This window comes from Gossypium arboreum, chromosome 12 (genome assembly GCF_025698485.1).
Source record: "Gossypium arboreum isolate Shixiya-1 chromosome 12, ASM2569848v2, whole genome shotgun sequence".
Classification (NCBI taxonomy): domain Eukaryota; kingdom Viridiplantae; phylum Streptophyta; class Magnoliopsida; order Malvales; family Malvaceae; genus Gossypium; species Gossypium arboreum.
The window spans coordinates 3,144,766-3,288,944 of NC_069081.1; the positions used below are offsets into that span (position 1 = coordinate 3,144,766).

The following is a 144,179-nucleotide window of genomic DNA, read 5'->3' on the forward strand; positions in this document are numbered from 1 at the left end:
CCCCTGTTCTGCTGTCTGACAATTCCGACCCTTCTTCACTAAAAATTAATTATCTCTTCGTACAGAATTCGGATGATGTCCATGTTTGTTTCTATTGAAAATAGACTCATTAAGGATTTTAAAAATATAAATTTAAGCCCCTAATTATTTTTCTCCAATTTTTTATGATTTTTCAAAGTCAGAACAGGGATCCCGAAATCATTCTGACATTGTCTCACAAAATCTATTATATATCATGATCTACAATTCCGTTGCTTACACCGTTTCTTCTATGAGAAACTAGACTCAATAAGCTTTAATTTCATATTTTTTTCATCTTCTAATTCGATTTCTAAAATTTATGGTGATTTTTCAAAGTTAGACTACTGCTACTGTCCAAAACTGTTTTAGTGCAAATGTTGATTTCGATTTTTGCCCCAAATTTCACAGTTCATACAATTCAGTCCTTGATCAATTAATCCCTCAATGAAGCTAATTATTCCCAATTAATGCTTTACCTTAACATTATAAGTTATTTCACAATTATTTAAATTCAGAATTTCCACATAAAACCCTAACTTCAAACTTTTTCACCTTTAGATCCCAAACATTCACTTTCTATTCAATTCTTTCAATAAAATCAGCATATAAACAATTTAAAACTCTAATTCCATGCTAAATCATCATATAATTCCAGCACATATTCATATCAACTTTCAATTTCTTTCATAGAATCAAAACTAATGAATTCAACAAGTGGACCTAGTTGTAAAAGTCATAAAAACACAAAATTTCAAGAAATAATCAAGAATTGAACTTACTTGCAGTAAAAATATGAAAAACCAGCTTAAGAAAACCCTTCTATGGTGTTTTTTCTGATGAGAATGCAGAAAAATAATGAGAATTCTAGATAATTCCACTTTAGTCCTAGTTTATTAAGTAAATTTTTGCAATATTCCAATTTTGCCCTTAATTCATCAATTTTCCTGCTGATTTCATGCACCTTGCCGTCCAGCCCAAATAGGCCTGGGGTCTATTTGCCTTTTAAACCCTCTTTCTTTTATCATTTAAGCTATTTAATCATTTCCCATAATTTTACATTTGTTATAATTTAATCCTTTTTATTCAATTAACTATCAAAACTATAAAAATATTTATGGCTCGTTTTAAAAATTTTCAAATTCTCGATATCTCGTTTCCGATTCTAATTTAATTTTTTTTTCAAGTACACTATTCGCTATTTCAAAAATTTTCCTAACTTCACACTTAACTTATATTCACTAAATTATTAATATTTTCTACTCATTTGTCGGATTTAGTGATCTCGAATCACTATTTCGACACCACTGAAAATTCAGGCTATTACAATTCTCCCCCTCTTAAGAAATTTCGTCCTCGAAATTTGTTACCTGAAAATAGGTTCGGATATTGTGATCTCATTGATTCCTCTGTTTCCCAGGTTGCCTCCTCCACACCATGTCGATGCCACAACACTTTTACTAACGGTACCCGTTTGTTCCTTAACTCTTTAATTTCCCAAGCTAGAATTTTCACCGGTTCCTCTGAATAAGTCATGTCGGGTTGGACCTCTATTTCCGTATGAGGAATTACATGTGATGGATCTGATCTATACCGTCTCAACATAGACACATGAAACACGTTATGAATCTTTTCAAGTTCCGGGGGCAAAGCCAATCTATAAGCTACCGGACCGATTCTTTCAATGATTTCATACGGCCCAATAAATCGTGGGCTGAGTTTTCCCTTTCTACCGAACCGCAAAACTTTCTTCCACGGTGACACTTTCAAGAATACACGATCACCCACATTAAACTCTATATCTCTTCTCTTTAAATCGCATATGATTTTTGTCGATCGAGGCGCTTTTAAACAATCTCGAATAATCTGAACTTTTCTTCGGTTTCCCGAATCAAGTCCACTTCCATTAGTTTCCGTTCACTTAATTCAGACCAACATAATGGAGTTCTAAACTTTCTTCCATACAGAGCTTCAAATGGTGCCATTTTAATACTAGTTTGATAACTATTATTATAAGCAAATTCGACTAAAGGTAAATACCTTTCCCAGCTGCCGCCCAACTCAAGTACACAACACTTTAACATATCTTCTAAAATCAATCACTCGCTTTCGATCGCCACCATTCGAGGATGAAAAGTCTTTGAAATTTAATTTAGTGCCCAAAGCCTCCTGTAATTTATTCCAAAATCTCAAGTAAATCTCGGATCCCTATCCAAAATAATAGATCTTGGAACTCCATGTAATCTCACAATCTCGAAATATACAATTCGCTTAACTTTTCCAATGAAAAATTTGATCACCGGAATAAAATGTGTCGACTTTGTCAATCTATCAACGATAACCCAGATTGAATCTTTCTTTTTGAGTCACAGCAATCTCGATACAAAATCCATCGTAATGTGTTCCCACTTCCATTCGGGAATCATAATAGGTTGTAATAAACCCGTTGGTACTTGATGCTCGCTTTCACTTGTCGATGATTAGACATTTTGCAACAAATTCACAAATCTCTTGTTTCATACCGAGCCACCAAGACATTCTTTTTAAATCGCAATACATTTTGTACTACCGGATGAATAGAATACTTACTATTATGAGCTTCAGAAGAATATCATTTTCAATTCAATTATTCGAACACAAATTCTATTACGATAACGCAACATACCACCATCATCAACGCTATATTCTGAACTCAAATTATCCTGAACCGTTTGTCGTTTCAGCACTAGTTTCGGATTATCACTCTGTAATTCACGGATCCGTTGAAGGAATGTAGATTTTGCTTTCAATTCTGCTAATACTGAACCATCTTCATTAACAGACAAATGAACATTCATTGCTCGAAGTGCAAACAATGATGATTTTCGGCTAAGTGCATCAGCGACCACATTAGCTTTCCCTGGGTGATAATCAATAACAAGATCATAATCTTTCAATAGTTCGAGCCACCGTCTCTGTCTCAAGTTTAGCACTTTCTGTGACATCAAATATTTCAGACTTTTGTGATCGATATACACATAACATTTTTCCCCATATAAATAATGTCTCCAGATTTTTAAAGCAAACACAATCGCGGCCAACTCCAAATCATGGGTAGGGTAATTTTTCTCGTGTGGTTTTAATTGCCGAGAAGCATATGCCACTACTTTCCCTGACTGTATTAAAACACAACCCAAACTATTTAAAGATGCATCACTATACACAACATATGGTATACCTGATTCTGGTTGAGTTAACACGGGAGCTTCTGTCAACATTTTCTTCAACCGGTCAAAACTTTGTTGGCACTTTTCGCACCATACAAATTCAACATTCTTCGAAGTAGTCGAGTCATCGGCAAGGCAATCATTGAAAAATTTTAACAAATCGGCGGTAGTATCCGCTAATCCCAAGAAACTCCGCATTACATTACGTTCTTTGGTGTTTTCCAATTCACCACTGCTGACACTTTACTTGGATCTACTCGAATTCCTTCAACTGAAACAATATGACCTAGAAATCCAACCTCCTGTAGTCAAAATTCACACTTGCTGAACTTTGCATGCAACTGCTTTTCTCTCAAGGTCTGCAACACACTTCTCAAGTGTTGTGCATGATCAGGCTCGGTCTTCGAATAGATCAGTATATCATCAATAAATACAACCACGAATCTATCCAAATAAGGTTGAAAAATTCGATTCATCAAGTCCATAAATGCAGCAGGAGCATTAGTTAAACCAAATGGCATTACCAGAAACTCGTAATGACCATACCGAGTTCTGAAGGCAGTTTTTGGCACGTCACATTCTTTAACTTTCACCGATAATACCCGGATCGAAGATCTATTTTTGAAAACACAGCAGCACCTTTCAACTGATCGAACAAATCATCAATGCGGGGCAAAGGATATTTGTTCTTGATTGTAACCTTATTTAACTGTCTGTAATCTATACAAAATCTCAAGGAGCCATCTTTCTTTTTCACAAACAAAACAGGTGCACCCCAAGGAGATGTACTCGGTCTAATAAACCCCTTATCTAACAATTCTTGTAACTGAGTCTTTTCAACTCTTTTAATTCTATCGGTGCCATTCTGTATGGTGTTACGGATATTGGAGCTGTTCCCGGGATCACATCAATCACAAACTCAACTTCACGATCTGGTGGTAAACCCGACAATTCCTCAGGAAACACATCAGTAAATTTATTAACAACTGGCAACTGTTTCAACTGTGATTTAGAATCCCAAATATCAAGAATGTAAGCTAAATATGCTTCATTACCATTCCGTATTAGCTTCTGAGCTGAAAAGGCTGAAATAATTCGGACATTATCTTTCATATTTCCAAACTCAGCCGAAATCATTTCTCCTGTCTGATTTTTCAAATCAATCCGTTTCTCTCGACAGTTCACTACAGCGTCATGTTTTGTTAACCAATCCATTCCCAGAATAATATCAAATTCCCGAAAGGGTAACAACATCAAATCAGCAGGGAATTCACAGCCTTTCACTTTCAGTGGACAATTGCGACATATTAAATTAGTGGACTCAACAGATAATTTCTTTTCAGATGCTAGCATAGTGTAAATATATGAATGAGTAGACCCAGGGTCTATTAATGCATAAACAGTAACATCATAAAGATAGAAAATACCAGCAATTACATCGAGTCAGTAGCCTCTTCCCTTGCTCGAATGGCATAGGTACGTGCTGGTGCTCTATTCTCTGATTGACTAACTGGTTCTCTTATACTCGAACGGGTAGCCCAGAGTAGCATCGCTTCCGGCCCGAACATCTACTTCTTTGGGGAGTGGTTCTCAGATCTCTTTCGATCCACTTCATCTTTTTGCGGTGGGGCAATCTCGAATAAGATGATCGAGAGCCCACATTTATAACAAGCCCCCATCTTAGTCTTGCATTCACCGAAATGATGTCTTCCACAATATTGACACTTAGGCCGGGGAGTATTCTGAACACTGCTCACACTTGCTGCAGGTCTATCAAATACCTTGAAATCAGATTGTCTTGATCTACCTCTACCCAATCTTCCCGGAACGGATGTAGTTCGACTAATTTCTTCTCTAGATTTCTTCACCGGCAAATCTGAAAATGACTTAGAAGCACCTCTTTTAAATGACTCTTTATTTTTCCGATCTCTTTGCATTTTTCTGTTATATACTTCTTCAAGCTTTTGAGCACGGTCTGACAGAACAACGAACTCTCGTATTTCATTAGCCCCAATCATCATTCTAATCTCATCATTTAACCCTTCTTCAAATCGATACACATTTCTTCTTCCAGTAGGTACAATGTCTCGAGCATATTTGCTGAGGTAGACAAATTCTCTTTCGTATTCGGCCACTGACTTATTTCCCTGCCGTAGATCAAGAAATTCTCTCTTTTTCTTATCTAGATATCTTTTCCCCACATATTTCTTTTTAAACTCGTTCTGGAAAAATTCCCAAGTAAGCTTTTCTGCAGGTACTACAGCTTCCACAGTTTCCCACCAATTATATGCTTCTTCTTTTAACAATGAAACGGCACATCGTAGATAATCTTCCGGAGAACAAGTCATCTGTTTAAAAATTCTTACCAAACTTTGTAGCCAATACTCAGCTTTTACAGGGTCATCATCTGATCTCCCTCGAAATTCTTCAGCTCCAAACTTCCTAAGCTTTTCGATCGGAGAACGTTTACAAGTTTCAATTATTGAAGGAGGTGGAGGAGCAACCGGAGGTACCATAGGTGGCGTAGTAGGGGGAGGAGGTGGTTGAGACTGACTTCTTTCTTGTATCATCTCCTTATACCACTGATTCATAACTCCATAAATCATATTTTTAAGTTCTTGCTCTCGCATCATAGAAATTGGAATATCACTACTTTTCCTTGTTCTGGAGTCTGCACCTTACTGTTAGCTTCCTCCTGTTCAGTACGTTCAGGTCTATCTGACATCTTTATAATCGGAGAGTATCTATAAAAATGACAAAGATTAGATCGGATCATACACATCACACTATCACAGATTTATATGGCATGTATTTCTAAACATACACATAACACATGTTTCGAGAACCGGCTAAACTGGGCTCTGATACCACTAAATGTAACACCCCTTACCCGTATTCATCGCCGGAATAGTGTAGGAGGCATTACCGGAGTTTACCAAATTAATTTTCTGTTAATACGAGTTAAATACTATTTATTTACTAAAACATGTCATGGTGTCCTTTAGATGGGCCTCCAAAGCCCAAAACATACTTCGAGACCAAACTAGAATTAAATCAAAACCATAGGGAATTTTTCGCAAAATCTCAAAGTGTTTTTTTTTTTTTGCTCAATATAACCCTTTTATAAATATCTAACCTTCCCTGCAATTTTTAAAACCGAGACCAATCCAACCAACCAATTCATTTCAATCAATTTAATACAAAATTATACTTCTATTATAATTATACTATTTAACATACTCATCATTCTTTACTTTAATGTATATTCATTAAACAAGTCTTAATATTTATATAATCACCAAGCCTTATACATGCCATATAAATCAAAAAGGAAATTTACAAAAGCTATCGGAGATAATCTGGATAGTGTGATCCTCTGTGTTGATCCGATCCTCCATATACTTCCACGTCAATCTACAAGAGACATTGAATACACTCAAATAAGCTTATAAAAGCTTAGTAAGTTCATAGGCATAAAACATAAATCTTACCAAATATTTATACACTTATACTATATACACAATTATTAAGTTCACTGTCAATCACAGGTCATTGGTGAGTTCCTATATAAACTCACTACCACTTATCCATTTCCATTAATTCTTTTGGGCCCATTTGTCATATATCATTCTTTAACCAAATTAGGGAATGGTAAAGGAAAATTGAGTACTTCACTTTCACTTTGCCATAGTATAACTATGGTCTTGCATATGATCACTTATCACTTTTTAAAATCATAGCCACCTTGCGGTTTTACATCGATCACATTTATCACTTGTCATCGATCGATAAGTGTAGCTAAAGCTACCACTTATCACTTATCACTTGTCACTTGATCGATAAGAGTAGCTAAGCTACCACTTATCATTTGTCACTTATCACTGATCAGATAAGTGTAGCTGAGGCTACCACTTATCACTTATCACTTGTCACTGATCAGAAGTACTCAAATTCAACATTCCACTCAATTTGATCATTTATTCGATTTTCAGGTTGTTATTTTATTTTCTATTCATCAATAAATATATTTCATCATACATTATATAATTCATAAAATTAACATATAATCATTAAACTTCAACCATATGAACTTACCTGGGTCGATTTGTAAAATTTGTGAAAATTCAGGAACTAATCAGCTAATTTTTCTTTTCCTCGACTTGCTTCGGGTTCTCGATCTATCATTGTAAAATCATTCATTTATCAGTATTGACTTCATCTTCAACCCGCTTATAAGTAATATTATCTATAATTTAATTGTTTACTTATGTATATTCCAATGTTGTCCATCGGTGTCATAGTCACTAAATTATTTTTATCTTTAGCTACAGAACTCCAAATTAGGATCCGCTAATTTTATCTGAAACTAGACTGATATATCTTCTTATCATAAAATTTTTAGAATTTTTGGTTTAGCCAATAAGTACAGTTTATTCTTTAAATTCACCCCTGTTCTGCTGTCTGACAATTCCGACCCTTTTTCACTAAAAATTAATTATCTCTTCGTACAGAATTCGGATGATGTCCATGTTTGTTTCTATTGAAAATAGACTCATTAAGGATTTTAAAAATATAAATTTAAGCCCCTAATTATTTTTCTCCAATTTTTTATGATTTTTCAAAGTCAGAACAGGGGATCCCGAAATCATTCTGACATTGTCTCACAAAATCTATTATATCTCATGATCTACAATTCCGTTGCTTACACCGTTTCTTCTATGAGAAACTAGACTCAATAAGCTTTAATTTCATATTTTTTTCATCTTCTAATTCGATTTATACAGTTTATGGTGATTTTTCAAAGTTAGATTACTGCTATTGTCCAAAACTGTTTTAGTGCAAATGTTGATTTCGATTTTTGCCCCAAATTTCACAGTTCATACAATTCAATCCTTGCTCAATTAATCCCTCAATGAAGCTAATTATTCCCAATTAATGCTTTACCTTAACATTATAAGTTATTTCACAATTATTTAAATTCAGAATTTCCACATAAAACCCTAACTTCAAACTTTTTCACCTTTAGATCCCAAACATTCACTTTCTATTCAATTCTTTCAATAAAATCAGCATATAAACAATTTAAAACTCTAATTCCATGCTAAATCATCATATAATTCCAGCACATATTCATATCAACTTTCAATTTCTTTCATAGAATCAAAAACTAATGAATTCAACAAGTGGACCTAGTTGTAAAAGTCATAAAAACACAAAAATTTCAAGAAATAATCAAGAATTGAACTTACTTGCAGTAAAAATATGAAAAACCAGCTTAAGAAAACCCTTCTATGGTGTTTTTTCTGATGAGAATGCAGAAAAATAATGAGAATTCTAGATAATTCCACTTTAGTCCTAGTTTATTAAGTAAATTTTTACAATATTCCAATTTTGCCCTTAATTCATCAATTTTCCTGCTGATTTCATGCACCTTGCCGTCCAGCCCAAATAGGCCTGAGGTCTATTTGCCTTTTAAACCCTCTTTCTTTTATCATTTAAGCTATTTAATCATTTCCCATAATTTTACATTTGTTACAATTTAATCCTTTTTATTCAATTAACTATCAAAACTTTAAAATTTCTTGACGAAACTTTAATACTAACTTATTAACACTCCATAAATATTTATAAAAATATTTATGGCTCGTTTTAAAAATTTTCAAATTCTCGATATCTCGTTTCCGATTCTAATTTAATTTTTTTTTTCAAGTACACTATTCGCTATTTCAAAAATTTTCCTAACTTCACACTTAACTTATATTCACTAAATTATTAATATTTTCTACTCATTTGTCGGACTTAGTGATCTCGAATCACTATTCCGACACCACTAAAAATTCAGGCTATTACAAGGGAGCTGCCTCAGGTATTACTCGAACAATCATTGTATCTCAAATTTAAACTCTTCTTGTACCCCTTCTCGAAGTTCATTGATCCTACTATCAAACTTGGCATCCAACCCCTATATCTCAACTTCGAGTCGTACTTAGAGCTAAACAAATTCTTGTTGCAGTTGCCCAACATCCCTCTACAATCTAGTGGTGGTTCTGTCGTCGGCCATGAAGGAACGATCGCTCTGATACCTTTAATACGGGCATTACAAAAAAGATAAGAAATAGGAGAGCAACAGGAGAGAAACATAAATTGAAAGAGAGAATAGGGAGAGAGACGTGTGATTTAACAACCAAGAATAACCTTCCTTTTTTTGTGCACTGTTACTGCATGTACATAAGCAGATAGCCTAGCAGCCTTAGATATTGCAATAGTTGTCATGGCAGCTCATAGTATGTAAAATAAAAACAAGGCAAAATGCTTTGTATCACTAAAGTCCAAACTCATTGTTTTGGTCCATGCAAAAACAACGTAAAAAGGAAATAAAACAAGTAAAACAGACTGAAACTTTTATTCCATATCAGTAGGGAAATAAAAAACCATATCTTGGTACCACTATCAAGAGTATTTGTTTTACATAGTCTTGAATATAGATCTCATTTACCCAAAATTTCAGGCACAAAAGTTAAAATTTTATAAATTAGGACTTAATAATTAGATGGAAATTTGGATTCCAAACAGAACTAGTTGAAGAAGCACTTATAAATGCTCTGTTCAACTTGACCAATTTACATGCCTTTGAAGGATCCAAATACACAATAATTGATGTCACACGACTTTTTGGTAAATCTCTCAAAGAGGGTGATGATGATGACAATGAAAAACAGATAACAAACCAACTTGGTTGGTGAACAAAGCAGAGAAATTGACACCCACCAAGAAAAAAAATGAGAACTAGAAAGTTCTAAGGCAAACTATTGATTTACAAATCATAAAGTAGGGAAGTAAATAAACAGACCAAAGAGGGAAGAAAAGAAAGAGAGCTAAAAAAATAGAGAGGTGACAAAGATGGATGTGTGCTTGATTTTTGAGGGTTTATTATTATTATTCTCTGTTTTGTCTGTTATATCTATTGATAAAAAAGGACAACAATAGAACATGAAAGACTTAATCTATTGAGGAAAGGAACGCTGTTGGGTTTCGATTTCACTATTCATTATTACTATATTAATGAAAATCTACATCAATTTATCTTATTATTACTAAATTTAGGCTCCATTTGTTTGCCAATAAAATATTTTCTAGAAAATAATTTCTTTTTCCGGAAATGACTTACTTTTCTGGTGTTTGGAAGAATCTGTGTAAAATATTTTATGCTGTTTGGCAGATTTCCTGAAAATATTTTCCGAGAAAGTTGTTTTTACATATATTAATAAATTTATATATATATTAATAAATTTATATTTTAAATTGTTTTTACATATATTGTAATGATTTATTTATAAATAAATAAATCAAATTAAATATGTAATAAATTAAAAACAACTAGCTTATGGAAACGGAGACTAAGAGCAGCAAACCCCATAACTCAAATGCATCCAAAAAAGCAAAAGAAATCTTTATCCTGTCCTTTTTGCCCATTAGAAAAACACTTTTTTGATTATCATCCATCCACAATCATCCATCCATACCTCTCTATCTCCCTTTAGTCCTTATTTTGCAACCTCAATTCCCATATTTCATATCCTAGAAAAAAATCAACTGCCCCATTTGTTTCTAAATTATGGGATTGTTTAGTTTCCACTTAACAGATCCCTCACCTTGCCTTTCCTCAATCAACCTCTCACCTTCCTCATCAGCCTATCCAACTTTCTTCTCTGCTTCTTTAGCCTTCAAAGCCTGTAACTTGGCATGGTTATAGTAAGCAATACCCAAAAATGTGCAACCCCATAACCAAATAAGTTGATGGGTGTGACGGTATCCTTAATGACAGACCATGAGAATGCAATTAATAACCAGTCCTTAACAACCCTAGCTACATTCATGGTCAAAGCAGATGTTTTTGCAACGAGAAGGAAACCAGATAGATTCAGAGCAAAAGCGCAGAAAGGAAGTTGTCTGGAATAATTATCCAAAAAGTTAAAAGAAGTTAGAGAAGACAGTATTCACACCTGATAAACATAGGCTTATAATGTGGAAGAATATAAGTTAATCAATAGGAAGAATTTTTTTTTTAAGTTAGGTCAAGTGGAAGAGTGAATTGAGAGAGAAACGCTTCTTCCACACTTGAGAAGAACTGAAATTATATTGATTTAGTAACGATTGTAAGCTTTCCCAAAATCTTCACGCCTCTGACGTTGAAACTCACCATAAGAGTCATAAAGCCTAGAGGAATAATTTTCCATAAGATTTGAGTACCTCACACACTCATCTCTAACATTCAACCCACACTCATCTCTAACATTCAACCCACACCATAAGAAGCCCATAAACAATCTAAATGATGTATGGCTTTCCATAAACAGAGATAGTCTAAGGGTATACAGATTAGCCCTATAAGGATGAGCAAGAGGGAAAAAGTCTACACAGCACTCCAGGAATATGTTCTAGTAAGAAACAAAGTAAGAACAAAAACCTCTGTTTCCGGCTTTAGAGTTTTGAACTTCGTGGTGTTCATTGTAGTTAATTAACAGTACAGAAAGTTACAATCCAACATTGATAACTAAGTTATAAAAAATTTTACCTTATCTGAGAAGGATATAGGCTTGTCAAATAAACCATTTAGCACCAAAAGCACACACGATAGTCAAACAAGATAAACATCTTACCTTTCGATACTTATAATTCTCTCATCTTCTTCCTTATCACGAATTCTTCCAAGTTCCATTGCCTCTATCTTAAATTCCAACTCCAACTCATCTAACGTTTGAGGGAAGGCATGGTATTCAAACTGATTGCCAGATTGCAAATCAGATCCCCGTCTCTCAGTATCCCATCCCTCAGTTCTATAAGCTCCCATGTTTCGATTATGACCATCATAGGAATTAAATGAGTTGCCACCATAAGGTAAACAGCCTGGGGATTTAGAGTGGCTCGAGCGACTTTTAGCTCAATCATTACCATAAGCTTCATGGAATGAAGAGTATGGTAAGCACTTGATTCAAATGCACAAAGATCAGCTTTTAACTAGACACAATATCTTATATTCACAAAGTGCACCCATCCGTTGCAATCCACAAATGCTTTCAGTAAATAAATTTTAAAGTAACAATAAGCACTGTGATCGAATCTGTAATGAAGAAAAATGGGTTCATCAGAAAAGAAAAACCAAAGTTAAACATCAGAAAAGACAACACCCTTTCCCCATAACAATTTTTTTTGTTCTTACCTTCGAGAGAAGAAGATGAATGCCAGTGCAGATTTTGACAACGAAAGGCGAAGATGGGTAAAAGCTTTGATGAACTCCGGTGTCTGGTGTTGAGAATCAGTGTTGGCTGACGGCAAGCAGAAGATCAGGTGTCAAGGATGGGGGAAGGGGAAGGGGAAGCAGAAAATCAGTGTTGGCTTCTAATTTTCCTGAAAATGTCTTACCGAATTAGAAACTGTAAGACATTTTCCAAGATTAAGGGGTTCTTTTCCCATATTTTGTAATTGATTTTCTCTTGGGAAAATATTTTCAGCCAAACAAACAATGGAAAAGGCTGAAAAACTTTTCCAGAAACTGTTCTACTTCCAAACAAACAGACCCTTAGTAATATCAATTCAATTATAAATTTCTTTCAAAGATATTACTATATGGTGTTGACTTTTTTTATACCAATTCAAGAAGGTATTATAACCACAAGGGAGAAAGAAAAGTGGGATTGTTATTTCTTTCAAGGTTAGTGAAGTAAAACAAAAAAAGAAAATAAGGCTTTTTCTTGGAAAACTATCATCTGAATAAGAAATAAAGAAAACCCAAATTAGATAATATGGTGGAAGTTAAATGGAGACATCGACAAAGAAAATAAGTTTCTGAAAAAGCTTAAATCAATGTGTGGTGATTAAATTAACGTAATCAAAATAAAAATAACATATATTTAGAATGACTAACAAAATAGTTTACTTTTCAAAATATAATAATAATGCACAGTAATAAAATGGTTAAAATCATATTACATAATGATTTTTTAAATGATAAACAATCAAGATTTATTATTATATTAACTTAAAAAATATTTATCATCAAGACTTGTTCGGGGTAGTTTAGAGTAATGATTAAAGCTTTTGTTAATTGAATGACAAGAATTTAAACATTCTTATTTTTTCTCTCTCTACATAATAATGATAAAAGAAAAATTATCATCATATAAATTTTAATTTTGTACAATTTTATACATAAAATTTTAATTTGATCCAATTTTAATTTAATATCATTTTATGCTTATATATTACATACGTACATAATTATATTTATCCAATATAAAAATAAATTAATATATTTATTTTTTAAATATGTATAATTAAATCAAAATTAAAATTTCAAGTATATATTTAAACCATAATTAAAGTTTTATATATATAATTACACCAAATTAAAATTCATGTAAAATTTTAAAATTTTTCCTTTTTATATAAAATATATATGCAATGAGACTCAAATCCAAAAGAATTTTATTACATAATTTTTAACTGAGGTAAAGGAGATGGGAAGGTAAAAGGGTAGAAATAAGATTGATATACAAGCCTTGGGTGCGGGAGAGAGAGGCCGCCAGGTAGGAAAAAGGAAAACCTAGGTTTGGGGTTTTGACAAAAAAAGTAAATATTTACATAAGAATTAAATGCTAATAATAACATAAATACTATAAATTATTCAAATTAAATATTTATGATACTCAAACTAAACTATAGTTCAAGCTTGAGCTCAATTATTGGAACCATCATCTCGATAATGATCGAACTGAATTCATTTTTCTTTTCAAATCTAACAAGAGCCAACTTGCAATTACAAATATTTTATTAAAGTCCCTATTCCTTCAGTCACATACCCCGACCATGAACTGTAAAAACGGATATGAGAAGTAAAATAAAAAATCCCTATTCTCTGCTAAACTAATACACAAACCATTTGCACATATACAGCGCATCACCAATGACGGAAAACTTGGCCTGAAATTGGTTACATCCTAAGCTGACAGAAAGATACATCGAACTCACTTCCACAAGCAAGCAATATTTTAAAGGAGCTCGTCAATAATTGGCACAATGAAGCAAATGGCAAACTTATAATCCTATGCACATCCCACAGGCATTATAAATACTGAAAAAATGCAGAATCCATATGCTAGGATTTTTTTTTCCAAATAGAACACAAATATATATTAATAAGAAACACGGGGTCAAAATCATTACATTTCAAATAGCTCCATTTGATCAATCAATCTTGAACATTGAAAAAATCCTTTTTCTAACCTAACTTCGTTCGGTTCTGATTTCTGTTCCTGATGGTAAGAAAAAAAAACCATGAAGAAGGTCGAGGTTACCTTTTTTTCTTCCTCTTTCTCATTTTTTGCTGCATTTCTTCTTCTTTTTTTACATGTATGCAAATCATCAAGCATTCTAACATTGATGCAGCCTCCAAAGCAGTCACTAATCTCACAATCTGCGCATCATATCCTTTGGCTAAAATACATATTCATAAAATATCTTGAAGGATTGAAGCCACTTAAAATCACTGCACATCAAAGGACGAAGTTTAGTTTCACCTTAGCTATGATTCCCATGCAAAAACAAAACTAGATATAAAGTCCGAAAACTTACAGATAGGGGATAGAACAATTATGACACCAATTGGGTAGAGGAAAAAGGTTGTTCTCTCCAAAAAGGGAAGTACTGCAGCATAATTGATATGTCAGTTAGCAAAGGTAACAGTTAGCCACATCTTCGAGAAGTTACATACCCCCCAAAATATAATGATAGGCCAGTCACCAGACACATAAATGAAAAAGAGCAAGCAAATAAGCTTACCGTCATAACCTAAAAAGTTAAGGTAGTGATAGTAAGAAGCTGCCACCATGAACAGCAGATTGGACAGAAGTTCAGGTATAAAACCATGGGCTACCAGAAGCGGTGACACAAAATAATGTATTACTGCCAAAAAACAATAATGTTAGTCACGTCTAGATCCCTTTCTATTACTGAAATTATAAACGAAGGGTCAAACAGGCATTAACCATAAAATTACCGTAAAGCATTACAAACATCGGGAAGAAAGAATTGCAGTGCACATCAAATGCATACAGCCTTCGAAAACAAAGGAAAACCACAGTCAGCACCACACAACTATTTTACATGCTAATATTCATAAGCTATTATGCAGCTGGCTGAAAACATAAAGCATTGATGATCCAGATCTGTCAATTAACAATTAAGCCAGTACAAACAGCTCACACAGAGAGATTAAATTTCTTGAAAGATAGAAAGAAGTCTTCGGACTTGCCATTCAACCCGTTGTTCAACAACATGACTATTTGGAGCCTCTTCCCGAAGGTAAGCATTTGTCAAGAACCTGCATGGAGTCAGGGAATGCAATTCAGCATAAAGAAAGTGCACTTGTGCCTGCTATACTACTGTGAATACACTAAAAGATACACCTGCAGCTTTTATCTTGTTCAAGTTAATAATAAAGCTATAGAAACAACTCAGCACAGTACTCCAGTTCTTTCAACCAGTTCAGGATGTTCAACTACTATAGCATAAATATTTATTTGCACAAAGATGGTAGTGTTAGGGAACCTTGTATCTGCTTAGTTAGAACAGGTGCCTAAAGTTTTGCTATTTTTGCATCTTTACATTTGTACCAGAAGCTTCAGCATCTCATATACATTCTTACTGTTGCATTGGAGTTCTTAAAAAGATTTCTGATTGGAATAATGTTATGCAACAAGCTTAAAATATAAAGACTATAGCCACCATATCAAGATAAATCAATTTAGAATTTCAGCCACCAATTCATTAGGATTATCTCAAGCAGTCAGAGTAATTCCGAGTAAAATGTAATGGCAAGCTTGATCTCCATCCTTTGGTAAGAATAATGTCTTCTAGACAACAAACCACTACAGCCTATTGGACAACCGTAACTATACCCTGTTATAAATACAGTGAGACAATTATAGCATTCTTCTCCAGCCTCAGACCTACTTAAAAGAATCAAAACACACAGAACAGATATATGTCTATTTAGGTCGAGTTTTCAAAAAGAATGAGAGGCATTAGCTAACTTACACAGCTTCTCAATTTATATATACTATCAGCATATATGCTACACATCAATCCTGAGCTAACAGTAAGATACAGTTTTTAAGAGATACTAACTCCAGTTCAGATACTAAACTCTTACCAACAACATGTAGCCAGAAATACTCCAGTAAGTAAAAAATGGAAAAGCAATACTGAAATAACTACAAAAACAGCATGTGCAGCACTGTGATCATACCTGCATTAGATAGAAGACAACAAAATATTACAATGGCTGGGTCAGCAAAATATCAAGCAGCTCAGAGGAAAAGGCAAAAGTATAAGTAAGAGAACATTAACATTCTTATACAAGAATCCAAAAATGTTAGAACATCACTGGGGCCACGATCTTAACATACTTGGAAAACTTAGCACTCTCATGATGCAGCCCTAATCATGATGCTTATGACTAGAAAAAACCTAAGACTTACTAGTGCTACATAAGAGAACTTGCAACAAAGATAACACATAAACTATAAACACCATAAGCATGCCAATCTGAGATCAGTAAAATTTGAATCTAAGGCCAATTCAAATCCAGCGAATGCCCCCACCAATCTAAAGGCAAGGACCACTTTTAAAGTCTCACTGCTTAGTAATCTATTTTCTTTATATGCAGCCATGTTTGAAAAGGAAAAAAGGAACTTACGCAGCACAATAAGCTATTGTTGCAACTGCCAAAAGAAGGCTACAGATTACAACAAAAGCAGGGTCGTCACGTGCCCACTGGTTCTTGGTTTCTGAACCAAAAAACAAATAAACAAATTTAATATTTCATTAGATGTTGAAAGAACTTAATTACATCAGACATTTAGCGAGCTAGTGAAACATGAAACTTAAAAACCAAAAGGAAAACAGAGAAAACTAGTTTTACCCATTAATTCTAAAGCTAAATGAATTATCTAGTACTATAACTCTTAGTGGCTTGTGTGTGCTTCCAATATGTTGCTAGTTTCTTTTATATGGGGTGGGGAGATGAAAAGGCACAGAAAAGTCCCCTAAGGGCTGAAAGCATATCCTAATTCCACTTAGTAAACCACTTGATAGAGTACAACCCACTTGAATATGTAGAATGCAATTTATTGTAGCACATACAACCGTATAGGCCAAAGGATGATGGCACTTATCATAAAAAGTACAATGTAGAAAATGATTTACACAATTGAGAGGTAATTATCAATAGCATAAGCGTTAACAGCGAGATAGTGTGCAAGTCACTTGAAACACAACTAATTTGCAGTCACTTATATCTAGGAACAAAAGTAGCATGCCGTGATTAAAAACATTGTAGCTAGAACTTAAGTAGCTAACATAAACATATTTTTAAGAAAAGTAAATTAAACAGAAACGAACTTACGTTTGTGATATTTTGTGTGCTGATAGCTGCATCCGCCATGGTAATTCATATGCACAACAGAACTAAAATAATTAGAAAAGCATATTTCAACACTCAAAAGAGTTTCCTTCTGCAAATAACCCATCATTCCCCAATAAAAGTCCCCCCTCCCAGAAAACAAAAAAAAAAAAACAACCCTCAATAGGCACAGACAAGCAATAACAAGTTCCCCATACCGGATACAACAGGCAGCCTTCTGTCAAAATCCTGTGACCTCTACCCAGACCAAAAACATAATCAACATTCAATAATACTAATTTCTGGACCAAAAACTAATTGATGGTAAACACTCAAAAGTCTTCTATGATAGAGTAGATTACTAGCTCAAATTTCATTTCAAGACTCCGAAAACGTATCTAATGGAGACAATGAGAATTTAAAATCAGTCAGCAGAAAATGGAGGGTCAGCAACATAGGTACATTTCATCTACTCCTGGAATTATATGGATTTAGCACTCAGTAACTAGTTGATGATAATATGGGATGATAGAAATCAAGTAGAATGATGGTAAGGGGTCGATACTTACACAACCTTTGGTGCAGTACATAGGTGAAGCATTTGCCAGAAAGTATATTCAATATCCATTTGTTGCCACTACACAAACCAACAAAGGAAAGAGGAGCACCATGAGATGAAGCAGCCATATACAGCAATGATGATAATGAGGAAATGTAACAGTAATAGCACCATTCATTCTACAAGTTAATTGCATATATTGTTCAATTGCAATTCAACATCTATGACTGATACATTTGAGCATAACACTTCAAATATAAAAAGAGAAAATTCCCACACGCAGCTATAACAGAGGCCTACATCCAAATCTAAGTTAAATAAATAACAAACATATAAGAAAAAGACAAGTAAGAAAATACATTAGACACAAAATTACTAGGGAGGATTAAACCATTCAAAACTTAGCAAAACAATGCAATATTGCTCAAATCAGCAAAGACATACATCAAAGTCAAATTACTAATTTTATTATAAGATTAACCCTGATTGGTAGGGATTCAATTTAAAATGGTCCAGGTTATTGTTACCTTGGCATATTTCCAGGAAGAAATTCGTGAATCACATAAAGATCCAAAGTCTTATTACGCCAAAATCACCTTACTCTCTCATCACTACTTCTCCCACATTGAAATTAGAATTTACTTCTAGATTGGATTTCACACTAATGACTTCTCTTCTATTACATCCCAACCTTTTTAATCTACTTTCTAACGCCAGATATTACCCGCCACTAAGTCCTAAGATTGGAATTAATTACAATAATAAATAAAAATTAGAATGTAAAATCTGTAAATTTCATTCAATCAAGAACTTGAGCAAAGATGCAACGTGAAGTGAGGAAAAAAAAGGACAAAGGAAGCAACACCGACAAGTCTTATTCCTAATTGCAACAAGATTCGAACTCTGGGATAGAAATTAGATGAAATGGAAGATCAGATCCAGAGAGAGGGAAAGAGAATGGACCTTGACAATTCGACGTAGGTACTGAGGGAACATGGAGTTAGGTCGAGATGTGGAGGGCGTGGAACGCGTTTTGCTCACCGTTGGTAACATCTTCCCTTTTCTCTGACTTTGAGTTAGTTCGATTTGGTTGTTTGATCCGAGATCTGTAGGGATCTCTTCCTTGTTTTCTTTTTACACCTCTTGGTTTGTGTCTACGGATGGAAGCGTAAAAACGACGACGACTCTGTTTTTCTCTCCGTCCCAGGCTCGCTCTCACTCTGACTAGGCACCTGCCTTCCTCAAATGCCGATTCATTTAAACTCTTTCTCATAGATGGGCTACAAAATTGGGCTGACCTGACAGAACCAAAACCAAGATTTGACCAGAGTTACATTACATAATCAGGCTAGAGATAGCTCAATAATCAACCGGCCCGATGAGCCCATCTTAAGGGAGAGGCTTCAAGCCCATTTTAATGAGGACATGATCCGACCTGTTCTGGCTGTTCTTCGGACTGTACACTTTCTCCCTTCCTTCGTTTTTGTTTCTCCCTCTCCTTCTCCCTTTTTTCTCCTTTCTCCCTGATATCAAATTGCAGAAGAAACGAAATTCAGCATTCGCCCGTCCCATGGGAGATTCCAGCCTTGCACTTGGTACATCAGTTCATAAAGCGCTTGGTGGCGGCTCAGGTTTCCTTCTCTTTCTATATATTTCCAGCAGCCTCTTCATTTCATTTCTCAATAGATCTGTTTCGCTTCCACGATCATTTCTATAATTGGGTGTTCTCGAGGATTTTTTCTTTTCCGAATACGAACTAATATTCCGTAGGCTGATTATATTATTCAGCAACATGTCATCTGGTTTACATGATTCTGATTTATTTTGGGATTGTTAATTGTTTTATTTTTTTTATTTTTGAGGTCTGGGTTTAATCTTGTTCATGTATTTCCGGTAGTTGCTGATGTGCTATTGTGGAGAAAATGGCGTGGCGGAGCTGTGATGCTAGTCTCGGCAACGACGATGTGGTACTTATTCGAAGTAGCCGGTTATAATTTCTTAACTTTCGTGGCCAACGTGTTGTTGCTTCTTATTGTTATTCTCTTCTTGTGGGCCAAATCTGCTTCACTTCTCAACAGGTTTTTCCATTGCTAAACTCTTTAATCTCTCCTTTACTAACTGCTTATCCTATTGCATGCTTTGATGGAAAATACTCGCACCCAGAAAAAAGACAGTTGTTTCCTTCTTTTTTTATGAGAACAATGCATGATGATTTCTTAGAAGAAAATAGAAGTGATTCTGCTTTCATATGCAGACCTTTGCCGCCAATTCCTAATATGGAAATTTCTGAGAGAACGATCGGGATTGTTGCGGATGAGTTACAAATATGGCTTAATTGTGTATTGTCAATTGCACATGACATTACCATCGGCAGAAATTTGAAAGTTTTTCTTAAGGTTAAGCTTTTCCTTTATATAATATCATTTAATTGATATAAAACCTTAAAATGCCCTTGACTTGCAAAGTTTTTAATATGTCTGTTGATCAGGTTGCCCTTAGCTTGTGGTTTGTATCATTCATTGGTAGTCTCTTCAACTTCCTCACTCTGGTCTATATTGGTAAGTTATGTGACCCCAGTCCTATAACTGTGATGATTCCATTGACTTTATTCATTTATGTTTATTTGTTTGGATGTGTTCCACAGGAGTTATTCTTATTTTATCAGTCCCTTTGGTATATGAAAAGTACCAGCCTCACATTGATGAGAAGCTGTCTGTAGCGCACGGAGTCTTTCAAGAGCAGTGCAGGAAACTTGATGAAACGGTCTTAAGTAAGCTTCCATTGCCCTCAAACAAGGAAAAGAAGATGCAGTAGGTAAGTTTGGTATATTCTCTCTGCCTATGCTTGCTTGACTCTAGTCGAAATAACTAAGAAGCTAGCTCCTTTTACGTTGTTTCTATTGCATTAATTTAGATTATGCAACTGTTTTATTATACTCTGTTGAAAGTGACACCGATTTGCTCATACCACATTGCAAGTATAATTCCAGTAAATGCACATCTTGTGATTGTGACCAATGTACCTGCCCTGGAAAAGTTATGTAATGCTAAATCATAGAATTAAAATATTAAGGATTTAAGAGCCCAACATTTCATCCCTCAAGCATGGCTTACTGTCTAAATTCGTTTCTTTTGGGAAGATGTTGTTCTGTTAGATTTAAGACTATAACTATTGCTCTGTTAATTGTGATTGCTCATGATATGCCTGGAGTTCACCCTTTTTGGTGCATGATCTTAATATCAACAATTCTCTACATGTGATTTCAATTCTGCTTTTTTTCTGTGAAGCCCTATTTTTAAAATGCATTTATTTTACTAGTTCGGCATTTGTCTCTCCAATTGGATTTTGCTCTAACAAGTAAATGAATTCCTTTTTACACCTTACTAAATGAGATCTGCTAATGTATAAAACAGTCTCTAATGCCTAATTGAATGTTTTGGATTTAGGGAATAAAGTATGAGCAAGGAATAAACTTAGGCTTTGGATAATAGGTCATTATCCAAATATCACAAGACATATGTCTTTCTCAAACTAGAAGTTCTTAGGTGTCAAATCTATTACTCTTGTCTTCTAAATTTTCCTTGTTATTGATGTTATTCGGGATGTGATCCCTATATGATAAAACTTTAATGTCACCTTGAGCAAACCTATAGCCTAGATGTCAGTTTACCCATTTGGAAAACCTATTCAAGAGAGGTTTCATGAAAATATGACTTAATAATATAAAAATGTAGATTAGATGCCTCTTACAGGTCCTGTTTGAAGGCCACATGAGTTGAGGTTACAAAATTAATGCGACGAATAACATGTAACTCATAAATGATAAGTTTTTGAATGGTCGTTTCCATCCAACATATGTTGCTTTTGTAGTCCTACAAAATTAATGCAACAAATAACATATAACTCGTAAATGATAAGTTCTGAATGGTCTTTTCCATCCAACATATGTTGCTTTTGTAATCCGGGTACCAAGTGAGAATCCCGTATTCTCATTGTCTCAAATTGAATAATTAGCAACAATTCATCTAGAGGGGTGTGATGTCTAGATCGATTAATCGTCAAAGCCAATTGTCTTGTTTGAACTCACTTGTTGGCTCCACTTGCATCTCTCTTTGTTTATCAATCTCTCCCTCTCTTTCCCTCTCTCTCTCACTTACTTTATGCAGGGAATTCAGGTGGTTTAGTGAGACAAGAGGCATAGAATTGGGTTTTGAAGATGTGAAGCATTTGATTTCTTTTTGCTCGATGCCATCGATATTCCTTATACTAGTTGAGTTTCTTTAGGAGCTGCTGGACTAACCTTGATAACTTATATTGTTGGGAGAAGATTCAACTTTTCTTTTTTTTTCTTTCTTTTACCCACTTATGGGAACCTTATATTCTTGATTTTTAAGTCTTGACCTGCAGTTTATACGTTTGTGGTTATATTTTTTTGTTTTTTTCATATTCATTTGTGGATTGGGGACAGATATCCTCCAGGGGCGGAGGAAGCTTGTTTGTGGCAATGAAATCCAAGCTTATACATTTTTCTTATGGTGGTTGTTGTCTTTATGTATGCACGGATGTATGCAGATATATATAGGAATTTGAGACATATGATTGGGGGAATGGCTATTTAAAGCTAGATTTTTACTAAGCACTGCAATTCTAATCGTTTATCATATATTACTTTAATCCTGGTTTACGGTTTAATCCAATGTATGTCTTGAAGAATGAGTTGCAGTGAACGGTGAATCTTATTGGCCAAAGAAAGAAAAAAGAGCAGTGAATGTTGAGGTTTGTCATTGCCGGTGCGTTCCAAACAAATTTGTCCAGACTCCAAATTCAGCAGCGGCTTCCATCACTATGAAAGCAGTTTAGCTTAATATTGTCATGTTTTCGCACCTTTTGGTCAATGAAAGTAATATAAAATCAGTAGCACAAGAACCCCTTCGTTTTGGGGCAGATGTGAATGTTTGGGTTCTTATTGAAAGAATGCCAAACTAGGCTTGCATTTTAACATGAGCGAATCATTGTCTTTAGCAATTATCCACCTTCTGATTGGATTTGGCATCACTCCCTGTAAGAGTGTCATATTTCATTGAATCCAGATGCACTACACAACACAAGCAGTATTTCATGTAAGCCATAGACCATTCCAGATGCCTACTTGCTCTTAAATATCCACAAACTTATCTACTCATGGATAACATTTTCTTCCACTTTATCCCTTCTAATTCTCAGGTACCATGCAAATCCCACCGTACCTCCATAGCTTACATTCTCCCAATTAATAACCTATGCCCTTTAATAATTTAAGCCAAATGATTCCTAATCTAGGTGTAATAACTCATAGTATCCAGTGTTGTTTGAATCAGATTGGATTGGTTGAATTGGGAATTGATAGAGGTATCAATCTCGAGATTAACTTTGAACTATTTAGACTTGGTGGTTGAATTGATTTTTTTTGAATTTTTTAATAATTTGTTATTGGACGAGTTGGATCAATCAAACCGACAAACCAATGACCTTGATTGGTTCAACTATCGATTTGATTTTAAAAAAACATTAAGATTATTTCAAGATACAAATTATCTAAATTAGTATAAAGCTTACAAATTCTTAATTATACCTTCTGAGGTGGTGTATATCTTATTAGTTATAATCTAACTTTAGTAGTTAATATGTAGCTTAACTGAATTAGATAACTACATGATTTTATCATTAAGATCAACTCCTGTATTTTTGTAATAATAATTATTAACCCATCCTCACTCAAATTAATAATAATTATGAATAAAATAATTAATTCAATTATTAATCTAAAACAGAATTTACACTATTTTTTTAACCAATTAAATCTCTAACCACTATAAACAAATTAGCTTCATGTAACTATTCTGAACGACATAATTGAATGCAAGATAAAAGAAGATAGAAAGGGAACGAAAATTTCTTAATGGAAATGAACAGAAAATGATGCACAACTTTTATTGAAATCTGCAAACCTTGATAAGCATTCACAACAACAACAGAAAATCCTTCGAGATTGATTATAAAGGTAAAAATAACTGAAATTAAAATAAAGGTTCAAGTGTTGGGAGGATTTCTTTTAAAAATATTTTAATTTTTTTCCGAAAACAACACACTATTTGAGTCTTTAAAAATTAGATTTTTTATTAATTAAGTTAATTCACCAACAATTTCCATAATTGATTGTTACTTGGTTGACATGGTTGTTAACAAAGTCATTCATAATGTCATGGCCCACATCAACATAGTTTATATTGAATTTTGAGTTTTGAATTTATGTTTATATAAATTCTTCGTGATGAGATGTCGTGTCGTTGTTTATTCATGGTGCACACTAAAAGTGCATTAAATATTCGCCCTTTAATTAATAAGATTTTGATTGTATTGACAATTAAGCTCATATCTTTAAAGTGCGTGATTTTTTATTTTATTTTGAAAAATAAATTACTTAAATAATTCTACTAATATATTACTTTTATTATATAAATTTGATTTATTTTTTCAACTTAATTGATATATGTTTAACTTATAATACTAACTCAATTAAGTACCGAAAGAAAAAAAGGCAAAACAATATTTTTCATGAACTATCATATAAATTATAATCTAACGTAGAAAACAAATAAATTATGAAAAAAAGGACGAACAATATAAGACAAAAAACCAATTTAAGCCAAGTAAATGTAGAATTTAAAGGCTGATTTACTTAAAAGTATGAAATTGTGGAAATGAATAAAAAAACAATAATTAGAAGTGAATATTATAGAATAAAATAAAGTGTCTCAAATTGAGGGCTCGTCATCTTTGCAATTAGACGGAGCTTTATGTTATATGTGGTTGGGGCATTGAACCCTAGTCGGCCGTCCAAACCCAACAAAGTGATAATAGGTTTAAGTCTCCGAAACTCAATCAAACATTCACCACAGCCTTGTGGTGGTCTTACTCATTAGAAAGAGAGTATCAAATATTATTAATGCAATAAATCATAAAAGGCAAGATGGTGTAGCATGTGAAATGAGAGAGCGACAAAAGAAAGAAAAAGATGGCAAAAGAAACAAGAGTTTCAGGTTTTTTAACGTACACTCTGTCGGGGCATTCCCTGTAATCTCTTTGACAAAGTGAAAAAACAAATTTTATAAAAAGGAGCGCCAGACAGACAGACAAACAGGTGGGTTAACTAAGTTGGACTATGCTTTCACACTACATGCTGTACTGATAGTATCTCCTTAAGTTTGCATTCACAAACATGCCCCCAAATAACACATTGGGATAATTTCCCGTGCTTATTAAAATGTGATTGCCACCCCCATCCACTGTTGTGGGATGATGTACTGCCACCCCCAATGACATGAGCATCCCACGGATTTGATGAGTTTCTTTGCTCATATCACATGAAATTTTAGACCTCCAGCTACCTTTGCTATTTTGCTTAGCCCCTACCAATGCTACAAGTTGATTGCTTAGCTAACAAGACAAATTCCAAAACACCAGCTTCCCCTGTGATCAAAAGTACATTGAGAGATTCGAATTTCTAATCAAATAAATGGGGGATATTGTTTTTTTTTTTTTCTCATTACGAAAAGTAAGATTGGTTGAAACGTTATTTTCCTAAAAATATGTCTATTTAATTTAAAAATATTTAAAAATCTAAATTATTTTTAGGTAATTTAAAAATACGAACCCATTACATTAGATAATAGTTCAATATGATTACAAGATATGATAAATTTTAAATAATTACAATAAAAATAAGAACCAGACATATTATACGATGGGTTGAACCTACTTAGAATAAGTGATAATTTTGAGAAAAAATAAAGAATTATAAATTAATTTTAATTTAATATGTGATATTATTTTATATGTGTATAATTACATTAAAATTAAAATTTTATATATATACTTGAATCACAAATAAAATTTTATATGTAAAATTATATCAAATCAAATTAAAATTGTATGTAAATTTGAGATATATAAAAAGAAATAAGTGATAATATTTCCTGAAAAGAGAAAAAGAAAAAAGGAAGAAAAAGCTTGGAGATCTGACTTCTTTTCAATATACAATTTTATGATGTAATCTTTTCAAAGATTTTCATTTTAGAATAAAGAATAATGAAAGGAAAATAAGGAAACCCTTCAATGATTCACTGTGAATCAAGTAGTAATAAGAAATCTTTACCGTTGATATTTGTATGTAACGTGATGTGATTGGGAAAAATTAGTATCCAACGGTTGAGATTTTGCTTTTATATGTAACGATGAGAAATTATTTTATAAATTTCTTTTATCATATCATTTATAGCTTCGCTTAATTAAAAAAATAAATTATCTTTAATTTGTAAGTTTAATCTAATTATATATATGTGATGTGAAAAGAATAAATATTTTTTAATTAAATGGAACAATGAATAATACAATAAAATAATCAATAAAATAATTTTCCTCCGTCCTGAGTTGTAAGAAAGCAAGTTAAAAGCCATTATCTAATATCACAAGGCTACAATTTTTATTTTTTGAAAAATTAAAATGATTATCACATGTCGCACTTTGATTGAACCCATCCCATGTGACAGATTTACCGGACCTAATTTTCTTAAGTTTAAAAATAATGTTTTATTTGTAAAAGAAGCTTACGGAAGGAAGATGGCAGAGTGAGTTGATAGGCTAAGGATGTTACAAAATTTCTACTGTGAATAAAGATTGGTTGTAGGCTGATTGAAAATAGAGCATTACGGTTAAGAGTTGTTCGGCACACCAGACCCATACTTGCTACCCTTTGATTTCTTAAAGCTTTTTTCTTTGATTCAATGTCTTGTCTCGTCCGTGACAGATGTGGGATAGCCTTTTTTTTTTTTTTTGCTTTTTGACAAATGGCAGCTTCCATCTGGAGACAAGACACTAGTAAGGGTCGAATTTTGATCTTTCCCTTTCCCTCTTTTTGCACTTTAGTTCCCAAGTATTTTACCTTCCCTTACCTCTTTACCCTTATCACCTGTATTCTGTTTCCCTCTTTTTCTCCTTTGTAGATTTTACAACTGTTAGAATAGTATACTTTTGCAAGCATCCTAAGCTAGGTGTTTAACTTAAGTAAAATTGGGAATGTGTTGTTGAACTGAATACAATCTCCAAATCTTCTTCACCGGGGAAACACAGGAAACAGAAACAGACTTTTTAAGAGCCTAAGAAAAACGAAAATGGTGAGTGGGGCAGCCTCAGCATGCTATTCTGACAAAGAGAGAGAGAGAGAGGGACCAATGTGAATAAAATCAATACACTGCAAACTTATGGACCTTAAACTCAATAGGCCAGATAGGCGATTCCTCTGTCTCTGACTCTGCTTCTATCTTGTTTTCCTCCCCTAATTATACACTGCAAACAGCTCTGTTTACTTAAAGTTGAGATAGTACAACGTCAGTCTTTTTTTCTCATCTTATACCTTGATAAGCTAAGCTCCCTTCATCATTATATCAACTTCACTTCTGGTAAGAAACAGCCTCTTTCTTTTCTCTGTGAACCTCTGCATTGCTCTCTGAAATAAATAACAGCTTTTCCTTTAATTTAGTGCTGAATTATTATCAAGTCTGCTTGTGTTGTGTTTGGTTTCCTTCAAATCAGTGCCATACTTTTGTTCTCTACCCATTTCTTATCTTTTATTAGCAGATCCACCTTCGGTTCTAAATACTTTTGCTTCAATGAATGTGTAGCCTGAGACTCAAAATCAGCTCAAGATTTACAAGAAGAATCCATGGGCTTCAAGAGGAGCAATTCCCACTGCTTCAGCTTTCTCCTCCTTGTTTTCCTTATGGTTCCTACACTAGCTCTCAACACTGATGGGGTCCTCTTGCTTTCTTTCAAACATGCCATCCTCAGTGACCCATTGTCAGTCTTGCAAAGCTGGAACCGTGATGATAAAACGCCATGCGCATGGACAGGAGTAACCTGCACTGAAATTGGGCTTCCAGGAACACCAGATAGGTTAAGGGTGACCAGCTTGGTTCTCCCTAATAGCCATCTTCATGGTTCAATATCGGAAGACCTTGGCCATATTCAACACCTTCGCCACTTGGATCTATCAAGCAACAATTTTAATGGAATTTTGCCAAGCTCCATCTTTAACTCAACTGAGCTTCAGGTACTCTCTTTGTCCGCTAATCTCATCTCTGGTTCGTTGCCCGAAACTATTGGTGCCCTGGCTAGTCTTCAGCTTTTGAATCTCTCTCATAATGCCTTGGCTGGGAAGGTACCTGAAAATTTGACAGCTTTGCAGAACTTAAGTGTTGTGTCTTTAAAGGGCAACTATTTGTCAGGTAATATACCTAGCGGTTTCGATTCAGTTGAGGTTCTGGATCTGTCATCGAATCTTCTTAACGGGTCTCTCCCTTTGGATCTTGGTGGTGTTCATTTAAATTATTTGAACTTGTCTTACAACAAGATTTCAGGGTCAATATCACCAGAGTTTGCAAAGAAACTTCCTCAGAATGCCACCATTGATCTTTCATTCAATAATTTAAGTGGGGCAATTCCAGAGTCTGTAGCTTTGCTTAATCAGAAAATGGAGTTCTTTTCAGGTAATATTGATCTATGTGGGAAGCCATTGAAAACCCTTTGCGCAGTTCCTTCAACACTTTCTACTCCTCCAAATATGTCCCAATCCATATCACCAGCAATTGCAGTGATACCAAATACAGTAGTCTCAACCCCAGTAACAAGCTCATCACCGAACAACATTCAAAACCAAGCACGAGGCAGTCTAAAACCAGGCACCATAGCAGCCATAGCTGTTGCAGACTTAGCTGGTATATCCATTCTCGGCATGATCATTCTTTACGTTTATCAACTCAAGAAGCGAAAAGATCATCTCGACGATCCAAGCACCGCAGCAACAAGCTGCAACGTCTTAAAACAACCGAAAGTCATTGTCTCGAAAACAAATGTGGAATTAAGAACAAAAATGCCACCATCACCACCATCATCATCATCATCATCACCATCATGTTCATGTTCATGTTCATGCATGAAGTTAAAACTGATAGAGGCATCGGAGACTAACAGTTCTGATAGTGACCTGGAAGAGAAAAACCAAGTCATAAACGTAAACCAAAGACCAGGGAAGCTGGTGACAGTGGATGGGGAAACAGAGCTGGAGTTAGAGACATTGTTGAAGGCATCGGCTTATATATTGGGGACGAGTGGGTGGAGCATTGTTTACAAGGCAGTGCTGGAGAATGGGACTGCATTCGCAGTAAGAAGGATAGGGGAGAGTTCAGTGGAGAGGTTGAAGGATTTTGAAAGCCGTGTTAGGATGATAGCCAAGTTGAGGCACCCAAACTTGGTAAAGATTCGAGGGTTTTACTGGGGAGATACTGAGAAGCTTGTTATCTATGACTACGTCTCCAATGGCAGCCTCGCCTGCACCACAACCGCTTACAGTAAGTTCCATTCCCTTTCTCATCATATGCACGTTAGCAGTAACCTATTTCTATTCACTAGAATGCGCTTTCTCTCTCCGTCTTCATCTTTCTAAGCATGCGTTCACGTGCACGATAGGCAATTTTTATACTCTTTCTGCTAAAATGCGCTTGTGCATTTTAAGCCGTTAGATTTCAGTTGTGCGGGATACGTGCGGCTTATCCAACGGTATAGGACCCGCAATAATGATGCATAGGACGTCTCATTCACTCTTCTTTCAATTAGTTTGACAACTTTGTTGCTTTTGATTGGATGATAGCAGTAGAAGAGTGACCCAAGCTTACAAAATGTTTCTCAATATAAATAAAAATTCGTTTTTAATAACGAAAACATATATAATACTTATTTTTCCAAAATGTATAATTTTTTTTTCAACATTTTTATAAGAAAAAATAATCAAACTTCACTGGGAATGTGGGATTTGTGTGGTTTAAGTTTGTTTCAAACTACGAACGATTTGCTCTGTCTTTTTCCTTCTTTTTGTGGAACTTACTAACTGTTTCTGGTTAAAGATGAAAATACCTTTTTGGGTATTTTCTAAGTGAAGAGAGCAATCAAACATAACTTAAGACAGAATTTGGTCCCCCCCACCACCTTGAATTGACCCCATTCTCCACTCTTCCTCTGTTCTTTTAATTCTTAAGCTTTCTAAAATATCCTATTTCAATATTGTTTTACACATATACTGAATTCTAACCATGAAAATATATGGACCTGTTATCAATTATATTTACTTGCATATGATATGATGTTTTGAACTCAAAAACAGGAAGATCAGGCTCATCATCGGTTTGGCATTTACCTCTTGAAGCCCGTCTTAAAATAGCAAGAGGAGTGGCTCGGGGACTGGCCTACATTCATGAAAAGAAACAAGTTCATGGCAATATCAAACCAACCAACATCCTTTTGGATTCCAATATGGAGCCCATAATAAGTGATCTGGGTCTAGACCGCCTTCTCTCTCGCAACGGCGCTACCTACAAACCAAACAATTCTTCATCAATCAGGTTTTTAAGCAGCCAACGGTCCACAGCTTCTCGTGATGCTCCATCTGACCACCCCACAACCCCAACCAATCCTAGCCCCCATGCGGCTGCCACTTGTTCCACGCCCTATCAAGCACTAGAATCATTGAAGAACCTCAAACCAAATCCCAAATGGGATGTCTACTCATTTGGCATGATTTTGCTTGAGCTCCTCAGTGGGAGGGTGTTGTCGACGGGAGAGCTGGAGCAATGGGCGGTGGCAGCTGCTTCAATCGAGGAAGAAAAGAACCGGGCGGTTCGTTTGGGTGACATGGCGATAAAAGGTGACATGGAAGGCAAGGAAGAAGCCATTCTAACATTTTTCAGGTTAGGGTTTAGTTGCGTATCAGTTGTGCCACAGAAGAGACCGTCCATGAAGGAAGCAGTTCAAATCCTAGAGAAAATCACTTGGTGCTGATAAAATGGTGCAACAGCTTCAGGCTGCTTTCGACTCTTTATTAAACCCTTTTGTTGACTTAAAATGCTTTGGGCATAAGGAGACCAGATAGATATTTTGTTGAATGTTGATAGTAGTCAATGCAAGAACAAATGTACTTGTTTAACCCATTAATCTAATGCATAACCACCACATACTACTACTATATATGTTTTGTTATTTCTTATGATGTTAAATGGGTTCGTTTTTGTTTGAGGTAGAGCATTCAAATATGGATTGCTTGATTTCAGCAAACATATATAACAAAATTAATTTTTTGAAGTTATATAAAACATTTTCAAGTTGGGGAAAAATGTGTTTGAGAGTAAGACAGGATTGCATGAGATTGTTATTAACACGTCACTCTTTATCTCTTTCCGATGAGTGAAAGACAAATTAGATTTTTTCTTCTGATTTTCAGCATTTTTTTCTTGAAAAAATTCATATCCAACTAAAAATGCTTAAAATCAGTAATAAAAATATGATTTGTCATTCTACCATTGGAAAAGGGTAAGGATGACGTGGAATTACAGTTTCATACAATCACTTCTCATGTGAGAGTAATACAAAAACACAAATTGAAGGATGTAATAACATTTGTATTCGGTGAAAAATGGTATAGATTTAATTAAAATTTTATAACTATGTATTTTAATAAACTAACTGTTTTATTGGGGAAACACCAAAGTAATTATATAATTGCGAGTAATAATTTGGCAAATGACAAATACAATTTTAAAACTCGACTGAATGATGATGATTATCCATAGAATTCGTGTGGAGGTTAATGATATGCAAATTTGAATATTTATGGATATTCGATTTTTAGATAATATTTAATTATTTAATTATTATTTTATGTTGATATTAATTCTTTAATATTTATTATTTTAGTTTTGTGGATAATAGATGCAAATTTGAGTTATAAATATTTAAATTTATTTTATTTTTATAGATAACAATTTGGATTTGACTATCGAATTTTTTTTCAAATTTCTATGCAATTTTTTATAGAGTATATTTAGTGGATTTAAATACTTGGATCTAATAAAGGCAATAAACATATTTAAAATTTAAAGTAAATTTGAATACTTGGATTTAGTGGATAACCTTTCATCAAATCAACTGCTCATTGACCATGACTTTACGAGGGTGAAGACTTTTAAGGCTTTAGTGTTCCATCAGGTGAAGCCTCTTAAGATCTAATACCGCTTTCAACGTTGGCTTTTCGCCATAATGACGTTTTCAACGAAGCCTCTTAAGAATCAATTGTCCTATTTGCCAAGGTCTCTTAATGCTCGAACTCACTAAAAAGCACTACCAATGAAGGAATTACCCAACAATAATAGTCTTCCAAAGACCCTAATGTTGTTTTTGGTAAAGCCTTTTAAGGCTCTAGTGCTCCGCCAAGTAAGGCCTCTCAAGGCCCTAGAGTGACTTCTGGCGTATGCCTTTCGAGTGCCTGAATATTGTTTTCAACAAAGCCTCTTTAGGCCCCAACTAGCTAAAAAGTGACTACCAACGAAGCAATTATCTAACAACAATAACCTACCAAGGCCCTAGTGTGATTTTTGGTGAAGCCTTTTAAAGCTCTAGTGCCTCATCAAGCAAGGCCTCTTAAGGCCTTAGTGCCATTTCCAATGTAGGCCTTTTGAGGGCCCCAATTCCATTTTCAGTGAAGCCTTTTAAAGCTCCAATGCCCCATTAGGTGTGGCCTCTTAAATTTAACTTTTTAAAACGTGACTACTAGTACTATTGGGGATAGCCTTTTAAGGATTCAATGGCTAACATTACAACACATTAGGTAAGATAGGAGTATTTTAAACAAATCATAGGATTACAATAAGTTTATCTATGTAGGTAGGAGCAATGGTAAATAAGTAAAAACAAAATAAATAAATAAATAAAGACAACATTGGAGAGTTCATTGTATATCTACCCTTATGGAGTTCACTCACTGATACAAACTGTAACAGCCTAAATTTCAGTGGTGTCGGGAACAGTGATTCGAGATCAATAAATTCGATGAGTAAGTTTGAAAATTTAATAGATTGATATTAATGAGTCAAGTGTGAATTTAGAAATGTTTTTTATTTAGAGAATTATATGAATTTAAAAGAATTTATTAGGTCAAATGGGTCAAACACGAGGTATCGGGACCTTTAATCTATAAACCGAGCCATAAATATTTTTAGAAATTTTTATGGAGTGTTATTGAGTTAGTATTAAAGTTTCGTTAGAAAATTTTAATGTTTTAATAGTTAATTAATTAAAAAGGACTAAATTGTAAAAGGTGTAAAACTTGCAAAAGTGATTAAATAGCTTAAGTGTCTAATGAGGAAGGATTTAAAAAGCAATTAGACCCAAATCATTTTATCAGGACGCTATGGGTATAGAAATGGACAAGAAAACAATGTGAACTAAAGACAAAATGGTAATTTGGTTAAAATTAAATATAAAACAAGTGACTAAATTGAAAATTTTAGAGATCTCTTCATAATTCATCAGCCAAAACACCATAGAAGGTCTGAAACAAGTTGGTTTTTCATATTTTTGCACCATGTGAGTTTAATTCTTGCTTTTTCTTTGTAATTTTTATGTTTTTGTGACTTTTACAATTAGGACCAACTATTGAATTCATTAGTTTTTGATTTTATGGGTGAAATTGAAAGTTCCCATGGATAAGTTATGAATATTTATGATAAATTACCATGGATTTGAAACTTTTATTTCATTATATGATGATTTTATTAAGTGATGTTAATAGAAAATGACTTTTAGGACCTAATTGTGAAAAATTTTATAATTAGGATTTGATGTTGAAATTCTTATTACCAAAGGGTATGTAGTAGTTTTAATGATGGACTAAAGTTTTAATTGAGAAAATTAGCTCAAATGATGAGTTAATTGATCAGGGACTAAATTGTAAAAATTGTAAAAATTGTAAATTTTAGGGTAAAAGTGTAATTTAAAAAAATAAAGGGCATAAATTGTGAAGTATAGAAGTGAAATGAATGCTAATGAATGGAAAAAATTCTATATTATAGATCAAGAATCCAAAAACGAACGTGGAAAGGAGAAAATTGTTGAATAGTCCCTGAATTGCTTTAACTTCAACGATATTAGCCAAGTAAGTTCATATGGTTGAACTTTTATGATTAATTGTTAATATATAAATGATATAATGTTTTATTTATATAAATTTGCTATTGGATTATGAAAATTGTGATAGTGTGAAAGTTGAAGTGGAAATTCAAATTAAAGGAAACGCAGAATTGAGTACATTCAATCAGTGATCAGTGACAAATTGAAGGATAAGACCATGGTTAAATCATGGCAAAGTGTGAAATGTAAGACCATAATGGATCTATGGCATAGTGTGAAAGACCATAACTGAGATATGGCACAGTGAAAGTGAACGTAAGACCATGATTAAATCATAACAGTTATATAAGTGTGTGCAAGTGTAAGACCATAGCTAAGCTATGGCAAAGTGATAAAGTATGCAATCATGGCAAGACCATGATTGAAAGTGTGCAATATCAAAGTGAAATGAAGCATCAAGTGAACAACATACTCAATTCCATAAGACATTTCCTAAATTTGATAATAAATGGTAAGTGATAAATGAATTAAAGTGATAGAAATTAATTAGTTTTGATATTGAGCTTAATCAAGTGAGCTAATCATTTGAGATTGTGATTGGCAGGAAATATTAGTGAAATTTTCTATTATATTTTTGAAATATATCATATTTGGTAAGATTTACTTTAGACTTATGAACTGACTAAGCTTTTGTAAGCTTACTTGTGTGTGTTAATGTCTTTTGTAGATTGAAGTGCATTTGGAAGATCGGATCATCACAATGAGGCATACTATCCAGATCATCTCCGGTAGACCTTGTTATGTATTTAAAGTTTTATATGGCATGTATAGGAATTGAAAGAGTTAAATTTTGAAACAAGGTTATAAATGATACATAAGTATATGTTTTATGCATATAAGAACTAGTAGTTTATAATAATTAATGAATAAAGTTAAAATAGTTAATTTATGCAAATTGAATTTTGTGATTACTTATGATAGTTATAAAACTTGATTTTGGCTTGAATTGATTGTTTGGTGAGATATATTATTGTATGAATGTGTTTGATGCAGGTTGGTTGCGTAAGGGTGAGAAAAGTGGCCTTAAAATAGCCTATTTTCGTCTACACAGGTAGACACACGGGCGTGTGTCTAGGCCGTGTGTCCCCTACACCTTAAAAATGAGAAACAGAATGCTCAAAATTGAGTACATGAGCAGAGACACAGACGTGTGTCTTAGCCGTGTGGGTGACACGGCCTTGGACACGAGCGTGTTACATGACCGTGTGAAAATTGTACCTAATTTATGAAAATTAAATTAACCACACAGCCTAGCACACGGGCGTGTGATTTGGCCGTTTGACCTAAATTTCTTCATGCTTTATAAGTTAGAGAGTTACACGGGTTAGGGACACGGTCGTGTGAGCCATACCACCTAATCACACGGGCGTGCCTCTAGACCAAATGGGTGTGTGGACATTGTATATAAGGAAAATTTTGTAAATTTGCGAAAAATTCTTAGGGTTTTCGATTTAGTCCTGAATCGTTTCTACTGTTCATATTGGACTTCGAGGGTCCATTTAAGGGACTATATGATTATTATCAAATGTGAATACTAATTTTTGGCTCGATTTATCTGTAAACTCCGGTAATACTCTATAGCCCTGTTTCGACGACGAATATGGGTTAGGGGTGTTACATGAACCCCTTCATTAGAGAGTTTATTATATATCTATTATTACGGAGTTAACTCACTCAGGTGAACCCCTTCATTGAAGAGTTCATTATATATCTATCTCATTTATTCAAGCATTCCTTTCTAAAGGAGAATATCATTATATTTCCACATTATCTACTTAAACGCACCCTTCTAATTTGCCAAATTTGCTTCTCATGTATTTCTTAAGCATAATACTATTGCATATTATCACCAAAATGACAGGTGTGATTCACCAAACTCGCCCCTAAAGCCTATGAATATCTTCCACAACAATAAAATAACCTAAACACCTTACTAAAAAGCATCGCCCAAAGAAAATCACTTTATGATCTCACTCTCAAGTGGGGCATAATTGTTATACTCATTCCACACACTACCTTCACATCCTAATGAAATGACCATGCTCTTATAGCCACCGTATATATAGTAGAGCATCATTTCAGCAAGACCCACGTCAAAGCTTCCCCTGTTCTATAAAAACCCTTTCCATTACAAGAACAAAAGGAGCTCCAGGAGGCCTACTTAAGCTTTGCCAAATCTCTCCCAAGTAACTATCTAAGTTCATGAGACTCCTTGTAACCTCCAAGTTTAGGGACTCTCCACACCTTTCATAGTGTAAACCACCTTTATACGTGTAACTCGTCGAACTCCTACGATGTGAATCGCGATAACAAACCACCCCCTATTTCATGTTTTAACAAACTTTAATTATTATTATAGCTATAAAGTATAGGTTTTGTAAGATTTATGTGGCTCGAACTATTTTTTATATTAAAAACTTAATTTTATAACCACAACGACTAATTTTTTAAAGAATTTATAAATAAAATTATAATAAATATAATTCAATAACTATAATCAAGATGAACTATCTTACAATAACCGAATACATTAGATTAAATCAAAATAAATGTGAAAATTAATTATTTTTAAACTGGACCAATTGAATCAGAAATCGACTAAGGTATTTGTCCGGAGAATGGTATTGAAGTAGTACGAAATGATTAAACTAACAATTGAATTGATTTTTATTTTTAAAATTTTAATATATTTTTAATTTAACTGATTCAACTAATAACCTCAAATTCAATGAAGTTCATATAATTTGAACCTAGAAGCTCAAATTTTCACAATCATAATCATAAAACCATTGTTGAGCCTTTTATTTTCATTTTCTGATTTTAAATTTATATTTATATGATTGTTGTTTATAAACAAAAATATATTATATTTTAAAAGGTAAATTAAAATTGAATTATTATTTTTTCTGAGCACCATGTGCACATACCACATGTGGGCCTACATATAGATATTCTTTTATGATTATGTTTATTTACGATTTCGATATATGTTGAATTTTTTTAAAGAGTCATTAAGTATTTCTTTTTATAAATATGTTTATGAATATATATACTAAAATTTAATCATAAATTTATTTTATGAAAAATTAAAGGGTGAAAAACTAGAATGGTGAAAATATAAATCTTTTTCATAAGCGTACTTTTTAAGAGAGAGAAAAAATAGAAGAAATTTATATTCTCTTTCTATTCATTGCTTGATAGAAAACATTTGAAGATTATATAATTTTGAACTAACATGCATATCTCTCTTATTTTATCATTTTAACTTGGAATGGTTAATTTTTATGTATTATGATAGAAAATAGTCATCCCTCCTATTTTTTTCCTCACTTTTTTTCCCAACCAAACAAACTTAAAATTTATTTTCTTTTTATTTTTTCATTTTTTCATGCAACCAAACACACCACTAATATGGGGGAATAAAGCATTTAGAATATAGTGCTAATAATTTGAAGTTACCATCCGCTCATTCTATACTATTGCCCTTCGAGCTAAACTCGTTATTAAACCATCTCAATTATCTCTTTCTAGGCAAAGAAAAACAGTGAAAGCTGTAACTTCAAGAATCTAACATGAACTGAACCAATGGGCAATGTGAGCCAACGTCACCAAACAAAGACGCTTATGGGAGGCAATGCATGAGTAAGACATTTTCATGCCATATCTTTTACCAAATTTATTTTATTTTATTACTAGTTGCTCCTGGCACCTTGATTCCATTAACCCAATGTGTTTTTCCGAATGAACACAACCCCCAAGACGTTGGCAATTACGGTAGAGTCCCATCATCGCATGTGCCGAACTTCTTTACCTTTCTTTCCTTTTATTTCTCTTTGTTTTTGCAATTTTCATCACATGTAGATAATGTGAGATTAAGCGGGGGAGATCTAAAATTAAGATTTGTTGCACAATTGTTCCTGCTTGTGATGAAGTTTGTTAATTATGTCGATAATTTTCTTTTTCTTCTGGTTGGGCTGAGTGGTGCCCAAGGCTTAGTAAAGGTCAATAAACTTGTCTTGTCCTTAATGCATAATTTGTATTTTCGCCTTCCTTGCATGCTTTTGTTGTCTGATAATAGTTCAAAATTTTCTTTCTCGGCACTTTAAGTATTTAGACATTAGGTAGAAAGTATTCTATAATTTAGTCCTTGCAAAAAACACTTTATCCTCATGATAGTTTGTGTTTTGCTAAAACTATTTAGACACTTTATTTAAAATAAATAAGTTGTTTGCTTCCACAAATAATTCCCTTAAAAAAAAAGAAAAAGAAGAAAAATAAAGCTACATATACTCTGCTATTTATTTAAATCATGAGTAAAGTTTAGAAATGTGATTGATTGAGTAATCGAGGTCAGTTACTTGAGTTGTAATCTATCTTTGTGTTAATAGTTCGAGTGGCATTCTAAGTAATTCAATTACTTTGTTGATTATTATATTTATGATTAGAGCTAGTAGTTATTTAGAGTAGTAATTGAAGTGAAATACTTGGGTCGTCATCTCTCTTCTTCGCGTTAAAAGATTTAATGACACTTTAGACGAGTCAATAAGATACGTAAGTTGAGAAGAAGAAGAAAGAAAGAAAGAAAAGGAATAAAAGATTATTTATGGTTGTGAGCTATATTTGATTATGGTGTCTTGATAGGTTTGGTACAAAGTCAACTTTGCCGAACTTAATTATAAATAAGTGGTTATTTTATTAATATTTTTCCTTAAAATATATTTTATTATTAGGTGATTTAGTTAATTTAGGATTTTATTTTATTTTTGTTGAATATTTTATTTTGTATTATCTCTATAGAGGGCAAGTCTTCTACTTGGTATTTTAGTTTGGGTAATATTAGTCATTTTATTTTTAGATTCGGTCAATTTTAGTCTTTTTATTTTTAAAATTTTGAAATTTCAATACTGATCCAAATGGTAGTACTTAAATTCATTTGGTTAAAGTTTGTTACTAGTTTTGTACTATCCATCAAATTGCAAATTTAATTCATGTTTTCCAATTGGATCATTCTTGGTCCTTATATTTTTCAATTTTCAAAATTTTAGTCTTCACATAAACGATGGCCATCCAATTCATCAATTGATCTTTTTAGTAATATGCTGAAATATCAAGCTGACATGATATTACACATGTGATAATATGTTTGATGTATCAATTTTTTAGAGTAACAGAACCTAATGAATTTAACAACTACCATTCGGTTAGGATTAAAATTCAAAAAGTATAGGGACTAAAATGACTAAATTAAAACATAAGGACTAAATATACAACTTATACATAGCACATGGACTAATAGTAGAATTTATTTATTTTATTAATTTTTGTCAAAACCAGACTAAATTGATTGATGAAATGCAAAATTGAAGATCCCATTGGTTCAGTTAGTACCATAAAATTGAAGAAATAAAATATCTATTAAAAAATTAAAGAATTGAATTAAATCAATTTTCATAATTTATGTTTGTTGTTGTAATTTATACTTATGTTTCTATTATTATTTATTTGGGATTATTGTTTTTTTATTTTTATGAAATTTTTATACTTGAACAAATGGTTAAATTTGTTGGACAGATTAAAATGAAACTTGTTATATGATTGTTGAAGGGGTCAATTCTTTCAGGAGAAACCTTTGAAGTGCCGTCTATTGGACAATTGATCCATCCCCCAACAACTAAAGGTATTATTCCTTGTTGGGAGTTTTGTCTCTTATACTCTACCGAGAGCCAATGTGCCTTAAGAGGCTATCGGGTGGGCTTGATTCATAGATCTGCCTCAATTGGTGGATGTACAAAAGTTTAAGGGAGAGGTCAATATTAGCAAAGGCAAATTTAGGGGGCTGGCATGGGTCCCGGTCCCGTTAAAATGGAAAATTGTTATTTAGGCCCTCTAAATTTTTTAAAAAATTTTAAATTAGTAAAGGTAAAATTATATTTTGACCCCCTAAAATTATAAAAATTCGATTTAGTCTTTTAAAAAATTATAGACATATAGACTATAAAAAATTTAAAATTTCATTCGACCCCATAAAAAATTGTTCTAGCTTCGCCCCTAAATATAATACATAATTCTTCCCACGCCCTATCCCGACTCCTTTCTCTTGAGATTTGTAGGTCCAATTAAGGCACTCTAACTTTGTGAGCAGGCCTATGAGGTGCCCTCTCAAGGTACGCTAGCTCTTGGTAGAGTATAAGAGACAAAACCCCTACCAAATGATAACACCTTTAATTGTTGAAAGATCGATTGATTAGCTTGCAAACAATATTTTAGAGACTTCTCTCAAAAGAATCGACCTCCTCAATAAGGCAATTTTTTTAATTAAAACTTAATATTTGACTTATTAAATTTGTTAAATCATCGATCCGACTATTACAACATCATGCATTTTGTTTCTCCTTTGGCATTACGTTGGATAAGAAGAAAAGAAGAGGTTAAATAAATTGGATACTTGTTTGGAAGGAAAAATACTTAGAAAATTAAAAAAAAAAAAAATAGGTTGAGCAAATACCATTGTTAGTGTGTTTTAAGTTTTTGATTTATTATTAGTTAATACTCTGTTCTTTTTTCTTTTTTTTTTTTGCATTTCTAAAAAAAACAAAGACCAAACTCTTTTCAGTAGTTTGTTTTATACAGCAGGGATCTTTCCTTGATTTGCTTATGCGGCGATAAGAATCATTTTCACGTGCATCTCATACTGTACCTTCTTTTTTCGCAATAAAGCACTGAATTGTCAATGAAGTTTTAATTGTGTCGGTTTGGTTGAATTTTTAGATACTTTTTTAGTGTTGAGATTTCAATCTATTTTTTTATTTATATTTAAATATTTTATTGATACGGTGTATAATATTTTTATTTTTCATATTTTTATATTATCTTTCACATCGTCTCACTTTTTTAAATTATAATTAATATCAAGATAAATTATAAAAATAGTTACTTATATATAATTTGAATTATATTTTGATGATTTGGTCATTAACATTATTAATTTGTAACATTTTAGCCACTATGTTATTATCATAGACCTGATCATGGGTCAAGTTAAGTTTGAGCTAGGTTGATGTAAAATTTTAAGTCCTCTTTATAAGCCTAGACTCGATCTGAAAAATAAGCTTAAAATTTGCTCAAGCCCGACCTATATAAAAAAAATGTTAAACCCAAACTTGACTTGGTCTGCCCGTATTAAATTTTTTATATTATTTTTATATAAAAATAAATTTAAAAAATATAATACATTAAATGCACTAAAAGCATTAAAATAAATGCTTTCCAACAAATTGAAAATACATTAAAAATATTTATACTTAAATAACACTAAGATATGTGCAATTTAACAATTAAATGTTTCTAAAATAGTAGCAAAATTAACAATAAAATAAGAGTTATATAATATCCAAACAATAACAATAAAATAGTAGCAATATGATAGCAAAGTGGCAGCAAAACAACAATAGAAATATTATTTTAGCTAGATTCAGGTTGGACCAAGCCGAGTCAAAAAATCTTACCCAATACCCGACCCATTTTAAAAAATAAACTTTAGTTTTTGTCCAAGGCCATTTTGTGACAGCCCAAAATAGACCCTAGCCGGAATGTGGTTTCGGGACCACTAAACCGAGTCATAAAAATAATTAATTGTTATATTCTATGCTTACTATGTGTGTGCATGCATATGTGGAAATTTCATTCTCTAATTTTACCCATTTGTATGAGAAAGTATTAAATAGGGATCAAAGTGAAACATGGTGAAATATGATAGGCTAATTTTAAATGGCTTGTTAGTACATGTTAACAAAAGGTGGAGTTGCATGTCAAATAATCCCTTCCTAAGGAGGAGTGGCCGCCATGACAAGGTTATGGGCAAGGAACATGTTTCCTAACATGTTTTGCTAGTGGTGTATGTAGGAAGTCATAAAATAAAAACTAGCATTAAAGAAAAAAAAATTGTTCATCCATTCTAAACACTTTGGCGAATGTCCTAAAGAAAGAAAAGAAAAATTTGTTCATCCTTTCTCATCTTCTTGGCGAAAATACTAAGGGAAAAGGGGAGGATTTTTGCTTCATGCTTGGGTTGGAAGAGACCTAGAAGGAGATTTGGCTAAGTTTGCATCAAGATTAAGGTATGTATGAGGTTGTGTTGGGAGTTTCATGCATGGTTTGGTTGCTAATTTGATGTGCATGTTAGCCATGGCTCAAATCCTTGTTATGCCATGGAAATGGTATTTGGCCAAAGTTGTTATGGTGATAAAGCCATTGCATGCTAAGTGTGAAGCTTGATGATGATGCATGCAATGATGGATTGTCTACTCTTGAGTAAGATTTTGAGTTTTCTTTTGTGTTTAACCATGATTGAAGTTGAATGGAGCATGATTGTCATATTCGCCATGATGCATTCATGAGCATGGTTCATGCTTCTTGCATGTTAGTTAAAATTTGTATTTTGGATGGCTATGGACACCTTGAAATTCGCCATGCTCATATTGTATATATATGTTTGCACATGATGTTTTGGCTATGAAGTAAGTGATGAATATATTGGTTTAAAGAAGAAGATGTGGAAGAATGCTTGTGAAATTGCAAGCACAATTGCCTAGCACACATATAAGTGCTTGATGCTATATTATAAGTTTTGGGCCACAATGTGCAAAGCATTAACTAGTAAAATGCATGCTGTTTTTGTGAGGTATTAAGTGCAAAATTGACCTCAACATGTACATGAATATTCGCCTTGGGTAGCCTATTGAAGGCCTTAGCTTTTCCTTGATGCTCAAATAAATTGTATTGAATTGCTTGATGTAGTATAAAATGTGCATGACCATTGTGTATTCAAGCTAAAGAGTGGCCATATAACCATTTAAACTCCTTGTCATATTCGACCATAAGCAAGCACAATGAGGTTTTAATAAATTGAATTTGTTTGAATTAGCTCAAGAGCTAAGAGGGCCACAATTGGACAAGGGGAAGGAAAAGGTGATCGAATAGCCGAAAAAGCCGTTCGACAACATCCGAGGTAAGTCCTCAAGAAGTGACCTTACTTGAATTATGTGAGATGAAGTATGGATGTGTATGATTATTGATTTATGTGTGTATGAGAAATTGAATGATACCGGGCTAAGTCCCAAGGCGAACATGCTTGTGAATATATGTGCGTTTGAGCCTTAGTAACTAAAATGAAATATGTATGTCCAATGATTATTGATGTATGTGTACATGAGAAATTGAATGATATCCGGCTAAGCCCGAAGACAATTATGCTGGAAATTATATCCGGTTAAGACCGAAGGCAATTGTACTAGTGGCTATATCCGGCTAAGACCGAAGGCATTCGTGCGAAGTTATTCTATCCGGCTAAGACCGAAGGCATTTGTGCACGTGATTATATCCGGTTATATTCAAGAATCTTGGGCTGGAGGTGAGTGTTGGTTGCTGTAATGAATTCAATTAGTACACTCGAAAAGTCCAAAGGATAAGGTACGTTATATGTGCATTGGAAAGTCGACATGTTTGAGCAACATTCGCTCAATCGACTAATGAATTTCAGTTATTGAATTGATTGATACTTTGTGAAAGTATATAATGATGAAGTGTGAAGTAAGAATGTGTATTAATAAAATGATGCATTTGGCTATGTGAATGTATTGCTGTAATTAGAGTTGATTATATTCCTTGAGACTTACTAAGCATAAAAAATGCTTACCCGTTACTTTGGCTCTCTTTTTATAGATTTCGCTCGATAGCAATCGGATTCGGGATCAATAAAGTCGAAGTCATCCACACTATCCACGCCTCTATTTTGGTATAAATTTTGGTTGAACTTTGAAATGGCATGTATAGGACTACCCTTGTTGGTTGAATATGTTGTGATGTATATATGTACGGCCATGCGAAAATGACTCGTAAAAGTGAAGTATCGACTTAGACTAATTGTGGTTTGTATGTATATATTTGGTGTCATGATGTGGCTATGGCTTGGAAATGGGAATGTTGGTCATATGATCAGCCATTGGCATGGTTAAAATGATCATATATGAACCTATGTATGGCAAGACTAGTTGGTTCATGGAGACTACCAAATAGGTAAGACCTACCTTAAAAACAGATGCTGCCAGCTGCAGTGACGTGAATGTGAAAAATCACCAAAATTCGTAGGAATGGAATTAAATAGTGAATAAGCTATGTAAATGAACCTTGATGAGTCTATTTTCATATGGAAGAAACGAAATGGTCATAGGAGTTACATGTTAAGAGATATTAAAGCTATTGTGAGACAGGGCCAGAACGGTTTCTGGGTTCCCTGTCGCAACTTTAAAATTTTACTATAAATTATCCAAAAATAATTAGGAGACATACCTTATATGTACAGATTCCATTTTGAGTCTAGTTTCATTAGAAACAAACGGCACCAGCATTAAAGCCCTGTACAGAGAGATATTCAAGTTATACCGCGCGAAGGTCAGAGCAGTCGATCCCTGTAACATGGGTGACTTTAACTAATAAACTGTACCAATTGGCCTGACCAAAAATTCTAGAAATAAATCCATGGATGGATATATGAGTCTAAATTCAGGGAAAATTTACGAAACCAGTTTCCGAGTTTTGAAACTCGAGATATGATTTTTAAGGCGACAGTGACGCAGTTTTCCAGCCTGACTGGAAATGTCAAATGGATGGGCAAAACAAGTGAACTTGGCTTGTTAACCCCTCGTGTCCGACACCGGCGATGGTCTCGGGTTCGGGGTGTTACACATTTTTTGAGCCTCTCACTTTTCAGGCGAACCTTCTGGCCTGAGCAGGTTGCTCGGTCCATAATGAGGTCTACCTGACATTATAAATGTAACGAAAGTTTGACATAGCACAAATTGTCTAGTTAAATACTAACTTTAGGGATTGAAGGCGCAATTTGCCCTTATCCTTTTCTTTCTTTTTGTACATGCGATTAGATGGCTTATATTTGGTTTAAATGTTCAATTTGGCACTTGAGTTTTTCTTTTGTCCCAATTAAGTACCTATGTTTTTTTATTAGAGCATACTAGACCTGTTCATGGGTTGGGCTGGGTGGCCAGACCTGAAAGCTTGCCCAAAAAGTGGGGATTGAGTAAAAATATAGGCCCGAAAAATGGGCTTGAGCAAAAAATTAGGCCCGTTTAGAAAACGGGTTGGGCTTCGAGTAAGGCTTTGTTTTGCCCTAGCTCGGCCTGAATATGCAAAAAAAATAATTTTTTTACTGTTTTCTTATTGTTGTTTTTGCTATTTTCTTGTTGTTTTCACTATTATATTGCTACTATGTTGTTGTTATTGTTTGGATATTGTATAACTCTTGTTTTATTGTTAATTTTATTACTATTTTAGAGGTATTTACTTGTTAAGTTGCACCTATGTTAGTGTTATTTTAAGTATACATATTTTTAAAAAAATTATTTTCAATTTGTTAAGAAACATTTATTTTATTTTTTTTATTTTTTAAGTATTATATTTTTAAAAAATTATATAAAAATAATAATATTAAAAATTTAACACGGTAGGGCCTAGCCCGGGTTTTAGCATTTTTATCAGGCCATGCTTAGACAAAATTTTAGGCCCATTTTTTGAGCTAGGCTCCGGCCTAACAAACGGGCCTAAAATTTTAGTTAGGCCCAACTCGACCAAGCCCATGAACATCTCTATAGCATACATGTTAAATATTTATTAGACTACATGATGTTGTTTAGTTTAGGTACCGAATTAAACAATAAAGCTAAACTTATGTACTAAATTAAAAAAAATAAGTATTGAATCGAATAATGCAGATAATATATTAAACCTAATAAAAATAAAAATTCTTGATCGAGGACGGAGCGGACCGATTCACCATGTCACTCAGCAACTCAACTGGCAAACGGACTGGAGTGGGGGACTCATCAAACCGGCCCTAGATTCTGCCACGTTTGTTCTTTTTTTACTAAAAAGAGATCTACCATAGCAATAGCCAATAGCATCATCAGCGAATATTCTAGCAAGTTTGAAAGGTTGCAAGTTTTTCCACACGCGACTTTAAAGAGCGTCCTCAACCTCGTTCTTTTTCTTTCGCTTTCTCGCTATTTTTCTTCACCAACCTTTCTGTTGGGTAATTGGGTTATATTAATTAACTTTTGTTTGAATACTGAAATGTAATATTTTATCTTATGAAGTATTAGATTAACTTACTGGATGTGTTTCATATTTAAATTAGATTAGGGCAAACTCATGAGATGATGAGTGCAATATATATAACAAATGTGTTTATAAAAAATTAATAATATTAATAAATAATTTTTTGGTTAAAATAGTAAAATCACGATATTAAAATTTTGATATTTTATGTTCGAATTCCATCAAGTTTATTTTTCTAAATTTTACATAATTAGTAACTATACTTTTTTATGGATTTATATTGCTATCTAAACTTTGAAATAAAAAAATTCAAAAATTCAATTTTGAAATAAATAGTTCAATTATTCGAGTTAATTGAGTTATTCGGATCAATTCAAATAAAAAAATCAAGTTTTTTGATTTAACTCGAATATGAATTACACAATTTAAGTTATCTGAAAATCTGAATAAGAAAAGGCAAAACTATGTCGTTTTGATAAATGTTTACCATTTCTAAAGTTAAAAGTCAAAATCATTAAGTTAAAAGGCAAAACTACGTCGTTTTGATAAATGTTTACTCATCAACATTACCTATGTAGTTAAATAATCTTATAATTCGTCTACCAGTTAAATAATCACTTCATGTAAATGCAACATTGAGTATAAATAATAAGATTCGTTAACTTCACTCAACTTAACTCAAAATTTTTTGACTCAATTCGTAAAAATTTCAAATTGAGTTTAGTTGTTAAAATAGGATACTTGATTAACACAAAATTTTTTAACTTGATTCAATTCGACTCGACTCGACTCGATCAAATGCTCACCCTAAAAAAACTAAACCCTTATTAACAAGTGGCACATTCAAAGTGAAAACCCCGTGATTAGTAAAAGACTCAACACCGAGTGTAATTAATGGTAAAGTAGGATATTCATGAGTGTTCACTAAATTTTTGAACTTAACAAATTAATAGCTCTAAACACGTAAATGAAAATCGTTTCTAAGAAGGTTGAATTAGTGATTTGGTGGCATCACATCACCACTCCAAAATAGAAAAAGGTTGAACTTATAATATTGTATTAGAATATGTAGCAAAATGAGAGTACATAAATACTTAGTCCCATATAAAGAGTTGTGATTATTTGATTCATGTTGATATGTGGCCATAAATTTAATTTTGATGATGTGTAAGTTTTCCTCTAATTCTTGTTGAGTATATTTTATAAATGAATATAAGTTTTATGAGTTATTTTATTGTGTTCTAAATGATTTGGGATTTAGTTGTACATATGGGTTGCTTGAAGGTGCTTTTAAGTGTTTTGTGATCATTTTTCAGTTTTACGGGCCTAGATTTTGGTATCATGCCATGCGTATCGATATCCAACTTGGTAGAATGTAAAATTCAATAGTACAAAGACTAAGTTCTGATACCTAAGGCCCTAGGTATCGATACATAGGTCTCTAAATAGTGCCACTGCACTATTTTGGAGTTTTTGAGCCTTCGGAGATTTGTATTTGATCCCAAACACCTATAAATTGATTCTAACTGGTTCTAACATGATTTTACAGCCTTCAAAATGATTTCATCTTATGTCTATAATTTTATTTAAATTGTTTTAAGTTATTGTAAAACTTCTATCTATCTCAACCCGAAAGACCTCAATTTAAGTTAAACAACTTCAAACACTTGATTTATGATTTGGACATAAGGGTATTTAATGACTCAAATTAGTTTCCAATCATATTTGTATCTTTCTAAACTTTGTTAAATCGATTTAAAGAATATTAAAATGTTGCAAAACGATATATTTTATGATTTTTTTGTAAAAGTTAAGAAAGTGATCTAATGGCACCTCCCACTCATGTCATACATCGAGATGAGTAAGGGATGTTACAAATAAAGGACAAGGCAAACCTATTCAAAAGGTTTTCATATTTGACAAACTTTATATTTAAATTTTAAATAAAGGGTAAACTACATTGTTGGCCACCTAATTATTATTAACTCTTTATTTTGATCACCTAACTATAAAAAATTCTAAAATGATCTTCATATTATCTACTTCTAACATTTTGGTCACTTGGTTGTTGATTCAATGGCTAACTGATGATGTGGCATGTTAACTGATAGGCTTAATAGTTAATTTGGTCTTTAAATTAAATATCAATTTAGTTCTTTTAGAATTTTTTTAATGGTTAAATTCAAGAAAAAAATATATCATAAACTTATAACAAAACTTAAAAGTTAATAATTTATTTTTGAAATTATAAAAATATTTTTAAAAATTATAATCATGCAAGAAATTTTGAAAAAGTAACAAAATTATAAAAGATAATTTAAAATGCCTAAACTTCAAAAAAATCTAAAAATGATTATTTTTTTTGAAATAGTGGCTTTTAAAAAAAACTCTAAAAAAATCCGCAATTTTTTATGATAAAGGAAATTCTCAAATCTCATTGGTGAAGCTACCACCTATTAGTTACTCAATTTTTAGTATGATTTTATCTTGGTCACCTAATTATCATAATTTTCAATTTAATCATTAAAGTTTTCAAATTTTTTTTAGTCACTCTGGTGTTAAATCTTTAATACCGTGATGACGTGGCATTTCCTCCCCAAAAACCTTAAAGCTTTCCTCTATTGCCGTTTGATTGTTTTCGATTACTGATCGTTGTTCGTGACATAACTAGCACCAAAACATTTCCCCTTCTCCCTCTCTCTTCTTCTTGGTTTGGTTTCTTTTGAAACATACTAAAAAATGATAAAAATCAAGCCAAAGCTTCGTACTTATCTTGGTTTGATCTTTGCTGGTGGCCGTCTAATGGGGTTGGTTTTGATATAGGTCATCATTCATCTTGAAAGAATGCTTCTTACTTTGGGGATTCTCCGAGAGACACTTCAGACCCCTAAAATCTGATAAACCTTCAAAACAAAAAAATAAAGAAGGCTACCCATTTTCAGACTCCCTTGATTCTTGACACTAGCACATATTCCTCTAAATCCCAATAGTGGGGAGGTTGATAACGAGAAAAGCAATATAACTCAGTCCATGTTGATCAAAGTTATTTTTCTTTAGGTTGAAGTTTCATAAGTTTTAAAGAGAGTTTCGAAAAATCTAAACCAATAGAGTGGTAGAGGATGATGAAGCGAGTTCGTCGATAATTAAAGTGACCAAAAAAGATGCAGGGGAACAACGTTTCTAGTGGCAACAACGACATAACATGGAAAAAGAAACCAAATTTTTTTTTTGTGCATGGAAAAAATGGAAGAAAAGAAATAAATACCACTTCAGAAAATAAAATGCCACATCATCACGATGTTAAAGATTTAACACCAAAGTGACTAAATTTTCTTTAAAAACTTTAGTATTTAAATTAAAAATTTTAATAGTTGAATGATGAGATAAAAAAGCGCAATTTTTAAAAAAAAAATCTGAAAAATTAACAAAATTTTAAACGGAAAATTAAAATGGCTATGTAACGCCCCTAACCTGAATCCGTCACCATAATAGAGTTACGGAGCATTACCGGAGTTACCAATTCATTTATCAGATATTTCATTAATCCGATATCTTTTCTTTTCCACGTTCAAGTCTCGTATTCAAGTCATCCGGATCTTTATAAAGAAATTTGATCGTCGTTTTCATTTATTTCATGTTATAATACATTCAACTAATGCTCTAAACAAAATTATCATTTTGCCCCTAAACTTTAATTAATGATGATTTCATCCTTAGGTTAAAATAAAATAAAATTATTGCAATTTAATCCTTATTTCCAGCCGTTATTCTCACACAAATTGATAACAACCTATGAATTCTATAAAATGTCAGAATTTTCCATAATTTCAACACTTTTCAATTTAATCCTTAAAACATGTTTTTCCCTGATCTTGAGTTAAATTAATAATTTCATTCAATTTTATAATTTAATTAATAAAATAATCCATTTCATGAAAATTGGTCATTTCTAACATTTTTTTTACAAAATTACCCATAAAATTTTACTTTTATTCAATTTAGTCCATGAGCCTAAAACATACAAATTAGCCATGCTAGCTAAATATTCATACATATTTTCCTCCTCCTCCTCTCCATTCCACATCCTTAATTTATATAACATGCAACAAGTAACATTATCAATAATTTCACTATTTACTTATGTATATTCAAAACTGTCTATTTGCGTCATAGTCACTAAATTATTTATATCTTAAGCTACAGAACTCGAAATTAAGATCTGCTAATTTTTCCTGAAACTAGACTTACTTATCTTATTACCACAAAATTTTCAGAATTTTTGGTTTACCCAATAAGTACAGTTTATTCTTTAAAGTTGCCCCTGTTCTGCTGTCTGACAGTTCCGACCCTTCTTCACTTAGAATTAATTATCTCATCGTACGAGATTCAGATGATGTTCTCGCTTATTTCTATTGAAAATAGACTCTTTAAGGATTTTAAACATATAAATTTAATCCCTTAATTATTTTTATCCAATTTTTGATGATTTTCCAAAGTCAGAACAGGGGAACCCGAAATCATTCTGACATTGTCTCACAAAACTTATTATATCTCATGATTTACAATTCCATTGCTTACACCGTTTCTTCTATAAGAAACTAGACTCAATAAGCTTTAATTTCATATTTTATTCATCTTCTAATTAGATTTATACAATTTTTGGAGATTTTTCAAAGTTAGACTATTGCTGCTGTCCAAAACTATTTTAGTGCAAAATGTTGATTTTCATTTTGCCCCAAATTTCACAGTTCATACAATTCAGACCTTACTTAATTAACCCCTCAATTAAACTAATTTTCTCAATTAACACTTTTCCTAGACATTATAAGTTATTTCATAACTATTGAAATTTATAATTTCCACATAAAACTCTAACTTCAAACTCTTTTACAATTTAGGTCCCAAACATTCACTTTCTATTCAATTCTTTCAATAAAATCAGCATATAAAAAATTTAAAGCTCTAATTCCATGTCAAATCATCATATACTTCCAGCACATATTCATAGAAACTTTCAATTTCTTTCATAGAATCAAGAACTAATGAATTCAACAAATGGACCTAGTTGTAAAAGTCACAAAAACACAAAAATTTCAAGAAATAATCAATAATTGGACTTACTTGCAGTAAAAATATGAAAAACCAACTTAAGGGAACTCTTCCATGGTGTTTTTTCTGATGAGAATGTAGAAAAATAAAGAGAAATCTAGATAATTCCACTTTAGTCCTAGCTTTATTAAGTAAATTTTGCAATTTTCTAATTTTGCCCTTATTTTCTTTGTGATTTCATGCTCTTGCCGTCCAGCCCAAATAGACCTTGGGTCTATTTTCTTTTTAAACCCTCTTTCTTTTATCATTTAAGCTATTTAATCATTTTCCATAATTTTGCATTTGATACAATTTAGTCCTTTTTGTTCAATTAGCTATCAGTACTTTAAAATTTCTTGACGAAACTTTAATACTAACTTATTAACACTCCATAAATATTTATAAAAATATTTATGGCTCGATTTAAAATTCCCGAGGTCTCGATACCTCGTTTTCAATTTTAATTATTTTAATATATATATTTTTTAGTACATTTCACTATTTTAAAATTTTTCCTAACTTCACATTTAACTTATACTCACTAAATTAATAATATTTCCTACTCATTTTTTAGATTTAGTGATATCGAATTATTGTTCCGACATTACTGAAAATTAAACTGTTACATGCTAAACTTAAAAAAACATAAAAAAATGATTTTTTTTTAAGTGGCAATTATTGATGATGAGAAAACTGTGGAATCTCAACGGTGAAAGTATCTGCTTACAGTAAGGAGATAATATTAAATAGAGAAAAGTAAAGAATGATTAAACTGTATATAGATTCCTCCATCCCATCCCATCCCCACCCCACCTCACCCCACCTTTCCTTTTCATATTTCGTCTAGTTTTAAAAAGAAAACCATACTTCATTCACTAGAAAAGTGCTTTGGTCACTTAAAAATAAAATAATTCCAACATAACATAGACCATAACACTTTAATTTCATAATTACAATTTTTTTTTAATACTTGTTACTCTTATTCTTATAATATAATATTGCTTTTGCCAGATTGTTGACTCATAATCATAAACTTGAAATAAAATTTTGATTAGGTAAATTAGATATCCTAAGCTTGATAATAAGTGGTTAGTATTTATAAGATACCAAAAAGTAAAAGGATAAATTTCCACTTCGACTTACAAAACACGAAATTATTGAAGTCAAATTAAAGAATCTAGGGTGGATCTAAGGGTGTCCATTTCCCTAAAATGATTTTTTTATTTAACTCTTTTATAATTTATAAAATTTTAAATTAGTAATGATAAAATTACACTTTAATCTCCTTAAAATGATAAAAATTTAATTTAATTTTCTAAAAATTATAAAGATATAGGCTATTAGAATGAAGAAATTATGTTTTTACTATCATAAAAATATATAATTTAATTCCGTCCCCAAAAAATTTCTTGACTTCACCTCGGCCCCTCTAAATCATATTTTTGGACCTTCCACTAAAAGAAACGTTAAGAAAAAGACAACAACAAGATTTGATCAAAGCATCAAGTAATGACCCGATCAAAATTCCACACAAAGAAAGATCCAAAGTATCGAAACTGATTTAGAAAACCTAAGAGAATAAATGTTAAAATATGTTGTTAGTATTTATACTTTGACAAAATTTGAGATTTAATCTCTATACTTAAAAAGTCAAGAGTTAATTCCTCATATTTTTCTGATTTAAAAATTTCAGTCCAATAATTAACACAGTTAATATCTTCCATCAAAATTTATCAACTTGGCACATTGATTAAACTATTTTCATATGATTTGACAAAAATAAACAAGTTAAAGTTGAAAAATTATCATATAAATTACCAATTAGACTAGAATTTTTAAATTTAAAAAATAGGATGATAGAATTTTTAACTTTTGAATTGTATAGAGACTAAATCTCAAAGTCTATCAAAGTATAGGGACTAATAAAATGGTTTAACCATAGCCTAATTTGGCATCAACGAAACTGCCAAAATGGTTAGGAATAGGGGCGCTTTAATAATAGAAAATTATTAAATTATTTCAATAATAATCATCGTTTACTTTTAAACTTTTCATCTTTGGAAACTAAACTTTTCCTTGTGAAGCGTGAGAAGCCAACACTGTGTTTTGAGTAACAAAATTACTGAAAAAGTTTTCATGTGTCCCTTTCCTCAACACTTGGAATGCAAGAGAAATACCGGAAATAAATTTCCAAAATTTACCAAAATTCTTCTAAACCATTTTGGCATTTTCAGTGGAAAAAGACCATCATTTCTCCCCCCTCTCATCTCATTCGCGTGTTTACACGCTCCTACCCTTCGCACTCTCTTCACCGAATCCCACCAAAATATAAATTACCCACTTTCCTTGGCCTTCCCTCGCTGCATCCACTTCCGTCCTCTGCCGATCCTCCATCTCTTTTGGAAATCCCTTCTCTTCAAGCATCGATCATGGCTTCTTTCAAAACCCCAGCCCTCAAAAACCCATCCCTTTCCCTTTCCTCTAAACCCCGACTTCCTTCTGCATTTTCCGTCTCCTTCCGTGACAACCTGCGGTTTTCGCGCTCCTCCTCTAGACCGCAACGCCGTTTCTTAATCATAACAGCTTCCGCTGCATCTATCTCTAGCAAACCTACCGTACTCGTCGCCGAGAAACTCGGCGAAGCGGGTTTGACGCTGCTCAAGGAGTTCGCCAACGTGGACTGTTCTTACAGCCTCTCTCCCGAAGAGCTCTGCACCAAGATCTCGCTTTGCGATGCCTTGATTGTGCGCAGCGGAACCAAAGTCAGCCGCGAGGTCTTTGAATCAGCTGGCGGGAGATTGAAAGTTGTTGGGAGAGCTGGTGTTGGGATCGATAATGTGGATCTGGCCGCCGCCACCGAACATGGCTGTTTGGTCGTCAATGCGCCTACTTCTAACACTGTGGCGGCGGCTGAGCATGGGGTCGCGCTTTTGTCTGCCATGGCTAGGAACGTAGCTCAAGCCGATGCTTCCATGAAGGCTGGTGAGAATGATTTCGTGGTTTTTTTTTTTCTGCAGTGCTTATAATCTTTTTGGGTTGCTTAGATCTGTCGTTTGTGTTTAGATTTTCTAAGCTACTAATTCAGTGCCATCCTTAAATATTGGAGAATCTTTAGATTGGAGGGTAATTATGGATTTATCTTAATAATTTTGCTAACACCATCTCAAAGCATATAATAATGTTTCCTTCCGTGCTTTGATGTTTTGGGTTCAATCTTCAATGCTTTGATTGAATTAATGGAATATAAATATAATTAGGTTAAATTATGTTCAAGTCCTTGAATTCTTAATACATTTGGAATTTAATCATTTTACTTTTATTTTTAAGAATTTAGTATTTCTATTTTTCAGATTTAAACATGCAAGTCGTTAGCATGGTTAAAAGCCTTCTATTAAATTTTTGTTTATTATTACATCATTTTATTAGTTAGAGTTTTTTTAATTTATATTTTAAAGTGTCACATCAACGATTTTAGTAAAATAATTTTAATGGAGTTAAAAATTAAATCTGAATTTTAAATTTAAAAAGTAGATGGACTAAATTTTTAAAAATAAAAGTAAAAATAGAATGACTAAGTTTGGAATTGTAAAGAGTACAAGGACTTGGAGCATATTTTAACCATATAACTATTATCTATTTAACTTATAAAATGCTGAGTTGGTGTGAAAAATTAATTAAACAGTTGAAAAAATTAAAATTTAAAAACAAAAAGTCTGTAATTTTGAATAAATTTATTTATGTAATTAAATTATAGAGTTGTTAAAATAAATGAGTGATTAAGTTGAGATTTATAGGAATTGACATTGGTTTTCACCAATCACGAGAATGTTTGTTCATATTTACGTGACACAAGTGAGATGACATCACCACATTTACAAGTTTTCAATGTAATCATTTTCATAGTTTAATAAACAAGCAAGTTGTTTAAGTGATTTGATGTAGATATTTTGTCCTGATTTTGGTAATATAGTTTTAAGGGTTTAGGATTGGCTGCTTAAGTGATTTCATGATAGATGTTTCTGGAAACAAATTTCAACTTGTCCGTATCTTTTGTGATGCAGGGAAGTGGCAGCGAAACAAATATGTAGGTGTATCCCTTGTTGGAAAGACACTTGCTGTCTTGGGTTTCGGAAAGGTTGGATCAGAGGTAGCTCGGCGAGCCAAGGGGCTTGGCATGCATGTTATTGCCCACGATCCTTATGCCTCAGCTGATCGAGCTCGTGCTATAGGTGTGGAGCTGGTGAGCTTTGAGGAAGCCATATCCACTGCAGATTTTATTTCTCTGCACATGCCTCTCACCGCTGCTACTAATAAAATGCTCAATGATGAGACATTTGCTAAGATGAGGAAAGGTGTTCGCATTGTTAATGTTGCCCGTGGGGGAGTGATTGATGAAGATGCTCTTGTGAGGGCATTGGATGCTGGAATTGTAGCTCAGGCTGCACTTGATGTCTTCACTGAGGAGCCACCGAAACAGGACAGCAAATTGGTTCAGCACGAGAGAGTTACGGTGACTCCACATCTTGGTGCCAGTACAATAGAAGCTCAAGTGAGTTGATTCTTTAATCAATGAATTATGTCCATATTTATTTGTCTCTGAATGATGTTATTGAATTAAGCATTGTTATGTTTTTCAGGAAGGAGTGGCTATTGAAATAGCCGAAGCTGTTGTTGGAGCCTTGAAAGGGGAACTTGCTGCGACTGCAGTCAATGCACCAATGGTTCCTGCTGAGGTACACAATGACTTCATTTAGTTTTGCCTTGAGTACTTTCTTGTTGATGTGGCCTTACTTTTCTTCATGTTCTAGTTATTTAGGATTAATGTTTTACTTATGTGCTTCACTTTCACTGCAGGTTCTAATAGAGTTGAAACCATATGTCGAGCTTGCTGAAAAACTTGGGAGGCTGGCTGTCCAATTGGTAGCAGGTGTAAGTGGTGTAAAAAATGTGAAAGTGTCGTATGCTTCCTCTAGAGCTCCTGATGACCTTGACACAAGGCTGCTCCGTGCGATGATCACCAAGGGGCTTATTGAGCCTATTTCCAGTGTTTATGTGAACCTAGTTAATGCTGATTACACCGCTAAACAAAGAGGACTGCGGATTACGGAGGAACGCATTGTTATAGATGGTTCACCTGAGTGTCCACTAGAGTCCATCCAAGTTCAGATTGCCAACGTGGAATCAAAATTTGCTGGCGCGATATCAGAGTCGGGTGAGATTAAGGTCGAAGGACAGGTGAAAGATGGAATTCCCCATTTGACAAAGGTAGGGTCATTCCAAGTGGATGTAAGCTTGGAGGGTAGCATTATCCTTTGCAGACAGGTTGATCAGCCTGGTATTATTGGTAAGGTGGGAAGTATTTTGGGGCAGGAGAATGTGAATGTGAGTTTCATGAGCGTTGGGAGGATTGCGCCTAGGAAGCAAGCAGTGATGGCCATAGGGGTTGATGATCAGCCCAGCAAAGGATCTTTACAGAGGATCGGCGAGGTTCCTGCCATTGAAGAGTTTGTTTTCCTCAAGTTGTAGGTTGACAGTACCATTTGCCATATCCTTTTCTTGGGTTACAACCCTGTAGTACTAAAAAATTTTGAAAATCTGTCATTGATTGTGTTCTGTCTCGGATAAGAAAGAATAATTTCGTTGAACTTGAGTGATTCAGATTGTGATTAATATATATTTTCAGATGAACTTAAGTGATTCAGATTGTGATCAAATATGTATTTTTGATGAACTTTAAGTGATTCATTTGTGATTAATTTTGGGGTTGGGCGGTTTGTTAATACTCAAAACGTACGAGGCCGGCCGAAGTTTCAAATTTTGACTAAAACTCATGTGCTCCAAAAGTTTTGCTTTTTATACAAGAAAAGAAATCACCAAATTCCACGTTTAGTAGTATTATAATCAATCTAACTAAATGCAATCAAGCACAAGTTTATTTTTTATTACCATAATTTTGCAGCTTGACTAGTCTTGCGTGTTTGCTGGCAGATTTCATGGAGACTGGATATGGTGGAAGCTAGTTTTCAGCTTTCAGTGTTTGTCGCAATGCCATATAAAAATTTTACAATAATTTTCATGATAAATCAATGCAAGTCATCACCATGATTCAAGGAAAATAATTATCATATATAATCAATCTCTTTGTTGTCCTATTGATTTCAATATCTGATATATATTGGCAAGATATACTCAAACAAGTAAGCAGATTGTTCTTTCTCTGAAACTTACAACTTCACCATGAACAAAAGCAAGCTCCAGCTGCAACTTTGTGCAGGGATATTTACTTTAAGCATCCTCTCCAATGGTGCTTATGGTAGTGACAAAATCTTTGACATAACTCACAAAATCACTTCTCAGTTGCCAACTTTTGGATCACAGAAGGGTCTTGGTCAATTCATTTGGCTTCTTTCCAGCATCAAAAATGGGTCCACAGTGAATGTGTCGGAGTTCAAATTGGGAACCCACACTGGCACTCACGTTGATGCTCCTAGTCACTTCTTTCAGAAGTACTATGAACAAGGATTTGATGTTTCAACCCTTAGCCTTCAAACTCTTAATGGTAAATTGGTTTATATCATAAGCCTGCCACTAATTGTTTCCTTTTACCAGTTCTTTTCTCCTTAGACCTGGTAGGTGTTTCCAAGTAGTTTTTGCTTGGGATATCATTGATGACCTCACATGTTTGTTTTATTGTTTGTGTAGGTCCTGTTCTAGTAGTTGATGTTCCAAGAAATAAGAACATTACTGGTATGCCTGTTATTTATGATAATATCATATCAGTATAAAGTAGAGATAACTGGTTTCAACGAAAGACCTGCTCTGATGCTTTATTTTCTAGTCCCTGCATCAAGATGCCGATGTTGGTTGACTATTGCAATAAACGTTCTCTCTTATAATTTTTCCCTTCTTGTGATGATAAACTATGTTACCCGGACTTTTCATTTTCCTCTGAAGTATGCATGTTCAACACATAGTACATGAATGTGGGGTATGAACTTCCAAATATATGAAAAAATATACAAGTTAAAAACACTCGTTTATCGTGTTTGATCTTTCTTTTTGTGTTGTTCTCTAGTAAGTAGGCAACTAAAATATGCTTCCTACAGCTGAAGTTTTGAAGTCCTTGAAAATTCCCAGAGGAGTACATCGTGTGCTTTTCAAAACACTTAACACTGACAGGTAACTCAATATGAACTTACCACCTATTCATTTGTCTGCATTTACATATGCATAAAGCGAATATAGTTGAGTGGGCTCCTATCAGGAGTATTTTTGAAGCATGACAAGATCAGATGTCATTAATAATGGTGATGCTCCTTGATAGGATTGACTTTTGTATTGTTCTACAGAAATGGCTTAAAATTGTTGATATGTTTTCATTTTCAGGAGGCTGATGCATAAAACGGAGTTTGCTTCAGACTTCACAGGATTTAAGAAAGATGGGGCACAATGGTTGGTTGATAACACAGACATCAAACTTGTAGGTAAGATTTTACATTTTTCCTCGTTAACTAGAGGAACCTTTTTGTGCCATAGATTCAGTGCTTCAATTCTGGCTTGATGATTACACAAATGTCAGGTCCCATCATTACTTCAGTTAATGAGTCACTTCAAGAAAATGTCTTAGTAACTAATGGAACAAGGCCTCTGACTTCTGAAAGTGACACAGATGACTGATCTGATTTAATTGCAGGCAATCAATGAAGTTCAATATAATCTTCTTAAATAGAAAATATAACCATTTCTATGCCTTCATTGTTGGCAGAGCTTATAGTTTTACCAACCCATCTATCTGTATTAACTGTAGGACTTGATTACCTATCAGTTTCTGCTTATGTTGATGCTGCCCCAACTCATCATATATTTCTAAGGAAGAGGGTAAAGAATTCAGAAGTTTCCCTTGTGAATCTGAGAGAAAAAGTGTTGTTGTGCATTACTGAACTGCTCTTTTTTTTCTTTTTTTGCAGGAAATTGTTCTTGTTGAAGGTCTAAACCTTGATGACATAAAGCCAGGGAAGTATACTGTCCATTGCTTACCTTTGAGGATGGTAGGTGCAGATGGTTGCCCAACAAGATGCATTCTCATTGCATAAAACGTTTCTCCTAGTAAGGTTCTTTCACCATTAAAACCGATAATGTTATATTCACTCTAAAAACAACTAGTAGGGATGGGTTTTACATGATTGAAACTTTTCTTTTATAGTGGTTTGACTACTTCAAGCATATGCTCATTAAGCCTTAAATTTGGTGCAGGAGAGTAGGATATTGAGAGGAATGGTTTGAAGTATCAATAGAAGTTCTCTTTATGGACCTTGTGTAACCAACCTTGAATTGAAAAGTAATAAAATGCTGACATTGAAGTCTCATGAGTCATGACAGATAATTTTGCTTAACTATGTTAATTATCAGAGAACAGACTAAGCTAAAATATTGCATAGTTGTAAAAGTAAGTTGAAACATAAATGACCGCTATAGATTAAGAAAAGTGTCTCAGGAAAATCTTCATCTCCAGCAACATCATCAATCTATATTTTTGTTTACTTTTAGATCATCAAGTTTTTCTTTTTTCATTCACTGTTAACTGATTTCATGTTTATACTTAGAGCAACTGAACCAAAATTATATATTACATGTTTGTGTTGGAAATTTTGGTATGAAGATATATAGGGAAGAAGATGATTAAAGAAAATGTGAAAGGGAACACATTTTTCATTTCTTCTGTAAAATATATACTGATACAAAAGAGTGGCAGTCAATACCAAATTTCCATTATTTAAGGAAATTTGTCCCCTAGTGTAGACCTAAATTAAGTTCCACCACAATTCATTCAAGTACATAACAAAATATCATTGAACAAAAAGAACAAAATACCATTTCATCAATAATAACTTCAAAATTTTGGAACAAATCAAAGAAATTTTCTAGGATGTGATGAGTTTGAGAGAGGAGCAGCAACTTGATAATGCTGGTGTTGCTAGTCCTTGTTGCTATTACTATTATTTTTATTTGGTTGATGGATACATTTTGTTGCATTGGAAACTCTATTTTCTGTTGGATAATTATTATTGCAAAACAAAGACGGTAAGTATAAATAATAAGGAAAAATAAATAAATACTGTGCTATGGAGAACTACTGTCTTAGAAGTAATTTTGCCTTTATTGATGTAATTGAAAAATATAGTGCTTCCAAATTCGTACACCTGATTGAGGAAGGTAGAACACAATTGATATTGTTCTTTTTAAGTTTATAGAAATAAGATCAAAAATAATTTTAAATGAAAATGGTAGCATTAGTCGCATATCCCATATACAATGTTATAACTACATGTGTAACTTACTTTATTTGTTGGCATGTTTTGACATATGTATTTTAATTATTTACGTAACTCTTTTTGAGGATTTTGAGTAATTGATATTGTTATTACAATTTTAGAAGAAATTTAATCAAGCAACGACAATTTTCAAGAGTCCCAGAATGATATAATTAGATTATTTAAAGATATATTTATACTAAAGAATGAGTGATTTAATTTGGGAGAAATTTCAAAGATTCATTCTTAATCAAACTAGCTCATTTACAAAGTACTACAACGGCTGTTCAAAGACTTATGTTATGACTTCTTGATGAATATAAGAGAACACTTACTTGTTCAATGTGAAGAAATTGGTTTTAGTACAATTACCATGTTTAATTTGTGACTAAGTTTTTAAGGAGAAATTATTATGGAAAACGTGATTTAGATAATGTATAAGAATGGAGTTGTAATTAAGTGAATGAGTTGAAACTAAATCGCATTTTGTACGGTTTATTCATAGTGAGTTACTATTTGAGTAAAACTCGTGAACATCGAAAGATCTTTTGAATTGTATAACCAACTCTAGTATTCATCTCTGTTTATATTTTTTTTTACAATTATTCATTTAGTTGTAACTTATGAACAATTTTAGCTCAAGATTATAACATATTTTTTATCATAAAGCAACTTGTAATTCATGAAATAGTCTTGAGAAATGTATTTACACCTTTCCTCCCATCAACTCCGATTAAAGGCGTCAGCAAATCGCTAAGGGCATAGGCAGATGCTTTGGCTCCTCAAATTATATTTTAAAAATTTCTACTTTCACGCAATCCGTTAATGTTCTCGATGTCTCTTTTATCATTGGTGAGGCCGGTACATTTATTAGGAAAAAGAAAACGACATCGTTGCGGTATGAAATGAATAACCAATAAGAAGCGGACACGACAAGCAACCAAAACCCCCCAGTTGGGTTTTAAGGAACGTAGACTCAAGCCCTCCCCTTTAGCTTCCTTCCATTGCAGAGCCGAAGACCTCAAATCCATTTAAAAAAAATAAAAATGGAGGGAATATCGTACCAGCGATTCCCTAAGGTTAAAATCCGAGAGCTGAAGGATGACTACGCTAAATTTGAGCTTCGCGATACCGATGCCTCCATGGCCAATGCCCTCCGTCGTGTTATGATCTCCGAGGTCCCCACCATCGCTATTGACCTCGTCGAAATCGAAGTCAACTCCTCCGTCCTTAACGACGAGTTCATTGCCCATCGCCTCGGTCTCATCCCTCTCACCAGCGAACGCGCCATGTCTATGCGCTTCTCCCGTGACTGTGACGCTTGCGACGGTGACGGTCAGTGCGAGTTCTGCTCCGTTGAGTTCCATCTTCGCGCCAAATGCATTTCCGATCAAACCCTCGACGTTACCAGCAAGGATCTCTATAGTTCCGACCATACTGTTGTTCCCGTCGATTTCACCGATAACGCTGGCTACGATTCCACTGAGCCTAGGTACTTAGGGTTAAATTTGTAAATTACTCCTGATTTGTTTTTAAATTGCATTAGGGCTTTAGGATTCGACGTTCGTACAACTGAAATTGTTTCTTTTCAGAGGGATTATTATTGTGAAGTTACGGCGAGGGCAAGAGCTGAGGCTGAGGGCAATTGCGAGGAAAGGGATAGGGAAAGATCACGCCAAATGGTCACCTGCTGCGACCGTGACTTTTATGTATGAACCTGAGATTCATATCAATGAGGATTTGATGGAAAGCTTGACGCTTGAAGAGAAGCTAAGCTTTGTTGAGAGCAGTCCAACTAAAGTCTTTGACATTGACCCAAATACCCAACAGGTATGCTATGCCTTTACTTTCTACATCATTACATCTATTCTAACAAAGAAATTGTTCGGGGTTAAGCTTTGGGTTGTGTTGGCTATCACTAGAGCTTCTGGATTGTTAAAGCAATTGCTGGTTTTGATTAATTACATCTGTGATCTGTCCAATAGGAGGATTGAATTGCTTTGCACGTCATCAAGGTCTTTCCTTTTAGAGTTTCTAGTTTGCTTGAGCTTAAAATGTGGATGTGTTTTAGTAGCATTTTGTCTTTATATGTTTCTTACAAAAGTTCCTCTTATGTGCCTTTTACTTTTCTGAATCATGAGGATATTGATGGAACTTGAGCTTCAGTTTAGGTTTCTGGATTGGAGTGTTTCTCCTTGTATTAGGGCCGTTAATACCACCCTGTGTTTATCTCAAAGCTAAAGATGCGAGGTGTCAAACTACATTTCTTTCTGCTTTCATTTAAATGGGGCCTGCTTGCTATGCTGCCATTACTGTGTTGAAAACCTTTTTTCTATAGGAAGTCTCCAATGATACTGTAATGTTGTTACTGACTATTATGCCAGTGAGTGTTGAAGTATTAGTTCGTTTGATTAGTGCTTTTTTTTCCCCTCATATTTTGTGTAGATAGCTGTTCTGACTTGCTTGAGCATCATATGTTTCATGTATGTTGAGTGCATTGTTTCAGTCCCTATATTGTGAGCCAAAAATTGGAGGTTATGCTATTTCACTGCTGCTGCTGTGGGCGCTGCTAACTATGAATTCTATTTTTATCTTGAAAACAGGTTGTGGTGGTTGATCCAGAGGCGTATACCTATGACGATGAGGTGCTAAAGAAAGCTGAAGCTATGGGAAAGCCAGGTCTTGTGGAGATATATGCCAAAGAAGACAGTTTCATCTTTACAGTTGAATCCACTGGTGCGATCAAAGCTTCTCAGTTGGTTCTTAATGCTATAGAAATCCTGAAACAGAAGCTGGATGCGGTTCGCCTGTCTGAGGATACTGTGGAAGCTGATGATCAGTTTGGCGAACTAGGTGCCCATATGCGAGGAGGATGATCTGCTTGTAATTAAGAACTAGCCATTGACATTTGTAGGTTTCAGAAAAGGCGTGTTTCCATCTAACTAACTTCCTTTTGTTTAAAACTCTTGAGATATTTTGGGTAGAACAGACTACTTGTTTTCCTTGATGAAAATTGTCAGCTATATGCCATCTGTTTTAAACTTAAAAGCCAGCAAAGCATGGACTGACAAATGATTTAGCCTGTGGCTTATTACTTTGTCCAAACTATCAGCCTTTGTATTTATGTTTCTGGCTAGTTGGTTCTTGCCACCAGTGATTCATCAGTGAGCTTTTAGCTGGTTGAAATGTATAGTAGCATTTCGCTTTTCGCCTCTATTGTATGTTGAGATTAAGTTTCCCTTTGGCTTCGTCAAGTTGTCATCTAGGTTTAAAAATGGTGACTACAGCTACAGTAGGAGCTTATGTGGTTACAACTTTATTACTCCATTCTTATTTTGCTTCTCTACTCGAGCCTTTATCGAAGTTTTCAAAACTAAATTGACGGTCAAACTGATCAAATCATCAATTTTCAGTTCAATGAGTTCATCCATTTTTAATCACCAGTTCAATTAATTTATTTGTGAATCAATTGATCTAATTTGGATCGATACAGTTGAAACTAAATTTTAACTAATTTATGTAAATCTTGGCGGTCCAAGAATTCTCTTATCAACTTATACATGAAACAAGCCAAAATAATACAATGACACGTTTAATCATCTTCTTCCTTGGCACGAATGTTTAGAACTCGGATTGAGTGTTTTCTAGTTCCAATTACTACTGTTTTTGTTACTTGCTAATCCCATTAACTGTGATTCACATTTAAATGGAATGTTTATTCTGACAGTCAAATGTAATAGTTTTTTTCAATTTACAACATAAAGAAGGCAGAACCAGATTCTGATGATGATACAAGATACAAATGAAGCGAATATGATTTGATATAATATGGCCGACGCGTATAACTTGCAAACCAGTTTTATGTACAGAAGAAGTGGCATCTGTTGTGTTCTGCCCCGGTTTAGTCACTTTCATAGTCCTCATCATCTCCAAAGCTGAAAACAGATGCATCAGCCGCCATTGCCCTGAATTCACTTTCTGAGCTAGACACTTGAACACCTGCAGCAGGAGGAGCTGCAGCAGCAGCAGCAGCAGCAGCAGCAGCAGCAGCAGCAGCTTTTCTTGGCTCACTAGTACCATGCATCGGTTGAGAGCTTGCACTTCCTAAAGAAACTTGCCCGGTAGAATGCACCAAACTTGCAACTTGATCTGATTTGTCATTTGTTTCAGGTTTGGAGGCTGCTGAATTAAGAGCTATTCCCTCTACAGATGTTGCCTTATTCTGCCTGCTCTTCGATGAGCCAGATTCTTCTGCCTCACCGTCTGAGAACACATCATCTTTGTCATTATGTCCTGGATCTTTATTTTCATTTGCTGGGGCTGCACCTCCGTCAGTTGATGCAGCACCAGTCCCGGAGCTTTCATCTGGCTTATTGGTAGTAGTTTCAGTCTGGGGCGTGGTTGGAACAGTACCATTATAATCTACTAGCACAACCTCAACCTGGAAACCAGGGGACGGTAATTTCCTCTGCATATTAACAAAAGGAAGCTCATAAAATCAGAGAAGAAATTATTTGGGCCAGAAAGAAAGAAATGAAGATCCAAGACAACATGGAACATCACAATACATTTCATGGTTTACCTTGTCAAACCAATCAAGCTCACTGGTATTCAGAACTTTTCTGTTTTCTATCATTGTTGTGTTTAACCAACTGATAAATCAAAAGGGGCAGAATCACAAGATGATTAGTTACAAAATAGTAAAACCTGAAACTACTTTTACAGGGATGAGGGCTACCAACATACCAGTAGAAATCTCCTTGGCGATCATGAAAATGAACTTTGAAGTCCCCAGCCAACTGAGTTAGACCAGGCTCCCCAGGCAAAGCAAAGACCATAACTCCTTTCTTTGGTGCGCTAAACCAAAAATCTTCAGGCTGTGAGGAACATGCACGTGAACATTATTTCAAATTGGTATTCTGATGCTCGGGCTTTCAAATGGCATTTTTTTAAACATATTGGTGGTGGTTATAATCATGTTGTAAAAATCGGACCAGACCGACTTGTTCAACCATTGAACTGGGAAATAGTTGCTCCAATCGTTTAACCATATAAGTTGAACAAAATATATATATAACTGGCCAAACCAGTAATAACCGGAAAAAAAACTGGTAAAAAAAAAAAAGAATTAGATTTTTTAACAAAAAAATTTCGGTTTTTTAATCATATTTTGGTCCATTTCATTTTTTTTTTCTGTAAATATAATTCTTCCTAATTTTTATGATTTTTAGTATTTTTCCTTTTCGAATATTTTATGAATTTATATATTTTAATGGGTTTCCTTAATTATTACGAATTTATATATATTTTAATATTTCCTGAGATGGTTGAACCACCCAATTGAACCAAAAATAAAATACCTAACCGGTGTGACCACCAGTTTGGCATTTACCATGATTATAATAATTATACAAAACAATCAAACAGATTACAGACATACCGAGAGATCCTTGGTGCGCGGATGCTTCTTTGTTGAGAAGAGAACACCTGTACACAGGAGTATTGAAGTTCATGATTTAATCTAGGATGATAGCTAAGATAGCATTAAATGACAATAAAATGGCTGCATGTCACTTTAATCTGTCAATTTCCCAAAAAAAAAAAAGAACCATTGTACAGTATTCGTAACAAAAGATAAATAGCATCAAGAGTTAGGTTTGAACCTTAAACATGAGGAAGCAAATTAATTCAACAATGAAATTATGAGATTACTTAGTTGCTATTGGGAAGATTCAAATACAACATAGGAGTTTCAGACTATGGCTATGTATTTAAACACATTTACGCCAGCATTATACCATAAAACACCACCAGTACATAATAAACAGGAGTTTGAGATACTAGTGCCTGCCTGCACCGTGAAGGTTGAACCAATTATCTTGTATTCAAACCTATAAGGCATTTGTCTGTGTTGAGAACATCTAAAACACCCATATGCAATGAGAAGTTCAGCATAAAACAATAAGAACAAACCAGCAATCAAAAAAAGGGAATTGTTTGCAGAGACAAATAAGATATACCATTATGATCAGAGATAGTGATGGAGGGCCTGATCCAATAAGGGCAGCGATGGAGCCGGAACCCCCTAAGCATACACCTGCATAAAAAGTGGATCAGCACTAAATGAAGACCAAAAATGCAACACAAACATTCTATAGCCAGATAATACCTCCGCCCAGGCGGGTTTTCACCATTGAAGTATGTTAACGTGCGTTCGAAGTATTTGACATATCTCTACAAAGCATGCAAAAAAGGAAATGCCAAAGATAAGATGAGATAAATAGCTTGCCAGAAACAAATCTTGAAAGTATAAATTTTATATCACTGAAAATCAGTTGCTCACAATTTGACTTGGCAGAACAAGGCCCTTTCCATCAACACATCTTTTCTGGTTGTAGTAGTCAATGGACTCTTCAGCAGTGGGGAAGAACTGCAGAAGGATAGCAATTAGCAAATAAGTTATATAAGAACATAATCATCCATTGTGACCAAGAAATGTGAAGCTACACCAAATTTACTAGCACTTCTTCAACTCGTTCATTGAGTCAAACCTTCAAGTATAGAAGAAGGCTAGAGATCATCAACCCTGTCCTTGCCATTCCAGCTTTACAATGCACAACTACAACATTCTCAATGTCCTCCTTCAACCATGAGTAAGCACTTCGACAGAAAGATATTATCAATTGAATTGGGGGGCAATTATGATCATCAAATGGGAAACTAGCCACCTGAAGAAAAAGTTTGGTATAAATGACATAAATAATGAGATGACTCAATTTCACTTCACACTCTGCTCATCTTACAGTAAGTTTTAACAGGCTGTATTTGCTGTTATACATGAATTGAGTGGGAAACAAAAAGTAATGGTTTTCGTCAAAGTTGAGGAGGAATTGACTAGTCCGGGAATTATCCTCATCAATGACTGATTGTCATCATTGAGTAAAACACTCTTCTTAATCCTGTCTTAATGGATTCCATTGAAAAATTGTTTAACAAGAAAACTGGTGGCTGGTTTCATCGTTTTAAGATGAACTTATTTTTATATCTGATTTGTCCTACGCGTCCTACCAAATGGGAAGTAAAATAATTTTCAAATGCCAAAATAGGGTGATATAGTTATCTGGCTAAGAGATATAAAGGTTCTTCTATCAAAGCTGAACAAATAGGTGTGGAGCACAATGCCACCAAATAACCAAATTAATTTAAGAAATAAACCTGGGAGAAGTATTAGAAGTAAACATATTCCCATAAGAGTTCCCATAACAAATAGCAGCATACCTTTCCTTCAAGTAATGAAGCATCATATAGTCTTTCAGAGCAAAGGTTATACACTTTGTACTTGTCCTGCATATAGAAAGTCAATAGAGTTTAGCACCAAAAGCTGCAGTGGGGCTGGCCAAGGACGAAAACATAGTAACATACATATGAATTAGTGACAAAAAGGCCACTTCAATCCAAAACTTTCTTTTGAGTGGTACAGCCAAATATTCAGGAACAATGACTTTAACTGCTTCAGAAACCTCAACCGAAAGGTTCATACTGAAGAGAGGTGGGCGTAAATTTTGAAAAAGGTACAGGCCGGAAAGTTGAACATAGACTTGTGAAGTTTTTATTTGAAGATAGACGATTGCCAAAGAAGGCATAGACAGAACAGAGTGAAGGCTGAGGAAAGTTCTCATGTTCAAAGAGCAGAATATTAAAAGAAGAGGCAAGAATAATCTCTCCCAACCACCAATCAAAATTTAATAAATCAGTATTTGAATGAGCTGCTCTGCAGCAAAGACAACTTATCATCATTGCACACAGTCCTGTAAGATGTTTAATATATCTCAAATACTGAAAAAAAAACTAACACAAACGAGGGAAGAAATTTGTTTTTGTTCAACTTATGATGCCAGAACAACGAACTTGCCATCTATTTAGGATATAAATGGTAAAGCCCCAACAAAGAAACATCACAAAAATCAATATGTCTTAGTAAATTACTACAAGAAGCAATCATAAGACAAAATTTTACGGAAAAATTGTAAAAATAACATTAATCAGGGGAAATGCCAGAAAAGAAAAGAATAATGATGCATGTTATATTGATAGAGATTTGATTACCTTGTGATATGTTTCAAAAAACTTGATCACTTCTTCCATGTGATTACGATAGAAACCCTGTATCACAATTATACATTTTTTAATGCAGGCATGAAAGGATAGTCAAATTCAACTACCGATTTATGTAGCTACCTCAACATATCCAAAAAACCCAGAGCTCAAGTCACCAGCAGGGAACCCCATAGCAATTATGTTCTCAGTGATGTATGTCATATCTAAGTCAAATCCTCCTTCCTGAAGTGAAGGTGCACAGGTAAAGTCACAAATATTGAGATTCAAATCAGAGTACAAAACAACAGTTACTAGACATATCACACATGAAATTCTTTTATTTATTATTTAAAATATTGGAGAAAAAATGATATGGGAAAGAAGAGCAAACAGCCCACCTGGTATCTCCGTTTGTTCTGTGAAACAACATGACGAGCCTTAACCTGTACAGCTTTTACTGCATTTTTAGATGAGTCCACTATACCTTTCGTAATTGTTCCAAGAAAACCAGACTGCGTGGTTGCTGAAGCACCGTCAGAACTATCACTAGCAGGAGATTTTGGAGATGAACGCAGTCCAAACCCACTAGTAAATCGTGAAAAAGTTGATTTTCCAGCATTTCCTGTTGGTGAGTTCTCTTGCGAGGTAGTAAATGGCTGAGGAATTTTTAAATTTTTGGCCCATGATGACAGCTTGGATGGTGCATCAAGAGTAGGATTAGTAGATCCTGAATCTGTGACAGCAGGAGTTTGTACCTCAGAATCTTTAGCAGGAGGCGAACTTGGCTTGTCAGCAGGTACATTATCCATTCTGCCGTTCCAGAGGTCTAAATAATAATTGAACGTCAAGAGTTAAAAGACCCAGCATATAAGACACAAGTTTATAGTAATTACAACTGCAAGCATAATGTAGAATTTCAGCTAATAAATACTAAATGCTATAAGAAACATAGACTTTTTGTCTTCCTACATTTAAGTAAACAAAAATCACAATTTGCTACATACCCAAATTGATTTGACTTATTGCCCCAAAGCAAGTATAAAATGGGATGAAAATGCTGACATAAGCAGATAGTCAGGTGAATCTTCTACTTTTCTGTACGTTACATTCTTCCAAGTAATGCATGGCACATCAGTCTTTTCATGATCTTACAAAGCAAAAGTAGTGCCAAAATAACATAATTGCAATAATGCAAGGTATAGCACCGATCACTCTAGGAGATACTTTTAATCTATGCATTTATTTCCAGAAGAAATTTCAGCTGTCCATTACTAACAATTAAGAAAAGGTTGTGAGTTGCAGCATGCTAGGCAAGCAACCGTTCATACAGAAAAATAATGTACAAGAACAACTATTACAACTGTTTCAAATGCGAGATTAACAAATTATCAGCTTCTCACTCTGATTACTTGCTAATTAACATATAATAGTTACTGATTGTTCACTCCAAAGATCAAAAGAACATATTCATTTGCTCTTCAATTACATTAAAGTCTTCAGCATCTAATCAAAATAAAACTTCAGAAACCCTAAACAGTTGAAAAGCAAAAACTAAAGGTGAAATAACATGAAATCATCGACTCTTCCAAAAGATTTGATTAAAGAGATTAAGATCAACGGCAATTATCTTACCTCGTATTGAGACTACGGAATCACTTTAGTAGGGGATTGCCAAAAAAAAAAAAAAAAGGACTTAGGTTTTCAAAATTGAACACGGCGATGGAGAGAGAGAAGGGACCGAGGAGGGAGAAGTGGCATTTGGTATTTTTCAAGGTTCTTTATTGCGTCAGTTCACGCGCTCTCCGTGGCCAACGAATGTGGACCGCTGATCTGGTAGAAATTGTATTAAAGCTTGAAATTGGACGGTGCGTGATTTGTTTCACAATTACTGAATAAACTGTATTAGTTCCTACAATGAGATATGTTCTCTCAAGATTCTTTTATATGGCCCCATACTTTCTCTTCTTGGTCAATATATGGCCCCATGCCATACTGATGAATATTCATATATTTAATCTTATAATTTTATTAGGATAAACTCAATTATTACCTCTTATCTTATCTTAAAAATTCTTCTTCCCCCAACAAAGTAAATCTAGATTTGGTAATATAAAAGTATCGATCTTCCATCTGTTTTTCTCATCTAATTGCTTATAATTTATTTATTGTTTAGAGAAAAGTATATTGCTTATAAATGCGATTTTTTGCATTGTTTTATTTTATATGAAATATTCATATAATATATTATTATGCAGAATTCGGATAAATTTTGTTAGTTTAGTCTATTATCATCTCGATTATGGTGATTAGGTTAATAGATTATCAATCACTAAAATTCATAGCTTAATCGACTTAATATATATTTATTAGGAAAACTGCATAAAAAATCACTAAATTATTAATAAGTTTATGTTTTAACTACTCAACTTTAAAAAGTTTCAAAATGATCACTAGATTATTTCAACTTTGAACATCATAAATTTACGAATTACAATCTAAACAACTTCTCTCTGTTATTTGTCCATTGTTGTTTTTGTTGGCTTTTCTTCTTCATTTGCTTCTCAAGCAATAACAAACTTTGCCGTGGTTCATCGTTTGGTCCTTGTAGCTGAACCTTGCTTCAATAGTTTTACCCCCAGTGGATTCTCCTTGCTCTGTTTCATTAGCAAAATTACTAAATAACATGAGGAAAACAATTATAGGCTTTAACACGTTCTAATATTGATATCAATATATGTATTTGGAAAGAATTAGAAAAATATCCATGGCCAAAATTTACATCTGAGTCCGAGTATTTATAATATAAATGCAATTGTAATTACCTTTAGGCAGGTTCTAGCTGTAAGGCCGCAGATGGGGTAATTCACAGGGCAGCAACTATAGTGATCATCACAGCATTCAATTGGGCAGTAGCCTCACACAAAGCAGTATTTACTAAGGCATACAAGCAATAGCAAGTGCATCCTGGAGAGCATGTGTCGTATTCATCACAAACCGTCGAGGGCTTGACGGGTGAAGGTGCAGAGAGCGCTGGCTTAGGGAGGTTCTGTCCTTTCTTGATGGGGTACGGTGCCATCATTGCAATGCCACGCTTTCCAACCACATTAATTTTTGTTAGAATTAAGTGACCCAAATTCTTATTTAAATAAAATACGATGGAAAATAAAATAAAAGTAAAATCCATATAGAACTAGACTTCTTTTATTTTATTTTAGAATAAGGTTTTTAAACTTTATTAAACTTCATCTATTTTATATTGATTAGGATAAGGTGTTTCAATTCTACTAGAATATGGCTTTACAAGCCTATAAATAGAAATAGTTTATTCCTCTTGTATTGAATTTAAATTTTTCGACATAGTGAATTTTCTTCTCCTCTGCCCGTGGTTTTTTCCCAAAAGGATTTCCACGTAAAATTTGTGTGTTCTTTATTTTATTTTATTTTTTTTATAAATTGGTATCAGAGCTTCCGGGTTATTCATCTCGATCACGGTAATTGCGTCTTTGAAGTATGAAATTCCGCTGTTGAATCGCAACACCAGATTTGCATTGTGGCAAATTAAGATACAAGCAGTTCTTGCACAGATAGATCTGGAGGATGCCCTGCTAGGGATAGATAAGATGCCTTCGACATTAACAGATGAAGAGAAGAAGCGTAAGGATCGAAAGGCGTTAACACAGTTACATCTGCATTTTTCCAACGAAATTTTTCAGGATGTGATGAAAGAGAAGACTGCCGCTGCATTATGGAAGAGGCTAGAACAAATATGTATGTCGAAAACTCTAACAAGCAAGTTGCATATGAAGCAGCGTCTTTATCTCATCGTTTGGAGAAAGGTGCGTCTGTACACGAAAACTTAACAGTGTTTAAAGAAATTCTCTCAAACTTGGAGGCCATGGAGGTTCAGTATGATAAGGAAGATCTAGGGTTGATTCTACTTTGTTCGTTGCCCCCGTCTTATTCAACCTTTAGAGACACGATTTTATATAGCCGCGAGTCTCTCACAGTTGATGAGTTTTATGATTCTTTAACCTCGTATGATTAGATGAAGCATCTTGTGGTTAAACCCGACTCTCAGGGAGAGGGTCTCATTGTTCGTGAGAGACAAGATCGGCATGCTGATGATGATCGTGGTAGGACACAGGAACGGAATCCTCGTGGTAAATCTAAAGGTAGATCGAAGTCTTCAAACAGAGGTAAAACTTGTAACTTCTGCAAGAAGAAAGGGTACATTAAATCTGAGTGCTATAAACTACAAAATAAGATTAAAAGGGAGGCTGCGAATCAAAAGGGAAAACAACCCGAAAATTTCGGTGAAGCTGATATTGTAGAAGATTACAGCGATGGTGAACTTCTAGTTGCTTCTATCAATGATTCTAAAGTAAGCGAGGAATGGATACTTAATTCAGGTTGCACCTTCCACATGAGTCCCAATCGGGATTGGTTTACAACTTACGAAACAGTATCTGAAGGTGTTGTTTTGATGGGAAATAATGCTTAGTGTAAAATCGCAGGTGTTGGAACAGTTAAAGTTAAGATGTTTGATGGAGTTGTCAGAACACTTAGTGAGGTACGACATGTTCCAGAATTGAAGAGAAATTTAATTTCGTTGAGTACTCTTGATTCAAAAGGGTACAGATATACAGCTGAAAGTGGGATTTTATAGATTTCCAAAGGTTCCTTTGTTGTGATGAAAGGGCAAAACAAAACTTCCAAGTTATATGTTTTGCAGGGTTCTACTGTTATTGGTGATGCAGCTGTCGCTTCCTCTTCCTTGTCAGATGATGATATTACTAAACTTTGGCATATGCGCCTAGGGCATATGAGTGAAAATGGCATGGTGGAATTGAGTAAATGAGGACTTCTTAATGGGCAAGGAATTTGCAAACTAAATTTCTGTGAGCACTGTGTTTTTGGGAAGCAAAAGAGAGTTTAATTCACTATAGGAATCCATAACACGAAGGGAATATTGGAGTATATTCATTCTGATCTATGGGGGCCATCTAGGGTGCCTTCGAGAGGTGGAGCTAATTATATGCTAACCTTTATTGATGATTTTTCTAGAAAAGTTTGGGCGTTCTTCCTAAAGCAGAAAAGCGATGTGTTTTCAACATTTAAGTCTTGGAAAATTATGATTGAAAAACAAAAGGGAAAACAGATAAAATACCTCTGCACGACAATGACTTAGAGTTCTGTTCTGATGAGTTTCATAGATTGTGCAAGTCAGAAGGGATCATGAGACACTTGATAGTTCGTCATACTCCACAGCAAACCGGCGTTGCAGAATGAATGAACAGAACGATCATGGAGAAGGTTCGATATATGTTGTCAAATGACAACTTATCAAAGTCATTTTGGGCAGAAGCAGCCTCTACTGTATATTTTTTAATCAACCGATCTCCATCCGTTGCCATTGAGAAAAAAACTCCACAAAAGGTATGGTCTGGTAATCCTGCTAATTATTCTGATTTAAAGATTTTTGGGTGTCCTGCTTATGCTCATGTTGATAATGGAAAATTGGAACCGAGATCCATTAGATGCGTTTTACTTGGTTATAAAGCTGGTGTAAAAGGGTATAAGATATGGTGTCCTGAAAATAGAAAAGTTGTGATTAGCAGAGATGTTGTTTTTGATGAAACTGCTATGCTACCTAACTTATCTCTTAAAGACTCTTCCAATAAAGAAAATCAAAAGCAGGTGGAGTATTAGATTAATACAGAGTCAACTCCTCAAGCCAGAACAAAAATTGAGAATAGAGTTGCTTCTTCACGACAATACTCTATCGCCAAAAATAGAACTAGAAGAGAAATTAAACCTCCAAAGAAGCATGCCGAGGCTGATCTAGTTGCTTATGCTTTAAATGTGGCTGAAGATATAGATGTGAATCAAGAGCCATCTAATTATTCTAATGCGTTAGCTGTGAAGACTCAGAAAAGTGGATGTTTGCTATGCAAGAAGAGATGGAATCACTCCACAAAAACAGAACATGGGACCTTGTGAAACTTCCTAAAGGTAAAAAGGTTGTTCGTTGTAAATGGGTGTTTTGTAATACCCCGAAAATATTTATAGTAAAATATTATCCGTGATATAGTAAAATAAGGAAATAAAGTGACAAAAAGGGAAATTTTGAGTTATGTCAATATTGGGAAGTATATTATGACATATTGATTCAAGAAACGATTAAATTGTAAAAGTGAGAAAAGTTTTGTGGCCCAAGAGTAAATACTCAAAATTTGAAGGATTAAAGTGTAAATATGAAAAATTGAAGGACTAATAGTGCAAATATTTTAAGGGTGGAATGATTTAGAAACCAAGGAAAATTGATGAATTAGGACCAAATTGAATAGGTGAAGAATTATGAGGGACTAAATTGTAATTTTACCAAATAAGTGATGACTCAAGATTGTAATTTTAAAAGATCACAAAGGGCAAAATGGTCAATTGGAAGAGAGAGAAATCTAGAGACAATGATGATGTTGGAGATATTTTAGATAAATTAAATAAATGAATATTAGTTTATTAATACTTTAAATTGATTTTTAAATGATATTTTATTATTTTATTATTTTATTATTATTTTATTTAATATATATATGTAAGGAAAGAAAGGGGAGGATGATCACCATTCTCATGCAACTAACGTGAGAAGAAGAAGAAGAAAGAAAGTTTTCCTTTTCTTACAATTTAGTCCTTCCTCTAAAAAATCATTATTTTCACCTAAAAATTGAAAGAATTTCCATAGCCATCAAGAGAGAAAGATAGCAAGGAGATGATGGGGAGCAAGAATATCAAGTTGGATTCAAGAAATAGAAGCTGGAGGAGAGAGAAAAATCAAGTTAAAGATTGAAGTCAATAAGAAAAGGTAAGTACATCAATATTTCAATATGTTTTTAAGTTTGTTATTATTAACAAAGCATGGAAATAATGTTATAGTTGAGTTTTCTTACATAAGGTCCTATGTTCTTGATATGTTAGCAAAGAGAAAATAAGAGAAAGTGATGAGAAATGGTGTAGAAAAAGAAAATAAGGGTGTTATAACATGGTAATTAATATCTTGCACTAAAACAGTTATGGACAGCAGCAGTAGTCTAACTTTGAAAAATCACCAAAAATTTTAGAAATCGAATTATTGGATTAATAAAATATGAGATTAAATATTATTGAGTCTAGTTTCTTATAGAAGAAACGGTGTAACTAATGGATTTGTAAATCGTGAAATATAATGAATTTTGTGAGACAAGATCAGAATGAATTCGGGTTCCCCTATTCTGAATTTGGAAAATCATAAAAAATTGGATAGAAATAATTAGGGGCTTAAATTTATATGTTTAGAATCTTGAATAAGTATATTTTCAATATAAATAAACGAGAATACCATTCAAATTATATACAAGGAGATAATTAATTTTTAGTAAAGAAGGGTCAGAACTGTCAGACAACAGAACAGGGGTAACTTTAAAGAATAAACTGTACTTATTGGCTAAACCAAAAAATATTAAAATTTTATGGCAAGAAGATATATGAGTCTAGTTTCAGGGAAAATTTTTAGATCTTAATTTGGAGCTCTATAGCTCCAGATATAAATAATTTAGTGACTATGACACAGATGGACAGCTTGAATATTCATAAAAGTAAAATATATATATATATATATATATATATATATATATATAGATAATGTTACTTACAAGTGTGTTATATACATTAACGATGTGGAATGGAGAGGAGGAGGAGGAAAACATATATGAATATTCATTTAGCATGGCTAATTTGCATATTTTAGGCTCGGGGACTAAATTGAATAAAAGTAAAACTTTATGGGCAATTTTGTAAAAATGTCAGAAATGACCATATTGCATGAAATGGATTATTTTATTATTTAAATTACAAAATTGAATAAAATTATTAATTTAGTTCAAGATAGGGGGAAAACATGTTTTAGGGATTAAATTGAAAAGTGTTGAAATTATGGAAAATTCTGATATTTTATAGAATTCATGGATTGTTATCAATATGTATGAGAGTAATAGCTGAAAATAAGGATTAAATTGGAAGAATTTTATTTTCCTGACCCTAAGGATGAAATCATCATTAATTAAAAGTTTAGGGGCAAAATGGTAATTTTGCCTAGAGCATTAATTAAATGCATTAGAATATGAAATGAATGACAATGATGATCAAATTTATTTATAAAGATCCGGACGACTCAAATATGAGACTTGATCGTGGAAAAGAAAAGATGTCGGATTAATGAAATTATAAACACAAACAAAAAATGAGGTAAGTTCGTGTAACTTGAATTATATTCTTAAATGCTTGAGATTGTATGTTATTTATGTGAATATGATTTGAATGTTCATTGTATGAAAATTTATGAAACATTGATATATTTGATAAAAGGAGAAGGAATCCCGGTTGAATGAAAGGAAAATTCGATGGACCTTTGAAAATGAATTGACGGTAAAAAGGATCTAGCCCGAATGGGTGATCCTATTCTGATATAGCCCTCCTGAAGAATACGTGTAAAATGGATTTAGCTCGGACGGGTAATCCAAATTAGGGTCTGAATTTAGCCTGGACTGGTAATTCAGATCCAAGCTCATTAGAGTAATTGTCGTTGCAGGGGATTTAGCCTGGACTGGTAATCCCGACAATATTCTATGAGTTTATATTACAGGGGATTTAGCCTAGACTGGTATTCCCACTATAAGGATGAGGTTCGCGGGAGTGTGCTCTCTGATATGAAATGTGTAAGACCATGGTTGAAAGATACCATGGCAGCCTGATATGAAATGTGTAAGACCATGGTTGAAAGATACCATGGCAACCTGATATGAAATGTGTAAGACCATGGTTGAAAGATACCATAGCAACATGACAGAAAATGAGTAAGACCATAGTTGAAAGACACTATGGCATCATGTTAAAGATAAATAAGACCGTGGATGGGAGACGCTATGACATCTGTTGAACAATTGATATTCAGGTAATATGTATCGATGACGAATGGTTATATGAAATAATTATGAAGATAGATAAACGAAATAAGTATAAGTACATGGAATATAATTTATGTTAAGTTTGATATAAGCTATTACCTAATAAATATACATAAAATATATGGAAATGATGGAGCATGAAATATTGATATAATGAAATGAATGATATATGCTTATAAAGAAACGATAAGAGAATGATATGTTTCATGACATGTACAAATATGATTATCTTTGATATGTTGATACAAGGAAATTATGTAAGTAAAGACAATTATTAAACTCAAGTGTGACATGTCGAGAAAATAAGTATATCAATGTTGAATTTATATGAAATATGTGCAAGTATACTAACAATGATGTGGCTTGACGCTTAGACAAAGGTCAAGCTATTGATTGAATGGTAACATGTTTAATTATAAGAAGCATTGAAATGGTAAGTACTTAGATGAAAATAAATTTTAATTTAAGATTTTGCGAAATTTTTTTTATGATCCCGATTTAATTCCGGTTGGTTTTTAATGTATGTTTGGGGCTTCAAGGGCCGAATAAAGAGACGTTATGATTATTTTCAAAATATGAATAATAAATAACTCAGAATTATCTGAAAATGTTCAGTAAACTCCGGTAATGCCTCGTACCTATTCCGACAATGGATACGGGTAGGGGTGTTACATGTTTAAAAAGAAAGAAGGGACTCTAGGAGTTGAAGAACCCAGATATAAAGCAAGGCTTGTTGTAAAGAGTTACAGTCAAATTCCAGGAGTGGACTTCACAGATGTGTTCTCTCCAGTTGTTAAGCATAGTTCGATTCGAGCTTTGCTTGGTATTGTGGCCATGCATGATTTGGAGCTTGAGCAGTTAGATGTAAAAATTGCATTTCTGCATGGAGAACTTGAGGAGGATATTTACATGCAACAACCAGAGGGTTTTATAGTCTCGAAAAGAGGACTATGTTTGCTTCTTTGAAAAAGTCTCTTCTGATTTGAAAGCAGTCACCAAGCCGATGGTACAAGAGGTTTGATTCCTTTATGACTTCTCATGATTTCAAAAGAAGTAGTTTTACAATTGTGTTTACTTTAAGAAAAACAATGATGGTTCTTTTGTGTATCTACTTCTTTATATTGATGACATGTTGATAGCGAAGAAAAGATAAAGGAGAGATAAGAAATGTCAAAACCCAACTAAGTAAAGAATTTGAGATGAAAGATTTAGGACCAAAGAAAGAAGATACTTGGAATGGAGATTCTCGAAATAGAAAAACAAGTAAATTGTACCTAAGTCGGAAGGGTGCATTGAGAAAGTTCTTTGCGGAGTTCAATATGCGAGTGCTAAGCCTATTAGTACTCCTTTAGCGACCATTTTCGGACTTTCATCGCTTTGTCTCCACAATCGATGATGAGATTGAGTACATGTCACATGTTCCATACTCTAGTGCAGATGGGATCTCTCATGTATGCTATGGTTTGTTCACGTCCAGATTTATCATATGCGATCGGTCGATTAGCGATACATGGCGAATCCCAGTAAAGAACACTGGAAAGCAGTTCAGTGGATTCTAAGATACTTATGAGGTACTACTGATGTTTGCTTACAGTTTGGAAGAACTAGAGATGGAGTCATAGGTTATGTCGATGCTGATTTTGCTGGAGACCTTGATAAAAGAAGATCTCTCACAGGTTATGTCTTTACAATCGGAGGTTGTGCAATCAGTTGGAAAGCCACTTTGCAGTCTACAGTCGCTTTGTCTACCACTGAAGCTGAGTACATGGTGATTACTGAGGCTTGTAAAGAAGCTATTTGGTTAAAGAGACTCTTTAGTGAACTCAAGAAGACCTTCAAATCAGCACAGTATTTTGTGACAGTCAGAGTGCCATCTTTCTTACAAAAGATCAAATGTTGCATGAGAGAACAAAACACATTGATGTTCGGTATCATTTTGTTCGTGATATTATTGTTCATGGTGATATTGTTGTGAGCAAAATTAATACTCATGAAAATCCTGCAGATATGATGACTAAGTCACTTCCTATAACCAAGTTTGAGCATTGCTTAGACTTGGTTGGTGTTCATTGTTGAAGTTAAACCCTTAAGGGGTTTTATGGAAGATGTGGAGAACTTGTTTATTGAAAGTTCGTGATGAAGAACTTGTTCATTGAGAATTTGTGTCAAGGTGGAGATTGTTAGAATTAAGTGACCCAAATTCTTATTTAAATAAAATACGATGGAAAATAAAATAAAAGTAAAATCCATATAGAACTAGACTTCTTTTATTTTATTTTAGAATAAGGTTTTTAAACCTTATTAAACTTCATCTATTTTATATTGATTGGGATAAGGTGTTTCAATTCTACTAGAATATGGCTTTACAAGCCTATAAATAGACATAGTCTATTCCTCTTGTATTGAATTTAAATTTTTCGACATAGTGAATTTTCTTCTCCTCTGCCCGTGGTTTTTTCCCGAAAGGGTTTCCACGCAAAATTTGTGTGTTCTTTATTTTATTTTATTTTTATTTTTTACAATTTCCATCTTTATGCATCCATTCTTTCCCTAGTTTGAACCCCACAAATTCCTCACTATCCAGTAATCCACACCATTTTCCGTGCCATATCCCACGATAACAACACCATGGTCTAGGTCTGTTTTGCAGTCACCAGAGAATACACCCTGAAAACACACCAAAAAAGTACAGTGTTTTTTTTATATAAGCTTGAAAATTCAACAGTAACGGGACAAGCACTAGTTAACAATCATTGTTTCAACTATTTACCGATTGGTAGAGCTGGATAGCCCTGCCACCAGCTTCAATGCCAACACTAACTGATCGATTTGCCATAGCCATTTTCAATGAATTCTCATTGTTTTCAGGGACATCTTCATATCCATCTATGGAAACAACACTTGCATTTTTCTGAAAGGATGAACATAAACTAGAAGAGATTAACCAATCTGAATGAAGAACATCACGAAACACCAGCATAAAAGTGTCTCATTTGAAGTTGAAAAATATGTAAATTCTCAGAAGCACGGTAAGGGTAATCCTCTTCTGTGTCGATGCCACCATTTTTAATGAAGAATTCAAAGTCACTATCCATGAGACCTCTATTGCATCCTTCGTTATACAATGTATCGCAGTCCACTAGTTCCTGCTCCGACAATGAGATGAGATCATCAGTTACAATCTTGCTTATCCCTTCCACTGCAGCAACAGTTAAGAAGCCTAACAACTCCTTCCATTCAAAATAAAAAATTAATCATTCAAACATAGAGAACATAGCAATGTAACAAATCAGCAACAACAATGCCAAAAATGATACATTACCACATTGGCCTTGATCCTGTGGGATGACGACACCTTTTTCCTTCCAATCTACAAAATCAAGTAATTATCACCAATCTTAAATGTGTACCTACGACTATTGTTCTTCCCTGTAAGCATATGTGGTTGGGTTTTTCGATTACTCTTGATACCTAAATACATAGCCTTGCATTCTTTGTTGGTCAAATCTGCAAACCTGTTAAGACCAACCTTATTCGTAAGGTTAATCGAGTAAAAATATCATTTCAAACTTAACATTTTGAAATAGTTCTATTTATGTGTTAAAAATGTGTTAAAAATAATTAGTTAATATGATGTCATGAATTTTTTTTAAAACATCTTTCTAACACACACAAAATAGTCGAGGGTGACGGAAAGTGAGATTCGGGATCTGTTACGGTAAAACGAGCCCGTAAATATTTCTATTAAATATTTACGAGGTCAGTTAGTAGTGAATTAGATTTTGGTTAAGCAAATTTCTTGAAACTAAGAGTTGTTAAGGTACAGGGACTAAATTGAGTATGAATTAAAAGTTGAATTATAAATTGAAATGAACTAAAAGGACTAAAATAGCAAATAAACATTTATTTAGTACGGTGGACGGAATTAATAATGTATGTTGTATATATTACTTAATATATATGTATGTTATAATAAATAAATGGTATAAAATATATGTAAATTATATTATATATAGAAACATAATAAAAGAAATAGTAGGAAAGTGGAAAGAAAGATGATTGCATGCAAACTAGAAAAGAAAGAAAAGGAGAAGATAACGAACGGAGCTCAAATTGGTTAGTGCAATTTAGTCCATTTTCTTGTAAATTTTATGTTTTTGGAATTTTGGTACCTAGGGCTTCTCGACCCATGTTGTAATTTTTAGTATTGTTCAAGATTTTGGATATTAACATTGTTGTAAGTATTAAGGATTAAATAAATAGATTTTTAAGTTAGAAATGGAAAATGACTAAATTGTGAAATAAATTGTTGATTTTGAGCAATAGGGACTAAATTGAGAAAAATTTGAAATTAAGGGGTCAAATTGAAAAAGAGGGAGCTAAATTTAGTTTAGAGTGAAATTAGTATAAAAATATAAAGTTAAATGTGAAGGTTAAAAACTAGTCTAGGTTTAGGGACTAAATTGAAGAATAAGCAACATATAGTGTGAAAATTGAAATTTAATGTGAAATTGAGTTGTGCAATATTAATATATTTTAATTGTTTTATTCCGTAGCTAACGTCGTACCGGAATCCTCGAGTAAAAATGGGAAGGATAAAATCGACGTCGAATAGCTCAGAATTCACGGTTTGTATTTCTATAATCAGAACTCTAGTAAATTGTTGCATTTTGAACTATTGTGCATGGTACAACATGAGGTGAGAACTTTTGAACATTGGACTAAAATAAATCAAATGATGATTAAAATGACTCGATTATGAATATCGTGAAATGTTGTGTTTTATGATTGTTGAATTGAATATATGTGTATTGAGAAAATGTGATTATTATCAAATTGAATATATGCTTATATGTGATGATATACAATCATGAAATTGAAACATTGGTTGTATTAAAAGTAAAGTGAACCCTATTAACTATTTCAAGCTAAGTCAGATATAGATGGCATGCCATAATATAGGAAGAGTTCAGAGATTTCTTCGACCTCGAGTCGATGAGGCACTAGGTGCCAATTTGCTTCGGATTAACCAATGAGACACTGGGTGTCAATTTATATAGGTTGGGAACAGTTATTACTCCGGATTTATTCAATAAGGCACTGGGTATCAAACTGGTGTATTGGTTGGATCCGTGTATCCGTTTGATTCTGAGTCATGTTAATAGGGGAAAATTAAATAATAAAATATGTGATTGATATTGAAATGGTAAAGATGAGAAATGAATACGAGATGAGAAAATATTGAAATGGAAAAAATGAGAAATGAATATGAGATGAGAAATGTAATATGAAATGATGAAATGAGATGTGAAACTTGAAATGAATTCAAATACTGATCAAAGAGATGAATCATGCCATTGCATAAGTTGAAATAGTCAAATGCTATATGAAATGCCTTTGATATATATATATATATATATGAATATGTGGAATTTAGAGGATGTAATAAAGAATGAGAAATTTCGTATTATTGATTCAAACCATAAGTGCATAATATTTCTTATTGCATTCTCACATTTTGATTACTCATATTAAGTTAAATTGTTCGGATTATAGAAATACCACTGACTTATACTCAGCGTGCGGTTTTGTTTTCCGTTTGCAAGCTAGGTACTTTTCGACTTATCGCCTACTCAGCATCAAAACAAGAAATCCCGAGCTCGAGTGTGTTGATATCTTCTTTTGTAATGGCATGTACCTAGGAAGTCTTGATTGATAGTTGGTTTGTTAATGAGATGTTATTTTGGTTTAAGGTGAATTGATGGTCACTTGTATATATAGTTGTGGTTTAAGCTATGTTTTGGTATGTAGTTTAGTTAATGTTTTTGTATGTGTATAAGTTTTAAAGGTTGATATTGTAACATTCCGAAATAGGGCCTAAACGGAACAGTGGTTGCGAAACCACAAATTCAGGGTAAAAAAAATAAAATAAAAAATATTTTATTATTATTTTGAGGTTCATGGTATGATTACATGATTGTGTGAAAATTTCGTGATAAAATTCTATGCATAAAGTGCTTAAATTGAGGTTAGGGACTAAATCGAATAATTTGCAAAACTTGCAATCTAGAAGTTTTTAGTATGAAATTGTTTTGGAATATTAATTAGGAGATCTTAAATGGTAATTTGACCAATTTTAAGTTCATGGACAAAATTAGGACATGAAAGGAATTTTTGAAAGTTTAGTAAGGAGGGCATTTTGGTCATTTGGTTATTAACATTAATAAAAGGTAAAAAGATGATAAAATTGTATCATCTTCTTCAAGTTACCAGCAGAACCTTACCTCTCTCCATAGCTGGGGTTTCTTCAACTTTCAAGCTTCATAGTAAGTGATTCCAAGCCCCGTTTTTAATGATCTTTATGTTTTTGAAGTCCCGGTAGCTCGATAAAGCTTATGCTAGCAATAATTTAAGTTAGGAATCAAATTTGGAAAAATACCCATAGGTGAAATTTGTGTATTTTGATGTTTTATGATGGAATATGAGGTTTTAAATTATGTTAGACAACTTGTGCTACTTAGTTTTAAGTGAAAACGAGTTAAAAGGCTTAATCGGTAAAAATACCTAATAGTCATAAGTACATGTTAGTGTGTGAATTTGATGTTGCCATAGAAGGGAAAAATGATCAGCATGTCATAAAACATAAGAAAATAGGATGAAGTTTAATTTACGAGCCTTGGGGCAAAAGTGAAAATATGTGAAAGTTTAGGGGCAAAAATGTAATTTTGCCAAAGTTTGAGTAAAGGGTTGTTTTGATAAATGTTGATATTAAATAAGCTAAATTTGCTATTATAGATCAAGAAGAGCGAAATTCGAGAGTAGATCGGGGAAAAGAAAAAGTAAAGGACTAAATTGTAAAGTTTAGTCACATTTTGTATCGAGGTAAGTTTACAGTAAATAAATGCAAATTCTTTTATTTTACATTATTATTGTCAATTTCCAGCATTTATATATTATGTTATGAAAATATTTAAAGTCGAATTTAAGGTGAAGTGACAGAGGAAAAGTGTTAGAAAGCCCCGGTTGAACCCTAGGAATGTTAGGATATTAGGGTTGACAGACGAATGAAATGAGCCATGTAAGTCCATATTAGAAATATGGCTTTGGAGACAGGATTGAGCCATGTAAGTCCATATTATATATGGCATTGGAGCAGGAATAATTCATGTAAGTCCATGTCAAAGACATGGCATTGGCGAGATATTGATGAGCAGAAGCGACCCTAGTATCCTTAGTATTCCGAGTGGTTCAACGGGTCAGGATACGAGTTAAATTACAGTGAATTAACAGCAAAGGAAAAGTAGATTATACTTATGAAAAGGAAAGGTCGGTAAGAAAGAAGGTAAGGGAATAAAGAAGAAGATAGAAATTGAGAAGTAAAGAAATTTATGATGTTAGATGATATTATGCATAATTATCCATTATGTTGAATGTTGTGATTTATTTGCTTGTAAGCTTACTAAGCCTAGTGCTTAATCTCTTTATTTTCTTCTTCTTATAGTACTTATCTAGTCACTCGGGATTGAAGGAAATGTCGGAGGCCGATCACACTATCAAAGAAATAACTTCGGTATAATTAGGCGTTTTGTTTTGTGTATGGCATGTATAGAAACTTAGCCACTTTTGGTATAATATGAACAATGAATGATGTGTAAATACTTGCTAGTGATTAGCTAATAAAATGGCCGATGATATGCATGTTTATTAATATGTATGATTGAATGGTGATTATCACATGAAAATTATGAAAATGTGAAAGTAACCTAAAAACAGATTCAAGTAACAGCAATGACGTAACTTTGAAAAATCACTAAAATTGTATAAACATATTTTGAAGATGAATAATATATGAAATTAAATCTTATTATGTCTATTTTCTTATGGAATAAGAAAAATAGGTAAAGGTATTATATTTCATGATATATCTGAGTTTTAGTGAAACAAGGTCAGAGCGATTTCTAGAACCCCTGTTTCAACTTTGGAAATTCACCATAAATTGTACAAAACTAATTAGAAGGTATACTTTATATGGTTATAATCCTTGTTGAGTCTAGTTTTAAAAGAAACAAACGGCTTAGTGATATGAATTTTGTACAGGAAGAAACATGGTTCGTAGTAACAAGAGGTTAGTGCAGTCGAGTTTTGAAACAGGGGAAACTTTAACTAATAAACTGTACTAATTGGCTAAGTCAAAAATTCTAGAAAAAAATTAGTAGATATATATACGAGTCTAGTTTCATGAAAAATTTACGGATCTTAATTTCAAGTTTTGAAACTCGAGAAATGAATTTTAAGTAACCATGACGCAGAAAAATAGTTTATTCGAAAATTAAAATAAGTGATTTAGAGTTGTTTAAAAGGTAAGATAAGTTTAGTAACACCTCAAGCTTGACTCCGGTGATGGTTTGGGCGTGGGGCGTTACATTTATTGGTATCGAGCAGGTTTAGTCGGTTCTCGGAGCAGTTAGTGTGAGAAAAGTCTAGCTATACATGCCATACTTGTATTTTGATAGTGTGACGACTCTTGACGATTTTTAAATATTTTGTTTTATTGTAATGGATCCCGAGTGAGCTGGTGATGATGATGTAGAAAGTAATGCTTTGCTCCGTAGAAGGGCAGCGCCATCGAGAATAGGCGATGAAGATTAATCGGGGAGGAGTGACTCGAAGCTCTCTTCCAAGCTTTGAATGATTTGTTTGCCGAGTTCGTTAAATGCAATTGGCAGTTAGACCTCCACCCCTCATGATTCTCGGGCTACCCATGTAGCTCAAGCTCCCCAATCACAGTGCAGTGATAAGAGAAAAGCCACCGATTGATAGAATCAGAAACAAGGGCGAGAAGAGTTCGAGCAACAAAAGATGATGATGCGAAAGAGCGAATTTTGGTTAGAAAATACTATCGAGTCTTTGATGAGTTATCTTGTACACCGAGGAATGTATGGAATGTGTAGTATCACTTCTTAGAGACTCGACCTACTACTGGTGGAAGGCACTTGTATCGGTTGTACCAAAGGAGAGGGTCACTTGGGATTTCTTTCGGAGGAATTTCGTAAAAAGTACATCATCGAGAGGTTTATTGACCGAAGAGAAAGGAATTCTGGAATTGAAACAAGGTAATATGACGGATCGATGAGATTGTGCTTAAATTATCGGCAACTTAACAAGGTAACAAGAAAGAACAAGTATCCATTGCCTAGAATTGATGATCTGTTTGATCAATTGAAGGAGCTCTTGTGTTTTTCAAGATAGATTTGAGATCCGGATATTATCAGTTGTGAGTTAAAGAGTCAGATGTCTTGAAGACTGCTTTCCGGACTAGGTATGGTCATTATGAGTTCCTTGTGATGCCATTTGACTTGACTAATGCTCCTGCCATTTTCATGGACTTAATGAACCGAATTTTCAGACCGTACTTGGATAAGTTTGTAGTTATGTTTATTGATGATATCTTGATTTATTCTCATGATGAGACTGAGCATGCAGAGCATTTGAGAACAGTTTTACAAATTCTGAAAGATAATCAGTTGTATGTCAAGTTCAGCAAAAGTGAGTACTGGTTACGAGAAGTTGGTTTTCTTGGACATATTGTTTCAGGTGAAGGTATTAAGGTTGATCCGAGCAAGATTTCAGCCATTGTTGATTGGAAGCCTCCTAGAAATGTATCAAAAGTTAGAAGTTTTCTTGGTCTTGCCGGATATTATAGGCGATTTGTAGAGGGATTTTCCATGATAGCTACCCGGCTGACAAGATTGCTGCGAAAGGATGTCAAGTTTGAATGGACTGAGAAGTGTCAACAGAGTTTTGACAAGTTAAAAGCATTGTTGACTAAAGCTCCTGTTTTAGTGCAACTAGAACCGGTAAGGAGTTTGTGATTCTGATGATGCGTCCATGAATGGACTTGGTTGTGTACTTATGCGGGAAGGGAAGGTAATTGCTTATGCCTCTAGACAACTAAAGCCACATGAGAAGAACTATCCGACACATGATTTAGAGCTAGTGCCATTGTTTTTCTTACTGAAGATTTGGAGACATCATTTGTACGGTGAGAAGTGCCACATATTCACGATCACAAAAGTTTGAAATATTTGATGACTCAAAAGATTTGAATTTGAGGCAAAGAAGATGGTTAGAGTTGATTAAAGATTATGAGCTAGTGATCGATTATCACCCGAGTAAGGCAAACGTTGTTCTTGATGCTTTGAGTAGAAATCTTTATTTGCATTAAGAGCTTTGAACACTAGTCTAGCCTTATCAGATGATGGTTTTATCTTAGCTGAGTTGAGAGCTAAACCGATGTTTCTTGAAGAAATTTGTGAAGCTCAAAAAAATGACAGTGAGTTGTTAGCCAAAAGAGATCAGTGCGAGTCGGATGTAGAGTCGATTTTCGGATCGATTCAAAGGTTGTTTGATGTTCCGAGACGGGTATGCATACCGAAGAATGATGAGCTTATTCGAAAGATTTTACGGGAAGCACATAGTAGTTCTTTGTCTATTCATCCGGTAGTATAAAGATGTATAATGATTTAAAAAAAATGTCTTGGTGGGTAGGAATGAAAAGGGACATTTGAGTTTGTTTTAGATGTTTGATCTGTCGGCAGTAAAGGTCGAACATCGGTACCTTCGTGTTTATTGCGACTGTGCTAGTCCACGAGTGGAAATGGGATCGAGTTACTATGGATTTTGTGACAGGATTGCGTTTACACCGAGAAAGAAAGATGCAGTATAGGTTGTGATTGATAAGTTAACGAAGTCGGCTCATTTTATCCCAGTTCGTATGGATTATTCACTTGACAAGTTGGCCGAGTTGTATATGTCAGAGATAGTCAAACTACACAAGGTACCATTATCGATCATTTTAGACAGAGATCCAAGATTTACTTCACGGTTTTGGAAGAAATTACAGAAGGCTTTGGGCACAAAGTTGAGTTTTAGTCTGACTTTCCACCCTCAAACCGACGGTCAGTCAGAGAGAGTTATTCAGGTACTTGAAGATATGCTTAGATGTTGTGTACTGGAATTTCAAGGCAGTTGGGAAAAATATTTACCATTAGTAGAGTTTGCCTACAATAATAGTTATCAGTCGAGTTTGAAGATGGCACCTTATGAAGCTTTGTATGGACGTAAATGCCGCACACCTTTATATTGGATGAGCTTAAAGAAAGCCGATTCTGGGTTGATCTAGTTAAAGAAACGGAAGAAAAGTGAAAGTTATCGAAATTGTTTAAAAGCGACTTGAGATGATGTAAGTCGTATGCGATTTAAAAGAAAAGAGATCGAATATCAAGTTGGTGACAAAGTTTTTTGAAAGTATCCCGTGGAAGAAAGTTCTCGATTTGGCAAGAAAGGCAAACTAAGTCCACGTTTTATTGGACCGTTTGAAGTGATTGAGAGAGTCGGACCATTAGCATATCGGTTAGCTTTACTTGATTGAGTTAGAAGATTCATAATGTATTTCATGTGTCTATGCTACGTCGTTATCGTTCAGATCCGTCACATGTGATTTCTCAAACAGAGGTTGAGATTGACCGACATGACTTACAAGTGAAGAACTGGTAAAGATTCTAGCTCGAGAGGTAAAGCAATTAAGGAACAAAAGTATTGTACTTGTGAAAGTACTATGGAATAGACATGGGGTAGACGAGGCTACATGGGAACCCGAAGAGGCTATGCGAAAACAGTACCCATATCTCTTCACAGGTAAGATTTTCGGGACAAAAATCCCTAAAGGGGGGAGAAATGTAACATTCCGAAATAGGGCCTAAACGGAACAGTGGTTGCGAAACCACAAATTCAGGGTAAAAAAAAATAAAATAAAAAATATTTTATTATTATTTTGAGGTTCATGGTATGATTACATGATTGTGTGAAAATTTCGTGATAAAATTCTATGCATAAAGTGCTTAAATTGAGGTTAGGGACTAAATCGAATAATTTGCAAAACTTGCATTCTAGAAGTTTTAGTATGAAATTATTTTGGAATATTAATTAGGAGATCTTAAATGGTAATTTGACCAATTTTAAGTTCATGGACAAAATTAGGACATGGAAGGAATTTTGAAAGTTTAGTAAGGAGGGCATTTTGGTCATTTGGTTATTAACATTAATAAAAGGTAAAAAGATGATAAAATTGTATCATCTTCTTCAAGTTACCAGCAGAACCTTACCTCTCTCCATAGCTGGGGTTTCTTCAACTTTCAAGCTTCATAGTAAGTGATTCCAAGCCCCGTTTTTAATGATCTTTACGTTTTTGAAGTCCCTGTAGCTCGATAAAGCTTATGCTAGCAATAATTTAAGTTAGGAATCAAATTTGGAAAAATACCCATAGGTGAAATTTGTGTATTTTGATGTTTTATGATGGAATATGAGGTTTTAAATTATGTTAGACAACTTGTGCTACTTGGTTTTAAGTGAAAACGAGTTAAAAGGCTTAATCGGTAAAAATACCTAATAGTCATAAGTACATGTTAGTGTGTGAATTTGATGTTGCCATAGAAGGGAAAAATGATCAGCATGTCATAAAACATAAGAAAATAGGATGAAGTTTAATTTACGAGCCTTGGGGCAAAAGTGAAAATATGTGAAAGTTTAGGGGCAAAAATGTAATTTTGCCAAAGTTTGAGTAAAGGGTTGTTTTGATAAATGTTGATATTAAATAAGCTAAATTTGCTATTATAGATCAAGAAGAGCGAAATTCGAGAGTAGATCGGGGAAAAGAAAAAGTAAAGGACTAAATTGTAAAGTTTAGTCACATTTTGTATCGAGGTAAGTTTACGATGAAATAAATGCAATATTCTTTTATTTTACATTATTATTGTCAATTTCCAGCATTTATATATTATGTTATGAAAATATTTAAAGTCGAATTTAAGGTGAAGTGACAGAGGAAAAGTGTTAGAAAGCCCCGGTTGAACCCTAGGAATGTTAGGATATTAGGGTTGACAGGACAGAACAGAAATGAGCCATGTAAGTCCATATTAGAAATATGGCTTTGGAGACAGGATTGAGCCATGTAAGTCCATATTATATATGGCATTGGAGACAGGAATAATTCATGTAAGTCCATGTCAAAGACATGGCATTGGCAGGATATTGATAGACAGAAGCGACCCTAGTATCCTTAGTATTCCGAGTGGTTCAACGGGTCAGGATCTGAGTTAAATTATAGTGAATTAACAGCAAAGGAAAAGTAGATTATACTTATGAAAAGGAAAGGTCGTAAGAAAGAAGGTAAGGGAATAAAGAAGAAGATAGAAATTGAGAAGTAAAGAAATTTATGATGTTAGATGATATTATGCATAATTATCCATTATGTTGAATGTTGTGATTTATTTGCTTGTAAGCTTACTAAGCCTAGTGCTTAATCTCTTTATTTTCTTCTTCTTATAGTACTTATCTAGTCACTCGGGGATCGAAGGAAATGTCGGAGGCCGATCACACTATCAAAGAAATAACTCGGTATAATTAGGCGTTTTGTTTTGTGTATGGCATGTATAGAAACTTAGCCACTTTTGATATAATATGAACAATGAATGATGTGTAAATACTTGCTAGTGATTAGCTAATAAAATGGCCGATGATATGCATGTTTATTAATATGTATGATTGAATGGTGATTATCACATGAAAATTATGAAAAATGTGAAAGTAACCTAAAAACAGATTCAAGTAACAGCAATGATGTAACTTTGAAAAATCACTAAAAATTGTATAAACATAGTTTGAAGATGAATAATATATGAAATTAAAGCTTATTATGTCTATTTTCTTATGGAATAAGAAAAATAGGTAAAGGTATTATATTTCATGATATATCTGAGTTTTAGTGAAACAAGGTCAGAGCGATTTCTAGAACCCCTGTTTCAACTTTGGAAATTCACCATAAATTGTACAAAACTAATTAGAAGGTATACTTTATATGGTTATAATCCTTGTTGAGTCTAGTTTTAAGAGAAACAAACGGCTTAGTGATATGAATTTTTTACAGGAAGAAACATGGTTCGTAGTAACAAGAGGTTAGTGCAGTCGAGTTTTGAAACAGGGGAAACTTTAACTAATAAACTGTACTAATTGGCTAAGTCAAAAATTCTAGAAAAAAATTAGTAGATATATATACGAGTCTAGTTTCATGAAAAATTTATGGATCTTAATTTCGAGTTTTGAAACTCGAGAAATGAATTTTTAAGTAACCATGACGCAGAAAAACAGTTTATTCTGAAAATTAAAATAAGTGATTTAGAGTTGTTTAAAAGGTAAGATAAGTTTAGTAACACCTCAAGCTTGACTCCGGTGATGGTTTCGGGCGTGGGGGCGTTACAGATATCCTAAGTAGCTAGATGTTAGTTCAATATTGGCAAATTTGGTATGGATGAAAGTCTTGAATGATTGATGCATTTTAGAAATGTTTGAATATATGAAATGTGGTACCAATGATGGTACATTGGTTAGGCAAATTAGATGATGGTTTTGGTATATTTTGAGCATATTTAGTCATGCTTTAAGAAGGTTAAATGATTGGTAATTGAGTTGTTTAGTGCCCAAGTAGGTAGGAAATAGTAAACTTGAGTTTTAAGGTACATTTTGGAGCACATGGTCTACCACACGGCCGTGTGTCACACACATGCGTGTGACCCAAGTTAGTGAGTTACACGGGCTGGGACATGGCCGTGTGTCCTAACTTTGAGAGTCACATGACCTGAGGCATTCCACACGGCTTGATGACACGACTATGTGTCCCTTATTTTTAGGAATTTTTGAAAATGACCCTAAACTTTTAAAATTATTTCAAATTAGTCTCTGCATATTTTTAAACTATGTTTAGGGTCCTGTAGACTCGAAATAGGGGCTGTAAGAGTAATTTTTACTCTGGATTATGATCGATTAGCAAACCTAAATTAAGTGCATTCTACTAACATCATCAAAGAGAAAAAAATAGTCGGAGTATGGACCAATACTCTAATGCTAATAATTGGAATACTCTTGTTATGTGACCAACTTCTAGCATTCAAGAAAGGATAAATAGTGATAAGAGTGTAGATAGTGGAAGACCAATTAGCATTGCATAGCATGACTCGTTATTCGATGGTATAATATTCCAGTATGAAAGTATTAGATTGTTGTGACCTGCCCCGTATATTATAATGCTAATGGCTAGCTTACATGTTTAATTATAATTGATTATTTGTTTTGATTTGTTAGTAATGCTCGTGACCCTAATCCGATAACGGAAAGGGTTAGGGGTATTACATATGTTTTGTGGAGTTATGCATCGTATTTTTCAGCTTTTCTTCTCCCAGTTAAACTCTGTTTGTAGTTTCCCACTTTAACTCTTATTAGTGTAGGTTATTTTAATATTTTTTTACCTATAAATTTAGCTTATAAATAGGCCATTTTTCACCCTAGAAAAATAACTCATTACACATTTAGGTATTAGCTTTTACAAGCTTTTAGAGAATTTTGTATTTACATTTTGAGGGTTTATTTTTATCTCCATCTTTTGTATTCTTCGTTGATGCCATTTTAGTGAAATTATCTTTGCCCGTGATTTTTTATCCTCTTCGGAGGGTTTTTTTTTCACGTAAAATATTTATGTTCAATCTTTTTAATTTCTTTGTTATTTTACTTGTTCGTTGCTTAAATCATATTTATCCCCAACAAGTTAGTATCAGAGCTAGTTCAATTTCTGCAATCAACTTATTCAGAGATGGCAATAATAATGTTTGATATTGATAAGTTTGATGGCATCACAAATTTCAATCTGTGGCAAGTCCGGATGACAACAATTCTGATTCAAAGCGATCTTGAGAAGGTCTTTATAGAGAAGAAGCTTGCAAACATGGATAAATTAAAATGAGATAGGTTAGATAAAAAAAACTCTATTAATGATTCAATTATGTCTAACAAATAATTTACTGCAGGAGGTTTTAATAGAGAAAACGAAATTCATCTTATGGAAAATGTTAAAAACCCTCTACGTGACAAAGTCTCTGGTTAACTTATTAGTGTTGAAACAACATCTATACACATTTCGCATGGACGAAAGTGAACACTTTAGAGGTCACATCAATTAATTTATTACTATTTTGAATGATTTAAAGAATGTTGGTGTTCAAATTGACAATGAAGATTAGACTATGCTATTATTGTGCTCTTTACCTTCTTCATACAAGTTTTTCAAGGAGACTCTGATTTATGGCAGAGATAATCTCTCATTCAATGATGTGAAGGGTCATTTGTTGAGTGAAGACAAACTCGACAATGAATTTGGTTCAGATAGGCAAACCTCGATTTTGGTAGCATCAAGGAAGCGAGACTAGAGATATTGCTATTATAAGAAGTTAGGTCATGTCAAGGTAGATTGTTACAAACTGTGAAATAAAAGGGCTATTGAGAACAACGAGAAAGATTTAGCTAGTGCTAATTTGGCTAATGACAAGGGTGATGATTTCTTGTTGGTGTTAACAAGTAAAAGCTTCGAGCTTACATCCAAGTGGATCCTGAATTCAGGGTGTTCTTTCCATATGTATCTTGACAGGGACTGGTTTTCCACATATAGTTCAATTGAAGGTGGGGTTGTGCGCATGGGGAATGGTTCACCCAGAAAGGTAACCGGTATTAGTACTGTTCAGATTAGGATGCATGACGGGATAATTAGGACACTGTAAGATGTCAGGCATGTGCCTGACTTAAAGAAAAATCTCATCTCCTAGGAAATTTCATACTTGAAGGGTAATAGAGCTAACATCGAGTCGAACGGCATTAAGGTATCACATGGAGCTCTCATTTTGATGAAAAGTAATAGGATTGACAGTCTTTATGTTCTGGAAGGATCAACGGTGACCGGTGAAATAGGGCATCCCTTGTTTGTTAAGGAATTGAAGTTGACTCATTTGAAGTAGAAACAACTTGGTCATAAGAAGGAAAAAGTATGACCATTTCATATAAGAGAGGTTCTCTTTTGGGTGCAGGTTTTGAAAAGATAGGGCACTACGTTCGTGGAAATAAGACCCGGGTCAGTTTTGATTTAACAGTGTATAAGTCGAAGACTAGAAGTCTTTCAGCTTCTAAGAACAGCTTCGACTCAATTAATATCCTGTATAGTTCGAGATAAGCCCGTGGCAGAGTTTGGTAAAGAAGACATTGTGGAATTGAGTCAAGATGGAGATTTGTGGAGTTATACCTCGTATTTTTCAACTTTTCTTCTCCTAATTAAACTCTGTTTTTAGTTTTCCACTTAAACTCTAATTAGTGTAAGTTATTTTAATATTAGTTTCCCACTTAAACCCTGATTAATGTAGGTTATTTTAATATTATTTGACCTACAAATTTAGCTTATAAATATGCCCTTTTTCCACCTAGAAAAATAACTCATTACACATTTAGGTATTAAGTTTTACAAGCTTTCAAAGAATTTTGTATTTACGTTTTGAGGGTTCTTATTCCAGGTTTCAAAGTTTAGTTTTATCTCCATCTTTTGTACTCTTCGTTTATGTCATTTTAGTGAAATTACCTTTACCCGTGGTTTTTTATCTTTTTCGGAGGGGTTTTTCCACATAAAATATTTAGGTTCAATCTTTTCAATTTCTTCATTGTTTTACTTATTCGTTTCTTAAATTGGAATTATCTTTAAAAATCTTGAAACATTTTTCCTTCTCTCGGAAGGCGTAGTAAACCTTGCTATGTTTCATCAGCTAGGTTTCATACGTTCCCCTTTTTTGAACCTCAGTTCTTTGCCATTGTTGTCCACCATGTCCAAGAATATAGTCAATTATGGAAATTTCCAACGCAAATGATGGGGTTATTAGAAAGAAAATGAAAAATACAAGAAAGTTTATGGAGAAGAGCCATGGTTAAGGTTAGGGTTTGGGTTGAGGTAGATAAGGATTATTTATAATCTATTTATGAGAAAAGAGTGGAAAGAAATAGAAGGAAATTGTGTTGAAAATGGAGTATTGAGTTTTGTATCTGTCATGATTTGGCAGTAGCACAACGTTATCCACCCACTAGAGGTGTCCATGGACCGAGTCGAGCCGATTTTAGGTAAGGTTTGGGCCGGGTCCAACTAAAGTTTTAGGCTCAACTGGTAGGCCAGGCCTGAAAAATGGGTTGATATCTTTGTCCAAGCCCGACCTATATTATATATGCTTAACCCGCGTCCGGTTTGACCCATCTTTTAAAAAATATTTTATTACATAAAATAAATTTAAAAAACAACATATCAAATAAACTAGAAAATTAAAACAAATAATTCCTAAAAATTATTAAATTGTATTAACAAATATTAAAAATTGGATGAAAACTTATTAAAAAGAGGCAAATGAGTTACCATAAAGGCATCTAAGTAAAAAAAAAAAAAAAAACATAATTAATGCAGCTCAAATGTTCAATACAAGCATCTAAGCATAATAGAATAATCGATGCAAATGAGTTACCACAAAGGCATCTATGTAAAGAAAACATAATTGATGCAGTTCAAATGTTCAATACAAGCATTTAAGCATAATATCATAATCGATGCAAAATGAGTTAGCATAAAGGATTTAAGTAAAAAAAACATAATTAATGCAATTCAAATGTTTAATACAAGCATCTAAGCATAATACCATGATTGATGTAGTTCAATACAAGCATCAACCAAATAATTTTTTTCAATCTGGAATTAAAGTTGGAAATTAGCTTGTGAAAAAAGGAAAAATTATATAATTTTATGAATTAATAAAAGACTCTGGAAATAAATAAATAAATAAAGATAAACAATGACTGAAAGTGTTTAAATGTGAATGGAATCGTGATATTCTTAACAATGTTGATAATGATACAAAAAGTATTTTCACTGTATTTAAATTTTAAAAATGATGTTTTTATGATAATTGGAGTCAAATGAGCAGCGACAAAGTTGCAAAGGCAGAGAAGTGAAAACCAACAACAATGACTGGTGAAGAAGCAATAAGCAAAAACAATAAAAGGAAGAGAAGCAACAATGACGACAGTGGCAAAAAAACAAGTGAAAAGCAGCAGAAGGAGGAGAAGCAAGAAACAAGCAAGAAGCAACAAAAAAAATTAAAGATCAGGGATTAGGGGGAAATAAGGATTGGAAAGGTAAAGGGGAATATCCGGACGGGGTCTACTAGGAAGTGGGAATAAAGGTAAAAATTTCAAGTTATTAAAATAGGCCGAGCTCAAGCTAAAAAATGATTACCCTAAGTTTGACTCATTTTTAAAATGAGCCTTATTCTTAAACTCAAGTTTATTTTTTGGGCCTATATTTTTTTCTAAACCTTGTCGTGAACATGAATAGATTTATCACCCACCCATGGACAAATCTACCACCCACCCATGACCACCTATATTTTGAAAGCGCTTTTTTCATATTATTATACTTGGATAAGGTTTCATTCAATGCTTTCATTTATGTATAGGTTTGATGTGGAAGCCATTATCCCATTTAGATGAAAACCGAAACTCGATTAACCATATTATTGTTGAAATAAATTTAATTAATTTTTATTTCTGTGCGGTGCACGATTTAATTGTGCATATTAATTTTATAATTATTTAACATTAAATTTTGTTTAACATCATTAATGAATGTATTAAAAAATTATTAATAAATTGAGAAATTAATTTAATTACAGAATATTTTAAATATATATAACTAATTTAGAATATTTATATTAATGTTATTTAATCTTTAAAATATTTAATATTAAAATAATACAAAATTTTATTATGGTTTGAATAATAATATAATTCAATATAATGTAAATAATATTATTAATATTTTTATTGGTTATTTATTTTATATATATTGGTAAATTAATTTATTTTAATGTTTTTATACAACATTGAAGATAGGGATAGGGAATTTGTTTTAATGTTAAAATTTGATATTTTATAATTATCTTTGGTAAATGCTATTAATATATGTCCTTTTAAAACTATATCTTAAAATTAATAATTTTTTAACGCAATGCTTTAGCACACTTGAACCCACGTCTTCCTGCATTGGTAACAATGCCCATATCAATTAAACTAATACCCAATCGGCACAAAAAAAATTATATATTACAAAAAAACCCAATCGGCAAGAGATAATATATTTAAAATAAACTTTATATTTAATATATAAAAATGCTAAAAATAAATTTAAAACGTGAAATAACTTAAAAATTAGAAGGCAATGAGTAAAAGAATATTTTATTCAATTTAAAATAAATACTTGAAATATAGTGTATTATATGTCAAAAATTGTAATGTGAACATGAACATTTTTTTTATTTAGCCACTATCTTATGATATATATATATATATATATCATTTGAATGTATTTTATTTATATGTAGAGAAAAGGATGAGAATATGGAATTAAGATGAATTACCCAATTTAGAGATAATATTGAAATCAATTAATACAATGATTATAATTATTAAAAGCTGTGAAAATATATTAATTAGTTGATTTGCTCGAGAGGTTAAAGGGGCTGTCTTTAATATTATGTAAAAAGTAGTTATAAAGTTATTTAATATTTTAAATTTTGTATATTTAATTATAAATGAGATAATATTATAAAATTAATAGCACATTTGGTTGGCTGTAATAGCCAACCGGTTCCGTGTCTATTTTGAGGGCAATTGTTCTCCGTTAGTTTGGTTGGCCGAATGCCCCTGAATAGTCATTTTTTACTTCATCCTCTGAATGGCTATTTCAAGCAACTCAGAATATATATTTTTTTATTATTTGCATTTTAACCCAACCAAAACCCAGAAGGGAAAAGAAAAAATGGTAATAACAAAAATCATTCAACACATCCCCACGAGGGAAACTTGCAGCAAATTGAAGAGAAATTCTGATTGAGTTAATCCATAGTCATTGCAGATGGAAGTTCTTTAAATTTCTGGGTATTCGATTGGTGGTGAATGGTGGATGGAAACGATGAGCATGGTGGTTGACTACCAGAAACTGAAAAAAGAATTTCTAATTTCTGGGTTTTTGATGGAATGAGATTGAGAGAGGAGAGTGAACATTGGCAATTGATGGCAACATATGACAACATGCAAGAAGAAATTTTCAACATAAAAGCAGCAGATGACGGCAAAAAAGAGTGGTGAAAGCCACAAGTAAGTTCTGTAGATCTAAACTTTTGTGATGAATTTTAGGGAAGAAAAAACTAAGATGGGAAAGAAAAAGAGGAGAGTTGGATGATTCTTCTGGATTGTGATCAATCGGGGTGGTGGCAGAGTCGATGGCGATTGTTGCCAGAATCTGGATTTTAATAAAATGTTTTCTGCCAAACAATGAACATTTCGTTTGAATTAAAAAAAGGAAACTAGAGAAGATGATTTTTTGAAAACAAAAATGAACGGTTTATCTTTCAAAAGGAAATGGAGAGTTTGAATTTAAAAAAAGGAAACAAGATGATTTTTTGGAAAAAAGATTAACAGTTCATCTTTCAAGGTGCAAGGGAGAGAGAGTTTGAGGGAGAGGAAAGGATTGTATGAAACAGTTACGTCATGTCATCCGTGTCCCTTCCCAAACAATTAATGACATGTTAGCTAATGTTTACATATCATTTACACCTCATTTAATTAGATTTTTTAATCATTTAATGACATGTCAGCTAATTTTTACATGTCATTTACATCTCTGCCCTACCGCTATTATTTTTTTAGAGCAACTGTTTTGCTGTCTCTTCACGTCTCTTTGCAACCCTTGCTGCTATTATTTTTTTTTGGCAACTGCTTTGCTGCCTCTTCACGTATCTCTGCAACCCCTGTTGCTATTATATTTTTTTCGACAACTACTTTGCTGCCTCTTCACGTCTCTCTGCAACCCCTACTGATTTGCTTTGTATTTTCGATGTGGCTATTGCAATTGATTTTACAAGTGAGGTTATTTTTTTTTCTATTATGCTAAAATAGATAGGAGAGCAAGAAAGTCAATGCTAGTTCCTAACAATTAAATGAATAGGTTAAACTATTCTTGAGCAGAAAACAAAGATCTAATCTTTAGGCAGATTTTCATGTAATATAATATAATTAAATGGTTTTAGATAAAATTAGTGAATTCTAGCATTATGCTCAACTGGATCAATATGGTAGGTTATTCAAGGCTGATTGGGTGATTTAGTTTGGGATGTTAAGTATTTCCACTTGATTTTCATTTGTTTGAAATGTAGTTCTATTTAGAATCTTTGAAATAACTGTGATTTTTAATAATAATGACTTACTGTACTGAAATTTTTTGTTATGATTTTCGAGCCGTGTTTTTATTAGATTTTAATTGTTCTTTTAAAATTTTTAACGATTTCTTGTATTATCATGATTTTTTTTATACATTAAAATTTATTCTCAGGTTTTGTTAATTTATAATTTTCCTTTATAGAGACAATTAAATCAAGATGAAATAGTTCATCTTGTCGAGAAAAAAAATAATTCCATTGAAGAAATAAAAGTGGAACTAAAAGTGCATTCCGAAGAAGAAGTTTATAATCTTTATAATCAATTTGCTTTGAGTAAGGGGTTTAGTATTCGAAAATAAAATAAGAGACGAAGTATGACTGAACTTATAAGACAACGTGAATTTTTATTCTCAAAATCTGGGTATCATGAACACGAAGATGTTGGCAAAGTGGAAAATTTTAATCGTCTAGAGACAAAGACAGGCTGTCAAGCTAAAATTCATTTTACAATAGAAAAAGGTGTTTGGGTTGTCTCTTACTTAAATGATTATCATAATCACCACTTAGCAACTTAAGAAAAAAGAATTAATTTAAGATCAGGAAGAAAAATTTTGAAAGGACATGGAGATGTTATTCGTTCAATGGTTTCTACAGGAATTAAACAAACAAGTTTATATTCGTTTCTTAGGAAGGAGATTGGGTTTGAAAATATTATATTTACTAAACAAGATTATCATAATTTCTTGCGAATTGAAAGAGAGAAACTGATTGAACCTGGGAATGCACAGAGCATTATCAATTTTTTCAAATATAAGCAAGCTAAACACCCTATGTTTTTCTATTCAATGCAAGTGGACCAGAATAATTGACTAGCTAATTTTTTTAGAGAGATGGAAGATCAAATTTGGATTATGGTTGTTTTGGAGATGTTCTTATGTTTGATAGCATGTATAGAACCAATAAGTATAATTTGGTTTGTGCTCTATTTGTTGGAATCAACAATCATTGGAATAATGTTTTGTTCAGTTGTGCTTTTTTATCGGATGAAACCACTGAGTCATTTACTTGATTGTTTGAAACATTTTTAGAAGCCATGGACAATCGATAACCGAAGAGTATTTTTACTGATCAAGATCAAGCAATGATGAAGTAGTAGAGATTGTCCTTCCAAAATCTTCTCATAGATTATGCATGTGGCACATTTCAAATAATGCTAAACAACATCTTGCTAGTCGTTTTGCCAATGCCGAGTTCAAAGCACAATTTAAAAAATGTTTTGGATAAGATTACAGCTCTATTCCATTCCATTCAATAAAATAATAGTAACAAGGGTTGCGAAGGGTATTTTGGTCATTTTAATTTTTTCTTTATGCTAATACAAATCTATTCCATTCAACCAAACTCAAGAATAAGATTACAGTTACTAATTAGATTATTGATTACAATTCTATTTCATTAGAGGACTATTCAATTCATCTGAACGTTCTGAGAGCTTTATTCATAATGGTGAAGGAAATGACAACTAAACCTGGAACTACAAATATGATATGCGTGACTCATGATTCATTCAACGGCGTCGGGAGCTGAGTTGTTGAATCAGATCATTCAAATCACGGAAGGATGAACCTCCTTCTTCAACAGCTCTTTTAGCCATTTCTCCTATTGCCTTGGCTCTGCTTCTCATTTCCACTGCTTTTTCACCCACCATTATCTCCTTCACCGCCTTCTCTATCGCATCTCTTTTCACAAAATCCCCCACCACTTCTACCCATTTTTTCGTTCCAACTCCCACCCCAATCTTCAGAACCTCTGTCACCAGTTTTTCATTGTAGAACTGCTCCGCGAACACTGGCCACGTCACCATCGGCAAACCGGCTGAGACGCATTCCAGTGTTGAATTCCATCCGCAATGAGTCACAAAAGCTCCAACTGCTTCATGGTCAAGAATCAACACTTGTGGTGCCCATCCTCTTATAATAAGCCCCTTGCCTTCCGTTCTCTCCTCAAACCCTTCAGGCAACCAATCCTCTTCATTGTTGCTCTTTTCTTTCTTCACTACCCAAATGAAGTGCTGCCCTGTGGCTTCAATGGCAAAAGCTATCTCCGTTAACTGAGCAGCATTGAAATCGACTGCACTTCCAAAACATATGTAAACCACCGATTTGGGTTGTTTAGAATCAAGCCAGTTTAAACATTTTTGTTCATCGACCGATGGTTTCTTCCCTCTATCTACTTTATCTTCAATGGCCCTATTGCACAGTGAAACAGGGCCAACATGCCATGCCTTTCTTCCTAAAACGTTCCTGTAGTGATCGACATAAGCGGCTTCTAGCTCATAGAAACTGTTGACGATAAACCCATAGCTTTTCAGCTCTGCTTCTCTCCATTTTTTAACCGACCTGGTAAGTTCATCTTCTTCATTTTGTGTATAAATAACAGCCATCTGATCTCTTGTGCTTTTAATATCACCAGGAACGTTAGGAAACACAAAAGGTTCAGAACCTGATTTGACTTTCTTCTGTGGCTCATATACATTAACAGAATCTGATATACACAACGACAGGAAACTGCTACCATTAAACATCAACCTGGGGATGTCGTACTTGTTTGCAATATCAGAGGCCCAAGTGAAAAACATATCGACGATCAAGCAATCTGGTTTACATTCTTGTATGAGGTGCTCAAAGGGTTGTCGAAACAGATCTGCGGCCTTGAAAAATTTGGCAATCATATCCAAGTTGACTCCTTGGGAACTTGGGACGGAATCAAGGTTTTCACAGCCCTCGGGCAATCCAGCTTCAACACGAGGAAAGTTGAGGACTTTGAGGTGGATATCGAAGCCTGAATTCTTGCTTCTTTCGATGGTGGTGGAGATGAAAGGAACATTGAGTGGAGTGGTGACGATGGTTGTCTTTACACCTCTCATAGCGAACAGCTTGGTCATATCAACCATGGGTATCATATGGCCGTGGCCCATGAAAGGAAAGAACAAAACATGAAGCTTAGGATTCTCAGTCGCGTCAACATCCATATTCAGCACACAGAGAAAAGTCGGATTGTAAGAAACTCATGAAGAGACCAGATATGGGTATGGAACTTATGGAACTTTAGGTTCATCATCTTTTTCACTAAAAAAGGGGTAAACTACCCACTTTGTCCCCTAACTTTAGTTCCTTGTAATTTAGTCACCTAACTTTTACAGCGTTTTCATTTTGGTCACTAAAAAAAATCTTTTTTAAGTATTGGTCGAGGTAAAAAAAATTAAGGATTAAAGTAAAAAAACGGTAAAACCTAAAATAATGCATTAAATATTTTCAAATTGTACTTGTTTATTATCCCATTGTTGAAAGTTCTAAATTTCTTTCTTTTCAATATTTCAAATTTAAATTTTAAAACATCAAAATTAATTAAATAAATTATTGAAAAAATTATCACTTGATAATTCAGCCAATTTGTTACTATAATATTAAAATTAATTAATTTAATCTCCTTATAAAATTTAATATTTAATATTATATTTTCATATTATCCTTAATGAAATCAACTTAATTAACTCGCTTTTATTTTTTTTTACCCCGACCAATACTTTAAAAAGATTTTTTTGTGACCAAAATAAAAGTGATATGGAAATTGAGTAACCAAAATAAAAGTGTGAACATGATGCGATGTGTACAATTAAATAATGCTATTAGAGGTTTAAAATTTAGGTAACTAAAATGAAAGCGTCCTAAAAATTAAGTGACTAACTGAAAAATTTACCCTAAAATAATTATCTACTTATGACAAAAAGGGAAAAAGAAAAAAGAAAGAGCTAAATGCTCAAATTGGAGCCCAAACTTTTAGCTATTGATTAGATAATAATCAAATCTTTTAAAATAAGCATATAATAGTCTCACATCTATAAAAGTGTTTAAATGAATACTAAACTTTTAAAATTTGTCAAATAAGGATAAATCTTTTCAAAAAAAATTAAATAAGAATTTCTATATCAAGTTTTAAATTATATTTTAATTATTTTTTTTCTTTTTAATCAAATATCTAATTCAAAGTTTTCTAAACACTTCAATATTTACCTAATTTTTTACAAATAAGATTAAAATATATTCCGAGCCATTATTTAAGCGATTAGTTACTTATTTAACATTTAACATTTACGAGGAATCTTTAAAATGTTAAAAGAAATAATTTTAACATTTACCAAATAAAGAAACCACTAAAAAGGTCCATTTCTTACTATTTGTCGTTTCCAAAACAAAATTTCTGTCAGTCCTGGCCAAAAGGAAAAAAAAAAAAAACATATCTTTGCCATCCACTCATATCTTTGTCCTTAGTGTCTTGTTAATTATTTTACTTTTGACAGTTCAAGAAGAAGAGATAAGTTTAAGTGTTTTGGTGAAAATATGATTTTATTATTATTAATTTAAAATTTTATAAATTATAAAGAATTTAAATAAAAAGTTTTTATTTTAATAGAGGTTGGACTTACCTGTCTCCTAAATCCGCCCCTATCTAGGATCAAAATTAAATTAATAATAATTAAGTTAGGTTTTAATGTCTTAATTTGTATTTAATAACTTTTTAATTTAGATTAAGTTGAATGATTTAATACGCATTTTAAGTATTTTTGTAATTAGATATTATAATGCTTTGATTATAAATATTAAATTCTTTTGAAAGTCTCTTAAACTCTTTTATGGAATTTTACAAATCTGGAAACAATTTATATCTTTATTTTATGTTTTATTTTATCTAAAAAAATCAGTACTCTTAACAAATAATATTAAATAATATATTCTAAATATATTATATTTTAATACTGTAAAATACTATATTACCTTACTCCAGAATTTAATATTTCAAAAAGACAATAAATTCTTGCTTTGTTATATATATAAAATATGATATATATATATATATATATATATATATATATTAAAATTGGATTCTCAATTATAATTTGACATCTATTTTGAATTATAGAATGAATTTGTCTAAAATTAAGGTAATATTATTTATATTTTGATTATTACATTTATTAAATCTTATTCTTTTATTTTAGAGGACTCTTTTAATATGGTATTTTTACTCATAAGGTAATTTCAAAAGATATATAGTATATTTCATAAATATTTTAGGATTGTTTTTCATAATTTTATTTGAATAATTTTTAAATCATAACTTGGTTATTATTTTTGAAAATTACACTGTATTATACTTAAGTTATGTGGAAATCTTAATATGGCAATTATAATGGATTAGTTTTAAAAAAGAAACTAGATAGAGCTTCATTGCATTTCGGATATTAAGGTAGTGTTTCAAAAGTCGCTAATAATTGAATTTGAGTGTAATAATTACACAAAGATGGTATTGTCGAAACCATTTTAAATTTTGAAAAAAAGGGGAAAAAGAAAACAAACATAGAAGTCGCCACCAATCCTTTTTGATGAGGTGTGATCGGGTCACCTCGTAAAAGTGGTTGTTTTTAATAAATGGTTTGATTTATTTAAACAACGATTTTGGTTCACGGAATTCAGAAAGACGGGTTCGGGAGTCTATTACGCACAAAAAAGGATTAGCACCCTCGTAACGCCCAAAAATTGGTACCTAGTTGATTAATTAGTGTCTTAGTGTCGAAAATTGAAAATTTGAAAGACTTTAAAATACGATCCCTCTTTTTGTAAAAAAAAAATTGAATGTTAAAGACTTTCTCGTCTCGAAGTAATAAAATGTCACATCCAGTAAGTTAGGACATGACATCTCGAGCTTTTGAGAGTGAGCTTGCCTTTTATTTAAAATCCGTGTATTTTAACTTTTTAAAAGGATATTCGATTATTTAGAGTAAACGAGGAAAATCGAAACCCAGTAAGTTAGGGCACGATCTCTCGAACTTCCAAATATCGAATTGCCTTTATATAAAAAAAATATTATCCCGAGGTAACAGGATGTCATATCCAGTAAGTTAGGGCACAACACTTCATATTTCTGAGAATAAGTATTTTATTCAAAACTCGTATTGCTATTTTAAAAGCATATTCCGCTATTTAGGTTAAATGAGAAAAACTGAAACCCAGTAAGTTAGGGCACGATTTTCTCGAATCTCAAAATACGAAATATTTCTTATTTAAAACAACATTTTAATGTATCGAGTAAAAATATGACGTGATTTATAGTGAAATATAAAAGCAAATTATGGTACTAATACGTATAATAACATAATAATAGGTGCGACAGTGTCAATAACAATAATATGAGCAATTTTAAAAAGATGAAATAAAAGCAAGGCTAGTAATATAAAAATATAAAACAAATGCATAAGGAAAATGAAATAAGCAAACACATAAAAATATAAAAACATGACAAAATAAAAATGACAATGATAATGAGAACAATAATAATAATATTAATAATAATAATAACAATAATAGTAAAAATAATAATACTAATGATAATAATAATAGTAATAATAAGAATATTAATATTAGTAATAATAATAATGATAATAGTAATAGAAAATAAAAATAATATAATAATATAATAATATAATAATAGTAAATAAAAGTAAAAGTAATAGTAATAATAATGGTAATAATAAATAATAATACTAACAATAACAAAAATAGTAATAATGTATTAAATGGTAAAAGAATAATAGTAACAATAATTTTAAAAAATGATAATAGTAATAAAATAAGATTATAATAATAATATTAATAATAAAATGAACATAAAAAAGATAGTAATAATAGTAATAATAATAGTAATAGTAAAAGGAATAATAATAGCAATAATAAGAGCGTTAATTCTAGTAAAAATACAAATAATAATATATATGTACGAAAAATAATAATAGTAAAATAATAATAATAATAATAATAATAATAATAATAATAATAATAATAATAATAATAATAGAAGTAGTAATAATAATGGTATTAGAATAAAATAAATATAAATACAAGTATAATAATAATAGTAATAATATAATAAAACAACAAAAGTAATGAAAAGGACAAAATTGAATCTAAAAATAAAGTTTTGGGGCAAATCTGAAATAAATAAAAAGGAAATGGGTTAATTTGAACACGCGAATAACAAGGAAGGTCCAAAAGGAAAATAATCCCTACCCACCAAAACGGCGTCATTTAAATATGGACCAAAATGTAATTGAAATAAATCACAGGGTAAAAATTAAAAATAAAAAAACTTAATTGCAGAACAATAAAAAAGCAGAAGGGCTAAAAGTGCAATTAGCCCTTCCATTGAAAACACGTGGATCCTAGGCCTGGAGTGAGTCGGGTCGTGGGTTAAGGCTCAAAACGACGCCATTTTGGGGTTTAAGGACCCAGGCCAAAACGACGTCGTTTTGGCCCTCTATTTAAGCAAATTTTCCCAAAAAAATTTCACTTCAGCACCCTTTTTTTTTTTTTAAAAAAAAAACTTCTCCCTCTCCCTTTTCTTTGAAGCCTCTCTCCCTCCGTCCAAACTCCTGCAAGTCGCCGCCGTGGGCTCCACTTCTGGCGACTACCGTACTCGAGGGTCGGAGCCCAAAAAAATGCCCACTTTTAGGCTATCCAAAATAGGTACGATCTCTCTCCCCTTTTTATGTTATATATATATATGTAACCGAAAATAAAAAAATGAAATCTTTATATGTATGTATAGTTTTGAAAAATGAAAATAAAAGGAAAAAAAAGGAACTTGGCACGTTTGAGTTTGCTTTTTTTCTTCAATGCTTGTTTTTTTTTTCTTAAAAATGTCTACTGCTTGTATTTATAAAATTGCCGAATGTTACAAATGATTTTGGCTTGGCTTTTTAAAGCCATTTTGAATACTTTTTATTATTATTTTCTATCTCTTCTTCATTAAATTTTACAGGTGGTGGCAGAGGTGCTGACGTCGGCGGCATGGCAGAGGCAGTGGCTAGGGTAGGTTGCGGCGCCACTTGTGTTAGGGGGGTTAGGGTTTTATTTTTTGTTAAGGTTTGGGCTGTATTAGGCTAGGGTAGTTGGGTCTAAAATTTGGGCTTTAATTTTGAGCTTGTTAGTTTAGTTTATTTCTGTTTATGGGCCCCAGGCTAAATTGGGCTTGTACAGGTATGTTTGAATAACCATTGTAATTGGTGGGTCCAACTAAATTGAGTGTAATTAGAGCTCCACAATTACATTTTTCAATTTTTAGGAGGGTGAGAATGTAGTAATTACACCCAAATTCAATTTTAAATTTTTTATACAAATTATAAAAATTATATTATAAGCATGAACTTGTATGAATGCTTGGGATGATTATGGCAAAAATTTCTTATAATATAAATTTTAAAAATATATTATTTAAATTATAAAAAAATCTAAAATCATAGCAAAAAATTTATTATAAAACTTTAATTATACATTATAAAATATTATAATATATTTATTTATAAAAAGTTATAGTTAAGAAGTATGGACATAACTTATTTATGCATCTCAGTATTATATATTATAGAAACAATATACTTATTCATAAAAATATTATAATTTTTTATAACAACTTATTTATAAAAAAATAACCTTCTAAAATTATGGTAAAAATGAGGGTTTTACCTAAATAATATAAAAAAATAAAATATATATTGAAATAGGTAAGGGCCTTAATATTTACCAATCTAGGCAAACTTAACAGTGAAAATCGATGTCGTTTGACCAATCAACAGCACCCCTCTCCCCTGCCACTTGAATCACTAAATTTTTTTAAAAAAATTGGGTGTAGCCTGATCAATCGGTGGAACCCATATTTCACACAAAAAATGCACCTTTTTTTGTACATGTATAACGAAAACAATATTTTTTATTGGTGTCGTCAATGTGTCAGGCAACACTTAATTATTTTATTATAATTTTTTTAAAGTTAAAAAAATTGTTACATTAAATTTTGAGTATTGAAACCTAGACCCGTGGTTGATGGCATGCAACCAATATGACCCGTCAATCACGGGTCCAAGTTCCAATACCTGAAATTTAATATACCAGTTTTTTCCAACTTAAAAAAATAGTTTTATTATTATATTATTTTCTTTTATTGTAAAAGGGGGTTGGTTTGATCCTCAACCCCCCACAAATATGAATCGAAAGGAAAAATATTAAGAGTTGCTGAAGGTCACTCCCACCTCGAAAATCAAAAGGAAGGTATGCGTTTTAATTTTTTCTTAGTATAATTAGTTATATTAGTAGTAGTTTAGTATTAAGGCATGTTATTTTGTTAAAAAAAAGGTTAATGCTAATTATTCTCCACAAATCAATCACCACACCAAAGGAAAAAAAAAGATCCAACTAAAGGTTGTATAATTAGTTAATTAGTATTATTAAGGTTATTTTTTAGTAGTAGTTTATTTGTGTTAAAAGTTTATTTTATTTAGTATTAATGTATGTTAATTATGAAAATTATTATAATTGTGTATGTTTTCTTTGTATTGTTTGTTTATTAAGATCTTTGGTTTTAGTTTTGCAATTTCAAAAAAAATGGAGAATCATTTTTTTGCAACCATTCATTTCGATAGTGTTATTTTAGAAATAATTGTTTGTTGTATTTTTAAAACTTGCTAGAAAATAAGATTCGATAAGAATGTGTTCATAGTTGATATGAAAGAGAAGGTCAGTGAAAAAATTCCTAACGTTGTGGAAGGAGGATAACGAAACTATTCTACAAATTTCCAGTTTCGTCAAATCCTATCAAATTTATCGAAATGAAACTTTTAGACGATGACAACATCAACACAATAGTCGCATTATATTGCCAATCACGAAAGGTGAACACTGAAACGATTCAGTTAGTTACTGAGTTAGCAAATGCGGAGCCCGTTGAAAATGTAACTTAGTTAAGTCAACAATATGGAGTTGAAGAACCGCGTACAGAGGTTCCCAGAGCGTCCATTGATAGGAGGTTGTTTGTGTGCGGTTTTGACATTGATCTCAACATTGGATGTTCAGATCAGTACGGTGGTGGATTACAGATACATCTAATTTGAATAACAAGCCTATTTGTTTGGTGAAGATGGATTCGATAGTAATGGTTGTTCTGATCACAAATGTATAGATTTTAGTGACCCTATTTAGACGATGTCCCAAATGATATCGACGACGAAAGACCAGATGATGGAAATAGTAATGCCCTTTCAGTCGAAAATCTGAGTCGTGGCATCGTCATACACAAATATCCTAGAGCCCATATGTCCATTGTTGATCCTGATGCAGCGCATGCTTCCGAGTTCCCTAAGTACCTGAACATAATACTTGCTCACTTGATGTTACTAGATCTTGAATTAGAAAAGTTATTCGTGGTTCAAACATTCATGAGCAAAGACAAATGTCTCGGTGTCATCAAGCGCTATAGTATGAAGGTGTTTATCAACTACAGGATGGTTGACTCTAAACCGACGACCTATGTTGGTGAGTGTTGGAAGTTGACAGAAGGGTGCAGGTGGCAGGTACGAGCTGTATTTATCTAGAGGTTCCAATAGTGGAAGATATGAAAATAAGTTAGGTCTCATACATGCACTTCTGTATGTATAACGCAAGACCATGGCAAGTTTGATTCAAAACCATCTGCAACTACATATTGGAAATGGTTAAAGAAATGCACACCATTCCTATATTGATGCTAATTGTCGAAATGCAAGAACAGTTCCAGTATCGAGTTTTATATTAGAAGGCATGGTTGGCTAAACAAATGGCTATAGATTAGTTGTACAAAGATTGGGATATATCATAGAACGAACTCTAATAGTGGATAGCCGCAATGCTAGAGTATGTTTCAGGGACTATCGTTGAGTTGTATACGCTGCCTTATTACGACTGGGATAACCAACCCCATCTAGGGAAAAGAACTTTGTAGCGGTGGGGACAACCAACTAACTACATCTGGGGGGACAATGGGCTAAATATGTCAAACATCATTAATGAGTTCGCTTGCTGATAAGAAGAACTGTAATTGCCCATTTTCGAGTGTATTGCGAAACCCGAGTACTCCGGGGCAAAACTGCAACCCCCGACTCTGAATGATAGGAGCTACCGGTCGATTGCGTATATGACAATGAAGGTGTCCGCTCAGGCTCAAACTCCAGCTTGGGCTCCGGCTCAGGTGGGGGAAGAGGAGACGGTTGACGAAGTCGTCTTTGTAGGGTAACTCGTCATTCCATGTGTGGAGGGACTACCATCAATTCTCCACTATATAAGTAGGGCAGCCTATTCCGTATGTACCACTACATGTATTCCCTCATGGAAGTGAAATCAGGCAAACATGATTCCAAATAAAGTCTTCTCTTCAACTAGGCGTTCCACAACACAATATACGGTTGATGCTCTAATGCCCAATTCTTTGCATGTTTCCCCTTCTTGTCAATTCCATGGACGTTATCAGGAAAATGTATAGGAACGTCTAAAATATGTTGACGGTACCCGGATTGACGAAGCACCTGATCCATAGCGTACCACTCCACCATTTGAAAATTGATCACAGGTGCATTAATACACCTCACGAGTGCGTGGGCGTTAATAGACGAAGGAATAATTAAAACAACATTCGGCGCGCTATATGACATCTACACGAACTGCATAATTAATAAAATGATTACGGTAACATTATTAAAATATTTATAACAACATAATGAAATAAATAAAGTAATTAAGTGGCATTACTATAATCTTATTTTATGAGAATAAATTACCCCATTGTCGGTGTAATACTCGATCATCTATCGATATACAATGAGTGTTTTTGACTTCTCGATATTCAAACATGTATACCATCTAAAAAAATAAACCAAACTTGTAAGAAGATATTTTCATTAAAAAAAATCTTGATCAAAATTTCAAATTTTTTCACCTATTCACAAGTGGGAACACATATACTTGGTGAACCATTGATGCCAGAAATGACATCCTGTATAGCGCCTAGGATTGTAGCAGTATCAGGCAACCTCCTATATCTTATGTTCTATGCTTTTTCCCTCGACAAAACTCACGATACAGAGTCGTTAGTATTGTTGAGACGCAACTGTAAAAACGGGTACCTTGCAAATCAGTTAGTAAGGGTAGGTACATCAAGTTGACTCTATTATTATTGGAATCCAACATAAGTACCCCCTTTAAGCTGCAGTATATAGGCCAGAGCAGCGGACATCTTCTCTATCTCAGTCGCATAATTCGATGTTGTTTCAAAATTGACCTTTAACCACGAAAGTATTAAACTTGTAAATTTAGTTGTATCATCACCGAGAGAGCAACCAAACAAGTCATAGTAGAGCGCCGTAGGATCTACTACGTGGCTTGAACTGGTTACCACATCATCGTCCATAGGGAGCCTTAATTCTAGTATGATGGTGCATTCGCCACACGGGAAATGAAAGGTGTGCGTCTCTGGGCGCCACCGCTCAACCATTGCCGATATTAAGTCGGCCCTCAACTCGAACACACAGATTAATGTCATTGATCCAAATCCCGAGACATCTACATAGGGCATAATTTGTTCATCCGGCCGATAACTCGGACCATGGCCTCGTGACCTCAATGTGCGGTACGCACCCTAATCATACTAAATTGCAAAATTGGTTAATATCTCACAATTAAAAAAAATTAAGTGCAACATTAGAACATTTTTTTACTAGAAAATGGATTGCCCTTACTGTGTGCTCCTCTACAATAATTAAAGAACTCATTTCGATATCTGTACAAACAATTAAAATTTTAATTATTGACTTAACAAATAAACAATATAAAAATAACTACAATTATTTTTTCAAACCCATCTTCATAATCAACAAAAATCAAATTACTCAAATAATTTCTCCATTATATTAAATGCAGTAAGCGAAAAATAAATTGGGAAATTAAATTAGCAATTAATATTCAATTGCAACTATTTTCAAGTTAATAGTTCAATATTTAAAATTATTAAAAGAAACTTTTTGCTTAAATTCCCGACTATTCCTCGAGTCTGATTAACACTCTACTAACAATTCGAAGAATTGTAATTTATTAATTAACGAAATGAAAGGTTGCTTCTTAAGTGTATAATAGAGGTGTGCATGGTTCAGGCCGGGTCGGGTCCAATTAAAATTTTAGGCCCATTTGTTAGGCCTGGGCTTGACTCGACTCGAAAAATGGGCCTAAAATTTTATCCAAGCTCGACTTCGAATAAAAATATTAAAATTCGGGACCTACCGGCCCGCCCATATTAATTTTATATTATTTTTATATAATTTTAAAATATATATAAACCATCAAAAATACTAAAAATATCAAATAAATATTTCTTAACAAATTGAAAATAAATTTTAAAATATATATATACTTAAATAACACTAAAATAGATGCAACTTAACAAACAAATATTTCTAAAATAATAACAAAATTAACAAATGTCTTTAAAATAATAAAAAATTAACAATAAAATAAGTTTTATATAATATCCAAACAATATCAACAAAATGTAGCAACATAATAGTAAAATAGTAGTAAAATAGGGAGAAAACAATAAGAAAATAATATTTAAAAAAAAAAGATTTTTTGTCATGTAGTGAATTCAGGCCAGGCTGGGGCCCGATCCAAAAATATCATACCCGAGGCCCGGCCCATTTTTAAAACGGACCTTATTTTTTGCCCAAACCTATTTTTTGAGCCTATATTTTTGCCCAAACCCTCCCACATTTCAAGCGGGCCTTCGGGCCAGGCCGAGTGGCCTGGCTCATGCACGCCTCTAGTGTATAAAGGGTTTGGAATTTTTTTTATTAAATAACTAGCTATTCTTTTTTTTTTTAGAAAAAAAGCCCAACTATTCTTTAAACTATAGTAAATAAAATAAATTGTAATATAAAATAATTAGTATTAATCTTTTAACACATATAAAATGCATTAATATTAACCTTAATAAACTTTTACTAAAATATAACCTAAAAAATACAAATAAAGCAATGAAGAATTTTACCTTTGATTTTCGGAGGGGACCTCCAGCATTCAATAATTTTTTTTCAACTGACTGATGTGTGGGGTTAGGGTACCAAACCAAACCTCATTTAATAATAAAAGAAAATAATATAATAATGAAATATTTTTTTAAAGATGAAAAATTTTGATATATTAAATTTCGGGTATTGAAATTTGGGCCCGTCACCGATAGGTAATATCGGCCATTAATATTAACCTTTTTACACAAATAACATGTCTTAATACTAACCTTAATAAACTATTACTAAAATATAACCTAAAAAAATACAAACAAAGCAATGAAGAATTTTACCATTGATTTTCGGAGGAACCTTCAGTAGTAAAGAATTTTTTTTTCACTTCAAATGAATGACTGACGTACGAGGGTTGGGAACTAGAGAAGGGATTGTATAAAACTGTGATTCCACGCTATCCTTATCCCTTTCCAATAGAAAAATGACAAATTAGATTTTTCTTCTTAATTTTCAGCTTTTTTCTCCTAAAAAAATTTAAATCTAACTAAAAATGCTAAAAACCAAGACGATAACGAAAAGGATAAATATAACGTGAAAGTACAGTTTTATATAAACCCTTCTTTGGGGACCAAACCAGCCCCTCTTCCATAATAAAAGAAAATAATATAATAATAAAACAAATTTTCTAAATTGGAAAAAAATGGCATATTAAATTTTGGGTATTGGAATCTGGACTTGTCAGTCACAGGTACGGGTTCTAATACTCGAAATTTAATTTACCAGTTCTTTTTTCTAACTTTTAAAAAAAATTATAATAAAATAATCGGGTGCTGCCTGACACATCGATGACACCAATAATTTTTTTTTTGTTATACATTTACAAAAAAACGATGTACTTTTTGGTGTAAAATACAGGTGCCATCGATCGATCAGGCTACACCCAATTTTTTTTTTTAAATTTAGTGATTCAAGTTGTAGAAGAGAGGGGTGTTGCCGATTGATCAAGCAGCACTAGTTTTTCACTGTTGAGTTTGTCTAGATTGGTAAATATTAGGACCCTCACCTATTTCATTATGTATTTTATTTTATATTATTTGGTTAAAAAACCCAAAAGTTTTTCTCTAAATTAAGCTTATATAAGGGTCTCTGTAATTAAAGCTACAAACTATTTGGGTTGTGAACCCAAATATTATAAAGATGATGTTAATTATGTAAATATATAATGTTTTCTTACACCATGTCATGGGGTATGATACTATTTTAGAGAATGATGTTAGACAATAAGCATCATAGGTAGCTTACTTAACTCTTTTAATTTAAAACATTCAAGTCTTTAAAATGTGGTTAATAAGACATTTATTGTTCTTAAAAATATTTCTCATATTAACATCACTAATAATTTTTGTAATTATAATAAATATAATGATTTTATTTTATTTCTCTATTACTTGTTTAGAAATTATTTTTATCATATTAATAATTTTTATTGTAATTATTTTAAAAATATAAATTATGAAATTATGTAATTACAATTTGTACTACCAAACATGATATATGAAATTGTGATGTAATTACACTCTGCTTGCCAAATACATCTAGGGAATTATAAGTCATTGCAATTACAAAAAATATATAATTACTACTCTATTAATTACACTTTAATCCAATTACATTGTAATGTCCAAATACAATAATTTTCTAAACTTAATAGTCATTGAAGATATTTTATGTAAAGAAAATATGAAAACCTTATATTAAAGTAGATTTTAATGTAATTTTAAAGTAGATTTTAATGTAATTTTATTGTCCTAAGTGGCAACCATTTAAAACAAGTTATTAATTCAACCATACCAAAACCTATACCAATACTAATATCAAATATTGCACCTATTCAAAACATGTCAGAACACACCTAAACCATTACTTTAAACAACTAACCAATATACTTCAATGTCACCCATTCACAAAAACTTTAAAACCTATTGGACATAATTTTGGTACCACAACCTAGCATTATGAATACAACAATTCAACATCCCAAAAATGTAACATTCAAACTTCTCAAATACTAACCAATACTAATCATCCACAATTCAAACTTCCATTTCATTCTATTTATTTTAAACCTCATTCATGCTATCTCATTAAAGCATGTTCATTTATTATACCATTTTCATCTTAAAGAGTCATAACTTAATCATTAAAGCATACTCAAAACACCACAAAACACATATATTTAAAAATTCAACTAAACCCAAATTCCTATAAAAGAAATCAAAACAAAAGCCCCAAATCTCACATAAATATCTATCCAACTACACCTATTTACATACCATTTATAACTAAGCTAGAATGGTCAAAAGTCTACCAAGTCACTAGATGGATAGTGTGAGGTCCGGCACGATCCAACTTGTAACACCCTTAACATGCCTCCGTCATCGAAAAAAGGTTACGGAGCATTACAATGCAAAATAAAACCTTAATCATCGAAACATGGATCAACATGCAATTCACATATTTATTTTCAATAACGTAATTTAAATATGATAAAAATACTTTTACGGGCCCTAAATCAAGCTTGATTGGCCCTAAAAATAATTTGGAAATAACCAGGGACTTATCCAAAGAAAATAAAAATTTTAGGCAAAACATGAAAAATTCTATGAAACAAGGGTCACACGGTTGTGTGTCCAGGCCATGTGACATAGCCCAGACCATGTGGACATTTGAAATAGGGCTACGCGGTTGTGTCGTGGGTTGTGTGCCAAACCATGCAACTACCTGTTTTGGGAGACACGGCTGTGTTGTAGACTGTGTCTCAGACCATGCGAAACCTGCATTTAAAACAATAATGACACACGGCCATGCGAACAGCCCATGTGTGACACATGATCGTGTGACAGCTCGTGTCTCAGGTAATGTGTACCAAAATGTACATTAAAAAACAAGTTTACCAAAAATATTTTCTTGAGTCACAAGCATACCATTTGCTAACCTTTTAACCTAATCAAAGCACACTTAAACGAGAACAAATCATGCTAAAATGAACATATATTCAATACATTTCCATCATTCAAACAATATACCCACATTGGTACCACAAAATATACATCCAAATAAATTCATCTAATTGACATGGACTAAGCTTAAAATCTACACTATATAATTATCACTCATCAATTTCAACTACAAATAACACAAATCAAGTCAAGAATCATTGATGATATACTTACCAATAAGCCAATCAAGGGCACTGCATTTCATACACCAAATTTAGACCCATGCCACATCTCAAAGTTCTAGTTTGAACTTATGTCAACCATACCAAATATCAATTCCAAAACATGCCATTATACGTTATAATACCTAATATCTATAAAGCATGCATAAAATTCATCCACTCATACTTGTACCTATTATTCGCATGCCATCATTTAATATCACTAACCACAACAACTTAGCACAACTTAAACAAGCCAAATCACTTGAATAACCTTTTTAGCCCTATTACATGCCATTTATAATCATTTGCCAAAATAACCAAACTTTACCAAAATAGATCAACAGATAGTGTAATTGTGCTCCGACATAATTCCAACCAGCCAAGCTTCCGATGACTTATAGATACAGAAAGAACCAACTATGTAAGCAACTAATGCTTAGGAAGTTCGTATAAAGGAACTTAAACTTACCAAATGCATTAATTAAACAACCATGAAAAATTCCTTTTTGTTTTAGGCCAAATTTCCTTTTTCTTAAACACCTCACAAGATTAGTAAGTGAAGTAATGCACATGTAAATTCAACCAAATAAGGCGTATAACATATCAAGCTTTTTAGATTCATCAATCATTTTCATCATATACTATGTACTTTCATTTTATCACCTTTCACATCTCAAACTTCATATATCATACATATTATAGCATAATAAATCATGACATATACCTAATAAGCATTTAGATTTTATATATCAACTAACACATATATATCCATTATACATTCTTCTCATTTGAGTCCAAATAGCTAATAGATAATAAGGAAACATAACATCTATGAAACATTACATATATTAAGAAATAAATTTCATGCGTGTTTCATCTGTCACATGATAAATTCTCATCCTTTTCATTTCATATATGCATATCCATTTTTCCATTTCATATGAACATTAAGTTTTTATACATGCCTTTCCTAACATTTACTTACCCGTTGAACCATCTAGAATTTCATCGGACACTCGGGAATGCTCACACATATTGTGCCTTTTCATGTAATCATAACCTTTCCTTTTCAATAGTGTTCACACGAGCTACGAAATGGGTCTGCTCACACGAGTTGTGGGTCGGAACATTTGCTACACGATGCTACTCACACGAGCTATAGAGAATCCGCAACAAATACAATACCTCAATTATCGGTAGGACATTCAAAACCAGAACTTGAAACCGTATAATCCCTAATGACATGTTACTTGTATTCTAAGAATTCACATGGCTCAAAAGGGACCGTTTTACATATCCATGCCTTAATTGGCATTCAATATTTCCTTTTCACATATACATTTACTTTATCATATTAACATTTGAGTACCTTATCCAAACCAAAACATTTATCATTCAAATTAATTTACATCCCATTTTGTTCTATTTATCAAAATATTATACAACTACTAATCTAATCTGTTTTTAACAAAAATATTTATTAAAATTACATTCAAAACATTACATGATAATTTAGTCCTTAAACGAACTTACCTTAATTAGAACGGTTGCTAAAATAAAGTATTCAACAACTAATTTGGAACCTTAGCTTTTTCCTTGATTTAAATCCAATTGTAGCGTTTCTTGATCTAAATAATATAAATTCATTTAATTAAATAATTCAAATAGCTTAAAATAATTAATTCAAGCCTATAACTCATTTTAATGTGAATTTACAAAATTGCCCCAACAAATTTCTTTTTATTCAATTTAGTACTTAGACCCATAACTTGAACATTTACCATTTTTAAAAGGGAACCCATGCTAGCCGATTTTCTCAGGATTTCTAAAGAGTCTATTTCCATCAAAATTTCACATCAAATCCCATGAATTTTACTCTTTTAACAAATTAATCCTTTAACATTAAAATTACTAAAAATCACTTAACAAAATACTTCTATTTATTATCCAAGCTTAATAATCTTTCAATTAAATCTACAAACACACTTAAACATTCATAGCAAGTCCGTAAACTTTTAACAATTTTACAAAATAACCCCAAACTAACTAAATTAAACTAAATCAATCTCAAAAATATAAAAATTACTGAAAACAAATTGAAAACACATACCATGCAATTGTAAACAACCTTGACCGAATGCTTGCTTAAACTCCCATGGATGTTTCGGTTTGTTTCTCCACTAAGAAAGAAGATGATAACATGTTCTTTTATTTGTTTATGTTTTAATTATTAAATTACAATTTTAACCGTACTTTGAACTTATTTCATATATAAGTTGCATGTACATATATGTCCACTAAAAGTATAGGGTAAAATTGCTAGTCAATGCCCTTTAATCATTACTTTATAGTTATTAAACACCTATAACTAATAACGATTAAATTTTACATTTTATATGATTTAATCCTTTTCTTTAATTAACTATCTAAAGATTAAAATTTCTTAAACAAATTTTAATATAATCCTAATAGCACTCCGTAAATATTTAATAAAATGTTTACGGGCTCGGTTCATAGAAATGAGGTCCCGATACCTTATTTTCCAAAACCACTTGACTTTTGAAACAAACCACTTGCACTTAAACTTTAGTTCAAACAACAAAAATTATCAAATCAAAATTTATTATAATACTATTTTTGACTTGTAAATATTAAATAATAATATTTAAAGACTCACTCGTTGGATTAATAGCCCCAAAACCACTATTTTTGACACTGTTGAAGAATGGGCTATTACATAACCAATTGCACAAATTTTGACAATCTACAAGAAAGAAAACAGAACAAAGGTAAGCATACTTAATGCTTAGTAAATTTTTATTTGATTATCTAATTATAAAAAGTTATAAAATAATCACTAACTAATCGAGTTTAATTTTTTATTTAATTTTGTTAATTACTGTTAATTTTGTAACGGATTGATGATATGATAATTATAAAATTGAAGTAATAATAAATTCAATTTCAATTTTTGCACATTATGTTAATTTGATCATAAATTTTTTTAAAATAACTCTTAACATTTACACATTATCTCAATTTAAAAAAATTAAAACAATTCAAAAATTATAAAAATATATTTCTAAAATTCTCAAAATGTGTTAATATAAAAATATAAAATATCAACAAAATACATATATAATCCTCCTTTGCTCAAAATTAAAATACGATGTAAAATTTCGAAACTTTTGAAAATATTTATGTCGTTTCCAAAACAACATGTATTATTAAAATTTATTATTTGTAAAATAATATGTAATATAAAATATTTGTATGAAAGTTTAAAAGTTTTTGGTAAAAGATCTTTAATCCTTTCAAATTTAATAGTAACTAAATTGATCCCTTTAAAAAAGAGAGCAGTTTAATCCCTATTAATTTTGAAAGTAAGCAACTAAGGATAATTTAAAATGACTTGATATTTTCCATCATTTGGCATAACTTTGATCGGTATAATAATGAATTTAGCCCTCATTGTTTATCTATTACGTTAATTTGATTCTAATTCTAAATGACTCAACAAATTTATCCTTTAACATTCACACATTTATCGATTTTATCCTAATTTTTAAAAATTATTAAAAATAATAAAATGTATAAAAATAAAAAAACAATACATAAATTAAAACTAATTGTTTTCTTTCTTCTTTATTCCAAAAAAATTCATTTTCAACCCAAAACTCATAACCACCATCTTACCTTCACCTTACACGGTAAAACCTCTACAAAATAATATCCTTGGAACCTAAAAATTTTATTATTTTATCAAGGTTATTAGTTTATCGATAAATAAATATTTTATTAATTTATCGATAAAGTAATATTTATTAATTTAGAGAATATTTCATACTTTATTCATGGTATTATTATTATTATTATTATTATTATCAAAATCCAATATGCATGTAGGTGCAATGAATCAAAGTTAATTGGTTCATGTAACACCAATATGTATATATTCATCGGATAGATTAAAAATTTTATTATAAATAAACACATGTACGTATCAAAATATTGTAATTCATTTAATCTTTTCCTCCATAGCTTCCCATTTGAAAGGTGTAAAAAAGTCCACATTCACAGATGAGATGAGAAAAACATTATGTGAGTACAAAAATGAGTATCATTCTTCAAGTCAAAAAGATTTGCAACAGTGGGTTCAACAAACATTTGATCTCTTTGTTAGTCAATCAACAATATCAAATATTCTTAAAAGGTCATTTGGATATTTGTCAAAAGAGATAAAGAATAGCAATGTTAAAATACACAAATCAGCAAAATATCCCGAATTAGAGAATCTATTGTATGAGTGGTTTCTCCAATATCAAGAGAAAGTAAACATGACCGGAGAAATGATTCAAACTAAAGCAAAAGAGTTTCTACAGAAAATGTATGGTGATGCAAATTTCGAATTTAACTTTTCAATTGGTTGGCTAGAACGATTCAAGGCAAGACATGGGATTAAATCTTATAAAAGATTTGGTGAAAGTGGTTCAGTTTTTATGAAGAATATTGAATATGCTCTACCTCAAATAAGAGCTAAAATGGAACTTTTTGATTGGAAAGATATATATAATATGGATGAAACAAGCTTATTTTATTGTTTGCAAGTAGATTATTCACTAGCTGCAAAGCAATTAGAAGGGCGAAAAAGGACAAGGAAAGACTTACTGTTGTGGTTTGTAGCAATGGGGATGGTTCAGATAAAGTGCCTCTTTGGGTTATTGGTAAATTTGCTAATCCTAAATGCTTTAAACATGTGAATATTGACAATCTTAACTGTCATTATCGAGACAAGAAAAAAACCATGGATAACTAAATTGCTTTTTTAAGATTTTGTTCGTTGGTTTGATGCTAAAATAACTGGTAGAAAGGTGTTGCTTATAGTATACAATTGCCCAGCCCATCCCAAGGTTATTGAAGGCTTGAAAAATGTTGAATTATTCTTTTTGCCTCCAAAATCAACATAAAAAATTCAATCATGTGATGCTAGAATTATTAGAGCAGTTAAGATTTATTATAGGTGTCGCTTTTATTCTAGCATCTTGGAAGTTTACAAGAAATGAGAAATAAATCCTAAAAAGATTAATGTATTGGATGCAATCCATTTTATTAATGTTGCTTGGAATATTGATGTGAAGCTTACAACTAGTGGAAATTGTTTCCGACATTGCAAAATTCGATCCAAGGAGGATATACCTTTCGAACAAAAAATTGGTGATGTTGAAGGCATTCATAAATTAAAAGAAGTAATTTCTAATTTACATTATAGAAATGCCATGTATGTTAGTAGATTTTGAATTATCCAAGTGAAAATGAATCTTTGATGGAGTAGCCTATGGATGAAGAAATTATTCAAGGAGTAATGGATGTGTCAGCTGATGACGAGCAAGATCCAGATGACAGTAGTGTTTTACCACATTTTTCTCCAAAAGAGGCTTTTCTAGCTGTGGATACCTTGAAGAATTATTTAATACAAAACGAGAAGAACATACCAGATTTGATTTATGCCCTTCTAAAAGTTAAAGATGAAATTGTATTTAATTCACAAGCAAAGAAGAATGAGTTAACTATAGATGCATATTTTAGCAAAGAATAAAATTGAAAAAAAAATAAGAGTTGACTAGAAAGCACTTTAGTTTTATATATTTTATATAAAATTTTCAGTATATTTAATGAATTATTATTTTATATTTCCATTGAACCCTTAAGGATTTTTCTAAACTTATTATCTTATGCATTTAGAGAGGTTATTATTTTATTCCATTGGCCCAAGTCGGGACAAAAAAATATTATTTAACCGAGATTATTAATTTATTAAATATTCATTTATCTAGATTTTACTGTATGACTCTCACTCACGAAACCATCTATCACCATTAGTATCACACCAAGCTTTACAAAGCTGAACCCATCACTCCAAATTTAAAGCTTCATAGCCAAATCGTGACAATCATAAAGATCCACAATTTTTATTTTTTTTTAGTTTTTAGATATGTTCATTTGTCAAATGTAATTTATAATTGTCGCTACCTATAGGTGATGTTTAGTGAATAACACAACAGTTAATGGAAATGTTTGACTGTAGTGACCATTATGACTTGGTACTACAAAACCTTTGCAAATAAAAACACCAAAGTTTGTTTACGCAATTCAGATTCCCTACGTCTACAAAGCCTAACTCAGTGAGTAATTCTACTATCTTTAATCCACAATACAAAAAGTGAATCATGCGTTATCACTCCTCAAGTAAAAATCTCACATTTGTACATAAACACTAGAACAATCACCTCTAAATCTTCCCCTGAGAACTTATGCAGTAAATAAACAATGTTTAAAAATCAATTTACACTATCAGAAAAATAATTCCCTAAAGAACAAATACAAGTGCTTTCAATATACTCTCATACATTGCCTAGACAAGCCTTTTAGCATATATCAATTTCTAGCTGCTAACACAGAATCTAAATGAATACAAAGTAACTCCTTTAAAATAGCTATTGCAATCAAACAATAAATTCATTAATTTGATATAGATATGACCTTTCCAAACTCAGCATTGCAATCCTAATCAAATCTCCACAAAATAAGAGTTGTCTTGATTCATCAAATCTAATCCAATCTTTACTAGCGACAGATTGGTTTCCATAGATGGACTCTAGTATCTTCAAAATATCTGCACAATAACTAATCTAAAGATTTTGCTGCATAAAATTGCTGACACAAATATAACAAGTATATTCCCTATCTTTGTGGTAGTTTGTAATAGGCATTGCCGAGTGCCACTCAATACAGAATTACACAACATACCTCAACAATAGCACAAGACTTTTTTACCATAAAAATAAAATCCTATCTCAAATATCATAAAATCTATAATTTATTACTGCAATGGATGAAACACAAAGGTAAAACAGAATTTCTTGCAAATATAGAAACTCCCAAAACAACATAGAAATCCCCAAAAAATAATTCTTTGAACCCCACTGTTCAAGCCAATAATCTAAAAAACCCACAATGATTCATGGTTTATATGAACATACAAACACACAATTTATATATATGCAAACATCACAATAGAAATATAACCATATTGATTCACAAATAAGCAAGGAACCACATCTACTCAAAAAAAATAAAAATAAGAAATTAACTGTTTCGAGTTGGGATTTTGAAAATAAAGAAGGTTTTGATATTTTAAAATATCGTTTTGGTTTTTGCTTTGAACTTGAGGAATACATGATTTCTAGGTTTAATTTTTTGTTGTTGAAGGAGAAATGGGTTTACTTTCTTTGGTTGAGGGAGAAACGAAGAAAAGATGAGAGAAAAAAATGAAAAAGAAATTAAAATAAAAAATACATATATATATATATATATATTTATATATATATCGAAGTTTAATTGATTTATATTTTTTTTAAATTTAAGAGATTTTTTTTAAAAATTATATATTTTTTAATTTGCATATACATTGTTTTAATGATTAGAATCAAATTGACAATTGTATAAATGTTAAGGGCTAAATTGTTGAATTTTTTAAAATCAGAACCTAGTTGACAAAATAAATAATGTGACACTTGACCCGATTGTTGTATCCGAGCGTGTGGCATCACATTACTGTCGCTGAAATGACTCAAACTAACTTGACATACATTCGCAAAATTTAATTTCATAATCTTCGTTCAAAATAATAAAGCAATTCATTATGATCAAACACATTCACTCGTAATACATAAGAAAATATTTCAACTAATTACAGGGTTATAACGAATTAATATCAGAGTTAAGACTCGAATATAAACTCAAATGTCAAATTTTAAATTTATGTCTTGAGATACTGCATGTTGTGTCTCGAGGAACAAGGTTTTTTATGTCTCGAGACTAACCTCTCATGTTTTCTTATTTTTTCTTCGATGTTTGAATGTCTCGAGATAAGGGGTTCTTGTTTTGAGACCTAGAGCAGGGCAAAATCTATTTAGCTTCGATGTACTTCTATCTTGAGACAAAAGCCACTTGTCTCGAGACAAGTCAAGACCTAGGAACAATTGTCTCTAGACTTATATAGATATGTCTTGAGAAATCAAGCTCTTGAATGCAAAAATTAAATTTTTTTCTAACGGTTTCGAGACATGTTCTTTTTGTCTCAAGACTCAGTAGGCCCGTTCTTCATATTTTTGAGGTCCTAGGAAAAACAATAAAATGTAGTTTTAGATTCCTCAAAAGTTGGGAAAAAAATTTAGGTCCCTTAAAAGTAGGTAAAAAAATTTTGGGCCCTTAAAAGCTAAATTTTTTTGGGGGGGCCCTTAAAAACTAGAAAATAATATTTTTGACCCCTTTTAGACTTGAGCCCTAGGTGGCCACACCTCCAGACGACCCCCGAGCCTAAGACTTAGTGACCCAATGGTCAAAATTCTATACTTTTAAGTATCCAAAGCCTTAACTAAATGAACCTAAACATACCTAAAACTTACCACAAAACATATTAATCCAATTAACCTATCTAAACATGTTCAAACATTACCAAACCATAACCAATTTGCACATTCAAACTCACATAATCAAGTATAATTAACTAGTAATCAAAAGATAAAATTCAACCAATATAACATTATAGGTCACTTACCAAAAGTGTCAAAACTAACTTAAGCAACAAGCCTACCAACCTAGATACATGCCATATGACTTCAAAACATATATATACATACAAAATAGGATCATAATGGTTTTTGAGTTGAGCGTGAGAGTTGGATGCTTGACCATAAAACTTTTATAACTTTTATCTGAAACCTGCACACAGAAACAAATAAATTCGTATGCTGAGTAATGGTTAGTCAATAGTGTTAACATAATTCGAATTCAATTATAAACATAACAAGATTTAATAAACATAACTAACATTATAAGTCAAGTTAACTAACTAATCTTTTCACATTAACATTAGAGATACATATATACTATTGGATTATTTATCATTTCATTTTATTCTCATTAATGCTTTATTCAATTTTTCGATATAATTTTTGATGCACCATCAAAGTATTTGCATCTAGTTTAACATATCAAAATCATGTCTGATGTTAGTATAAATATCCCATTTTGATTCAATAAATGTTCAACATGCCCATTTTACATTATAATCCTATTAACCAAATTAGATAAGAACAATACTCAGATCAATCCTCCATCATACCAAATACGCACTAAAGTGCTAACCGGGCATAATTGCACTAATCCCAGCAACCACACCAGAATACACTCGTACCCCAGAGTATTTGAGCTAGTGATACGTTCTCAACCCCCGTGGTATTAGAGAACTATAACAGCATAGTGTTGAATCTCCCACCTATTAGTATGGACCCTAAGGCATGCTAACTATACCCGTGACTTTATCTGACAACGTTAATAGGGTAAATATCATCAAGCATATATATAGGTAAATTCATTCAACCAATTGATTATAAATCACCCAATCAAGTATATACGTACCTGTTGAACACATTCTTATTGATAGTTAATCATTACCGAACATATATCAATTCAAACATATATATATATATATATATATATTTAATTATTCAATGAACTAGAGTTATAAGAGCACAAATCAAAATATCTATTCGTCGACGGCTTTGGATTTCCCTTTTCCCTTGATGGTCCTACATCATCTTCAGCTATGAAATTAAATTTGAATACGGAAAATTCATTAATCACACTACTCAAGCATAAGTTAACACATTATATACAAAATGTATCTTATTCGATTTAGTCCCTATACACTCTAATATTCGAAATACTTAGATTCCCACAGTTTACCCAATTGAATTTAAATTTGACTTAATAAATATAAAACATGGACCTCTTACAACCTTTATTCATTAACAACCCTTAAAGTTTTTATTCTTTACAAATTAATCTCTATTTACACAAAATTTAACTATATAATTTAAGCTTAATTCAAGTTTAATTTAACAATTTTAACATATTCTATTATAATCTTAACTCAATATTCAAGAATCCATTTCTATCAAGCCTAATTTTATCATCTTTTAACAACAATTTGATTAAAACTCAATAATTAAATGCATGTACTATTGAGCTTAGATGACTAGAATTCTGCAAAATCAAGGAAAAAGCTTTAATTACCTTATCAATTTGGACCGAATTCTTAATGAAGAAGAAAAAAGGAAATTTTCTTCTTTCTTAAATGTAGGGACCACAGGCTTAAGGAAAAAGATGGAGTTTTTTTTCTCTCTCCCACTAACTTGCATATATATATATATATATAGATAAACTTAGATTAATAATTTAATTAAGCTTAACTAATCCCATTTAGTTAATTAACATAAAACTATTACTTAATATAAACCATATTAATGACAATGGATGACTTTAATCATAACACTCCACTATCTCAATATTAAAGTTGGTCTAATTATTCTTTAGTGCTTAGTTTAATTGCCATTTAAGGCACTTGCCAATTTAGAAATCAATTTCCTTTCATTTTATTCACTAATCAATTTAGTCTCTATACTATTTTTATTAACCGATTTAGTTCAATAACACTTAATAATTCAACTTTTCCCATTTGTACTTGATTCATAATTATTCTATTTTAATTATCTACTAATTCAACTCAATTAATTTGGTCTGAAATCAAATTTTACGACACCGTTGAAAATTGGTCTTTACAAATAAATATTGAGGACTAAATTTGTTATTATACCAATCAAAGTTGTACAAAATTAACGGAAAACCTTAAACCATGATTAATTGTTCTTAGTTGCTTGCTTTCGAATTTGATAGGAATTACCAATTTGCTCAATATTGAAATTGAGTGATATCATAGAATTCTTTTAAATTATTATATAAACCCAAAAGTTCCTCAGTTCTTTCTCTTGCCCACCTCTTCTTTAACCAGTTTTCCTAAAAAAACTACTGTCAAACCCAAATTTCAACCAGCCTGTTGCCACCGTCCACCGCACACCACCGATCGTCAACCCAGAACAATGTCAAAATTCTCCAAAATCTTTGTTCGCATATCCTTCTTCATATTTTCCAATTAGTTTTTGTTAATAACATTCAACAATCCTAGATTTAAAAAACAAACTTGAACTTTTCAACCGCTCTAAAGGTCACCATTGAAATGTATGTTCTCCTTTTTATCCTCTTCTTAATTTCTAAGTTTGAAGCTACAAAACCCAAAAATCTTCTTTTTCTTTTCCTCCACTAACCCAAATGAGACAATGTCATCTTCTTTTTCCTTTTCCTCTTCATCATCGTTGTCTTTCGATGATCCGATCGATGACCAACTCTTCGAGAATACTTGGCGTTTATCAATTTAGCTCTTATTATTATTTATTTAAATTCAACTTTTAACCTTTAAAAAAAGAGTCAAAATATTTTTTTAATGAAAATACGGATTAAAACATTAATTTTAACATTGTTGGCGTGACAACTCGCATGGTACTCTATGTCCACATCATACTAACATAACCCCCTTTGTCTTATATATCACATCAATAAATAATTCGAAAATTATAAAAATACAAAAATTAAAATTTTAAAAATATAAGAAGTTCATAAAAATTCAAAAAATTAGCGTGGAGTATACTTGAATTGTCATGCAAGCTGCCGTGTTTAAAAATTTAACATTTTAGTTATCATTTTCGTTAAAAAAATCATTTTAACTCTTTTTCAAAAAGTTCATGGTCAAAATTGATTTTTTTTAAAAAGTTAAGTGTCAAATTTAGCTTAAAAAAAATAAAGGCCAAATTGACAAAAGATGTAAACATTAAAAGCTAAATTTGACATTTATTTTTCATGTTTCGCTAAATGTGTTTGCTTTGGTTTAGGCAGATGTTCTTGTATAGCATTTGTGCTATGTTAGGTAAGAGAGTATTGTTTTTTAAGCATGTTTTTATATATGGGTTGATAATAAACTAATTCAATTGGTAGTATTTACACTTTTCATGACTAATTTTTTTAGTAAAGAGAAGGAAAAATTTTCACTTATTTTGAAGAGATCAAATTTTTTTTACAAAAATTATTACTCATTTTTTAATTTCAAGTTTAAATTTGAACTACTTATTTTTATTTTATGTCTCACGTATTGTAATATTATTATACTAGTAACTTGATATTGGTGTTTTAGGATGAGATGGTGTTAATTTTTTATTTTAATTTGAGTTTTGTTTTCATTTTTTAGGATGTGTTTTGTCTTAATTTATATTGTTGAGTGTCATTTTGATTTTTAATGAAATCAATGATTTAGCAAAAGTTATATACGAAAAAGATTTTAAATTTATAAATATTTTAAGTTAAATTGTATCATTTATAAATATTAGGGACTGAGTTTACTATTACACCAATTAAAAAATATTACTTTATCAAATCGTTACAAATTTAACAGAATTGGACTTAAAAAGACCTTGGATTAGTTAAGAGACAGAATAAAGAAGAAGCATAATTAGATGACTTTTATCTTTAAATTTTATACAATGTTTATATTAAATATTGCATCATGATTTTAGCATATATATTTTGAATGAATGACCTTTATCAGATAAATTTTTGTGTTCATATATATAGATAAATAATATTTCCTAGGAGAAATTACGCTCATTATCGTCTTCTTCTTAGTGGTATAATACACCCAATCCGTATGCGTTGAACATTCATAATAAGCAAAAGTGGTTTTGCCATTAAAAGAGAGATTTTAAGAGAATTAAAAAGTTGATTACTGGAAGTAAAATCTGACAAGTACCCGTTTCTGTCTGAATGGAACATAAAGTTTTTTCCTTTAGTGGTGGATGGAAGGAAACCACGCAATTATACAACCAAGTTAGAACGGTCGCCCGCCATGGTGTATAATACTGAGAAAATCATTATGATTCGATACGTCAGATCATGTTTAAAAAATATGGCATTCTTCAATCATCCACCCACCGTGACATTATGATAAAAATAAACATACACAATATAAAGATGAGGAAAGAAAAAGAAGGTGGGTGTCAACTTTTTTGTGCCGAATGTAAGAGGTGGGTCAAGCTTTGGTGGTGGTGAGGGTTGTTCATTTAACGCGACGGCAAAGGGTGATGCCATCACCAACCGGGAGCATGCAGATCTCAATCCTGGGATCAACAGCAAGAGCCTTGTTGAGTTCCATGACGAAGTCTCTGTAATACCTAACGTACTTCCTGAGAGGCGCATCAGGTGGTGCTACCACCGACCCATTCCATAGGGTATTGTCGTAGCCGATCAAACCGCCTACTTTCACCAGCTCAATTAGCCTCTTGTGGTAGTTTAGGTAATTGTCTTTATCAGCATCCACAAAGATGAAGTCAAAGGATCCGTGGTTCTTTTCCTGTCATTTTTTTAAAATTTTGTTTTTCAGCATAAAATTTAACTCGATTATTAACAAATTCTGAAGAAAAAAAATGGATTGGATTGTTGAAATTTACATCTTCCACTAATTGATCAAGAACTGGCAAAGCAGGGCCCTCTTTGAAATCAATTTTGTGTGCAACACCAGCCTTTTGGATTACAGGCAGACCCAGCTCGTAGTTTTCTCTGTTAACATCCATGGCTAGGATCTGCAAATATATATATGAAAAAAAAAAATAGACGGTAATGAGTTTCCCCTGTTATTTAAATATGACTTGTTTTGGGTAACTTTCAATCAATTAACTACCTTTCCATCATCAGGGATAGCAAGGGCAGTGGCTAAGAGAGAATAGCCAGTGTAGACACCAATCTCCATGGTGTTCTTGGCATTGATCAACTTAAGAAGCATGTTCAAGAACTGGCCTTCATCGGCTGATGTTGTCATAAGGTTCCTGTTTCCACTCATTCCAATCAAGTCAACAATGGGTAAAATCTTAATTACATAATCCAAATCTGAAACAGAAACTGGATCTGGGTCAATTAGTAAACCAACCATGGGTGCTTGGCAGTCAACTCTCTGAGCTCCTTCATGGGTTCAGGCTCCCTCGGATACACACTGGTCTCGAGGATATACTGCAAAACCAAAAACCCATCAATTAAAAAAAAAAAAACTAACGTCAAATCATAGCTCAAACATGAAATTGAAGATTCGAAATAGGCAAAGAAAGAATCTAATTGAAACATTGAAGATGATACCTGGTAAAGAGCATCACTTTGCAAAAGGCTCTTGTGGCCAACTTCCTGGTGCCTACCAGCCTGAGATTGCTGCTCTTGCGTATTGGTTGCCATTGCTAAAACCCTTGAAATGAAAAGCTTCTTTCTCTTTGCTTTCCTTTGTTTATGGACCTGAGCGAGTTTCAATTTCCTTTGAATTGGAAACCTGAGTTGAAAGAAGAAATGCAAAGGGGTTATATGAAGTCGAAAATCCAGGTTGGACCGCTTGCCACCCCGGTCGGGGGTTGGTGAAGTCCCAGATTGATCGAAAGTTGGACTGGGACCCATTCTCACCAGACACCTCCCAACTGTGGCACGGCAATTAGCATTGGTCGAAAGTAGGCCAACGAGTCATGACTCGATGATGGCTCAGTCAGGTCAATCCATGAATTATTCTTTACTTATGTTTTACCATCTTACCAAACTTGCAAGTAATTTCAGCCTAATTTTCTTATTGCGTTGTGCTATGATCCATTGTAAAGGATTGTGACGCAGGTGGGGTTGTATTAAAATCAATTGTTAAGGATAACTCAATATTATGGTTTGTGGAGACTCAAATGATAAAATCATGGATGTAATTGTCAGTTCTATTAAGGTGGTTAAAGCAATGGCAATCAAAGAAACCTGCTTTATCATTAATAATAGAAATTGGTCTCAAGTTCTTACAGAATCAGATGACACTAATTAGTTGATTAGTTTTTAATCGGCAAATAATTAAAGCATAAATCGTAGTGTTACTGGTGGGATCCAACAAACTTTTATGGTTGGCTTATGCATGCATGTTCAAACTTTATACATCCTAAGTTTTCTATTTTATGAATGTGATAAAATGAAAGTTTGAGAATTAATATTTTTATATACTTATAATAAAAATAAGTTAATCCGGAATTTAATATGAGGTCCAGCTTTATATAATAAAATTTTAGTGATATCCTAATAGGAGGGATCTTCTTCTTCTCTATTTCTTGACCTTAGAATCCATCCTCCTATTTTCACATCTGTCGATCATATGAATCAACAGATATCATTAATCTTTGATATTAAATTATTAACTTAAAAGTTAAAAATAAAAATTTATATATAACAAATTAATAAAATAAAATATATAACTTTATTATTAATTTAAGTTTAAATAACCCTTATCTTTTCTTCATTAAAAAACCTTATTAATTGTTCCATCAAATTTAGTTATTATTTGATATATTAAAATTTAAAGACAAATTTTAAAAAAATCATCTAATTAAATTGTAATTTTACATAATAGAAATATATATGAACTGATAAATTTGATTAGAAAAATGATTTAAGATGAAATATGAGTAAGGTAACGACTTAAGATGAATTTCAATTGATTTAAATGTGTTGACTTGATCAGTGCATAGCGAAGATGCGTGTGAAAAGGAGAGTTGGTAAGAGGCTGGTGAAATGGGGAAGCATTATGAAGAAAAGAATAAAAAAATCTAAAGAGAGTTGGTGCCCAGAAATATGACCCATGTATATGAATATTTTATAATATAAGTTATTAATTTATTAAAAGTTATATAAATATAAAAATCTTATACCTAAACAAAATCAGAACATATATGAATTATGGAAACAACTTTTTAGCATAAATGTTGTCAATGGGATGATTGATTTGGGGTTGAATCCGAAAATAGGCTGAAAACATATATGATTTGAGAATACAAGTCAATGAAACAACACGAGGGAATAAAAGGCTTTGCCGAAAGTAAATCGACATTGGATATCTTCTTTCCCAAAGTAACTTTATGGTGAATAATTTAGAAATATAAGTCAATAAAATTAGTCCTTTTTCGGTAAATAATTTAAAAATTAATTCATTTTCGTAAATATATTTAAAATGGGCCTTTTAGATAAATAGCTTGTTATACTATTTTTTTTCTGTACCAAATTTTAATATGTAATTTATAATTTTATTATTTAATAATGAGAAGTTGTGGAGGTTTATCAAATATCAAAGTTGTTGGAAAAAGTCTTTTAATTACCCTGTTTGGTGAAAGATTCTTGGAGTCAAAGCTTTGGTGCTTACAACTCTCTACCCTTCGTTTCTTTCTCAATTTTTCTTCTTCTTATAATTACTTTATTTCATTGTTGAATATTATACAAAAAAAAGAGAGCAAAATATGATACTATAATAAAAGAATAACACTAATACATTACAAGTTTATAAATAATGCAAAAGTTATTTATATAACTAAAAGAATAACTTTTGAATTTTTGTTTGTAATATTGATATTTGATAGGCAACCAATAGAACGGCTGGTTTATGACTTGTCTCTATTTGTGGGTTCATGAATGATGATGATGGTGAAGTTGATTAGTAAGTTGTAGCTTTTGCTCCAAGGGACCAGAGCTGAGCCCTCTCAACCCTCAGCCACTCCTTCCTCCCCTTTTACCTAACACATAAATTATAAAGTGTGGTTGCATCTACAACAAACAAACAAAAAAAAAAAAAAACGAATTTAATTACGAAAATTGTAACTAAAATATGATATAGCTTGCCAACAACTGACAATATAATACCAACAAAATATTACTCCTATATGACATGTATTGAAAAGAGTATAAATTATGTTGTAAGAGCATCCTTGGGGTATTCCTTTATGTCTCGACAAGAGTAGATTATCATGTTTCAACCACACCAACTCCTACCAGGTGATGCATGATTGGCCATTTCAACTTATGGCCTGTCTCCAAAAGCTAGGCTTATATTTGGAATTATTATGTTTTCCAAGCCCAACAACAATGGTTGGTTGTTTCCTACCCAAAGCAAAGTTTGTTGGCCCAATCACCAACACCCAACCCATTATCACCAAATTGAAATTTGAAAATAAATTAATTGCCTTTTGTGCATTGCTAAACTGTATCATCCACCTTTCTTGCCTGCCTCCCCAGTCATCAATGGGCAATGGCAGATCCCTCGGGGTTACTTTAAAAGAATTAAATGTATTTTTTATTGGACAGAAAAATAACAGTGAAACAAAAGAAAAGGGGAAAGGAACCCATAACCCCATGGTATTGCATGAAACCTAAAAAAATTAAAAATTAGACAAAAAAAGAAAAGAAAAGAGAAACCTTTTATTTCTTCAATATTCAAAGATTGTACCTAATTCTTCAAATAAAAAAGACTGTATCTAATTATTTGAGGGTTAAATTATTATTTGGGACCTGAATTTGGTAATTTTTTTCACACTGGGGTCTAAATTTATTTTTTATCCAAATTAAGTCATAAATTTGGTAATTGTTACCACATTGGGACCTAGACTTGATAACTTTTCTTACGCCTAAACTTTTTTTTCCTAAGTTAGGCCCTGTATTGGCAATTATTTCCATATTAAGGCCTAAACTTGACAATTATTTCTACATTGGATTAACTTTAGATAAGAAAAAAGTTGAAGCCCTGATGTGGGAACATTTGCCAAGTTCAAGACAAGACTTAGACAAAAAAATTTCGTCCCAATGTGAGAATAATTACCAAGTTCAAAGCCTAATTTGAAAAAAATTCAGGCACCAATATTGGAAAACTTGCCAAGTTCAAGTCCCAAAAATGTGATTTAACCCATTTATTTATTTATTTATTTTTATTACGAAATAAACTAAGAACAGAACCTGATGCTCTTTGGTGCACTGCCTATTTCTGATAACTTTCTTTTTTCTTTGGGTTATAAATGCAAAAAAAGCAAAAAAACAAGGAGAAGGAGAGAAAGGAGAGAAGTCCAAAAATTCCCAAAGGATTAAAATTAAAATAGCGGAAAGAACAGAAGAAACGCCCCTGATTTCTCTCGTTTCTTTTAGTACCATTTTAGGCTCAAAAATCAATTTTTTTTATCACTTTTCTTTTCATTATCTCATCTTTCTTTTCTTCAGGTATTTCTCTTAATCCATGCAATTTTTTTTCATAAAATATATTAGCTTTAATGTTCTAAGATATATGTTTTTTTTTTCTTTTTAAAGATCGTTTAGCCTTATCCTTTATTTGGACTTCTTTGTTTTTTCTCTTCTGATTTTATAGTTGTTTATTTTATCTTTTATTCGATTTTTTGAAAGCATATGAGAGGATTGTGGTTGAACCTTGTTGGGTTCATTTCACTACCTTTTTTTTTCAAATGAACTAAAATTTTGGTAAAATATGTGCATTCTCCAATTTAATCATTTGATGCAGTTGGTTTTTTTTTTGCCATCTAATAGAGGAAGAAATTGGATTGGATTTTTCTTGTTTTCTGGTAGTTTTGTCCAAAATCCAAAGCTTTACTAGTACAAGAGGCACCTTAGATGATTTTTGGAAGAACTTTGTTGGGTTTGTTTCCATCTAGTTTAAGAGTTTGTCAATGTGATCAAGTTTGTGCTTTTTCTTGATGCAGATGCTTAATTTTACGTACTATAGCCAAGATCCTGCCTCTTCAATTTGCATTTTTTAGATTTTATAATTTGAGGTTTGAAGAATTGACATTTTGATATTCGCTTCCTGTAATCTCAGCATGTTATTACTTTGATCTGCCACTACTGCCTCAAAGTATTTTTTGCAAAAGACTTAATGTTCTTCACCAAAAGATGTTGACTTCTTCGTCTTCTGTGATTCGAAGCTAAGTGTTTATAACAAGCACATTATATGTGGTAATAGTTTATAGCATTGTGCTTATATCTGATATTACTTTTTCACTGTTCAATAATTGTTTCTTTATTCTAGTTTTAGCTTGTAGTTGTTTATGGATGAATATGCATGAAAATATTGATAAATTTACGGTGGAAAACATAACATTCATGTTGGGAATAAATATCTTAGATTGCATTGTTTATTGGAACACCATGTTATTGTTTACCAGTGTGTCATTAGTTGATACTTGGGAACTTGGGATTGAGAGGACATCTCTTTAAACATTCTTTTCAATTAATTAGGTTCTGTTAATCCTCGGTTTAGTTGCTACTGTGTACTTCCAACTTCTAAAGCATTTATTTTGTGGATCGTCTCTATTTATGCTTGGAATGTCATGAACCAGAGAACTACTGTCAAGTGTATGATATGCAGAAAGTCCGTTGGAGGATAAAGAAATAGTCAATCAATTGTGTTCCTTATAAACATGAACTTGTCAATTGATATATGTTCATAACTCTAAGTGCGTTGGCATGTTATAAGTTAGAGGAATTTGTACTCTAATGTTGTTTTGATGAACCAATATTCAGTATTTAACTTAGGTTTTATACGTCTAATGCTATGGTTATTGCTTACCTCTATGTAACGTAAAGTTCATGCCTGCACCTCCTGTCAAAAATAAATATCCGTTGTCAATAAGGTAGTTGTTTTCTTTGGGTTCAAGATGTTACTGGCTGGGGCTTTCGCTTTCTGACATACATCAGGCTCCAAATGCAACTGTTCAATCCTTTCTGACCTGGAAGGCTAAAAAATTTCAGAATTTTGTAAGTAGAGTTTGCAATATTGTTGTTTTTTTTCAAAAGTTTTACATAATATTCTTCCTTTGCTTATCAAGATCAATCCCCTAGTTAGACCAAAAGCTATAGCTGTTAGTTAGCAGGGACTTTTTCCTTTAATCTAGTAGCGCAAAATGTCTTACGTGCGGGCCTGAGGAGCTTCACAATGCATGCTTGGTACCTCAGCAAGTTCAACTATCAATCAAGCACCTGATGAGATTTGGTTGATTGCTTGGCCCTATATGCCAAAATATTTTACCTTTCTCCCTCTTCTTTTGCATTTTTCAGAACTGAAATAAGAGTCAAATTTTTGCCTAGCTTTTTCAGATCTCAACTGCCAATCTGAGCTTGTGTAGCCATTTTTTTTATTAACCTGAGAACTGCATAGCGTGATGCATTTCTTTTGGAATTTTGTAATAATATTTAACATATTTGGGGTCTTTACAGGTAGAAGATGTCGTCCCTGATGCAAGGTCAGGGGAGCACCATTGATTCCTTCCCTGAAATTGTTAATATTGATGAGGGAACAAGTCCCAATAACACTAGTATTGGTCAACCGAATTCATTGCATGACATGCTGAATCCTGTGGAAACTCGGCTATCCAATTTTGCAGCACCTTCTGGTGGGACAATGCACAGAAATGCTATTACCCTTGATGTTCAGAGCATTAGTGGCTGGAATTCTGGTCAACCAAGCTCTAGACAGGGAGTGCAGAACCAGGTGACGCAGGATGCTCTAAATCACCGTCTTAATGATGATGGTGAGGATGCACGTATACGGGCCACTCCGAGGTCAGAAGAACGGCGGATTGAACCACTAAATGTCTTTTTTACTGGGAGACTGAATAATGGATGGAGTGGCAATCTGGTTAGAAGTGGGCCCATATGTTTGCAGAGTTCCAGCTCTAATCATATCCCAGAGAATGTGAATTTAAATGAAGGATTTATTAGTGGAAATGGTACCAGAGAGTCGGTTGTTGGAACTGGTGGAAGGCCTAATCTCCACGATTCAGGTGGATTAGAAAGAGAACAGATATCTAATGCAAGTGTTTCTTCTGATAATGTTGGCAGTTCATCTGGAAGCTCTAATCATGTAGGAGAGGAAAACAATGATGGCTCAGGCTCCTCTTTGGGCAGTTATGGTTTATCCTGCAAGAGGAAGGCCCTTGAAGGTACTTCTGGACAGTCTTTTTCTGCCGGTGCTTCAGGCTGTTTTCAACAAGTAGAAAATATTGCGTGGCATGCTAGTCCTACTCGTAATGAAGCTTCCAGCAGCTTGAGTTTATCTACACCCTCTTCGAATTTCCTTAATGTGACTCCACCTGATCAGTCAAATCCAAGAGTTGGGCTTGGTATGAGAGGAGTAGTTAGTGATGCATTTCTTTCTTTAGGTGAAAGAAGAGCAAATCCGGGAAATGAACAAGAATCTTTACCATTTAGTTTATTGTCAACCAGGGCTGCTGGCCATTCTAGTTTCGTCTCTCCTAGTCACCCTCGAGTTGCACCAGTTGATGAATCTCTAAACATGAGACCAACAACAACAATAGCTGGAAATTCTGGCTCAACCTCAACTCAACCTCATATGAGAACTGCTTCTATTGTCCCAAGAAATGTGCATCCTATCTCTAGGAACGGTACTTCCAGTTCAAGTGTTTGCAACCCATCAAGTTCTAGTAGTTCTGGAGAGATACGAGGAGAACCAAACATCAGAAATATCTCAAGAAACAATGTGGAGCATCCCATGTTTGTACCGGCTACTGAGATGAGAAATGTGGCACAAGATCGGACAGGTTGGAGTTTGGCTTCTGGAAACCCTAGTACTTCTGGATCCCTAAACCCTAGTTCAAACATCCATCCTTTGCCTGATCCTGCCTGGATCCCTCCTCACAACCCTCCAATACATAATCAACAGAGACTATCAGAATTTGCATCTTGGTCTTTATTTCCTCCTATTGGTTCTGGATTTGGTGGTCATAGTGGCCGTTTTCCACTACCATCTTCAAGGCCTTCAGCTTCCTCACAGGAGACAGTGGGGCCATCAGAATCTAACAGCCAGGGGAATAATCAACCATGCCCAAGGTTAGCATTAATATTGGAGAGACATGATGATGATGTTCTTGGGATGGCCCATTCATTACGAGCATTGGCTGCTGATATTGAAGGGAGACACCGACTAATTTCTGAGGTTTGTGCTCTAATGGTCATTGCTTATGTAAATTTATATGTCTACCACTATTAGAATAGGGTTTGCTTTTAATTAATTTTAATACTAAATAATAACACATTTCCCTTTCTAGATAATGATGATTTATTGCATTCTAGAATTACTGTAGTATGATTTCTATTTTGCCTCTTCCTTTAACTTTTTTCAACTGCTGAAACCATCGCCATATTGTTCAGTTGCTTGTTAATTTTTTTAAAATTGAGAAGATTATGTATATTACATATGTTGATTGATGACTTACTGCTCATTTTCTTTTCCATGTGTTAGATTCGCCAAGTCTTAAATGCTGTCCACAGGGGGGAGAACTTACAAATTGAGGTTTGGATTCAATTTGCAGTAGAGAATATTTTTTATGGCTACATTGACTGATTATTTTGATGGCTATGTTGAAAAAATTCATTTCCTTTTCCTTTTGCATTTATTTTACTCTATTTTATCAATAGTTGATATGGTTTCTGCGCAATTCATATTCTTTCCCCCTTTTTGAATTTTTCTCAGACCATATTTTCTCTAAATGCGACTAAACTGCTATAAAAATGAGTACATTTCTTGGAACTGAATTGAATAACTATCAGATTCAAGTGACTAGTGGCTTTAGGAAATATTTCTCATTGCTTCAATGATATGATAAAAGTTGGAGACAACTTGGTGCTGATAAGCAGCAACACATTATTCTCATTATCAGCTTCTTTTCATTAGTTGGGATAATTGCAGCATTCTAGAATATGTTTTCATTTTGGAGAACAGATTCTTTGTAATGGTTGGAGTTGATTTTGAGTCGTAGCATATTATGGGATAGTTGGGTGCATGAGAGGCTTTTTTGATGTCCATAGATCATTGAGTAGATTGCTTAAACAGTTGAACTTGCTTGTGATACGGTGATATGTTGATGTTCCCTCTTATTAAGTTGTGTTTTAAGTTCATATTGCATATAATCTAGTCTTGTTCTTTATGGCCATCAGGTCACATGATTGGCTTCATATCATTGAGCAAAAATTTTCTTACAATCTTTGACTCTTAGCATTTTTGGATGACATAATCTTCGGTCCAACAAAAGAAAAGAAATGTGATTTCAACCTTGAGAATGCTGAGTTCATAACTAGATACTTCTGAAACCAATTTCCACCAAATGAGAGAGAGAGAATTCTTTTGGTGGAGCTCCTGGGTAGAAGCCTAGGAAGTGCATTTTGTCTAACAATAATTCTCAGTCCTTCCTACATTATATGATGTTTAATGACATTGGATATGTGTACAACGCCCTTTCAGGATTATATGCCGTTTGATCCATTCATCTATCATGGTATGGCTGCTATGCATGACAGACATAGAGACATGCGTCTTGATGTTGATAACATGTCTTATGAGGTAAAAAGGGTTGCTGTTCTATGTTCTGTCACTTAACACTGGAGATCTTTCTTCTCAAATTACAATTGGAAAACTAGGAACTGTTGGCATTAGAAGAACGCATAGGAGATGTGAGCACTGGACTGAGCGAGGAAATGATTCTGAAGTTGATGGAACAACGGAAGCATTCATCTACTTCAACAGAATCCCAACAAGATCTGGAACCGTGTTGTATCTGTCAGGTACAGAGTAGATAAGCTGCTTTAAATAGCTTCACTTGGCTTCTCTATTTATTATTTTTACTTTGAAATTTAACCATGGCAGGAAGAATATGCAAATGGAGATGACACTGGGATACTAGATTGTGGACATGACTTCCACTCTAACTGCATTAAACAATGGTTAATGCTAAAGAACTTGTGCCCTATTTGTAAGACAACAGGCTTGCTTAAATGATAGCAAAAGCTGATGTTAGAGCCGGGAAATTTCGTTATCTTTTGATCGTCATTAAGATCCTATAATAAGGGTTTAGGTGCGCATGAACCATACAAAATTTGAAGATGCTGCTGCTAATTTTATGTACTGCAGGATTAGTTGTTTGTCGAATAACTTGGCATAAAAGCATCAATGACAATGATAACATATTTGAAATAACATTTATTACATTATCATGCTTCAAGAAAAGTATATTATCGTTTTGAACTTTTGACCATTTATATGTATTATTTTTTTAACTAAAATAAGGTGTAGCAGACGTCATTTTGAACCTTATTACAAAAGCAAGGAGATTCCTTTCTTAGGTAAGTCTGAAAAGCTAGCCTTTCTTAAGGAGGTATTAAGCCATACCATTGCCTTTAACATTTGTTGGCAAGACTTGGTGTTCAATATCATACTTTTGAAGAAATACCTAGCAAAGCACACTAAAGTTCAAACTGTCATCTGTTTCCAAGCCAATCATAATTCTAAATGACACAAATCACAAAAACATGAAAAAGGCAGCTAAAAACTTCAATTTCATGAAATATCCAATGCAAGAACCAGCTACCATATCCAGTACAGAAGTAAAAACTGGCATGTTCACCAAGAATAGGGTAATGGTGGAGAGTGAAAGTGTAAAACTAACTAGTTATTACTACAAAAACTCAAAACAAACCATCAAATCCTTCAACACTAGACATTGGTAATCCTTGTGCAAAAAAGTTCTCTAAATTAATGGAAAATAAGACTAAACAAAACTAACTCAGATAATCTTTAGTGTAGATCAAGAAAATGGTAGTTGATGCTTCATGCTGATGCTATTGTAACTTGTATTTTAATGCTACCTTTTCTTGAAGTATTACTTTTCCCACATTAGTCATTAGTCAGCTATAAACTAATTACAATTGGTACTTTTTAGCCATTCATGCTACTTATTTGTGGCAAAGAAAATATTTTTTTCTTTTGCTTATTTTGAATATATTTTATTTTTATAAGTTTTTTACTTGTATTTCTAATTATTACTTGTTTTACGTCTAACTATTTTAAAAATATGTGTTAAATAAGTTTTTTACTTGTGTCATTAAACTAGTAATTAAACGTAGATAAATGTACAAGGGCATCTCCACATATCTAGAGCCTTAAAGCAAAATTATAAAATGAGGTTTTTTTTTTAAGAACCAATCTTACTATAGGTTCTTATTATATTTGTTTTATTTTTTATATATAACATCTAGAATTACCCATAGCCCTTTAAATTAAATAACTATTAGAAAATTATAAATTTTTATTTAAAATTTATTTTTCTAGCCTTTAGAGATTTCAAATTATTTACGTGATGTCCACTAAACTAACTAATAAACTAAGAAGGGCCTGTTCAATTATGCACAATCTAATCTCAAGAAGGGTCTATTCAGCCTCATACTTAAGCACATTAAGCATGGCTTAACACTATAGAAATATTAACCTAAGACAAATTAAGCATTCATAATTGAAAACAAAAAAAACTAAGATTTTATTGCATAAAACTAGAAACCAAATAATAGAATTCATCCTAGGGTTTATCTCCCCTAACTATTTAGAAATTAGTTCATCATTGCAAGAAAAATATCGAAAATACAATATAACCACTAAAATAAAAGAAATCCATGATAACTTCCTTCAGAATCAAATTGGACTCTTGAATCTTGATGGAAGTTGTTTGGAAATCGGCTTCAATGGTGTTCTTCGAGTAATTTTCATGCTACCCTATGGTGACTGCTTCTTTTCTCTTTTATTTCCTATTTATACCTTCTTAAAGTGCCAAAAACCTAAAAATCGCCTACTTCCATCTGTTAGCATGTAACACCCCTAACCCCTCTCCGTCGTCTGATTAAGGTCACGGGTATTACTAACACTTCAAACAATTCATCAATCTTAATTACACATATACATACTAGCCATTAACAATATAATATACAAGGGCAGATTACAAACAATCAAATTATATCATACTAGAATATTATACAATCAAATAATGATTCATGCTAGGCAAAGTTAAACTTGGTCTTCTACTGTCTACACTCTTATCACTATTTATCCCTTCTTGAATGTCAGAATTCGGATACATACAAGACTATTCCAATTATTAGCATCAGAATATTGGTCCATACTCCGTCTACGATTATCTTTTTAAATTATCTTCGATGATTTTAGTGGAATGCACTTAATTTAGGTTTGCTAATCCACCCCAATTCAGAGTAAAAGTTACTCTTACAGCCCCTATTACAAGTCTACGGGACCCTGAAAGTAGTTTAAAAATAGGCAGGGACTAATTTGAAACAATTCTTGAAGTTTAGGAAATAATTATAAATTTTATTATTACAGGGGTCACAAACCTGTATGCCCAGGCCGTGTGCCTCACACGGTTGAGACACACTCCCGTGTCTCAGGCCGTGTAACTTTCTGACTTGGGTCACACACCCATGTGTGTTGCCCGTGTGTGTCATACGCCCCTGTGGCTAGGCCGTGTGCACCCAAAAGTACCTTAAAACTCAAGTTTACCATTTCCTACTTACTTGGGCACTAAGCAACTCAATTACCAATCATTTAACCTATTCAAAACACGATTAAACATGCCCAAATTACACCAAATTCATCAACTAATATGCCTAACCAATGTACCCTTATTGGTACTACATTTTATATGTTCAAATACATCAACAACACATCGAACATTCAAGACTTTCATTCATATCACATTTACCATATTTGAACTAACTTTCAACTTCTAAAGTTACCAAATATGAAGCTAAGCACATACCAAGCATTATGCTAAGCTACTAAACTTTAAACTATCACATACCAAAATATAAACTAGGCTAACATACCAACATAGCCACAACCACAACCATATACACATTTAACCGTCATTTTACTAGAAACTAAGTTAACATCTTATAAACAATATCAACAAAAGACTCCCTAGGTACATGCCATTACAAAATGAAATATCACCACACTTGAGCTTGGGATTTGTGATTGGATGCTAAGCCGGTGATAAATCGAATAGTACTTAGCCTGCTCATGGAAAACAAAATCGCATGCTGAGTAAAACTTAGTGGTATTTCTATAATCCGAATAACATAAACTTGATATAAGTATTTAAAATGCAAAATGCAACAAGTAAGCTATGCTCGTGTGTTTCAATTCAATAGTATAATTTTTGCTCATTCCTTATTCACATCTACTA

At 32.7% G+C, this 144,179-nt stretch overlaps 11 protein-coding genes, 2 long non-coding RNA genes and 1 pseudogene across 25 annotated transcripts; 7 read left to right on the top strand and 7 right to left on the bottom strand.

The window, feature by feature from the left end:
• Positions 1-6,470: 6,470 nt before the first annotated feature.
• On the bottom strand, positions 6,471-13,049 carry LOC108477434 (uncharacterized). 5 transcript variants are annotated; one of them, XR_008276033.1, is made up of 4 exons: positions 12,445-13,049; positions 11,885-12,345; positions 7,320-7,402; positions 6,471-6,638 (listed from the first exon to the last, which is right to left on the bottom strand). XR_008276033.1 is itself a non-coding variant. In XM_053023173.1 (3 exons), the coding sequence occupies exons 2-3, from the start codon at positions 12,073-12,075 to the stop codon at positions 6,548-6,550; spliced, it is 282 nt and encodes a 93-aa protein (XP_052879133.1). In that variant the 5' UTR covers positions 12,076-12,345; positions 12,445-13,049; the 3' UTR covers positions 6,471-6,547. The 5 variants fall into 5 exon arrangements, 2 of the variants coding, with proteins under 2 accessions (XP_052879133.1, XP_052879132.1); XM_053023173.1 differs by lacking the exon at positions 7,320-7,402; XR_001870255.2 differs by lacking the exons at positions 6,471-6,638; positions 7,320-7,402 and adding an exon at positions 8,803-9,307.
• Positions 13,050-13,963: 914 nt separating this feature from the next.
• Positions 13,964-19,507, bottom strand: LOC108476688 (uncharacterized). Of its 2 annotated transcripts, none has more exons than XM_017778958.2 (10): positions 19,208-19,507; positions 18,255-18,322; positions 17,689-17,750; positions 16,981-17,071; positions 16,435-16,530; positions 15,535-15,603; positions 15,280-15,338; positions 15,063-15,185; positions 14,856-14,927; positions 13,964-14,769 (listed from the first exon to the last, which is right to left on the bottom strand). In XM_017778958.2, the coding sequence occupies exons 1-10, from the start codon at positions 19,295-19,297 to the stop codon at positions 14,705-14,707; spliced, it is 795 nt and encodes a 264-aa protein (XP_017634447.1). In that variant the 5' UTR covers positions 19,298-19,507; the 3' UTR covers positions 13,964-14,704. The 2 variants fall into 2 exon arrangements, with proteins under 2 accessions (XP_017634447.1, XP_017634448.1); XM_017778959.2 differs by having other exon boundaries at positions 17,689-17,714; positions 19,208-19,506.
• Positions 19,508-19,653: 146 nt separating this feature from the next.
• On the top strand, positions 19,654-23,269 carry LOC108477120 (reticulon-like protein B11). 3 transcript variants are annotated; one of them, XM_053023171.1, is made up of 6 exons: positions 19,654-19,875; positions 20,142-20,322; positions 20,499-20,640; positions 20,733-20,802; positions 20,889-21,058; positions 22,956-23,269. In XM_053023171.1, the coding sequence occupies exons 1-5, from the start codon at positions 19,815-19,817 to the stop codon at positions 21,056-21,058; spliced, it is 624 nt and encodes a 207-aa protein (XP_052879131.1). In that variant the 5' UTR covers positions 19,654-19,814; the 3' UTR covers positions 22,956-23,269. The 3 variants fall into 3 exon arrangements, with proteins under 3 accessions (XP_052879131.1, XP_017635067.1, XP_017635066.1); XM_017779578.2 differs by lacking the exon at positions 22,956-23,269 and adding an exon at positions 22,420-22,777; XM_017779577.2 differs by lacking the exon at positions 22,956-23,269 and adding an exon at positions 22,411-22,777 and having other exon boundaries at positions 19,655-19,875.
• A 3,643-nt stretch (positions 23,270-26,912) lies between these two features.
• Positions 26,913-31,355, top strand: LOC108476835 (receptor protein kinase-like protein At4g34220). 2 transcript variants are annotated; one of them, XM_017779191.2, is made up of 3 exons: positions 26,913-27,741; positions 27,964-29,688; positions 30,498-31,355. In XM_017779191.2, the coding sequence occupies exons 2-3, from the start codon at positions 28,005-28,007 to the stop codon at positions 31,169-31,171; spliced, it is 2,358 nt and encodes a 785-aa protein (XP_017634680.1). In that variant the 5' UTR covers positions 26,913-27,741; positions 27,964-28,004; the 3' UTR covers positions 31,172-31,355. The 2 variants fall into 2 exon arrangements, with proteins under 2 accessions (XP_017634680.1, XP_052879592.1); XM_053023632.1 differs by having other exon boundaries at positions 26,940-29,688.
• Positions 31,356-53,788: 22,433 nt separating this feature from the next.
• LOC108479886 (D-3-phosphoglycerate dehydrogenase 1, chloroplastic-like) lies at positions 53,789-57,324 on the top strand. The gene is made up of 4 exons (XM_017782726.2): positions 53,789-54,550; positions 55,630-56,117; positions 56,206-56,301; positions 56,423-57,324. The coding sequence occupies exons 1-4, from the start codon at positions 53,998-54,000 to the stop codon at positions 57,092-57,094; spliced, it is 1,809 nt and encodes a 602-aa protein (XP_017638215.2). The 5' UTR covers positions 53,789-53,997; the 3' UTR covers positions 57,095-57,324.
• Positions 57,325-57,688: 364 nt separating this feature from the next.
• On the top strand, positions 57,689-59,934 carry LOC108477806 (cyclase-like protein 2). 2 transcript variants are annotated; one of them, XM_053022623.1, is made up of 7 exons: positions 57,689-58,127; positions 58,271-58,315; positions 58,675-58,747; positions 58,955-59,052; positions 59,376-59,446; positions 59,536-59,674; positions 59,830-59,934. In XM_053022623.1, the coding sequence occupies exons 1-6, from the start codon at positions 57,806-57,808 to the stop codon at positions 59,659-59,661; spliced, it is 735 nt and encodes a 244-aa protein (XP_052878583.1). In that variant the 5' UTR covers positions 57,689-57,805; the 3' UTR covers positions 59,662-59,674; positions 59,830-59,934. The 2 variants fall into 2 exon arrangements, with proteins under 2 accessions (XP_052878583.1, XP_017635786.1); XM_017780297.2 differs by having other exon boundaries at positions 57,718-58,127; positions 59,822-59,934.
• Positions 59,827-64,065, top strand: LOC108476814 (DNA-directed RNA polymerases II, IV and V subunit 3). The gene is made up of 3 exons (XM_017779158.2): positions 59,827-62,371; positions 62,472-62,709; positions 63,483-64,065. The coding sequence occupies exons 1-3, from the start codon at positions 61,926-61,928 to the stop codon at positions 63,753-63,755; spliced, it is 957 nt and encodes a 318-aa protein (XP_017634647.1). The 5' UTR covers positions 59,827-61,925; the 3' UTR covers positions 63,756-64,065.
• Positions 64,066-64,542: 477 nt separating this feature from the next.
• LOC108479782 (phosphatidylinositol 3,4,5-trisphosphate 3-phosphatase and protein-tyrosine-phosphatase PTEN2A-like) lies at positions 64,543-70,917 on the bottom strand. Its single transcript, XM_017782570.2, has 13 exons — positions 70,609-70,917; positions 69,375-69,802; positions 69,118-69,219; positions 68,986-69,042; positions 68,158-68,223; positions 67,431-67,607; positions 67,223-67,309; positions 67,049-67,113; positions 66,900-66,976; positions 66,320-66,366; positions 65,626-65,756; positions 65,462-65,531; positions 64,543-65,347 (listed from the first exon to the last, which is right to left on the bottom strand). The coding sequence occupies exons 2-13, from the start codon at positions 69,783-69,785 to the stop codon at positions 64,781-64,783; spliced, it is 1,857 nt and encodes a 618-aa protein (XP_017638059.1). The 5' UTR covers positions 69,786-69,802; positions 70,609-70,917; the 3' UTR covers positions 64,543-64,780.
• A 1,739-nt stretch (positions 70,918-72,656) lies between these two features.
• LOC108477807 (probable cysteine protease RD21B) lies at positions 72,657-82,644 on the bottom strand (annotated as a pseudogene).
• A 7,457-nt stretch (positions 82,645-90,101) lies between these two features.
• On the top strand, positions 90,102-91,525 carry LOC128285611 (uncharacterized). The gene is made up of 3 exons (XR_008276112.1): positions 90,102-90,181; positions 90,651-90,737; positions 91,362-91,525. It is a non-coding gene; the product is annotated as an uncharacterized LOC128285611 (long non-coding RNA).
• Positions 91,526-101,494: 9,969 nt separating this feature from the next.
• On the bottom strand, positions 101,495-103,264 carry LOC108477453 (scopoletin glucosyltransferase). The gene has a single exon (XM_017779999.2). The coding sequence runs from the start codon at positions 103,179-103,181 to the stop codon at positions 101,718-101,720; it is 1,464 nt and encodes a 487-aa protein (XP_017635488.1). The 5' UTR covers positions 103,182-103,264; the 3' UTR covers positions 101,495-101,717.
• A 14,940-nt stretch (positions 103,265-118,204) lies between these two features.
• Positions 118,205-119,491, bottom strand: LOC128285235 (uncharacterized). The gene is made up of 2 exons (XR_008275687.1): positions 119,414-119,491; positions 118,205-118,459 (listed from the first exon to the last, which is right to left on the bottom strand). It is a non-coding gene; the product is annotated as an uncharacterized LOC128285235 (long non-coding RNA).
• Positions 119,492-130,013: 10,522 nt separating this feature from the next.
• LOC108477040 (caffeoyl-CoA O-methyltransferase) lies at positions 130,014-131,843 on the bottom strand. The gene is made up of 5 exons (XM_017779457.2): positions 131,440-131,843; positions 131,237-131,316; positions 130,991-131,135; positions 130,761-130,892; positions 130,014-130,663 (listed from the first exon to the last, which is right to left on the bottom strand). The coding sequence occupies exons 1-5, from the start codon at positions 131,743-131,745 to the stop codon at positions 130,370-130,372; spliced, it is 957 nt and encodes a 318-aa protein (XP_017634946.1). The 5' UTR covers positions 131,746-131,843; the 3' UTR covers positions 130,014-130,369.
• Positions 131,844-135,086: 3,243 nt separating this feature from the next.
• On the top strand, positions 135,087-141,157 carry LOC108479507 (E3 ubiquitin-protein ligase MBR2-like). 4 transcript variants are annotated; one of them, XM_053023085.1, is made up of 8 exons: positions 135,087-135,345; positions 135,840-136,092; positions 136,794-136,893; positions 137,353-139,090; positions 139,397-139,447; positions 140,396-140,494; positions 140,572-140,715; positions 140,798-141,157. In XM_053023085.1, exons 4-8 carry the CDS (start codon positions 137,360-137,362, stop codon positions 140,927-140,929), a joined length of 2,157 nt encoding a protein of 718 aa, XP_052879045.1. In that variant the 5' UTR covers positions 135,087-135,345; positions 135,840-136,092; positions 136,794-136,893; positions 137,353-137,359; the 3' UTR covers positions 140,930-141,157. The 4 variants fall into 4 exon arrangements, with proteins under 4 accessions (XP_052879045.1, XP_017637648.1, XP_017637647.1 ...); XM_017782159.2 differs by having other exon boundaries at positions 135,956-136,092; XM_017782158.2 differs by having other exon boundaries at positions 135,956-136,893.
• Positions 141,158-144,179: the final 3,022 nt, after the last annotated feature.

Bases quoted from the DNA above. Each gene is read 5' to 3' on its own strand.
- LOC108477806 (XM_053022623.1), top strand. From the start codon at position 57,806: ATGAACAAAAGCAAGCTCCAGCTGCAACTTTGTGCAGGGATATTTACT. The intron at 58,316-58,674 runs GTATGCCTGTTA...TGCTTCCTACAG, and splicing joins AAGAAATAAGAACATTACTG to CTGAAGTTTTGAAGTCCTTG. The intron at 59,447-59,535 runs GTAAAGAATTCA...CTTTTTTTGCAG, and splicing joins ATATATTTCTAAGGAAGAGG to GAAATTGTTCTTGTTGAAGG.
- LOC108477434 (XM_053023172.1), bottom strand. From the start codon at position 12,075: ATGGGAGCTTATAGAACTGAGGGATGGGATACTGAGAGACGGGGATCT. The intron at 9,301-11,884 runs GTAAGATGTTTA...TAAAGGTATCAG, and splicing joins AGAATTATAAGTATCGAAAG to AGCGATCGTTCCTTCATGGC.
- LOC108476688 (XM_017778958.2), bottom strand. From the start codon at position 19,297: ATGTTACCAACGGTGAGCAAAACGCGTTCCACGCCCTCCACATCTCGA. The intron at 15,604-16,434 runs GTAAGAGTTTAG...GACTCCATGCAG, and splicing joins TTTCTGGCTACATGTTGTTG to GTTCTTGACAAATGCTTACC. The intron at 15,186-15,279 runs GTAATTTTATGG...GTTTTTTGGCAG, and splicing joins GATGTTTGTAATGCTTTACG to TAATACATTATTTTGTGTCA.
- LOC108479507 (XM_053023085.1), top strand. From the start codon at position 137,360: ATGTCGTCCCTGATGCAAGGTCAGGGGAGCACCATTGATTCCTTCCCT. The intron at 139,448-140,395 runs GTTTGGATTCAA...ACGCCCTTTCAG, and splicing joins GGGAGAACTTACAAATTGAG to GATTATATGCCGTTTGATCC. The intron at 140,716-140,797 runs GTACAGAGTAGA...TAACCATGGCAG, and splicing joins AACCGTGTTGTATCTGTCAG to GAAGAATATGCAAATGGAGA.
- LOC108479782 (XM_017782570.2), bottom strand. From the start codon at position 69,785: ATGGATAATGTACCTGCTGACAAGCCAAGTTCGCCTCCTGCTAAAGAT. The intron at 69,220-69,374 runs GTGGGCTGTTTG...CCTTCACTTCAG, and splicing joins AGAACAAACGGAGATACCAG to GAAGGAGGATTTGACTTAGA. The intron at 67,608-68,157 runs GTATGCTGCTAT...CTTTTTCTTCAG, and splicing joins CTTCATTACTTGAAGGAAAG to GTGGCTAGTTTCCCATTTGA.
- LOC108477453 (XM_017779999.2), bottom strand. From the start codon at position 103,181: ATGGATGTTGACGCGACTGAGAATCCTAAGCTTCATGTTTTGTTCTTT.
- LOC108476814 (XM_017779158.2), top strand. From the start codon at position 61,926: ATGGAGGGAATATCGTACCAGCGATTCCCTAAGGTTAAAATCCGAGAG. The intron at 62,372-62,471 runs GTACTTAGGGTT...GTTTCTTTTCAG, and splicing joins TACGATTCCACTGAGCCTAG to AGGGATTATTATTGTGAAGT. The intron at 62,710-63,482 runs GTATGCTATGCC...TCTTGAAAACAG, and splicing joins TTGACCCAAATACCCAACAG to GTTGTGGTGGTTGATCCAGA.
- LOC108476835 (XM_017779191.2), top strand. From the start codon at position 28,005: ATGGGCTTCAAGAGGAGCAATTCCCACTGCTTCAGCTTTCTCCTCCTT. The intron at 29,689-30,497 runs GTAAGTTCCATT...ACTCAAAAACAG, and splicing joins CTGCACCACAACCGCTTACA to GAAGATCAGGCTCATCATCG.
- LOC108477040 (XM_017779457.2), bottom strand. From the start codon at position 131,745: ATGGGTCCCAGTCCAACTTTCGATCAATCTGGGACTTCACCAACCCCC. The intron at 131,317-131,439 runs GTATCATCTTCA...TTGGTTTTGCAG, and splicing joins AAAGTGATGCTCTTTACCAG to TATATCCTCGAGACCAGTGT. The intron at 130,893-130,990 runs GTAGTTAATTGA...ATATATTTGCAG, and splicing joins CTATCCCTGATGATGGAAAG to ATCCTAGCCATGGATGTTAA.
- LOC108477120 (XM_053023171.1), top strand. From the start codon at position 19,815: ATGGGAGATTCCAGCCTTGCACTTGGTACATCAGTTCATAAAGCGCTT. The intron at 20,323-20,498 runs GTTTTTCCATTG...TTTCATATGCAG, and splicing joins TCTGCTTCACTTCTCAACAG to ACCTTTGCCGCCAATTCCTA. The intron at 20,803-20,888 runs GTAAGTTATGTG...TGTGTTCCACAG, and splicing joins CCTCACTCTGGTCTATATTG to GAGTTATTCTTATTTTATCA.
- LOC108479886 (XM_017782726.2), top strand. From the start codon at position 53,998: ATGGCTTCTTTCAAAACCCCAGCCCTCAAAAACCCATCCCTTTCCCTT. The intron at 56,118-56,205 runs GTGAGTTGATTC...TATGTTTTTCAG, and splicing joins CCAGTACAATAGAAGCTCAA to GAAGGAGTGGCTATTGAAAT. The intron at 56,302-56,422 runs GTACACAATGAC...CTTTCACTGCAG, and splicing joins CACCAATGGTTCCTGCTGAG to GTTCTAATAGAGTTGAAACC.